General features: G+C 31.7%; 8 protein-coding genes across 8 annotated transcripts in view; 2 read left to right on the top strand and 6 right to left on the bottom strand.

Annotated features, from left to right (window-relative positions):
- LOC134684884 (thyroglobulin-like) overlaps positions 1-1,926 on the top strand; it is a 5,076-nt gene extending 3,150 nt beyond the window's left edge. The window contains exons 5-7 of the mRNA XM_063544195.1: positions 1-197; positions 461-682; positions 1,814-1,926. The exon at positions 1-197 is cut by the window's left edge and continues 25 nt beyond it. Coding sequence (XP_063400265.1) covers positions 1-197; positions 461-682; positions 1,814-1,926 — 532 coding nt within the window. The remainder of the gene's footprint in view (positions 198-460; positions 683-1,813) is intronic.
- A 19,948-nt stretch (positions 1,927-21,874) lies between these two features.
- LOC134684883 (uncharacterized) lies at positions 21,875-28,819 on the bottom strand. The gene is made up of 5 exons (XM_063544194.1): positions 28,558-28,819; positions 26,343-26,575; positions 25,746-25,962; positions 22,705-25,040; positions 21,875-21,907 (listed from the first exon to the last, which is right to left on the bottom strand). The coding sequence occupies exons 1-5, from the start codon at positions 28,772-28,774 to the stop codon at positions 21,875-21,877; spliced, it is 3,036 nt and encodes a 1,011-aa protein (XP_063400264.1). The 5' UTR covers positions 28,775-28,819.
- A 10,469-nt stretch (positions 28,820-39,288) lies between these two features.
- Positions 39,289-42,804, bottom strand: LOC134684156 (E3 ubiquitin ligase TRAF3IP2-like). The gene is made up of 3 exons (XM_063543435.1): positions 42,555-42,804; positions 41,541-41,728; positions 39,289-39,919 (listed from the first exon to the last, which is right to left on the bottom strand). The coding sequence occupies exons 2-3, from the start codon at positions 41,595-41,597 to the stop codon at positions 39,566-39,568; spliced, it is 411 nt and encodes a 136-aa protein (XP_063399505.1). The 5' UTR covers positions 41,598-41,728; positions 42,555-42,804; the 3' UTR covers positions 39,289-39,565.
- On the bottom strand, positions 42,547-45,591 carry LOC134684882 (uncharacterized). Its single transcript, XM_063544192.1, has 4 exons — positions 45,477-45,591; positions 44,072-44,398; positions 43,032-43,264; positions 42,547-42,813 (listed from the first exon to the last, which is right to left on the bottom strand). Exons 2-4 carry the CDS (start codon positions 44,349-44,351, stop codon positions 42,547-42,549), a joined length of 780 nt encoding a protein of 259 aa, XP_063400262.1. The 5' UTR covers positions 44,352-44,398; positions 45,477-45,591.
- Positions 45,592-59,155: 13,564 nt separating this feature from the next.
- On the bottom strand, positions 59,156-67,659 carry LOC134683280 (retinol dehydrogenase 7-like). Its single transcript, XM_063542473.1, has 6 exons — positions 67,249-67,659; positions 66,122-66,248; positions 65,159-65,244; positions 63,299-63,481; positions 62,274-62,411; positions 59,156-60,684 (listed from the first exon to the last, which is right to left on the bottom strand). The coding sequence occupies exons 1-6, from the start codon at positions 67,550-67,552 to the stop codon at positions 60,350-60,352; spliced, it is 1,173 nt and encodes a 390-aa protein (XP_063398543.1). The 5' UTR covers positions 67,553-67,659; the 3' UTR covers positions 59,156-60,349.
- A 63-nt stretch (positions 67,660-67,722) lies between these two features.
- Positions 67,723-130,457, top strand: LOC134683279 (ER membrane protein complex subunit 10-like). Its single transcript, XM_063542472.1, has 7 exons — positions 67,723-67,840; positions 73,458-73,515; positions 76,561-76,676; positions 78,189-78,284; positions 80,072-80,253; positions 85,951-86,047; positions 129,356-130,457. The coding sequence occupies exons 1-7, from the start codon at positions 67,772-67,774 to the stop codon at positions 129,437-129,439; spliced, it is 702 nt and encodes a 233-aa protein (XP_063398542.1). The 5' UTR covers positions 67,723-67,771; the 3' UTR covers positions 129,440-130,457.
- Positions 104,987-106,873, bottom strand: LOC134684154 (probable G-protein coupled receptor B0563.6). Its single transcript, XM_063543434.1, has one exon. The coding sequence runs from the start codon at positions 106,584-106,586 to the stop codon at positions 105,078-105,080; it is 1,509 nt and encodes a 502-aa protein (XP_063399504.1). The 5' UTR covers positions 106,587-106,873; the 3' UTR covers positions 104,987-105,077.
- Positions 115,558-117,249, bottom strand: LOC134684153 (probable G-protein coupled receptor B0563.6). Its single transcript, XM_063543433.1, has one exon. It carries the CDS (start codon positions 117,084-117,086, stop codon positions 115,569-115,571), a length of 1,518 nt encoding a protein of 505 aa, XP_063399503.1. The 5' UTR covers positions 117,087-117,249; the 3' UTR covers positions 115,558-115,568.
- Positions 130,458-144,179: the final 13,722 nt, after the last annotated feature.

The raw sequence follows: 144,179 nt of genomic DNA, 5'->3' as shown, positions 1-144,179 counted from the left end.
TGATGGTGTTGTGGACGAATCAACCAAAGTACTTGGCAGCGCTGACTGTTCCAGTAAGAAAAGACAAACATTGAAAAAGACAAAATGTCAACTTAAATATGCTTCAATGCAGTTCAGTTTTGCCATCTGGCAAGGCATGTGGTATCCAAAGTGTGATGCTCTTGGGAATTTCATGCCAGAACAGTGTGACAATACTGGTAAGACATTTTATAACGTATGAAATTCAGCATAACATACCAATGTCAGAAAAAAAAGCATGCTGATCTTATTTTCAATATACTCACACCATTTAGTTTCTAGAAATCTTCGAAGCAATAAGACAACCAAATAAAAAAATGCGTTTATTCTAACCATCAGTCTGTGACCATTTATGAAAACAGTACATTTAGATAACTATTATAAAAGAGGTACGAAAACGCTTAAAATGTGTTTAATTTATTCATTGTACTTTTTTTTAAAGGAAAATGTTTCTGTGTAAGTGCCGTTGATGGTGTTGTGGACGAATCAACCAAAGTACTTGGCAGCGCTGAATGTTCAAGTAAGAAAAGACAGACATTGAAAAAAACAAAATGTCAACAAATCAGAGACATAAGAATGATTTCATTTGTTGTATGGAAGGGGATGTGGACACCAAAATGTGACGCTCTTGGAAATTTTATGCCGGAACAGTGTGACAATACCCGTAAGTGGTTTTAAAACATTCAATATCGATATTAGCATTATAATCAATGTCAGAAATAGCAAACAATCTGTTTTCCTAATACCTAGCAGCATTTTTGCTTCTTGAAGACATTAAGCCGTAATTCTGGACACCCAAACACATCTAGTATGCACATAAATAGATTTATGAACGGATTTAAACTGACTCAATATTATTAAACAGATAATATCCCAAAAAACCTAGTCAAGCCAAAAAAAAAAATAATTAAACAAATCAAAACCAAAGTGTACGCACATCTTCTCTCTTCGAGTGGAGTTGCAACAAAAAGCGATAATCATTATGTGATATTTTCTCGGTGATGCGCAGATTATCAGTAGAAATAACGTCTCGATGAATTGAATTCAAACCTATTGATAGTTATCAAAGGTACCAGGAATATAATTTAATACGCCAGACGCGCGTTTCGTCTACATAAGACTCATCAGTGACGCTCAGATCAAAACAGTTAAAAAGCCAAACAAATACAAAGTTGAAGAGCATTGAGGACCCAAAAATTCAAAAAAGTTGTGCCAAATACGGCTAAGGTAATCTACTCCTGGGCGTAAGAAAGTGTTCAATTTGAAATAGAAATATGACTTCGTCGATCTCTGCCCTAATATATTTTAAAAGACACGCAATAAGGAAATGCAAATTCCTAATATATGTTTGCATGGAATGTCGACAATAAATGTGACCCACTGAACTCACAGCTTCAAAAGAATTCTTACACCAATCTTGGAGGGCTTCAAATGACATTCAGTATTGTGAGAAATTGTCCACTGCCTGATACTGTCTCCCTTCTCAGTAATATTCAAAATTGCCTGCTAATCATCCCAGTCTTCCCATTGGCATTGTGATTACTTCTTTTTCTGTATTTCATGAAATTTATCCTACTTGACGTTTAGAAAATACAAATATCGTATTCGTTGACCGAATTTGTAGCTTTGTAATCGTTTTGTTTTAGATAATTCGCTGGGAGTTTGTTATAAGTAAATTGTATACTTTGGGATTCAAAGTGCTCCTAGCTTAAATGTTTATCTTTATCTACGTGATTCAAAAAATTAACTCAGAAGCTGGTTCAATTCAACAAAACTGTTTTTATCTTCATTTCAGAGCACTGTTTCTGTGTGGATGCCATCGAAGGAACTGTAGACGAGTCCACTAAAGTACTTGGCAGTGCTGATTGTTCTCAGAGTGTTAACTCTTTCACACAGCAATTGTATTAATATATCAAAGCATCAATAGATATATTCTTTTTACATTGTTTAAACATTCATAAAAATGCCAATCTTTCCTTACTGGGAGTTGTTTGGCGATTATATAAATAACGTGTATTTCAATGTACTGTTAATAATCTTTGTTAAGTAAATGTCAAATATTTAAAAAAAAAAAAAAAAAAAAAAGCATTTAAAAGGGCAAATGAAGGGAATTTTAAAGAACTACGCACATATATTATACCTCGTTTTGATGATTTGTTGCTGGTGTATTCGAGAGTATCATCAGCTAAATAGTTCGTGCTTCCGTGCTGATATACCGATTTTATTATATGTTTTTCTCGAATTCCACGACGATGATTTGATAAATAATTAAGACTTGAATTAAATTTCCCTCTCCTACTCCCTTAGGCAGTAATCTAAATAACTTTGTAATGTTTCGTATGTTTTTTTTGTGTAATGTAGCTCCATACGTTTCTATATTTTTTACATCTCTGACTGTGAAATATTTGGGTTTGAGCGTTTCTGTTAAAGATCAGTAATAAAAAACGCGTCGGACGCAAAAAGTTTTAAAGTATTTTTATTTGATTAGCACTGGGTCGATAGCGATTCTGATGGACTATAGTCCCTATGGGATAGCATCAGCTCAGTAGTCAGTGCTGCGATATTGTCTTTTCTTATATTATATTTTCCTAACTTTTCCGTTGACATATAGTTGCAAAACAGATAAATTGCAAAACTGTTAAGGAACTAAGATTCAAACAATTCTGACAGGATTTGGCTTCTCTCAACGTTGAAATATATTTGTAAATTCCTGGCTTCCACATGTTAATGTATGAGTGCCCTTTGAAGGTAAAAACAGAAAGCATTCTTCCGACAGAATTCTACAGATTCGTATTTCTTGGAAGATGTATATATATATATATTTTTTGGTCAAAGCTTGTTTTTCTTTTTTTACATTTCTAATCATACCTGAATTATATAGAAAAACAATCATAACAGAAACCAGGCTAATAATTTTGTAAGCCAGGCGAGCGTTTCGTCGAAAATTATTATCACACATTTACCAATTATGTCTGTTAAAACTGTACTCTAAATTTTTTCAATATAACGGAACTTTAAACAACTGGCATACATGTTGGAGTTCTTTATAACTGTTACAACAAAAAGCACAAATACTGATTTCCTTTCAATTCAATTAAAGTAAAAAATGGACTTACAAGAAGGAAAGAGGAAATGTGTTCTCCAAGAATAATCGTATTTACTGAAAACTAGTTCGAAGCCAATTACAATCAATACTTCATTATCTGTTTAAAGAGTGTTTGGGTAGTTTTGGCACCTCCAAACAAGTTTAACCCGCCATATTCTATATATGCCTGTTCTAAGGCCGTAACCTTTTGCATCATGCCACATCGCCTTATGGAGCTACCATTTGATTTTTTGTGTGTGGGGTGGGGCTAGGATTACAAATTTTGTTCTGCATTTTTTTTTGTGGTAATCTCTTTTCTGCCTTTTTATTTTTCACCCCAATCTGTCCTGGTTTTATTATTTTTATCCTGACTTTTATTTCAAATAGATTGTCATCCGGCCCTTTTTTGCAAAGTGTCTCTTTCTGCTTTGTTTTATAACTCAAAACTCCTGTCCTGTCAGAATCGACTAAAAACTCCATCAAGGTATTTATATTACAAATTTGCTTTAAATAATGATGGAAAGATTAAAAAAATTAAGTCGCAATAGGTTTTCTTTCCAGTTCTGTAAACATTTTCGAAATTTTCCTTTGACCGATGCAGACTATTCGCACACCCCTTTATTTGAGAATCGACTAAGATGATCTCCGTCTTGTCATTAATGTTCCATCGGGGTATTTATATTAAAGACATGAGGGAAATGCTTCCAGTTTTTTAAAATATATCATCGAATTTATTTTATCCTGCAATTGGGTTTCTTACTATACAGATACAGTCCTACATATATCGATATGCTGTATCTGTATACTGTACAGTTATCGCTTGCATGCTCCGCTCACTGCCGGACTACGTTTGTGTATAGCTGTTGACGAGTGTTGTATGAACCTGTGTGACCTTAGAATGTGTATTGTAGTCGCATTCCAATGACGTTTTGATTGACCTTACGCCAACTAACGATAACTTTTATACGTTCTGTTTGTTTTTAAACATTTCTTTAGAGCACTAAGAATTAAACCAATTTCCTGATAACAGACAGACATGAATAGCAGTATTTTCTGCGACGACAATCATCGATTTCAAAAGTCAATTTCAGCCTGCATGTTGAGGGAATATCAAGTTCAGTTCAAAATATTGGAGCGTGCGACAACTCGTATACAGACAATATACTTTATAAATTATACTAACAAGCTTGATCATCACAAATTCCCACCATAAATCAGTTGTAAACGCTCTGAATGGGTAAACAGTTCAATACTGCCACCCATCGTATTTATCTTGACAAGAACAAATCTTATGATAATGAAGGAATGTACATTTATCTTCAAAAGCGTTTATCTAGACCGTATTTTAAAAAAACGGAATCATAGAAACATATTTTATTTGATAAAGTACTTTCCGTTTTGAAGTTTCCTTGGAGTTCGTTTTTTTTGCTATTTACATTTTTGCATGTTTATTGCATACGGAGATTTGTATTATACACTATCCATTTATATGTACTACACAACGAGTTTTAATGAACGTCCTGTTTTTAAATTAACATTGGAGTTCAGTATATTTGTAATACGTTTTTACCTATTTCACTTAGCAAGTGTATTGTTTATCTGAATACACGTAGTAGTGGATTAGTTAAATGTAAATGTTCAAAATATATTGTATAACAGCATTTCTAAAACAAAACGTAAGTATGACCATGTTTCCAACAACTGCTCATTTTTTTATCAATGAAAACGCAAATACATTGAATTTATTATTATGATATTAAAACTTTCTAGTAAATAAAACGCAATGTTCGCAAGACCATTTTTTCATAAAAGAGAAGGTAAGATTTCAAGCTAAGTGGCTTGGTAAATTGAACGTACAAAATTTTTGTTGTTGTGTAAACTACTAAATTTAGGCCTATAAAAAAATATCAACACAAGGTTGATCTTAATTTCACTAAATATATATAAGCGTCGCCGAAATAATTTTGTCAGCATGTGGATAAGCAATAAATACACATACGGCGTAAATATCCACCAAGGCGACGCTAATAGTTATACTCTATAATATGTTTACGCATTTGTGTATTTTCAAAAACGTCACGAGTTTTGACAAATTCAACAATGTCCTTTTTCGCAGCTTTATTATCCACGAATGACAAATATTTTACACTACAACCCTATTGATTCATGAAATTATATTTATTCCTCAATTATGAATTGATATAGTTCTGAAAATATAAGAACAACTTAAACATGGTTAAATGCAATTCATTTTACAATCAATTGACATTTATTCTGAATAATAAACTAAGCGAATCCAGGTTAAATTAAGAAAACCTTTACATTTAGATCTTAAAGGGGCCCTAGCTGTCAAATTCATGGTCACCGATTTGACTCAAACTTTCATACTTTATTTATAACAATGTAAAACATTTATCCAAACTATCAAACGTGTGAAATAAACAGTTTACAGAGCATAGGGTCAATAATATGTAGTTTTGTTTCGTGTGTATTTTAGTCTAGACTCCATCTAATTAAATATCGAGTTGACATCAGATGACCATATAAGCGATGTTAACATAAATATATTAATGATAAGATATAAATAGATTAAGCCAACACGTGCATTTGAATTTTTATAGGTCTTTTTAATTTAATTTTATATATTAATATATATATGTTTCTCGTCGTTTTTACATGTAGAAGAACATTTTGTAAGGGATCGAATCAGTCATCAAATGATTTACCTTTGTTTCACTTTGAAATTCAATGGTGACATTCCTTTCCGTTAAATAAACAGTACACGTACATATCATGTATTGTCCATCTCTAGTTAAGGGGTTAAATTGAAGTTCACATGAATACGGATTTAATGAGGTCGACTTATTCACTTGTCTGCTTAAACCAAATTATTATTTCATTATTTCACTTTTATTATTGATTAAAAAAGAAGAAAAATCCTAATTTAGATTTTTATGCATCTCGAACCTAGTACCCCTTTAAAGTCACAAGAAACCTCAAGTCAAAAAAAATAATGCATATTATGTTTTTTTTATAACTTAATGGATAGTTTTCATTATAAAACTTATGTACATATACTTTTTTCTTTAGACAACTATTTAATTTATTCATATTTAGAAGAAGTTTGCTTTATTTTAATTGCTTCCCCCGACATATTTTCCGTATGCAAAGTGACCTCAGTGTGACCCATCTCGTAAAAATCCGGTGATCACGCATGGATGTCCTTAAAATAAACTATTATCTGAATTTACATGTTAAACGCGTGCTCAATTTCCATGTTTTTTTGTTGGTTTTTCGTCGATTGTTGACAAACAGGTGACAATCGTTTCACTACGACTTTAAATCACGAACTTTAATTACCTGCCATATTTTCACAACAACACTGACCGATTGAAAAAAAAATGACGATTAAACGAAATGAACCCGAAAAAAAATTGATAAATTCGTGCACAGAAGACTTTTTGTTTTTTGATGTTTGTATGCATTGGTTCAAGAATTGGAAGAACAATATTTTTCACCGGTCACTCGTTTCTTATGACTTTAACATTGCAATACTAATGCAGGTTGGATTCAAACGATGTAAATGGTTACAAAAGAACCAATCCTATTTAACAACAGCATTGTTTGTATGAACTGGAAAACATGATTGCTTCGTAAATTAGTAAAATAAAGATGAGGGTAGATTGGAAAAAAATCCCCATTGAAATGAAGGGTTGCCTACACAAGGATTGGTATTAATAGGGCTTTGAAAACCCAATATGAAGATACCAAATTGGAATGTAAATATTAATTGTCGAAAAATTTCAGATATTCCCCATATTTTTAACAAAAGTAAATATGCACAACAAGGAATAACATTGATATAAATATAAAAAGCACAGCAGGTTGATACAGAACTTAAAAAAAGTAACATTATTGACCAACTTGATAGACTTTCAAAAAAACTTTTTATAGGAGATATTACGGAGACTATCTCAATAAATGAATTAAGAAAAATTACATTAAGAAATATAACACTAAAGCATAAGATAAATGAGAATCGATCTGTACAAAACGTGAACCATTCTGGATAATAACTTTTCTTCAAACGTATACATATATCAATAAATAATGAAAGTAAGTTCATTAATAGGAAATCATAAATCAATCTGTATAGTATTACAAATTTTGTGTCATTAGAGAAACATATAGATGTTAATCTTAAAATTGCTATCGAATGTACATACACATAATTGAGATCTTCAAGAAGAAAATGTGTTTGTGGCCATATAAGTTTTTTACAGAATGCCCAAAATAAATCGAGAAACAATATACAAATAATGCAATGCAGGTGAATGAAACGAAATGCCTGTTTGAACATGTGTTGATTGTTATCAGCTCTATTTCCAGATAAAATCGAAATATTGTTTTTGTCTATGCTAATATGTATGTCATTATTTAATTTGCTATTTGAATAATTGGGTGACTTACTGACAAAAGAATTATTTAAAATGTTATTAACGTCACCATTTGGATAACTACGGCAGATAAAGTAAGTTGACGAGGAAAGAGAAATGACCAATAGGAACGATATACATGTAATTAAAATCAAAATAAGAATTCCCAATCCCCTTTTCGCTGCATGCAGTGCATAGATCTCTAAAAAAAGTTTAACTTTGTGTGAGCGTTTGTAGAATGCAACATCAGAAGGCAAACAGCCGTTATTGTTGTAAAATAAAGGGCTAGCTCCTCTTACCAAAATGATTTTCACAGATGATATGCTGTCCTCTTGATTTTCCATCCCTGCAGCAGCATGCAGTAGTGTGTTTCCTTCCTTATCTGGTATATCAATCTTCCTTCGGAATATGCCAATTGAAAAATTTAAGAAAAGAATATTCATGTAGGTAACATAGATCAACGAAGATAAAGATGGGTGCCAGTTTTTCATATTTTCGGGTATTTCATTCATAATGTTTGCATGTACTGGAAAATTATCTAGATGTGGCGTCCAGTTTTTATCTTTATCTTGTTTATATTCAATGCTAGATTCAATTATAAATTCATTTGAGAAGAACCTCGAGTTTACTCCTTTCATACGAACAGCTTTGTTACTTTTTGCTACTGCTTTCGTATCTTTTGTTTTGTCTTCTGTTTGCTGTTGTCATACAGTTGATCTTTGTTCACTTCCGGTTGTCAGTTCAATTAAACAAGGATTGTATTTTAATAAAGAACCAGTTATCCGTTCATTACATGAAAAATAAACAGGTGTTTTTCCAACAAGGTCGACTAAACTAGCATTTGCACCTTTGCTCATAAGAAAATTCACAGCTTCATAATTAGATAAAATAGAAGCTAAATGTAGAGGACTCCAGCCAAGTTTGTCTCTTTTATCATTTAAAGTATATAATTTATATTTCATTGCAGCTTCAAAAATAATTTCCATCATTGCGATGTCATTGTTATAAGCAGCAAAATGAAAAACCGACCAACCGTTAGCGGAATTAATGTTTATATTTTGACAACTTAGATGATCTTTTAACTTTTTAATATTCGAATGATAAACAGCCTCATGTAGAGCGTTTTGCCGTGAATCTTTTTCAACTAAATACTCCAGAATGTCAAAGTTTTTGGACGTTATTGCGTGAAAAAGCAGCGTTTTTCTTTCAGAGTCAATGAAATTCACTCCAATTCCATTGTTAATAAAGAATTCCAATAACTGCGAATCTCTGCTATTAATCACTATTCTTTTTAAGGCATACTGGCTTTCCAGAGATTCAACATCTGCACCCTCCTCAAGCATTGTTCTAATAATTTCTTTGCAACCGCTCAACAAAGCTAGTGAGAAAATAGACTTATCTAATCGTATATATCTATTTTGTTGCTTTTGTGACATCCGTCTGAAAAAATAGTCCATGAGATGAATACACCCAGTTGCTACGGCCCAATGAAGTAATGTTGAGGCATTTGAAAAAATTTCCATGATTGCTACTACTGCTTCAATATTGTTTTCTCGTCTTAATACAGAATATAAACGCTTCCATTTCAAATAAGCTACAAAAGAGATCTCCGTTTCCATTAGCTTTTCTCTGGTTATCAGTTGTCCACAGTCGATTACATTACCCATGACTTTGATAAATGTCTCATCTTTAATAGGTTGGCTACAAAGTATATCTATAAACTCATCTTTCTTCAGATCGCGAATAAATCGATTTGCTAAATAACAGAATGTTTTCTTTTGTAATACAATTATATTTTCGTCGTCGTTTCGCTGTGGCGAAATGACTCTAACTCTTTCCCTTAAAAAAATTATATCACAACATTCTAAAAATACACTTGGGCTCACCTTGGAGAAATGAAAACTCACCGCCTCTAGGAAAGTATCGTGTAAAAAATAAATATTTTCGAAATACAATTTTACATAAACGCCTTCAACAGATAGCAAACTGTCAAGTAATGTCTGTTTTGAGATATTACGATTTAGACCACACGCTTCGGCTATCATGTCGATTATATGCTCCTCTTTTTCGTGTTCCTCGTTAGAGTCACCAGACGACACAGAAAACAAATTTAAACCCACTTTCCCAGAAAAAATCAAACATATAACAAATGAACAATAGACTTCTTTGTTTCGACCATGTAATTTTGTTATTTCATCATTCAAATAATTAAATGGCTTTTGAAAGAAATCAGATTTGCGCAGAAAAAGACCATCACTTGTTGTAAAAGCTTGACATAAAAGTGGAAACGCAAAGTTTCCTTTACAGCAGTCTTTGCATTCATCGTCGCTAATATCCTTTTGTCTGTCAGTGAAAATTAAATGATTTTTCAAAACTGACATTTTTTCCTCACGTAGAAGACAATTATCTGCATGGTCTAAATCAATGATAAACGCTTTGTTACTTAAAATAGTTTTCGCAGACTTAAATTTTGTATCAATAGCCACAACCTTCCGTAATGTACAAATAAGTTTCGTATTATCGTCAATAAATAACGTTCTCAGTTTCGAATCTAGTCTTTCCCACTGATTGACATACGATCCGTTTACTGAATATTTCCCAACTGCATCATCTATCACAAAGATTTGTTTTGTTCCTATACATCTGTATTCCAATTATTGTTCAACAGATTCCACTGGAACAACATCGTAACCGTTTGAAATGTATTTTAATGTTATATTTCGAGCTGTTGCTGATTTACCAGAGCCTGATTGTCCAATTATCATGACCATATTTTCAGATTCTAACATATTGTATACCAGTTTTCCTGCTCTAGTAAAGAAAAAGGGTTTGTCGTCTATCCTCCATTTGTTGATTAGCTCATGAATGTTATCTAAAACATTTGATTATAATTATTAATATAATTTAAATGTTATATTCATTTGATGTGTTTGATTTTGCCAATTTTGCCAAATTTCCGTTTTGAATTTTCCTCGGAGTTCAGTATTTTTGTGATTTTACTTTTTAGATATATGATTTGAATTGAAAAGAAATAAAAAAAAAACAAACTTTTCAGTCCTCTTAATTGTATCTAATTGAATTGTCAATGTCCACATTAGAATGATTCAAAGCCAGCATTGTCTAATTATATTTCACCTTTGCTGAACACAATGTAAGATGTAAATCCGAAGAATAATAATTCTTTTCAAAAATTTAATTTGATCTGGAATTGATATTGCTGAACGCTCCCGATTAGTATTGGAAGAAGTTGTGTGCCGTCTCTCTGCACATTTGAGCCCCTGTCATATTTTAATATATTATAGCTTTCAAGATGTTTAACATGTTTAAGCCTTGTAATTTTATTTTAGTCGTACCAACTTCGTTGATGTGTTGTAGGGGATACCGGATATATGTAATACTTGTGTCCCACAATTGTGACGCCAAGCGATGACTGTAGATTAAACACAATGCATTCTATTATAAATGCAGAAACAAGGAAATTAACATTTTGTTTAACCTAAAATTTAGTACAGATTAGAAGGTTGGTATACACGATCGATTAACTATCCATGTTAAACAGTTAAATTGAGAGAACACAAGGTATCCTGAAGGTATTTCTGGAGACTATTGTATATAATGAAAGAATAAAAAATAAATAGACAAAAAAAATAGTGACTTAGTTTTGAAACATTAGTTCATTCATAGTTCATTTCATATTGCTATTAAATATTGAATAAGTTTCCTATTGTCTTCGCATCTTTTATTATTTGTTAAATATTCTACGACTTGTCTTATTGACTTATCTATTTTAATCATTATCTTGATAATTTCTTATTTTCCATCCAATTAATGTGTTGCTCTTTTTTGGTGTTATTTAACGAACGTAATGTACCTCGATTAAATTGGTATGTACATGGTCCTTATTTTAGAATTCAATATTTAACAGTCGTGTATAATAATTAAACTATACAGTTCGGATGCACAAGATTTCTAAAATAATACCTGAAATGTTTTTTGGCAAGTGTCCATCCTTATAAAAGTGAAAGTCATTTTGGACATTCTCTAGTTGAAGTTCAGTTCTTTGAAGATTCCCTTCAACCAGTGTGAGGTCTCGTTTAACAGCTTCAATCTCTGTCATTAAGCAAGTAACAATTACACCATTCCGCGAACCATCCAAGTCGCAATTCAAAATTTCCATAATTTCATTCGGACAATGCCCATCTTTACAAAATGTTATTGCCTTAAATAAATAGCAAAATGCTATCTTATAGCACTAAGCAAAAACTGTTAATATTAAGACAGTATTTCAGCGCAAACGAGTTATCCGAACTTATAAGTTAAGTTCACAAATGATAATATATTAAAAAAATCTAGGTTTGATGTTTTATATAAAGGAGGAACCATAATTTCTGCATAAACATATGAATATATAATATAATTGCCAATTGAAACAGCTAACACAGATAGCAGCCAGTACCAAACCCTGACAGGCTCCTAACTTGAAACCAAAAAAGTCAGGTTAAAAGACCGCTGACAAAGTCCAAAATGTTATAAGCTCTTGAAATATAATTCCATTCGTAACAACTAAAAGAAGTATATACATACCTCGCTGATTGTTTTCCACTTATCCTGGAAGTCTAAGCTGTTCAATTTGTTTTCAGTTGAATGTGCTATCTCATTTCGATAGTACTTTATTCTTGAAAGGTAGGCACCTGGGGATGTGTCATTAGGAATAGGTAAATTATCCCATCCCGATGCAGGTTGATATATCCCTGGTAATGGTACATTCCGCAGTAAACACACCATCAAGGTAACGTCAAAATCTGCTGAAGAAGAAGCTGAAAACAAGACTCCCTGTGTAATATAAGTGGTTCTTTGTTTAATTGATTGGTGGTGTATAAAAAAACTCTAAATAACCATTGTTTTAACTTGTTGAGTAAATCTGAGGATTTAAAGTGAACCACTAAACTCCTGCCGTAACATTGGATATCCGATGCAAAAATTAAACTAGCAGTACTACAATTAGTCATATCCGTTATACAAATGTATAGTAACATTCCTTTTGACTTTTTCACACAAGAAGTATAATCGATCTAAACAATAAGCCTACGAACATATTTCAGACAGCAATTAACGACAACCATTGGATGAACTATCAAACTAGGTACCAGGGATTTTTTTATGCAGAGGCATTTTAATTTAAAAAAATGATAGTCGTATTTAATCGACCTTGTTTAATCTATTCAACTTATGTAATACTCGATAAATCAGAAATTTATAAAAATACGAATAAACTATTTATGTTTATTGTGATTCATGTTTAAATTTATTTGAATTAATCAGATCGAGGTCACAAATGGAGAAACATGAAATAGTGATAAGATTTTGGCTAAAACAAAATCAAACATTTATATGATTGAATGATTTGAATATACCAGGTGTACGAATATTTGTACTACCATTATGTCCGGTTGCTACTGTAGGACATCATGGTGGCCATATTGTGCCAGATATTCTCTGAAATATATCAAGCTGGGCTGAATTGATAACTCGTCTGTTAACAAGATTAACAATTGTCGTGGAGTTTTGGTTGATTGTGGTGGTCAGGCTTGTAGCTGGTATAAGCCCGTCAAAGTACATACGAAGTGCATCTGGTACAACCCTGACATTAAGCATGCAAAATTTCCAGTAATTCCTTTCCTCAACAGTTAGTTTGAGTGTAGACACAGCCATTTTTCTGAAATAAGTCTAATAGATTCTGAAGTCAGTTGCCAATTAAATGAGAGTTGAATTACGAAAATATCACTTTTCAAGTTAGTTAATCTTATCATTTATCTTCTGTCATTTTCATACTGTGAAAATTACCAATAAAATGTTTTATACAAGTCAGAGGTTTACCTAGCTTTAAAACCATGTTTAATCCACCATTGTCTACAGAAGAAAATGCCTGTACCAAGTCAGGAATATGACAGTTGTTAACCATTCGTTTGATGTGTTTAAGCTTTTTATTTTGCCATTTGATTAGGAACTGTTCTTTTTTAATTATCTTCAGAGTTCAATATTTTTGTGATCTTACTTTTTACATATGACACGCCGTTCTATGAGGACCACTGCATCTGGTTTTATTGAATTCAGTAGTATTAACTTCCAACTGCACACATCCGAACGTTTAACCCAAACAAGTCTTGCCGTAACCCGCTTTGTATCTTTCTGAACGCGAAGGTCTAAGTTGAGGTCCTTCAATTCTGTATACTTTAAATTTTGTGCAGTTTTTCTCTTTTCTATTTACCTTTTGTTCAATATCCTCTATTTACAATATCAAAGCACCCCGTCATTCACTATTCTTTATGCTTTTGGCATAATGTTGTATATCAATGTTTTAACATGAATGTTTTATTCTGAATTTTCCACTTTACTTTCTGTTCTATATTCATGTTATTTGATCTTATAATGTAAGATTAAATATTTATAACAACAAAGCAGGTTTCTAATCGAGACACATTTTATTAACAAAAGAAATGAATATACCTGTTTAGGTTTTTCATATGACGTACCGGCCACGATTTCAAAACATTATTATGTATTTTAAGATCTGCTCTACCCTACAATGTATTTATTTCAAAATTTTAAATGCTTCTATATAAATAAATCTATAATGCATATCCAATTTGGACATAGTTTGTTCATACAAAACATATATGTTTTATACAGACGTCATGTGTTATATAATCAATAGAGATTCTTGTAAAGGTATTTAAAAATGGGATCACTAATATAAATATCAGCCTAAAGTCTGTAAAAGTATTTCACCGAAATCGTTGACATGTGAATTATTTAGTTAAATTTAGTTTTGAAAGGAACAATTTTACACTACCTTTGATTTTCAAAGTAAAATGTAAAATGTTAAATTTGTGTGTAGTCTAATAATTTTGGGGCCCTTTATAGCTTGTTGTTCGGTGTGAGCCAAGGCTCCGTGTACGATTGACCTAAAATGGTTCATTTTATAAATTGTTATTTGGATGGAGAGTTGTCACATTGGCATTAATACCACATATTCCTTTATCTACTTATAAACAAGTTTGAAATATTATTAAGAGAACACCATCTTCTTAGGCAATACAGCACTGAACTGGCAGTGAGTTCAGTAAAATGACAAAAGTACGCAATAATATACGAATTGTACTTTCTGCAATGAAGTATAGCGCAAAAGTACAAAAAAGCTATTGCATACAAAATATTTATTTCAACAATAAGTGCATTTAGTGTTAACCGATTTACACAGACAGATACTTGTACTCCGTGGATTTTCAAAAATCTTGTCATTTTAAAAAAAAAGTATAAAAAATGTCTCTCATGTCGACATTCTTATCATAAAAGGATCACAATGTATAATCAATGTCTCATGTTTAACATTTATCTGTTCAAAGATGCTTCCTCTTGGCTGGCAAATGTAATAGTATTATACAATAATAATTTTGTTGTATCTATAAAGCCAAATAAGTTAACAATGAATCTTTTCAACTGTTAAAGTACATTTTGTAATCAATATCATTTAAAGAGTAAGCAAATTTTATCATAAAATGAGTCAAAGGATGCAAAAGGACAGCTTAAAATCAAATGAGATAATAACCTTGACAAAATTTGACAGTTAACAAAATATGCTATACCAAAAAACAAGACTGACCAACCGTTTGTGAAAGCAGGTGTTGCGGAAGTATTTATTTGCTTTTCCTTTAGTTGACATGGGTTGAATTTGTAGATGTAAGACAAATGTTTTTTTTTATTATAACGACGATGACTAACAACTTTGCAGTATGATATGAAGCACGTGTTAACCTCGAAAACAGACAAGGTTTGTATTATCTTATCTTATGTTATGTATTGATAATATTTTTAAATCAAATAATATTACAATATTTTAATATAAAAAAGAAGATGTGGTATGATTGCCAATGAGACAACTATCCACAAAAGACCAAAATGACACAAACATTAACAATTATAGGTCACCGTACGGCCTTCAACAATGAGCAAAGCCCATACCGCATATAGTCAGCTATAAAAGGCCCCGATAAGACAATGTAAAACAATTCAAGCGAGAAAACTAATGGCCTTATTTATGTAAAAAAATGGACGAAAAACAAATATGTAACACATAAAAAACGACAACCACTGAATTACAGGCTCCTGACTTGGGACAGGCACATACATAAATAATGTGTCGGGGTTAAACATGTTAGCGGGATCCCAACCCTCCCAATAGTATGTATTACAATTATTCTTTCAAGACACCCAACAATGAAGTAAGACGCGCAATATACTTCATTAGAATGATCATATTATACAACTTGATTTCAAATTTACAGATGAATGTACCTGGTCAGTATTTTGTGTATTACATATCGTAATGTTTACAGATAATATTCGTCCTAAAAAGTTTCCAGGATCTACTTTAACAAGAGACGCTCAATGCTAAATGATAGAAATTCAAGATTGTACAAGCACCCCAAGAAGTGCCAACCTATATGACAAAATAAAATAATAGACTATGTATCTCAGGTCACGATTGGAACGATTATTTATCAATTTATCAACTTAATATTTACGAAAAGTTTATAAATTATATAAACATGTCATGACAAAAGCACTGAATCGTAAACATATGTGATATGTCCTTCGCCATAAAAATTCATGACAAAATTATTTGGGATGTGGATGTGGATGTGAACATTAAAATATGACGCTCTTGGACATTTTATGCCGGAATAGTGTACCAATACCCGTAAGTGGTTTCTAAACATTTAAATAATCAACATAAGCATGGAAATAGCTAGAAATAGTATTTGGCTTTGTTAACGCATCAAAGACAAAACTCTGTATGCAAATTTGGAGATTTATAATCAGAAATGAGATATTTCAATCAAATAAATTTGCGTATAATTAATAGAAGAAAAAAACGCGCTTCATCTATCCGAAAAAAGAAAACAAATGCATCACCTAACCACACATCTCTCATAATAGATAACTTAGCTCAATACTTCAATTATATCAAAACATCTCACAAAAACAAACAAAATCAAGCTGTAATAACGCAAAACTATTCAACCAAAACCAAAGACTTTGGTGAACTTCAAATAGTTAAACAAAGAAGAATCAGTAAAAAAACACTAAGTATTGGCCAATATTCAAACAGAGACTCGTAGATAATCATAAAACACCACAGTTTTTTTTATCTACAAGTATATAAATCGTATATACCTAAAAACTGGTCAGAAGGTAACATCATAAGACTTGCGTAGATAGGTGATCTCACAAACTGCAATAACTGGAGAGGAATCACCTTATTACCAATCCCAAGCAAAATTTTCAGCAAAATCTTAATAGACAGAATTAAAACAGCAATTGATAACAAACCCAGAAAAGAACAGGCAGGCTTTAGAAAAGGAAGGAGTTGTTGTGACCACATATTTGTGCTACGAAACATCATTGAACAGTGCACAGAATGGCAGAGACAATTAATAATCAACTTTATAGACGACTTTGAAAAAGCCTTTGACAGCATACACAGAGAAAGCTTATGGAAGATTTCACGATGCTATGGAATACCAGCAAAAATAGTACAACTTATCAAAATGTTCTATACAGAATTCAGATGCACTGTGGGAACTTCATCAGACATCAGCTTTCTAGTAAAATCTGGAGTTAGACAAGGCTGTGTTATGTCTTCCCTTCTATTCATTATAGTTGTCGATTGGATAATGAATACCACCATCAGTAACAACAACAACACAGGCATTAGGTGGACTCTTTTTAACTACCTAGAAGATCTGGACTATGCAGATGATCTGGCCTTATTGTCGCATCTAGAAACACACACGCAAGACAAAACCACTAAGTTACAAAAGAATGCAAGTTTGATTGGATTAAACATCAACATCAAGAAATCAGAAGTCATGCCTCTTAACACCACAGAGCCTCCTTTAATAGATTTAAATGGGACACCCCTAGATTGCACTTCATCTTTCACCTACTTGGGCAGCATAGTAACATCTGAAGGAGGAGCAGACAAAGACATCAGAGCCAGAATAGGAAATGCAAGAACAGCATTTTTAAAACTTAGACACATCTGGAAGACAAGCAACATCAGTAAGAACACCAAAATTAGATTATAAAACAGTTGTGTACTAGCAGTGTTACTATATGGGGCGGAATGCTGGAGAATGACAGAAAAAGACATCAACAAGCTCTCCAGTTTTAACAACGGTTGCCTTAGAAAGATATTAAGGATATTCTGGCCGCGTAGGATCACCAACAAAGACCTCCATGAAACAACAGGATCCAATAACATGGAGACCTTATTGAAGCAGAAAAGATGGAGATGGATTGGCCATGTTCTAAGAAGACCAGCAGAGGACTTGACCAGAGTAGCCCTAAGATGGACACCTGAGGGGAAAAGGAAGAAAGGACGCCCCAAAACAACTGGGAGAAGAACAGTTGAAGCTGAAATGAAAGAACATGGAATCAGCTGGGGTGTAATAGAAAAGAAAGCACAGAACAGAGATGAGTGGAAAGAACTAGTCCTTGCCCTATGTGCCCACGGGCATAACAAGGACTAGGTAGGTAGATAGGTATATAAATCGAATCGAAACCAACAGTAACCAATGCAAATACGCTTATTTTGATGAACTATATGCATAATATACAATATACGCATGGAACCCGCTCAGCATTTCAAAGAATCCTTTCATTTTTGAAAGTTTATGATGTGTTATAGTAAATGTGTCGCGTGAATCCATCTATCCATTCGTTTGTAAGCACTTCGCACAATAAATCAAATTAAAACCAAATCTCAAATAACTTTGACCCAATGTAAGAATGTACGAAAGAAATCTCCGTTCAATTTATTTTTTATTTTTTGCTTTATCATTCTAGAGATGAAACTTTGACCCTTAGATTTAAAGCATTTTTTCCCCAAATCGGGCACTTACTCCAGTATTCCGGAATTGATGTCCTCACAACTTTACATTATTGTAGGGATCTATAAAAGGAAGCTTTGTTTATTTTTTTTTATTTTTCAAATTGTCTTTCCAGAGTTAATGGACCTTGTTGGTCAGATTTTAGTAAACGTTTCTCATTTTGTACCATTACATTTTTAATTGATTTGGCGGAAACTGTACATAATTATTGGAATTGATCAACAAAAAAACCTTTGATTTAAAGAAAGAGGTACCCTCAGGTTTGTTTTTCTACAGTATTCTTTCCGTATAGGCAGTGTGAATTCACATTACTATAAGACGTGTCACGGTAATTTTCTATCCCAAATTCATGTATTTGGTTTTGATGTTATATTTGTTATTCTCATCGGATTTTGTCTAATGCTTAGTCCGTTTCTGTGTGTGTTGCATTTTAATGTTAACGTGTGTTGTTGTTCTCCTCTTGTATTTAATGCGTTTCCCTCAGTTTTAGTTTGTTACCCCGATTTTGCTTTTTGTCCATAAATTAACGAGTTTGGAACAGCAGTATACTACTGTTGCCTTTATTTAAATGCCTTCAAAATATCCAATTTTATTATTGAAACAATTTCAATAAGCATAATAACGGCGTACCATAATCCATGATACAGCTGTTTATTATACAAGGTTCGACAAATTTACATAAAACAATGAACCACGATAGTAAGATCAACATCTGGTAACTCACGCAAGTTAAACTGGTACATCTCATTGGCTCATTGGCAATCATACCACATCTCCTTATGTTATACTAAACACAAACACAAACGTATACTAATGAACCATGGGGATAATGAGAATGTCAGACAAATCCTTTCAACTATCCATTCACGAACTTTTATAGATACTATTAATAGTAAATAAAAAAACTGACCTCTGAGAAATCTGATTGGAGATTTATTTGCTGCAACTAATATAAAGCATTCTTCAATAATGAAAAAGGCAAAAGCAGTGGATATGAGTTCTAGATTTTCGCTTTAAATTTATTTTAAAGATGCTAAGGTCATACTCATGTTTAACCTTGCCACACTTTATAGTCCCTTTATATGCCTTTCATTCGGTAGTTGTCGTTGGTTCGTATCTGCCATACCGGTGTTTGTTTTACTTTAGTATTTATTTATTAAGCAATGCTGTTTGTTTCTCGTATGAAATGTTTCTTTTTTGTCATGTCGCGACCATTTCTTGCTGACCAAACGGTATGTGATATGACGCTATGATGTCATATGGACTATGATTGTTAGTTTTCTCTACACACATCTCCTTATCTATTTCATAAATATCTCCAGTTTAAACATCCAATTATTACGATACCTTGTCCGCACACACGACAGGTCTTATTGGAATTCCAGAATAAGTATACTTCATTTGGTAAAAAGTATCTTAAACAATAAACTAATATCACAGAGATATGTCTCGCCTTTTTTTAACTTTGATAATGCAAAATGTTGAAATTAAATTAGCAATACTTTAACATGTTACATAAGTTAAACAAATACTCAAAGTCAATGCCTATACTGCATTACGGAATATGTATGACTTACCACAAGTGGTTCTCCATAAACAGACCTAATCACTAACTAATGCATATGAAATGAGCAAAATTTGCAAAGTCAAAAGACCATGACTGAGAGGGCATGGCCAAATAATCTACATGGAAATGAGATATGCCAATGCTAATACAAATGCATACCAAATATGATTAACCAACCACTTGTGATTCACCGCTATACCTAATCACACACTAATAAATTGTTGGCGCCGACGCCGCTGTCACTGGACACAGCATGACTCTTTTTTTACTCCGTCAAGACAAGACAATAATAATTTATCTACATTTGTTATATCGAAGAAACATATACAAATGTGTGTCTTTACATCAATTTTGTTTTGCAACATCCGGCATCTGTGTTAAATACTACTTTCGTCAGTGTCTTGAAACGATTTGAGTTAACTCCAATGGTGAAAGGGTTTGATAAAATGATGAATTTGACTTGCATTGGTATTCAAGCAATATTCCTTTTTTATTCCTTTTTTTTTCTGCGAAAAAAGATACTATTTTTTGGCCACAAAATAACATGCATGTATATGAAAATGAAAGGTTAAAGCTCTGACGCAACTATTTGTAACGCCTGTTTATTAATCTCAAACTCATGCGTACTTTGTGTTTTACGTGCTATTCGAAAAAAATGAATGCACATATATTTGTCCTTGTTAATGATACTGTTTAGAAGTATTACAGCTTCATATATGAACTACCGATCATCAGCGTAGAGTAGAATCAAGAGGTGTGTTCCAGAAATATCAAAAACACATTGTTTAAAGCGTAGCATGTTTTGACAAGAATGTCGAAAAAAACTTTTTTTGTCCTGTTTGACGCAATATTTACAGTAAAACAAAAACAACACTTTATTATTTATTGGCCCAATATTTACAGTAAAACGAATGCTCCACCTTATTATTTATTCAAGCACATGAAAAAGTATGCTGATTCAAACTTTAATTTACAAATCTATACTCTTTACATACATGGATTAATAAGATCAAGTTTGAAACGATGAAACACTTTTTGCAATTAATGAACATCGAAAACTCAATGTTTGATTTTAATATTTTCAATGATAATATTTCAAATAAAAATATGATCTTCACAAGATCCTATTCCCCTAAATTTATGGAAAACAAACTAATTATAAAAAATATATATGGATGTTAAACAAGTATTTGCAATAATAACTTACAATTTTAATACAATCAAAGTTCGGGTCAAAAAGGGCAAATTGGTTAAAAAGGGCCCATCATTGATCCAGTAGCTTCTTAATATTTAGTCAATGTGGTAATAATCATAAAACACGATTGTTTCAAAAATGAGTAGAATTAAGATGAGTATAGCTTGGAAAATATTTTTCCATGTAAATGAAGGGTTGCCATAACGGGGTTGTTTCCTTACGGGGCTCTCAAAAGCCACTTTGAAGATTACAAATTGCATTTGATAGAAGTGTCGACGGAAACCCTTGCATTTTCCCCACATCTTTAACAAAATCGCATATGTACAAAACGGAATGATATTAATATATATATATAATGCAATGAAAATGAAGATAAAGCTTAATGAAAGTGACATTATTGACCAACATGATAGACTGTTTAACATGAATCTTATATCAAACATTCTTGCCTGTATCTTACGGAACGGTTCATGGAAAATTACTATAATAAATATATTACTAGAACATAAAATAAACTGCAATGGAATCCGAGTGAATATCAACCATTCTGGATAATACCTTTGTTTCAATCTTATAATTACATCAATTAATAAAATTACCACATTCATTAAGGAGAAATTAAAAATCAAGTTTTCCAATATTTTGAATTTTCTACGATTAGAAAAACATATAGATGATAATTTCAAAAGTAAAGTCGAATGTACATACATATAATAAAGACCTTCAAAAGTAGAATATTTTTGTCGACATAGTAGTTTTTTACTCAACGCAAAAAATAAATTAATAAACAATACACATGCAATCGCCAGAGGGTGAACGAAATTGAAGGGATGTATGTACATGTGTTGATAGACGTCTCCTGTTCTATTTTCACATAAGATTGAAACATTGTTTTTGTCTAAGCAAATGTTAGTGTCACTTTGAAAAGTGTCATTTGATATATTGGTAAAGTTACTGGTAGAAATATTATTCAAATTGTTACTATTTGTGTAATTAGGACAGATATAGTAAGCGGCTAAGGAAAGAGAAATGACCGAAAGGAACGATATAATTAAAGTCAAAACAAGAATTCCAAGTCCCCTTTTCGCTGCATGTAGTGCACAGATATCAAGGAAAAGTTTAACTTTATATGAGTGCCTGTAAAACGCAACATCAGCTGGCAAACAGCCGTTATTGTTGTAGAAAAGGGGGTTAGCTCCTCTTTCCAAAAGCATTTTCACAGATGATATGCTGTCATCCTGATTTTCCATCGATGCGGCAGCATGCAGACGTGTATTTCCTTCCTTGTCTGGTATATCAATGTTCTTTCGGAATTTTACAATGGAAAAACACCAGAAAAGAAAATTCATATAGGTTACATGGATCAAAGATAATAATGAGGGGTGCCAATTCTTCATTTTTTCTGGAATTTCATTCACAATGTCCTGATGTATTGGATAATTGTTTACATGTGGCTTCCAATTTTTATCTTCATCTTGCTTAAATTCAATGTTGTTTTCCCCAATGAATTTAATCGAGAAGAAGAGTGTGTTTGCCATTTCAGTATGAACATCTTCGATATCTATTGCTATGTCTTTCGTTTTATTTATATCGTTCGTATTGTTTGTTGTGTGCTGGTGTCGTAATTCAGTTGAATGACGTTCAGTTCTAGTCGACATTTCAATTGAACAACGATTGTATTGCAATAAAGAACTGGTTATCTGTTCATTGCCTGAAATATGTAGAGGTGTTTTTCCGTCATTGTCGATTGAACTAGCATTAGCACCTTTGCTCATAAGAAAATCAACTGCTTTATAATTAGATAAGATAGAAGCTAAATGAAGAGGACTCCAGCCAATCTTGTCTCTTTTGTCCAAAACAGATAATTCATTTTTCATCGCGGTTTCAAATATAATTCCCATCATTGCGATGTCGTTTTTATATGCAGCAAAATGCATAACCGACCAACCGTTATTTGAAACCAAATTAATGCCGTGACTACTAAGAAGATTAGTTAGCTTTTCAGTATTTGAATAAAAAACAGCCTCATGTAAAGCGTGTTGCTGTGAATCTTCTTCAACTAAAAATGTCTGAATTTTCAGATTTTTAGACGTTATTGCATAAAAAAGCAGCGATTTTCTTTGATAGTCGATGAAGTGCATTCCAATTCCATAATACTTAAGACATTCTAATAATTTGGTATCTCTGCCATTAATAACTAGTTTCTTTAAAGCATACTGACTTTCAAGAGAATTAACATTTGCACCTTTTTCAAGCATTGATTGAATGATTTCTTTGCAACCGCCTAATAAAGCTAGTGAGAAAATAGACTTATCTGATCGAATGTATTTGTTTTGTTGCTTTCGTGACATTCGTTTAAAAAAAAAGTCTACGAAATAATTGCAGCCAGTGGCTATGAGCCAATGTAATAATGTTTTACCAGCCGGGAAAATTTCCATGATTGCTGCTACTGCTTCTACATTGTCTTCTTGTTTATATATAGGATCAAAATGCTTCCATTTTATATAAGCCACACAGGAGATTTCCGTTTCCACAAGCTTTTGTCGGGTTATCAGTTGTCCACCGTCGATAATAGCGCCCATCACTTTGATAAATTTCTCATTCCTAATTGGATGGCTGCATAATACATCCATGAACTCCCCTGCCTTCAGTTCTGCAATAAATCGATTTGCTAAAAGTCCGAATGACTCATCGTTTAATACAATTACATTTTCATCGTCGTTTACCTGTGATGAAATCACCCTAACTCTTTCCTTCAAAAATGCAATATCACAACATTCTAAAAATACATATGGATTCACCTTTGAGAAGTGAAAACTAATAGCTTCTAGGAAAGAGTCGTGTAGAAAACTTATCACTCCGCAATATGATTTTACATATACGCTTTCAACGGAGAGCAAACTATCAAGTAATGTCTGTCTGGAAATATTTCTATTTAGGCCACACGCTTCAGCTATCATACCAATTATACGCCCGCTTTTCTCTTGTTCTTCGTCGGAATCATCAGAAAGAGAAAACAATTTTACTTTCAACTTCCCAGAAAATATCATACATGTAACTAATGAACAATAGACTTCTTTGTTTCGCTGATGTAATTTTGTTATTTCATCATTCAAATAGTTAAACGGCTTTTGAAAGAAATCAGATTTGCGCAGAAAGAGGCCATTACTTGTTGTAAAAACATGGCATAATAGTGGAAAGGCAAAGTTACCTTTACAACAGTCTTTACATTCCTCATCGCTTATATCATTTTGTCTGTCAGTGCTAATCAAATGATTTTTCAAAATTGACATTTTCTCCTCCAACAGAAGACAGTTGTCTTCATGGTCTAAATCAACGATATAAGCTTTTTCACTCAAACACGTTTTTGATGCCTTGAATTTTGAATCAATAGCCACAACCTTCCGTAATGTACAAATAAGTTTCGCGTTATCGTCATCAAATAACGTTGTCAGTTTCGAATCTAGCCTTTCCCACTGATTGACATAAGATCCGTTTACTGAATATTTCCCAACTGCATCATCTATCACAAAGATTTGTTTCGTTCCTTTGCATCTATATCCCAATATTTGTTCAACAGATTCCACTGAAACAACATCGTAACCGTTTGAAATCCATTTTAATGCTATATGTCGAGCTGTTGCTGATTTACCAGAGCCTGATTGTCCAATTATCATGACAATATTTTCAGATTCTAACATATCGTATACCAGTTTTCCTGCTCTAGTAAAGAAAAAGGGTTTATCTTCTATCCTCCATTTGTTGATTAGCTCATTAATGTTGTCTAAAACATTTGATTATAATTATTAACCATAATTTAAATGCTATATTCATTTGATGTGTTTGATTTTGCCATTTGATTAGAGACTTTCCTTTTTGAAATTTCCTCGGAGTTCAGTATTTTTGTGATTATACTTTTTATGTATATGATTTGAATTGAAAACAAATAAAAAACAAACATTTCAGTCCTCTTTGTATCCAAATAAATTGTCAATGTGTTAGATATGTGACATTAGAATGATTTAAAGATGGCATTGCCTAATTATATTTAACCTTTGCTGAACACAATGTAAGATGTTCCTAAATCCGAAGAATAATACTTTTCAAAAAATTAATTTGATCTAGAATTGAAATAAGTGGCCGCTCCTGTTCTTATGTCTGCTTTATACAAATATTAGAAGTAGATGAGTGACGTCTCTCTGCACATTTGACACCCTGTCGTATTTTAATATATTATAACTTTTTCAAGATATTTAACAGTCTAACATTTCCTATTGGCTTCCCGTCTGTTGTCTTTTTTAATTATTATCTTGATAATTTCTTATTTTCCACCCAATCAATGTGTTGCTCTGTTTTTGCTGTCTAACGAACGCAATGTACCTCGATTACATTGTTATGTACATGGTCTTTATTTTAGAATTGATATTTTACAGTCGTGTTTAATAATTTAATTATACAGTTCGGATGCACAAGTTGTTTAAATTAATACCTGCAATGTTTTTTGGCAAGTGCCCATCCTTATAAAAGTGAAAGTCACTTTGGACATTCTCTAGTTGAAGTTCAGTCCTTTGGAGATCCCCTTTAACAGCTTCGATCTCTGTCATTAAGCAAGTAACATTTACACCATTCTGCGAACCATCCAAGTCGCAATGCAAAATTTCCATAATTGCATTCGGACAATGCCCACCATTACAGAATGTTATTGCCTGAAATAAATAGCAAAATGCGATTTTATAGCACTTAGCGAAAAATGTAAATATCATGAAAGTATTTCAGCGCAAACGAGTTATCCGATCTTATCTCATATGTTAAGTTCACAAATGATAATATATTAATTTTTTTTATGTTTAATATGTATATAAAAAAGGAACAATGATTTCTGCATAAACATAAGAATAAATAATATGATTGCCAAGGAAACCAGAAAACACAGATGGCAACGAGTACCAACCCCTGGATTACATGCTCCTAACTTACGAGAACAAAAATCGGGATAAAAGACATAAGTATCGCTGACAAAGTCCAAAATGTTATAAGCTTTTGAAATATCATTCAATTGGTAACAACTTAAAAAGTATATACAAACCTCGCTGATTGTTTTCCATTTGCCCTGAAAATCCAATGTGTTCAATTTGTTTTCAGTTGAATGTGCTATCGCATTTCGATAGTACTTTATTCTTGAAAGGTAAGCACCTGGCGATTTGTCACTAGGAATAGGTAAATTATCCCATCCGGAAGCAGGTTGATATATCCCTGGTAATGGTATATTCCTCAGTAAACACACCATCAAGGTAACGTCAAAATCTGCTGAAGAAGTAGCTAAAACAAGAATGTAATATAAGTAGACATCTTGCTTAATTATTTGGTGGTGTATTACGACACCCGATCACACACGCATATTACCATTGTTGTAATTGTTTGAGTAAACATGAGAATTAAAAGTGAACTACTGACCTCCTGCAGGAACACTGGAAATCTGCCGCAAAATTAAAATAGCTGTACGGCTAGTCATATTCGTTATACAGTAACATTAATATTCCTTTTATATTTTTTTTCAACACAAGAACTATTAAGTTATTGAATTGAAAACGAAATAAAGCATTGCGGCGGCAGCCCCGGATTTGTTGAAACTAACAACGCGAGTAGAACAGTTCATAACGCATGATTTCAAAGACAATATATCTGTGATTGAATAAATATACTACGTGTAGTAGTCTCTAATGATTATTTGTCACATTGGCAATATCTTCTTGTTTATTGTAAATATTTAAGATCTTGTTAAATGATAAGTCTTGTTTGATTAAAGTCTTAATATTAAAGAGTAAGTTTGTGGAAGTTTCTGACTTTACCAAAGCCAGCTCATTTTCTTACTGTTGTCTAGAAGTTTGATATTTTAAAAGCAAGTGAGTTATATGTTGTTAAAAAGATGAAAAAAAATGATAATAATATTCACAAGGATGTACGAATACCTTAATACCAGATGAGGTTTAAGTTCACAAGACACATCAAAATACATATATGATAACTCAGGAAGGAGACAGTTCAAACCTTATGTTGTGATTAATAAAAATCAATAGAACATGTTATGAAAAGTATGTCATAAATCATGTCAGTACCGAAGAAGCTTTTGAGCTGAAGATACCACGTGGAATTAATATTCCATCAGCAGTTGCATCGACCTAGTGTTACTAAATGAAGATAACAAATTTCGAGAAACACATATGAGTTTACAATAAATTTGTTTATTTATATTGAGTGATTTTCGTATATTTCTCGAAATTATTTAATAATTACAAAGAAGATAACTAATTAATGTAAGACGTTCAAATGAGACAACCCTGACTACTTCTAGATGTGAAGAGTTTTGCCAAGAGTAATTTGAACTAGTTACAGTAAATATGAAAGAAAAAAAAGATGTGGTATGATTACCAAAGAGACCAAACGACACCGGAAGGCCTTCAACAAGGAGCAATGCCTATACTGAATGAACCACTGAATTACAGGTTCCTGACTTGGGACAGGCACATAACACAGAATGTGGTAGGGTTAAATATACTGGATCTCAAGCAATATGTTAATAAAAGATGATAAGATGTGTTTGGAAATAATAAACCTACCACTAGATATCAGGCAGCAATTAACGACAACCATTGAATCATACATAAAAGTGTTTTTTTATATGTATTTTCGTTGTTATTATGATAACAACTAATGATAAACATTGTCTAGCGAGATGTTGCCTTATATATGATAGACCGGAAGTGGTCATTTTCGATGATGATAAAAAGAGGGACGAAAGATACCAGATGGACAGTCAAACTCATTGATTGAAAATAAACTGACAACGTCATGGCTAAAATTAAAAAAGACAAACAGACAAATAATAGTACAGTAGACACAACATACATAGCAAAAGACTAAGCAACACGATTTCCACCAATAAAATCAGCACGAGAAGGAATTACTTCTGTTCTTATTTTGCTTTTTCCGAAGGACTTTGTACTCCGATGACGAACGATAATCGATACTTGATCGGTTCTGGTTGAGATAACAAAACCTCTAAACAAATATTGCTGAATTGATGTCTCATTGATAATCATTCCACTTTGTCTTTTATCTTATTTCTAATTATAGTTGGGTTAAATTAAATCTCAAAAAGTTATAAATTGTTATCAAAGGTACCAGGATTAAAAAAATAGAAACACGTAACAGGTCTACCATAATGAGACTTATCATAAGATACAAAATATTACTTAGAAATTATTCTAATGACATTTTGTAAATATTTTTTGTTTATTTACCACTAGATCCAGTTGGTACTGCAAGACATCTTGGTGGCCATATTGTGCCAGGTATTCTCTGCAATATATCAAGCTGGGCTAAATTTATAACTCGTCTGTTAACAAGATTAACAATTGTCGTGGAGTTTTGGTTGATTGTGGTAGCCAGGTTTGCAGGTGGTATACGACCGTCAAAATACTTTCGAAGTGCATCTGGTACAACCCTGACATTAAGCATGCAAAACTTCCAGTAATTCTTTTCCTCTACAGTCAGCTTTAGTGAAGACATTGCCATTTTCTAAAATAAAGTTGATAGATTCTGAAACCAGTTTATAACATTTTTGATTCGAGCGTCACTGATGAGTCCTTTGTAGACGAAACGCGCGTCTGGCGTAAATATTAATTTTTTATTCCTCGTATCTATGATGAGTTTATTCTTAATTAAAAGAAAATTTAATAAAAAAATAGTAAAAAAAAAAAATGATATAGCAGACTGTTGTTACACTCACTCTCATAAATAATAATGATGTTCTTTTATCTAAACGTTTTTGACTTCCATTTACCTTTTTATTATCATTTCAATATTTCGGTACCTGAAGTAAGTTTCCACACCTGACATAAATATATTTGATCCGCTCTATACCTTATATGTTGAATGTCATCCAGCAAATACAGTCATTATAGTTTATCTTTTTTCATTTCCATACCCGTGAAATTTTCCAATGATGTCTTCAGAAGAATGTATGGCACAAAATTCTAAGAGAACCACATCATCTTGTTTTATGGCAATCAACGGTATAAATTTCTCACTGCTCCAACTCCAGCGTTTAACTCGCACAAGTCTTTCTGTTACCTTTCTGTACCTGAAGGTCTGAATTGGGGTCCTTCAATTCTGTGTTCTTTAAATTTGGTGCATTTTTGTCTCTATCTCTATCCTATATACTGTTTGTTCAATATTTTTTATTTTCAAAATTAATGCACGCCTTTATTAACTATTCTTTTTATCTTTTCTTGAATCTTTTTACCTTTTCTTGAATCTTTTTACCTTTTTATTTCTAAATTTTCAACTTTACTTTATATTCTGTAAACCCCATCCTGTCCCTCTGATTTGTTTGATCGTATAATGTAATAACAAATATTTATAATTACAAAACCATGCATCCAATCGTATACATTTTATTCACAAAAGAAATGTATATGGTTTAGAATATCGCAATTCAAAATATAATCAATAAATGTCAAGGTAGATAATATGACGTAAAGGCCATGATTTCAAAACATGATTATGTATTTTAAGACCTACTCTAGCCAGCAAAATATGTATTACAAATTTAAAGTGCTTCTATCTATAACGCAGATCACACTCAGTCATAGTTTGTTCATAATTGAAATATATATGTTATGCCTACGTAATGCGATATATAATCAATAAAAAGTCTTTTAAATGTTATTCAAAACGTTAATAATAAAGATATATCAGCCTAAAGTCTGCAAATTTCTTTTACGGACTGATAAGATTTAAAATAAGTTTTTGAAGACACAAAGTTGATGATTGTTCCCCTATGTTTGACATTATTATCGATTATGTCTGTTTGTATTGTTCGCATATTGTTTCAATATAATGAAATTTTATGCGACTTTCATACAAGTGAAAATGAATGAAAGGTTAAGTTATCCATATAACCGAGTTTTACACCTCATACTTAACATTTTATTTTCATGAGAAAGATGACTGTAGATTTACAAAATTGCAATTTCAAGAGTTAAAAAAAAAATTGTATTACATGAAATGCGGTGATGAAATATTTTTCTCTAACGCTTTTTGTGACAATATATTGTCAAACTGAATCAGTTTTTCAAGGATGTGTTTCTTTTATTTTCTGGGGTCCGCCTTTTCTTGTAGTCACACTACCAATCATCAACAACATGGGTGTCACACGGGGAGCGGGATTTGCTTACCTTTCCGGAAGAGACTAGTTTTGTTTTGTGTAATGTGTTTGTCTGTTAGTTCTTTTCTTTCTTAGCCATGGTGTTGTCAGTTTGTTTACAAATTATGAGTTTGAATTTCACTTTGATATCTTTCGCCTATCTTTTTATCGAATATCTTTACTGGTTGTATTATTGCAATTCGTATCTTACAAATTTCTTCTGAATGCATATATACGTATTACATCTGAAGGTTAATAAGATTTTCGTATCAATATTTAGAAGTTGCTATGTTTGCAAATGCACTTTTAAAAAGAATTTAAAATGAAGATTGTATAATATTCTTTTCATGAAATATTTTAATAAATTATCAAGTTTAGAACTGTTCATTTTTAGTTGGATCGATGATTCTTTAAGCACATTATATCATCACATTCCTTTATTTTTTCTATTTTTTTTTACAATTTAGTCCTTATTCAATCGTAGAATATTATTTTACATCGGTTGAATATAATGGGAAGTAAAAAGACAGGTTAATTCGGGTGATACAGTAGAGATAGATTTTAGATATGTCGGTAAGATCACTATAATAATTAGCATTCACTGAATTTGTATACACATTGCGCATAGTGCTATATTTACTATATATATGCGTAGGAATTATTTTGCTTTAAAATCTGTACTAAAATTCATGGATGTTTATGCTTGCTCGGGGCAGATTTGTTGGTGTTACATCGTACAAAAATCAACCAAAACTATCATGGGAAAGAATTTCGCTCATATAAACTGTTTATCACTTGCAATGGGATGGACATTTTTTGCTCCATGTTAAAGGCCTCGCTTTGACTTTGAGACAAAAAAGCAGCAATATAGCGCTGTTCATTTGCTAATTATGTGGGTTTTTTTTGCTGTGCCTGTACTGATGTCATGGATGGATATCCTATAATCTCTGTTTTTTAATTGTAATACCGATTTCAGTGTATGTATAGCACTGAAAATGAAGTCATGAATTTCGTTACCAAAGTATCTTAGTTGTCTGGTACGTATCTTTTACGTAAAGCTTTCATAAAACACAGATTTGTTTTAGAAGATTCGTTGTATCTGTATTATTTCTTATCAGTAGTAATAAGTTTTTGATAAATCAAACATATACTTGTTTTTTGGACAGTTATGAAAAGTATGGTCCTTCAATCTTCGATAATAAGTGCTCATAATCTGGCATTGTAAAATACTATGCTTTTGCAGACTACTTATGCAACGTAGTTGTGTGTATACTGATTGATTATTTGTTATGGGGAGAAAATGAATCATGCATTAGTAGTATTCGGATTTAAATAGCTTTTAGTCAGTGCGAGTTATCTGAAATCTGTACTTTGATTATTTGTGAAATCTTGTAAGTGATGTTTTGTTTCAAAATTACCTGATAAGTCAGTTGAAACTGATTTTCATTTTTTTCTTATGCTCTGTCTTGTTATTTAAACATATTTTTTTTTCACGCGGCATTATAAATATGTGCCTTTCCAAAATCAGAAACCTGTTTCTCAGTTGATTATAGTTAATTGTTGTTCCCATATTTGTTTTGTATTTAAAAAAAAGTATTCTTTTAACTATTTCACATTTTGTTATCTCAATATAAAAAAGAAGGTGTGGTATGATTGCTAATGAGACAACTATCCACAAAAGACTAAAATGACACAAAAAATAACAACTAAAGGTCACTGTACGGCATTCGACAATGAACAAAGCCCTTACCACATAGTCAGCTATAAAAGGCCCTGATAAGACAATGTAAAATAATTCATACGAGGAAACTAGCGGCCTTGATCTATGTACATCTTGAACGAAGGACACAGATGGTTAACTGACACAATTGTGCTTTTGTGATTGCGATGTGTTTGTAGATCTTACTTTACTGAACATTCTTGCTGCCTACAATCATCTCCATCTATAATAAACATGTTGTGTTAACTTTTTTGTAGGCCATAATTAGCTGAACATTATTGCTGTAACAATTATCTTTATCTATGATAATATTCAAGATAATAACCAAAAGCTGCAAATTTATCTAAAAAATACCAATTCAGGAGCAGTAACCCAACAACCGATAGCCTGCATTTAGACGTAATGAACAATTCTAAACTTGTCAGATTTGCTCTAAGTGCTTTGGTTTTAGAAATTTACGCCACACACTTAATTTTATCACATGTCATATGAAAACTAACAGCCTTATTTATGTAAAAAAATAACAAAAAACAAATTTGTAACACATACACAAACGACAACCACTGACTTACAGGTAAATCTTGATCTCAAGAACAGCACAAGAAAAAAAGTTTATCCTAAATACTTCCAGTCTTTCAAGAGAAACTAGTACCAACAAGACAAAATTATTGCTGTCTTCAATAATCTATCTTTGATAAAGCTTTATAAGGTAAATAGTTATCAAAGGTACCAGGATTATAATTTAGTACGCCAGACGTGTGTTTCGTCTACATAAGACTCTTCAGTGACGCTCATATAAAAAAAAAATATAAAGCCAAGCAAGTACAAAGTTGAAGAGCATTGAGGATCCAAAATTCCAAAAAGTTGTGCCAAATACGGCTTAGGTAATCTATGCATGGAATACGAAAATCCTTAGTTTTTCGAAAATTTCAAAGTTTGGTAAACAGGAAATATATTAAAATGACCACATTATTGATATTCATGTCAACACCGAAGTGTTGACCACTGGGCTGGTGATATCTGTGGGTTAAGTAATACCAAGTTGCCAATACTACTCAACGTATATAGAATATGCAAAACAATTGACGGAAGTATGACCGACACGATCAATCTGGACAATGTAAGGAAATAAGGAAAAACAATCAAGTGGAAGAAGGGAATGATGCTAACAACTGTGTACATACGACAGAGAACAATGACAAAATAATATACTTTAGTGCAGTTAAGTTTTGTAATCTAGCAATACTAGAATACTTCAACTAGAAACAAGGTCTTAAATAAAACTGGACATCAACATTAGAATTAGAAAACCTTCATTTCTTTTTACCGCCTAATTTTACGATGTTAGTTCAATTATTTTTTTGTTTGATGTAACTATATATATATTTCTTTTTAGTTGATTTTTTCATATTCAAAATATATTTAAAAACATATTGTGCAATACAATTTACATTACGAAATAAATTGCAAACACTTATTAGTATGACTGAATCTTTTCATTTTATGTAAACATGAAATCTTGGGAACTAAGCGTACTCCATGCATGCATGGACGAAGGCAAATAACGTTCACTTATTCCATGCTTGCACACCAACAGGTCTTCAATGTAACGAGAAAATCCCGCATCCGGAGGCGTCCTTCAGCTGGCCCCTAAACAAATATATACTAGTTCAGTGATAATGAACGCCATACTGTTTTCTAAACTCGAAGTTGTTTTCCAGTTTTATATAATATTCAAACTAAGATGAATAAACCAAACATGGGTTTAATATTTAATCGTCAGTTGATCTGATCATAAAGGATGGTTTTGCCTGATACTACATGTATAGACTGCGAGAACACAATATTGCAATAAGTTCTATTAGGCTTGAACTAGTTCTGAGCAATAACGAGTACACTTTTAACGGCTCTTTGTAATATATTTCGATATGTTGTTTATGGTAGTTCGCCATTATGGTCATTTCAATCAGTTCCATCTGGTATTTAAAGTTTGTTCTGATTTAGTACTGTTACATGCATATGAAGCGTTATCCTGGGTTTGCCTTAATTAGTAACGCGCAAACCGAATATTCAGATGCAGATTAGAAACAATCTGAGAGCTTTATGTCGAAAGGGAAATAAGAAAATAGTCAAATCTATCTGTTATCGGTTTTGGCTGAGCAATTTAGTTTATTCTCAATTTTCAATTTGTAATCAGAAACTTTAGAAAGTTTTTTTCTGATATAACATTTAACTAATTAAACCCTCGATGACTGAAAGTCTACCGGAAGAGAAATTGACCAAGTGATATAAAAGTAAAACAACACGTTATAAATTCCATGCGCTTTCCTAGATTCAACTTCACAAAAAACGCTCACAGTTAAGAAATATAAAGCCACGGGTGTACTTAAACCGAAGCAATTGAAGAGCTATATCACGAAAAATAAAAATAGCCAAATCTATCTGAAACGTCTTTTTGTGCAGGAGATATACATTTAGAACTTTATAAATCTGTATGATTATCTAGCTGTGTATTGTCTGAACATACTCATATGTATATCGCAAAAATAAATGAGTTGATTTTATAAAATTAACAGTGATAGATTCGCTTTTAAAAATATGTATGTAAAAAATCGACTAAGTCTTTCTTTACTGGTTTACTGATAAGTCTTCAAATATATAATCTAACTGGGATATCCTGTACAAATACTGAACCATAAAAATAATGTTGACAAAAGATAAGCAGATTCTTGATTTTTCTCTTTTGATTTGAGACCCAAATAATACCTATGCAAATATTAGGTAAAAGTCCAAGTTAGCCTTTTCACCAACATATTATATAACTAAAATATCTCGAAAAGGAGATCCACGACCTATCAATATTTTAACTATACTAATACTCTTCCAGCTTAAAGTATCAATTTTGAATTCTTGATTTATTTAATTTCACTGGTGGTAAGCGGATGGTCCGGAGATGGGAGACAACTCTAGGGATAAGTTTTTCTTTTCCGATCTTCGTGCACTAAAAGGTTCATTTGAACCAAACCGCCTGTCTCTTACATACTAGTCGGCAGTCCGGTGATATTAAAACCAAATTTGATGCATAAAAACATTTCATTTTTCGTAAAATAGTCATTAAAAAATTCAAGCATGATGGTCGTAACTAAAAATAAAAATATTAAGGATGCTCGTAAATTTGTGATGTTCGTAACTTTGTTTAAAATAAGACCGAATAAGGCAAGTCAAGAGTTTTAAACATGTCTTTTATTATATGCATACTAGTATTTTATATGATGTTTTTCTGAAGAATGTTTTTCCTTTTTTACATACAATGTAAACTAAAGCAATTTCAATGCGTGTAACACTTATCAATTCATTTTTTTTTTTCAAATATTAGTTTTGGGGGAATTTTAATTAAAGTTCGATTTAAAATTCCAAATTTTTCAAATGTCTTGGACCGAACTAGCCAAGAGTTCTAAACGTGTCTTTTGTTATATTAATATGTCATGTATCATATTATATATTTGTGAAGTTGTTTTCACCAAATAATAAAAAAACTAAATGAAGAGAGGGATACCTGTAAAGAAGAAAATTGGAATGAATCGAACGAAACTAAACAAAATGAAATGAACACTAACAGTCATATATTCTGAAAATTTAATGTATAAAACTAACAAAGAGGCAAATAGTTGAATTAATGTAAGCGGTTAAATTCATTAACAATATAAATTTCTCAAAAGTGGAGAATTCATTTTAAAACAAGGAACACAGCTCTGGTTATGATAATTCTTAGTTAGAAATAAAAAAAAACACGAAATGTATCAAATAATTGTTTTAATTACAAAATACATGACTTTAAGAAAAGGCATTTTGGACATCACATGAAATAACAGTATCCTGATTTTTCTTCTTCTTTGGAATTCGCATATATTGAAAACATAACCTTTTTGAGGATTACCTACTAGTTGATTTTTTTTTAAATCTTCAATTTGAAATGCATGATACATTAAGTCGAGAGAGCATTAATAAGGAGTAAAAAAAAGCCTAAAAATATTGATAGGTTATGAAGGTCGTTATCGAGACTAGAGCATACCAGCGAATTCGCAGGTTCTTACTTGAGGTAAAGAACATACGCTTTATTTTTAGCCTGGATGCTTAGACGTCATATTGTTGTTTGGTGATATCAAGCTGATAATCAGGTGCACAGTAATGTTCAATGACGAAGTCCATGAGTAGCTTGTAGCCGTTCATACAATGTAAACATATAACTTTGAATTTAATAGTTGCCGCAGTACATAATTTTAGTTTGACCTAAGTCTTTGTTACATTATCATGGCTACAAGCTTAAGCCTGGCTACAAACTAGTATTACATTCAGTGCATGTAGCAGTGTAAAATATATATCAACAATATTCCTACTTTCGAGGTAAACACAATGTTCACTACGACACCATGGATTCAGTTTTCATTCCGTACCAATACTTAGAACTAATATCAATGATATACAGCAATATATAATCGTTATGTAATCGATAAAAAATAACGACAACACGTAATAAAATCCTGGGTAAAGTTCATAATCGTAGCAGTTACGTAGCCGCTATCAATATCTATGTAACAACTAGTCTTATAGCTACATGTTCAATAGTCAAAATCTACGTAGCACTACGTAACAGCTACGATATTGAACTCAACTCTGACTCAGAAGAAGTGCATTTGTAGATTCTATTTCCTCATGAACGACCAAAAGACGAATATTTGAAGGCCAATAGTTTATAAGACAATTACAATTTAAAGTCAAGGAGTAAACAAAGACTCAAAGACTTAAATACTTATAAGAACTGTGATAGATGATTTGAAGATGATTGTTCAGAATTGTGCGTTTAATAATTTCATCTGCCGACTTGATTGCAGATAAAAAAAAAAAGAAGGCGTAAATAACAAAACACTAAAAACAAATATAAGGGAATACACGTGCATTTAATAAATTTCATGCCTTAACGTTCAGTAAAAAATATATCAATTCTCAACCCTACTTTTTGCTTAATGCGAGTTGATTAGTTTTCACTGTTGCTCCTAAATGATGGGCGTTTGAAATCCGTCAGAAATGTGTATGTTTAATAATTCTCTAGCTTAATTTCTGCATATCATTCAAGAGTAACAAATAATATTGTTTTTAGCAAATCAAATATTACATCTGAGTCTATTACCTTTACAATTAAAATGCATTAATAAAAGTTTGTCTAAATACTCGAGTTACGGTCATCTTTCAAAGTTACGACCATCTTGTGTCGGTTACGACCATCACCCAAAATACTATACTAGAAGTTACGACCATCACACATTTAAACAAATATATACTAGTTCAGTGATAAGAGCGCCATACTAATTTCCAAATTGTACACAAAAAACTAAAATTGAAATTATACAAGACTAACAAAGGCCAGAGGCTCATGACTTGGAACCTTTTTAAGTACACCTTCTTAGATGCACTCGACTCAAGCGAGGTTTGTTGGATTGTCAAGGTTTATAATATCTTTTCTTTATAGATGATAAACACTAAAATACCATGAACAAACAAGCGGGTAGTATATGTTTTCAATTTTCAAACAAAAAGTTCTAATAAAATCTGGGTTTGTTTTTGTAAAAGTGTTGATTTTATTTTCAACCAAATCCCATGAACAAACAAGCGGGTAGTATATGTTTTCAATTTTCAAACAAAAAGTTCTAATAAAGTCTGGGTTTGTTTGGTAAAAGTGTTGACTTTATTTTCAACCAAATCCCATTTTGAATTTGAATGCAATGACAATTTCAAAAGTATTGAACAACATTGCCCTTTGGAATATGTTCAAAATGGCATGTCACTTTTATTTTGTTATTGGACTGTATTGATATTGTAACACTTTAAAAATCCATAATTCACATGCCTACAATAGGGGCCATCAAACTTAAGACCGCTATCATTTGTGGGGTGTTTAAAACTTTGTATTAAACAGCGTATATAACCTTTGTATTCGCAAAACAATCACAAAAAGAGCTGCAAAGAAGATCAATATTTACACACTTAGACTGACTGTAACATTGCTAATACACAATATTTCAATAAAATATCAATGTCAAATAAGAATACACACAAGCTTAAGAACATCTTGCAAAACCGAGCAACTATGGTAAGTATTGAAGATATTGAAGATAAACGTCAACCAACTGTTTTTAACGTAGGATTCCAAATTTCGTTTTGCGTTATCATTCTTGTTAATAATATTGTATAGAAATATTAACACCATTGTATAACAAACCATGCACATTTGTGACATTTCTACGAGTTCATTTTTCTTTTTTGTCAAACATCAAATAAAGAGAGTTGCGAGTGATACCATAAGAACTTTTAAACTCTTTAGTCGAAAAAAAAACTGACAACGATATGGCAAAAAGAAAAAAAAAAAAGACTTAACACCTTAGGGATTGCCTGCACCAAATCCTGAAAATGACAGCTGTTTTCCTTCGCTATATTTAATATAATGGCTCTTAATTTGCCATGTATTAAGGAATTTTTGTTTTTGAGTTCAGCTTTGTTGCCATTTTACTTGTTATGCAGAACACTACACAGAAAAATAATAGCTGAACAACACAAACCCCTAAAAAGCCCCGGGGTTCTCAGGTGCTTCTGTAAGGTAACAAGACCTACTCCATATGTAGATCGTCTTGCTAATGTTTCTACAAACCCGGCGATAAGTCTTATTCGGTAGGTCACAATCGTAGATTGGATTGTAGCTACCACAATTTGAACATACCCGTTAACATTTGTAAAACGGATATTCCTTAACAATCTCGTGATGGCCTTATATTGATAACCTGTCATTAGCAAATAAAAGAAACGAAAAACTATGTTCACCAATTTTTTATACATAATTCCGATCGTTCAACGTTTTTCGGAATTGGTGAAAAGTTATAATACTGTGTACGCCATACTTACATTAAAATTTCCTCAGCTAATCATTGATCAGAAACCTTAAATTTTGAAAGCTGAATAATTTTGCAATATTGTATACTTAACATAATATTTAAAATGCAACACATGTAAATAATACAATTTGGATTCATTTGTATTTCTTTTGGTACCATTTTCGTGTCTTAATTTCGTGGATTCAAGTGAACAACACATTGAAATGATCAATATCAAAAGTGTTTTACCTTGTGTTTTTTCTGGGTTTTTTTGTTTGCCTTACATCAGCAATAGCCCTACAAATATATACTTTTTGAAATATTATTTGCCACCGATTTGAATCCTGTATTCACGGTGAGACGATAAAAGCAATACAAAAGACACTTAGAAATAAGAAAATCATACAGAAATCTGTGCAATTAAATAAATAACAATGACACTTTTTAACTACTGTATACTATATACTGTGTGGTCCGTTAACATGTGACGTAGACGTGCTATGATTTCGCTGTGATTGTAGTTTTATCCTTGTGTGTGGTTTTGTTAGACACCATAACAAGTCTCTGTACTGCCCTGGCCAAGTATAAACATACGTGTGTTCCAACCATTGTGGAATATTAACTTCAGTGCAACCCTTAAACAAAAGGGGAATAACTCTGGAGTTTTTATTTCCGTTCTGTTTAAGTTCAGCCAACATGAGGCTATAAATAAACTGAATGTGTAGTTCCTTGTCGTCTATTTGACTTTCACATTCATACATATCAATTTCTGTTTTGTACTGCTCCGACACACACATAATAATGAAATCAGCCTGTGAAAAAAAGGAATATTTACATTAATTGTGTTGTTGTTGCAAAAACTACAAAAAATAGCATAGACAAAATTATGAGTTCGGTAGCATTTGCAAATGCTTTTTTAGTCATTATTAACAAATGAGACGTCCAATTTTAATCATTGGATAAACAGGAAGAAGAGTAATGGAGGTTAAAAAGCATCACACGGGATGCTCACATAAGTGTTGAAATAGAATTTCAGGTTGGTCTTCAACCTCGTTCTGTATTTGGCCTTTTAAACCTGTCTGCCTGTCTGTCTGTCTGTCTGTCTGTCTGTCTGTTTGTTTGTCTGTCTGTCTGTCTGTCTGTCTGTCTGTCTGTCTGTCTGTCTGTCTGTCTGTCTGTCTGTCTGTCTGTTTGTCTGTCTGTCTGTCTGTCTTTCTGTCTGTCTGTCTGTCTGTCTGTCTGTCTGTCTCTGTCTCTCTCTGTCTCTCTCTGTCTCTCTCTCTCTCTCTATCTTACTTATGGTTGTCTTGGTTGTCTTTTGTCCATGCATCTTTGCATTTTTTTTTAATTTGGTGCTGATGGCAGATACTTGATAGTCTTAACAACCGCTCTCTCGTGGTACAAGCATCTAGTGTTAAAAATTATATGCCTGGTATATCTGATGAGGTTTTTTTATTCATATTTATAAACAAACTTGTTAAAATATATACAGAAATGTTCATGCTTTATAAATGGAACGAGAACTTGTAACTGTGAACTGAGAATTTGCCACAGTTAGTCATTACGAAATCTCAGTCATGAATTACGAAAATCACATCCGTGCATTACGAAATTCCCATGATGTTGACGTTTATTTTACAGCTTTTAACTGTTGTGTTAACTACATATCATACAAAAGGTTAAAACGATTGTTGGTTTTTGTAACGTCTAGAAGCGGAAATGTTTATAGCCTTTCGAATACTTTCCAATTTTTCCACTGTTTCATTTCGGTTGATCAATCATAAGAACGCAGACTACCCAAGAGTAGTGAACTGTCTAAGTTATTCTTCTCGGCTACTTTATATTTGCCTGATAAAATGAATTGAAATAGCATAGAGTAAGTACTCGGATGTAAACCCGTGAATGCGAATTGACAAGTTCACCGTTGAATTCATGTTTTTTTTCTGCACCGTAAGTTTCTTACTCTTAGTTAAATCGAATAATTAAAACAATTATATCAAAGTGTTATCAACTGACAGAATATGCAATGTTCCTGTTATAGATTCGTTGACAGCTGCATTTGGACACATGACTAGAAAACTGCTCATGTAATAAGTTGATTAAAAAAGAATCAATACATGAAGTTTTTTAACATTTGCCCTGTAAAATGCCATGTCTATTAATAATGACCTCGGAAAGTTAAAATGGCCCTGCACATTGATTCGGGGGTCATAACAACCAACCATGGGCATGATCAATACTTCAGGGATGATTTTGGTAATATTGAATTTGCTGTATCCCAAGTCAACTTCCATTAATATTACATAATCTGTAATGGACCAATCCAGATTTCTTTTGGATTTTTTTCTGTGATCGCTAGGTCCTTTATTTGTGTTTATTAATAACATAATACGTGAAGAAAAAATCCATATCAACCTATTTATTGATACATACCTCATTGTACTGATGAGCACACCAGCCTTGTCTGTTTAACATATGCTCCTGTGGCATTCGTTTGTCAAACACATCCAAACAGCAGCTGAAACTATTTTTGTCCAGACATCGACATAGATTTAACACCTTTTGTAAGTGTTTTTTACTGTCATCAGCATAGGTTACAAATACCCTTATATGTTTGAAAGCTACAACAGAAACAACATGTAATTCGTGATGGATTATTTCTTATAAAAGTAGTAGCATCAACTGTAAATGCAAAGGTTGTTACGGGTTTTTATTATTTTTGTGAGTATAGCAATGAAAAGAACACCCATTCTGATATCATATACTTATATATGTACGCAACTTTTGTCATAACCAAATTTATTAATTTCACATTTTGTCCAGGAAGCGTTTTATGTTGTACGACATTCGCAGAAAGGCAATATCAGCGGGTAGATAACCAATGTTGTTAGAAAAAAAGTTACAGCACCGCTTTCCAAAAGCATGTTTGCAAATTCTATGCTGTCCTCTTGCCTTTCAATCGCGACAACAGCATGAAGTAGTGCATCACGTTCTCTATCTGGAATATCAATTGTCTTATTACTATGGAAAAACTTAAAAAAAGAATATTCATGCAGGTAATATAAAACAAAGAAATTTAAGAGTGTAACCATTTCTTTCCCGAAAGGATCGTCCTGAATTATGTGCTTTGCATCTTTTAATGTCTTGTCCTGCTCCAATTTTTATCTATGTTATATGTATCTTATTTACGATGAAGTGTTTCTCGTGTTTTAGATGCTATAACAAAATACAAAAAATACCTTTGGTTTAAATTCAAGAAAAGCATTTTGATTTCAAAATGCTCATCAAAGACGCTGGAATCAAAAAGGATAATGCGAACTCGAGTAGAAAGTTGACATTTTTGTTATTTCAACGACCGACATACAAAGGGGCAAATGCGAACTATTATCCAACACGTGTTCCTTTCAAAAGTCATCTCGTATTAACTTGTATATTAATTTTACCAACCTAAATTTCTTTTTGGTGGGGTGTTACGCTTATAATGAGCAAAGTTATTTCGAACATCTTCAAGTTGTAATTTAGTTCGTTTGAGGTCTTTTTTTATTTGATTGTTTTCGACTTCAACCAAAGTCAGGTCACGTTTGATTTCATCGATTTCAGTAGACAAGGCTGTAACAACATCACCATTATGTGATCCATCCAGGTCGCAATGCCAAATATCTAAAATGTCGTTAGGATGAGACCCACCATTAAAGAATTTGATTGCCTGAAAATGGAAAGCAATTTTTCAAGAATAAGAAAAATTCAAAATAATTTACATCTTTTTACATAATATGGACATCAAAAGGAGAAACATTCCAGTTAATTGTGTTAACAAAGCGTTTTATAGAAAAATAGACTGACTGTTACATTTATTCAAATTAAAATATTCTTTCACATGCGCAATAATTTTCGATCACACAGCCATATGTATAAAAAACAAACCTCACTCAATGCTTTCCATTTATCCTGAAAGTCAAATGTATTCAATGTGTGTTCAGTTGAATGCGCTATCTCATTGCGATAGTATTTTGTTCTTGCTAAATACGCCCCTGGACAAATGTCATTAGGGTTAGGGAGAGTATCCCATCCTGTCACTGGTTGGGATATTCCTGGTAATGTTATGTTCCTTAGTAAGCACACCATCAATGTCACATCAAAATGTGCGGAGAATGTATCTAAAAAGGAAACGATATGTATTATTGCACATCTGTGTTACTAATATTTAAATAAATGTGGAAGTGATATAAGGTACATGACATTAATTCATAACCCGCTATGGCCAAATCAGCTGTATTTTTTATGCACGCAAACTATGATTCTCGAAATGTAAAGATTTAGAGTCAAGTTTTAAATAAATTCAGTCGTTACTATTATTTTTATATCAATGTTCATTTTTAATCGTAAAACATTTTAAATATATTCAAATATTTGTCCATTCTTTAGAGAACGGTGGAGAATTATTTCGATATACACTGTTCAATACCAAAATGAAAGTATAGGCAAGACATCACTTGATCATATTGTATCTACAAATCAGACATAATGGTTTACTTTTATTTATTGTTATTTGGATGGAGAGTTGTCTCAATGGCACTCACACCACATCTTCCTATATCTATATAAGGCGAGAGGCAAATTTTCAAGTTTTAATGCAAAAATAAGTGTAGATGAGACAAGGGTAGTATATATACGATATTTAAAACACACAGTAATTGTACTGGTACTAGCTCTGAATGTCTGATTATAAGTGTTTCCGATAAAGTTTGTTTAAATTTTTTTTTTTTAGATTTGGATATGTTTGTTAAAGGGGCAAGTAAAAATACACTGAACGAGCCCAATTAATTTTAGTCAAGGTTTTTGGTGCCACCTTAATTAACAGATAAAATTTACTGTTAAGGCTTCTAATTTTTCTTTTTTTTTACAATAACTCATCAACAATACTAGACTTGGTAAAAAACAACACAACACTTGAATATACATACCTGTAGATCCAATTGGTACTGGAGTGACTTTGGATGGCCATATTGTTCCAGGTATTCTCTGAAGTATATTGAGTTGTGCAGCGTTGATAACTTTCCATGTTACAAGGTTTAGAATCGTTGATGAATAGTTGTTGATTGTGGTAGCTAAATATGTAGGTGGTATTAGCCCGTCAAAGTAACTGCGCAGTGCACCTGGTACAACCCTGACATTGAGCATGCAAAACTTCCAGTAGTTTTTCTCTTCTGCCGTAAGTCTCAGTGTAGACACTGCCATTTCCATCTACAGTGTCTTAACAACATGAACAGTAATAAAGTGTGCTGAATAATCTGTTATCAAATGAAAAAAGGTGATATGGTAATATATGGATCAACCAGTCAGGTATTTGATATTGTCCAATGATACGTACATTGGTGCATATATCATTTTGTGTGTTTAGTATCATTGTTACTGCTTTCCAATCCTGTGATGTGTTTGAGGTTTTGATTTGTCTATTATTTAACAGACGTACTATTTTATTTTTCTCTTGGAGTTCGATGTTTTTTTATTTTTTACGTACATGCTTACCGTGGTGCAAAATATTACCTACCTATAAAATCGTATGTGTATCGTAATAAACGTTTCATTGTAGTCTTCATGCATGATGAGAATGTACAGGTATCTCATTCGGTGAAGACCCTTGTTATTCTTAAGGATTACAGGTCTGAGATAGTTTTTCGAATGATAATTGTTAAAAAAAAGTAATGAAAAGGTTGACGCATCCAGTTATATGCTCTTTAGAAATATATTGATTCCACCAATGCAGCAAGTGAGTTACGATACTTCTTCACACTATTAATATTCAAAGCGCGAGGCTTGTCCAGCTTATTGAATAACTAAAATATAACAGTTGAACGTGGATAATTATCATACAACACGAGTTATATTGATGGAATCTGTTTCTTTAATTACTGTTAACTTTCCTTTTTAACGGTTTGCAGAAAGTTGTGTTCTTTAAGCCATCAAGCATTGCCACCTTTTCCGTTCGTCACAATAGGGAGTTTAGAAAAAATCAAGAAAATTTTAAGTCATGAATAAAATTCGACAAATCATTTGCTGAGACTAATAAGGATATTTTTTCCCAAACCGGACAAGAAATGTGAAAATAGCACAAAAATTGGAGAAAATTCATTACTAAATCGTTTTCACCACGACTTCTGATTCGAATAAAAAAAGAAGTCAAATTAAACTGGAAATTGACTTTCCTTTCTGAATTGATCCCAGTAAGCGAAATATAACACCTACCTACATAATATAATTATGTGATTAAGTATTTGACATACTATCTTATATACATTCTAACCATTATAACTTAGATTATTACCATGTGATCTAAATAAATTATCATTTATTTAATATCACTCTTACCTCACTTGAAATTCGATTAATCAATCTGAATAAATGATAAAAAGATGTCCTTTGAACAATACTAGTACACTTTGAAAAATTGTCATGCTTGTATGAACATTAAACTTTTGTAAACAAATTTCCTGTTCAAGTTCAATGCTTTCTATTTATAACATAGAATCATTCGAGACGTCTCATATTTTATGCATTACAGAAATATTGTATATGTGTTTTATATACACACATATATATATATATGTTTTAAATTATATTGTCTGTACCAAGGACTTTTTATTTATCAAAATATATATATATATATAGGTTAAATTACTTAGATTTATTGCACTAGTGCAATATTAGAATTTATTGCACGCTAACTTTTGGTTACGTTCTATGGGAAATATTACATTGCTTTACAATAATACTTATTATTACAGTCTGTTTATATTTCTTTGCCTTGCTCAACTATTAAATAAATTTATTGAAGATACTAATTTAAATTGCTTAACTTTTCGAGGGATGTAACAGTACCAAGCCACGTTCAACTAGTTAAACTTGGTCAAAACTATTTATTACATTTTAACGACCGTTTGTTTGCGGTGTTTAAATACACAGACTCTAGTGTAGCGTCTCTACTCAATTTGAAATCTTTCTAAATTTAGATCGTTTCAGTGCTGTCTATTTGGTACTTTAATGGACGTAATCGTTCTAGATCTTGTACCATCATAACTGCCAATTACCGGTAAAATTTTAGAAATTTGCCTAGTTCATATCGCACATTATTATTTGTATTTAAAGTGTATATTTAAACCTTCTTTTGTAATTATCCATATAACCTATGTCATGTTTGACAAATTTTTAGAATGGTGCAAACGTCTTAACTGTTGTTCGGTTTAACTTTTTTATTGTATAAATTTCAAGATTGTTATAGTTTAATATAAGAAGACGTAAAGATGATTCATTTAACATCAGAATCTCACTGAAGAAGGATATCTGTTATCCAAAATAATTGAAAATAATTACATTTATAGTTTACTTTTTTGTATTTGGAGTTGTTGTGTACTCTTTTTTTATGCGTTGATATAGTTATATATTTTACCTTTAGGTCAGTTGTAATAAAATCAATAGTAAATTGTAAGTGCATGTGACACTAGAATAATATTATTCTAAAGTATGGGCTGAAAAGTGTTACCCGTGACTGAAAGTTCGTATTGTTGTTTAAGCATCGTTATTTTTAGAAGTAACATAATATACTACACACATTTCTTGATTTTATAGTATACTCTCACTAGTGGTTTCATAACCATTTATAAAGTCACTTATTTATTCCATCGAATATTATTTTGATGAATTGATTTAAAAAAAAAAATTGTCTTTGTTTTAGAAACTTAAAATCAATAGATCTTTATAAATTAATCAGAACCGTCATTTTTTGGGATATTTTGGATCGATAATTTAATAACGTTATAATATTATGGTATTCATGAACTTACTGTTACATTTCTTTGTTACGTTTGAGACAAATTGAAAGATTTTTTCAATACACCAGGTCATGTTTTTTATTTTCTCAAAAATAGTACATTGTCGTATTTATTTTAATTTGAAGTGATAGGTTAAAAAAACTTTATTATGTTATTTTTTTGTTCTTTTCAGGGTGAAATGTAGCGATTTTTAACTTTATATATATTATGAAAATAAACTCATCATAGATACCAGGATTGAAATTTCATATGTACTCCAGACACGCGTTTCGTCTACAAAAGACTCATTAGTGACGCTCAAATATTATTTTTTTAAAAGTTGATGCAAATCAGAGAATGTAAAACACGTTTGATTGCAGTTGTGAATCTTTTCAGTGTTGACTTTAAAATCTCTATGTCGGCTCCTTGTCAGTTATGTTGTAGTATTAAGTTAATTTTCACCATTTTCACATGAACTGTTCCATATCAACAATCGTTTGTATTGACATCAAGATTATCGTGTCTATTTGTGATATTTCAATAATGGATGATGATAACGAATGGCATGTTTTGTAAAATGAAAGTTAACAAGGTAACAGACCACAAGAAGACGTCATCCTATCCGGACACACAATTCTGACTTCCAACCGACCAGCATCTTTCATGGTGCGTTTTTGTTTCCGGAGAAACGGCTATCACACATGTTCAGTCTTAAGTTTAACCTAGGTAATGATTGCGCCCATAACCTCCAACATGCAAAGCTAGAAGGCTGTGCGGTAACTGATTTTAATTTTTTTTTTTATTGCAGTTAAAACCTACGATACATTCTGAAAAATGTGTAGACTCTAAATACCCGAATTTCTGGTGGCTATTACACTTTTAAAATTTGACCTACGAACCTCTGTATGGGAAATTGGCATTATTTGTTTTTCAACATGTGAGCTTCGGGATCTTACATTCAAATATTGAGAGTAAATCACTTCAAATTTGTTTTAAGAATTGAATGTGTAAAGGTTTTTCTCGACGACTTCTACTGTTAGTCGCAGGCTCAACAAAAATCGCGAAAAAAATATATTTTTATCCTTCTAGATACTATCTTTTGATTGTAAGAAGCTTCCGTCCTAGTGTGGTAAAATTAAAGTACAGTTTATGAATCTAATAAATGTTTTAAAAACTCAAACAGTAGACGGTATGTAATGTTTACTGGAGGAATTTACTTCTGGATATTATCCTTTGATCATAAACTAGCTTCTGTCCAAGTTTGGTAGAAATTTAGGATGATTTAAGAAAGTTATTAAAATTTCAAAATCTTTAACCACATAGTGAATATTTGCGGACACGGCCGCTGACTAACGACAACGACCAGATGTAGGATTACTATGTCTCGCTTTTGCAACTCGACAAAAAGCAGAATAACAAAAAATAAAGACAAAAAGTCCATCATAGTCAAATGGATCAGATCCAAAGGCTGAAACACATTTTCTTATTTTTTATGTAGATTAGACCATTGATTTTCCCTATTTGTATATTTTTGCACTGGTAATATTTGGGACCCTTTATCATGTTTATAGCTTACTGTTCAGTATGTTTATATCTTAATTTGTGGAGACATGAATGCTTCTCTTGTTAGGAATAACGGAGCAAGAGATATAACTTTCAAAAAATTTAAAGATGAGAACCAAATACAATTAGTAGAAAATTTTCCAAAAAAAAACACTTTCTACCATCATAATGGTCTATACAACTCGCAGATAGATTATTTTCTGCACAAGAGCAACTTTGGAACACTAGATTATAAAATGGAAATTTTAGATATGGAACCACTTAATGTCTCCGATCATACAATCGTATATGCAGTTATGCAAACAGAAGTTATAAGAACAAAGAGAAAAACAGCAAAAGTGCTTAAAAGGCCAAACTGGAAAAGGTGCGACAAGGACAGTTATCAGGCCTCCATTCTGAAAAGCCTTGATGAAATTAACATTCACAATCTTAGTTCAGCAGCCGAAGAAATAGAAAAATTAACAAATATATTGCATATGGCAGGAAAAGATTCCATACCAAATTACAGGAAACAAGTAACTTCAAGAGCGATCGGAAATGGTATTTGGAATGAAGAGATTAGTCAGGCTTCAAAACACTCCAAAATAGTATTTTATGAAAGGAAATTTGATAGTCAAAACACGGGAAAAAAGCAGGAAATGGTAAAAGCTAAACGGCTATTAAGAAGTGCGCAACGAAGGGCTAATGCATCTAAGAAAAAAACACCTTCATAGAGCAAATTATGATGGCTTCTCAAAGCGACAACACGCTATTCCATCAGCTGATACAAAATCAAAGGGATGTCAAAAAAATGAACACAGCTGTTATGATATTTAACGCAAAAAAACAGGCAGAACCTGAAGATATACCTACAGGTTGGAAAAACTACTTTGAAGACCTGTACAGAAGCCACAAAATTGACGACGATTCAAAATATAACAACGAGAGGCTTATTCTTGCCACTATGCAAAATGATCTAATTGAACAAATAGAAATCAATAGGAACGAAGAGATAAAACAAGCAAACGAAGGAAGTAATTTATCCATTCAAAAGCTTAAAACTGGAAAGAGTCCAGGTGCAGATGGAATATCAGCCGAACACCTCAAGAATATGCCAACTGAACTACTGCAATATATCATTAACATTATTAACCTTATATTCGCAGAAAAGGATGTATACATTCAAATGTGAAAGAAGGCGTGGTTACTCCTGTACAGAAGAGTGGAAAAGATAAGATATATCCTGAAAAATACAGAGGCATAACAGTGACTTACTGCTTCTCTACATTGATTTAAAGTATACTTAAAGACAGAATAGAACCTAAGCGTCTACAACAACAAAGTAAACTGCAGCGTGGATTTACTGAAAAATCATCTTCGGTTAATGCAGCCTTCATTGTAACCAAATGTACTGACTTCTACAAAGAGATACTTGCACAGGTTTTTCTCCTGACATTAGATGCCAAGAAAGCATTTGACAAATTAGACCATGAGATACTCTTCAATAAACTGTACCATGATTGCATAACTGGCAACATATGGATTTTGCTTAGAAATATGTACAAAAATGTTGCAGTTAAAGTAAAATGGGATAATACTCTGTCAGATCAATTTATTCAGAGACAAGCGGTAAGGCAAGGAGCAAAGCTTTCCACGATACTTTACAAAAGGTACAACAACAATATCTTAGATGCTTTAAATCGAGCTGATATAGGGGCAAAAATAGGCAACATAAGCGTCGTGCACCAACAAGCGCAGACAACATAGCGCTGCTAGCTAGTCATGAACATGAGATTCAAGCAATTTTAGATATTGTGCATGATAGCACAAAGAAAGACCTTGTGACAATAAATCCAAATAAGTCTGATTTAGTGCCATTAACAACAAAATGTGAAAAAAAATTCTGTTCAACTTGGAAATGATATTATAGATCAAAAATCAGAAACAAAACATCTAGGACTAGTCAGAGACTCCAAAAATAAGCTGAATATCGAGGATAGGTTGAAAACCGCAAGGAAAACCGTCTATGCAATGTTAGGCCCAGGCCTCCACACACGAAAAGGAATGTCACCTATAGTAGCACTTAAAGTATGGCAAACATATGCAATCCCAAGATTTCTATATGGAATAGAGATAATGAACTATACAAAAACTGACATTCTGAAGCTTAAAAGACTACAACAACAGGTCTGTATACAAATTCAGGGACTGCCGAACAGAACAGCAAACGCCGCCACATATGTTATGCTTGGGGTAGAGCCAGTACAAGCCACTGTCGATCGTATTGTCCTTACTTTTTTCGGAGGCATTATTCAGGATCGTACTAGCATCATCATAGAAAGGCAATTATGCATGTCACCATCAAATAGTAACAACTTTATAAACAAATTAAAAGAAATTTTGGATAAATATAGTTTACCAAAGGCACAAGAAATAATGAACAATAAACCAACAAAAGAGATCTGGAAAAGGACTGTAAAAAAGGCAATAAACATACATTGGGAAAAACAGTGGTTTGTAGTGAAAGAAAATAAAACCACTAATCAATATCTGGAAATAAATCCACTTCCTATCGGAAAGCCTCATCAGATCTGGCAGCTAGTACCCAATACAACTATCGAAGTGAAAAAGGCTGAAATTAAAGCAAGGTTAATTACAAGAACCTACACTTAACAATCTGACAGAGAAAAATTCACAAGAGGTCGAGAAAGTGACAACTGCCTGCTATGTGAAACAACCCGTGAAGATAAAAATCACTTTCTGATAACGTGTACTGCCTTAAAGACAGAGCGAGATAGGCATTTGTCAGTTCTTAAATCCTACTTGAAGAACAACACACCAGTTGGAACATTTTACAAAGTAGAGTCACAAGGATTGCTTGTTCTATTCATTCTTAATCCATCAGCTACAAAGTTGAAAGAGCTATTCAATCTGAAGAAATCAAACTGTTAAGATATTGAAGCAATAACAAGAACATTATGTTACAGCCTTCATATAAAACGTACTATATTGAACCAGACCAAGGCTTGATTGGATTATAAATTTTTTACATAAGAGCAGTATACCTTATATCAAAATGACAATTCAAAGGGAAGGATATTCTGAAAGAGTAACAAGTATCAAAAGACATTGTATATATAAAGATTGTGTCGTATTATAGTAATCAGGACATCAGAACTTGAGGAATATATTGTACAGCGTGATGGCTTTTATATGGGTAATGGTGCTACTAACAGGTCCCTGTAAATATTCATATACATGTAAATATAATAATATTATTATCCTTCGGGAGTGCTCCTTAGATAGGAGGAACATACCAGTTACAGTAACAGTAACAGTATGAGCCAAGGCTCTCTGTTGAAGACTGTACTTTGAGCTATAGCGGTTAACTTTTACAAATTGTAACTTGGATAGAGAATTGTATCATTGGCACACATACCGCATCTTTTGTATATCTATTGATAAGAGATCTTTACTAGATAGAAGTGATGAAAAAGTCAAGACATGAATAAATTAAAATCGTTCAGATTACAACTCTTTCTAAATTCTAGCAGTCTGGAAGTTGGCAAATTTATAAAGGAATTTGTGCATGTAGATCTCTTCAAAAGATGAGTAAATCCTGTTTAAATGATTGTGTCAATCACAACTAATGTATTAGTAAACTTTTTTTTAAAAATTATTTCTGCGTTCACATACTTTTTGCTAATGAATTACAAATAGTACTATAGTCAGAAGTTTAGTAACTTTTAAGAACATATGCTTTAAAATACTTGTCGTTAAACAGTCTGACATCTAGCGATCAAAACAGTAAACACAAACAACATTGTAATGCTTTGTTTATCTTTATTCCACAACACTATGATTGAAAATAAAATTGTTTTCTTTTACAGTAGAAAAGTAGGTCAGATTCCATTTTAAATCGTTTTTATGAGCATGGTATTAAGATTTAAAAATAACAAAAACGACAATAATAAAAAAAGAACAATGAGTTAAGAGATGCAGCTTTTTTTAAGTCAGTTAATTACTGTTTTAATCTATAAATTACAATAAAGTAGGTTCAAGCAGTTCAGATACTAAACAACTTAAACATGATGCAATATAGAATAGGAATTGTTTAATTTCAGCTTCAACTTTATTTCCCAATATATTATTTAACCTTATACCATTTCATTGTTTAAACAGATATCCCCTGGACATTGTCTGAGAAAAAATACAATACTGTAAATTCAGAAATTATTGCAATGTTGTTATTATTGCAAACAAGAGGCTCTCAAGAGCCTGAATCGCTCACCTGAATTTTTTTGGTTTAATCTCTCATCAATGATTATTTTGGCTTTTCAATTTAATTAAATGTTCTTTGAATCGTCCTATTTTCTCCTATGTTCTATTTTAGCCATAGGAGCTATGTTTCTTGACATAAAGGAAATGAAATATAAAATTTATACTAGATACTCTGAAACTCATTTAGCCTAAGTTTGGCTGAAATTGATACAGCAGTTTCAAGGGAGAAGATTTTTTTAAGTAAGTCAACATGATGAACAAATTGTGAAAAAAGTCTTTAAAGGGCAATAACTCCTTAAGAGGTCAATTGACAATTTTGGTCAAATTGACTTATTTTAATCTTACTTTGCTTAACATTTTTGCTATTAACAGTTTATCTGTATCTATAATAATATTCAAGATAATGACCAAAAACAGCAAAATTTCCTTAAAATTACCAATTAAGTGGCAGCAACCAATGGGTTGTTTGATTCATCTGAAAATTTCAGGGCTGATAGATATTGACCTAATGAACATTTTTATCCCATCTCAGATTTGCTCTAAATGCTTTCATTTTTGAGATATAAGCCAAAAACTGCATTTGACCCCTATGTTCTATTTTAAGTAACAGCGGCCATGTTTTTTGATGGATCAAAAATCGAAGCACACACTTTGTGCAGGATAATCTAAGGAACAATCATGCTAAGTTTCATCCAAATCCATTAAGTAGTTTCAGAGAAGATTTTTTAAATTTAGCAAATATGATGAACAAATTGTGAAAAATTGTCATTTAAGGACAATAACCCCTTAAGGGGTCAGTTGACAATTTTGGTTATATTAACTTATTTGTAGATCTTACTTTGCTGACCATTTTTGCTGTTTACAGTTTATCTTTATCTACAATAATATTCAAGATAATGACCAAAAAATGCAAAATTTCCTTAAAATTACCAATTAAGTGACAGCAACCCAACAATGGTTTGTTTGATTCTTCTGAAAATTTCAGGGCAGATAGATCTTGAGCTGATTAACATTTTTACCCCTTGTCAGATTTGCTCTAAATGCTTTGGTTTTTGAGATATAAGCCAAAAACTGCATTTGACCCCTATGTTCTATTTTAAGTAACGGCGGCCATGTTTTTTGACGGATCAAAAATCGAAGCACACACTTCGTGCAGGATACTCTAAGGAACAATCATGCTAAGTTTCATCCAAATCCATTCAGTAGTTTCAGAGGAGAAGATGTTTGAAAAATTGTTAACGACGACAGACGACGACGACGGACGCCAAGTGATAAGAAAAGCTCACATGGCCTTTTAGGCCAGGTGAGCTAAAAATGAGACAGGGTTATAATTGCAATAATTTCAACTTGCATTTAGTTTTTTTTTATATCAAATAAACAGGATGTTTCACAATGTCACAAATATTTAAATTGTATTTACGTCGAAAAGGACAAAACCGCAATAATAAATGCATGCAAAAATTTCTGAATTTACATTATACCTTCCTAATTATATGGATAGCACTTTAATTACAGGATAAATTGTAAAATTGTCATTTCAATGTTAATTGTTAAAGATATTCTATAATCTATAAACACAATCTGTATTTTAGATATAATATATAATGTTATGTTAGTATAAAGCACAGTAGCACTGCATAAAGCATTTAACATACATGCATATCACAGCTGCAAGTGCTAAACAAATCATAATTATTTTTAAGACTTTCTTTTTGAAAAAAATGAGTGACATTTAGAAGTATCATAGTACATACATATAACTTTTCTCCTAAGGCATTGTCAATTGGAAATTCGAGGGATTAACATGTTTCATATAACTTTTTACTAACTCTGAGTGCATTAATTAAATAGATAAATAAATTTGTGTTTTCTTTTCAGAACCATAACCTTATGGAAAGATTTTAACTTTCAGAAAGTACAAAAATTAACACCATTACAATACATATTCATTACTAGATAAATTACATAATAGGTGCAAGTGTGTTCTCCATTCTTCATTAATCTAAGGAATAAATTACCACTAGAAAGGTTTCACCCGCAAAGTGGAAAGGGATTAATATAAGTTGCAAAACTTGTTTCCCAATCCACTCTAAATAAATATGTTTAAACTATTGGAGGTAAAAACTACCTTAATACACTAGCGGAACTTAAACAACTACAATTGTTACATTACTGTTTGTCTGCCATTAATAAGACAATAACTAGGGTGGCAGATTTGAAGAACAATCAATGGAACCTTCATTATGGAATGCACTCCAGACATTTAAAGTAAAAAGAAAGTTAGAAAATCTAAATATTCTCTTTTTAATTGTATAAAAAAAATAACCAAGTTAGTAGGATGACATACTGAAATGGTAAGGTTTTGATTTCGGCTGCAAAAAAATGACCTTTAAGAAACCTTGAAGATGAGTTCAAAGTCATATGCCTGATGAACAACAAACAAACAGTTGAACCAAATAAAATCAATTTTTAAAATGCACTTAACATGATCATTGGAACAAGGAAATGAGGTCAAGGACAATCTATATATAATACTATTTTTGTTAGTCAAAATATTAGATGTTGGAGCACTTTTTTCTACATCAATTGCTTGATAACTGCAAAGCCCTGCGATTTAAATACACCAAATTCACATTCATATCCATTTAATATTATGCAGTGTCTATTCTATTTCATTACTGATTATAGAAAATACATCCCCTTCTTCCACCGAAAAAAAAATAGAGAAAAAAATACATTTTCTGTGCACATGCACCTCATGTTTCTAACAAAAATTTCGTCATTTACACTTGTGACTAAAAGGTATTTACTCTGTGGATTCACTTCTATTCATATTTGATTATGTGGGAAAAAAGATAAACCACATTTAAATGTTCAAACAAGTACAAATTTTCTATAGCCTTTAATATTTCTTAGGCAAACCCACAAAAAATATTGTTTTCTTCAATCCAAGAAAATCTGATAAACACAAAATAACATAGATATCCACAGTATCATCATTTGAGAACATTCAAATCACAACGACCTTACTAGACATGCTAGAGTGACCAAAATTGTATAGGGTCAAGTTTACATTTGTCAGTTTAGTTTAACAACAATTTTATAATGTTTTACAATTTTTGCACTGAAAATTAGCAAACAAATAAGCTTTTATAGTAAATTCATTGATATTCTCAACAATGGAACCTTAATATAATTCTGAAAGTACATTTATGGACTTATACCAGTACAATTTCATTTCACAAATCATTTAATGTAAAGTCTATCTGCTGTCTCCTCTCACTGAGTAGACAGCTATACAGCCATTGACTAAGGTGACTTTGAGAGTTAGAAATTGATCTATGCATAACAAATAACAAATATAAACATAAATATATATACACCCTCACTATCTGAATTAGTACATAGATAAAAAAAAGGGTCTGGTTGGGGTTTCCTGAAATACAAAATAATTGTTAAAAGGGGCAGAATAAGAATCCAAAACCTTAAATAATCAAAGAGTAACTAATTGAGGAATTCAAATATCGAAAAATATTCACAACTGACCAAGCAATATATTAATTCACGAATGCGCATAGTGCATGAGTTAATTATCAGTAATATGTGGTCATGAGTTGAATATTTTTTGATATTTAAGATCTTTTATTAGTTATTTTTTTTATAACATTGGTGAATGATTATTGTATGAAATTAAAGTAGAAATGTAAGGAACTAATTTTTTTCTAGGCATTCACAATTTGTTTTGATCTGACGTTATTGACAATGCCTATTTGTGTATGATGTGAGAGGAGTGAAGTAACTATGTTTATTTCACATGTGAAATTATCAGTTTTTATTTCACTGGGAAATCAAAGTAATTCTTTGCAACCAATGTAATAATAGAGAATATTGGAGTGTTAAGAAAACAGAATTATGAAAGAAAAAGATAAAGATCAGAGAAAAATTATACAAAAGAATAAAGCAATGAACGCCCAATCAGACCCTCAAAAACAAATAAAAAACACAATATAATCAACATTAGTTCAACTATTAACGAATATGACACAAAAAAGATAAGTTTGCATTGAATAACATAAAATTGCATTGTAAGTTGGTCTTTAAAAAAGTTTGTCAAATGATATGCCTTATTTTTATTGTAAAATCATGGTGTCAAAAGTAACTAAAGATTCTTAACGTCTAATGAAGCACCTTTCTCAACTTTTAAACAACAAAATAAGTATACTTTAGTCATAAATATAAAAGCATAATCACTTTCCCACATATAAATTAGTACTGAAAAGCTCTTGCAAAAACATCAACAATATTTCATACATTTAACAAAATCTGAAAGATAAAAAAAATCTCATTCAAATTCTAGTGGAGAGCAAGATTTAAAACAAATGTAATCTCATGCAACAAATTATCACATTTTGGCCTTTTTAAAGCAGCACTTTTTACACATACATACACATTAACAAGCCAGGTAACAAAATAATAGTTTTTGAATACTTTTATAGTGTAAGATAAGAGCCGTCCAAAAATATTTGTCCATAGTACAACATGCCCTGCTCACATTGTCACATGTCCATGTTTGGTGAACCAGAAGATATAGGTCAGAATTGTAATTCAACAATTTTTAATCGGTCAACATCACAAGATTTACTTGTTTCCTATGTTTAAAGTTGATGTGACTAAAACATTAGTCTAACAAAATTTAAACTGCAACAGGCAATCAAACAAACTTATGAACATTATTTTAAATTTAGTTTCTTGTGTACAATTTGGAATTTAGTATGGCGTTCATTATCACTGAACTAGTATATATTTGTTTTGAGGCCAGCTGAAGGACGCCTCCGATTGCGAGAATTTCTCGTTACATTGAAAAACCTGTTGGTGACCTTCTGCTGTTGTTTTTTTTCTATGGTGGGGTTGTTATCTCTTTGATACATTCCCCATTTCCATTCTCAATTTTATTTAGCATAGACCAGGGCTAATTATCTTTTGCTAATATATTAGACAGGGCATAAAAAAGATGCCACAGCATAGACAAGAAAATAAACCAACAGAACAAATTGATAAAAGACATCTCGAGAACACCAAACAATTTCTAGGTCACCTTACAGCAAAACCTTCTTAAAAACCTAAGTTAATTTTCTTTCAAAATTCTTTGTTCATAAAATGTATCTATCACATACACATTGGATATAAATTACTTATCCTTTAAATTATAATACATCTGAAAATTTACACAATTATAACTAAATAGTTGAATGAAAATGAAAACCAATATTAGGATGCTGAAAATTTATCTGTCTAAAAATAATGAAAGACTGAAGTTTTAATCTATTTTTCTGAACAAATTATCAAACTTGGAATAATATAAGCACTTAAATTTTCATTCACATACAGATCACAATAGCATATAGTTTGCTGAAAATCTATGGAAAACAGTAAAAATAAACATTCAATCTGAATGGTTATCATCTTTTTCAAACTATATTTTTGAAGGTTTATTTTTTTTCACTCTTTTTAACATGTTTAGTATATATTGGTTTAATGTAAAAAAAGAAGTTATATGTATAATGTTACTTGTTTTAAAATACTATCTTCTTAAATACAAGTTATGAATACCTCCCAATTCCCCCTGCATGAAAATGTGAATATCACTGGTAAATTAATATTATACAAATATATTTTTGGGTGAAATTGCAATGCTGAATAAGTCAAAAATTGTACATTATCCTTCATAAATGTGTATTGGATAGTTATTTGATTTTAAAAATTCACGTATACATGTATGTACTGATAAAATATTAGAGTCTAGCTCACCTAAAATATCCCTTGCAATGTGAAATTCAATTGTTTGGAAAAGTTGAACACTTCTGGCAAAATTGCACAATGATAATTAAAATCTTATCCCTTGCATTGTCAACATCTTTTAAAGACGATATAAGCTAATAAGTGGTATATTTCAGTCAATATTATGATTAAAATGATACTCAAATATGTGTCACAATATTTTATTTCAAGACAACTGTGAACACCCAGCGGTATCCACTCGTTTTTACCCTACCACACAATAACCACTTCACGTGTTGGTTCACTTGATAGAATTACAGTGATACTCAAATAGTCAAATTAGATATCCAATTAAATGAAGTATATAAAGCCAAATAAATGTGGAAAAATATGAAAATAATACAAACGGGAACCATAGAAAACTGCTATTTAGGAGGAGAAAAAATAGGAGAAAAAAATGTTACTGACGATATATCATACAACCAAGTTTCAATGTTAAATTTCTGCTAATCTTTAAGGAAAAAAACAAATAACAAGTCATAATAAAATGTTTTAACTTTCAGCTTGTTGAATTATCATTTTTTAACTTTCATCTAGAATTATTGAATATACTTTTTAAGTTATACAAATGTATATGAAAATAATTATGATGATTAAGCAGTGCTGTCAGATTCTGAATAAAAAGATTAACAAAAATATTATGATTATGTCTTGAGCTTCCTAAATCATTCAATTTATGCACCTCATAAAAAGCATTCATTATCTCTATGAATTTCAAAATCAAATACATGATATAGTACAGTATTTGATACATGTATTAACAAGTTTTTAAGAATTTTGAATATTATTTTTTTCTATCTAATGAACACATGTTATGCAGATCGACTGCTGAATATCAAATAAATAACATTCCACCCTATATAAGTTCATGATTATTTGTTAAAATTTAGATTAGGTACTTTACATTGATGATCAATAAACATTTAATTTCAAATTAATTAATAATGGACGAATGATCAACAGCAGTTTTTTAATATTTTAAAACATCATGATATTTTTGTTCTCAATACCTGTTTTTTTTGGAATTTTTACTATGATTTATGATATGGTTTAGATTGGATTTTGATTGGTATTTTAATGTACTCCTGTCAGATTTCAGTCAACCAATCAGACACAATCAAATTCTAAATTCATGCTTTACAAAGATATTTTGTTTTTTTCAAAAGCTTTTTTTACAATACATTGACAGTTATGGGATTAAATGGTGTTGTCTGCAGCTAAATAGTTAATTAAAACAATCAACTGAAAAATATTCAGTTTTAGAAATAAAATTTCACTTTATTTTCCAAAATTCTTCAACAACAATTTTTCACTAAAATATAACAGTTTTACACTTTATGACACACATACATTGTACTTACACTATAGGTTAGGTGGATTTTAAAATTCCCTGTCCATGGTGGGCATGCACAGATTCAGACAATGTTTACTTAGTTGGGTATCCCTCCACTTAAAAAGTTATGTATAAAGGTAAAATATAGCCATTTTTTGTCAAAGTATGGTCCTTGGTGGATATAGATTTTTTTTAGATGGTCCCCTTTTCCCCCTTATGAAATAAACATATCATATCTTTTTCTTTCATCATCACAGGAATCAAACCTTGACAAATTTAGAAAATAACTTAATCTTTTGAATCTTTAACAAAATTTGAATTTAAATTTTAGGGGACCAGAAAGGCTAAAAAAAGGGCCCAAAATGGACTATTAGAAATAACAAAATCTATTCCAGCTTTAGTATCAGAATTATAACAATAATATTAAAATTTAACATAATTTAATCCAGACCAGCAGGTCTAACATCTTTTGGCATTATACTAATAAGTGAAATTAATTTATCTGCCACCCACACTGGCAGTAATGGATAAAGCATCATGATGAAATCGGCTCCTGTTCCACAGGGGTAACGATTTCTTGGCCGCTTGGACAACAGTCCACTTCTCATGGCTCTTATTACACAGGTCAGATCATCTGGATAACGATTAGAACCTTCAATGATGCTATCGTATATACTGTCAAAATATTTCTGTCCATACGTAATTTTTGTTTCTTCGTCCATTGTATCCCATAATTCTGCTTTTCTACTATTTATCACATGCTCTTTCATATTTTCTGGAAAATTACATAATTTAAAAAATATTAATAGAGTAAATAATATGACAGCAATCTTTTATGATTGAATGTATATGAAAAAAAACCAACATTTATAATATAACTTGCTAGTATGAAATTGCCTAAAATAGTGATAAATAATTAAACATTGGTCTTTAAGGTGGTATGGGTGTCTTCCTCCATCTTGGATTGTAAAAAACAGAGAACCAAAGGTCCAGATTTTCTATCAAGTTAGCAAAATTTGATGCGGGAATGAAGATTTTAAATGTGAATGTTCATTTAAAAGAACCAATTTAGGGCTGTTCCAGAAAATACTATGTCCCCCCCCAGGGAAGGCAATTTTTTTAAATATTATGTGGGTGGTTGTATTTGAAATACCAAAATGCAAAGGGAGTGCTGTTCTAATTAAATTTTATTTCTGTGGGTGGTGGGGGTTAAAAAAAAGTGCCGTCCCTGGGGGGGACATAGTATTTTCTGGAACAGCCCTTATAAGAATATAACTTATAATTATTAAATATCTTTGCAAATGTTCATTATTTTGTTTTTTTTTTGTTTTTTTTTTAAATTGGCATTTCAAGGGGAATGAACTCTAAACAGTGCATTTTCTAAAGGATTCTGCATGGAATTTTCCTATTTTGTATTTTAGCCGGAAAAAACGTACGGTGACCCTATCTTTTCTTTTGATATTCTCAAAGCATTGTCTGAAAGCTATCTTTTCCTTTAGTATTGAACAATTCTATCATTTTGTTTAGTTTCTAATAACAAAATGGTGTTTTTCCCTGTATAATCCATACAAAATGTGTCATTTTGTCACATCCTGTAGCTTGAGAAAACGCACGGTGACCTATCATTTTTATTATATTTTTCAACATATATCAATAGATACTACGTTTTGGCAAAGTATGAACAAATTCTATCATTTTTATTTTAGACTCCCATACCACCTTAAAAAAAAGGTTTTTGGGCAAAAACGTTATAAACTGATCTCAAGTTTTTCTCCCTTTAATTGATAAATTAAACTGTATACCGGTAGCTTAGAAATTAATAAGCACGTTTTTAAACATAATTATATCATTTTTTGTTCAAATAATCACATAGTTTTTGAAAGTAATTGATCAATAAATTTTTAAGAAATTGTAGTTATATTTCTTTATCACTATTGTGAATTCATTTACTTTCATTAGCAATTGATTGGTATCAATTTTCATAGATAAAAGGAAAATTGTATTTTAGTCAAATTTATTTAACATATCCATGAATTTCTCTAAAAAATTTATATTTTGTGATTAACACTATGTTTCAGGTAAGGGTGAAGGTTGGTACCTTTAAAATGTCTAAAATCGATGCTTTTATTTGCAGATTTCTAAAGTCAGGAACCTAATTGCTAGCAGTTGCAGTTTACTTTAACAAATTTGATGGAGATTTGTCTCATTGGCATCCATAGCACATCTTTTTATATCTATATTTATAATGATGAATTTACAGTACTAAATTCAGAGCTTCATTTTTACGCTCACAATTTCATATACTTTCAAGCAATTTGTGGAGTTCTGTTTGTCTACAGTAACCTTTGTTTTATCTATAAATACCTGTATAAAATCCTGTTGGTTCTATTATTGATACATGTACTCCCCACTTTTTCATTTCTTGTCTAAGTGTATCTGAGAAAGCCAGTAATGCATGTTTGGACATACTGTAAGCACCATTGCCTTCCATTGTTAAACGTCCTGTAAAATTAAAACATTTGTATGAATGATTAACTGTAACTTGTCATTATTAAACCAGGGTTTGAATTTAGCAGGGCCCCACTCATCAATGGCCCCTAAAATTTGGTGTGGGCTACTTAAATTTATGCTTTTCTTGTATAGGACTATATATATATATATGTGGTCTACAATTGCCAAAGTCTTAAGTCTAATCCCTGTAAACAATACACCAAAAATCAAATAAATATCTCTATGCAGAAAAAAAGTTTGAAAAAATTCTTTGCCTGACTGACAGCTGAACAGATGGAGTGAAAACCGAAAGTCCTCTCAACTTCGTGGATAGGGGACTAAAGGGCACTATTTGGCAAACCTTTGTCAGGCCCAGCAAACTTTATACAGGGTAAGACACAATTATATGCAACTGAATCTATTGCTTTTTGATTTAAAGAAATGCTTTCAAATTGTGGAAAGAAATGTTTTCAAAGGTTGAGAAAATATTTTGTATGTTTGTATGGTTGCTATTTGATTTTTGAGGTGATACTTTTTACTTATTTTTCTCAGATTCTGTTTATACATATTTTTTTGCATTTTCTTTCTTTACACATTGTGTTGGTTGTTTTTTAATTGTCTATAATTGTACCACATTTTTATTTGACCTGGGATCACCCCAGGTGTGTGTGAGTTCAGACTTAAGTTTCTTTGGTCTGCTTTGTAGAATGCTGTTAAAAACGAGATCAAAATAAAACCTAAGCTGTTTCAAATTCAAGATACATTTTTTCAATTTAGCCTCTGATCATTTATGAAAAATTTGGATCATCATCCCCAAATATTTCTGCTGTTTTTTTTCCATCTGTATATTGTGAAAATGATAGAAGAAACACACAGTGCATATCACCGAAATAAATTACCCATTAAGCTGGAAACATTAACAATTCGTCCTTTTGATTTGCGTATAAGTGGCAGCAAGGCTTTTGTAAGTCTGATAGCACCAAACAAATTTATTTCTAAAACTTTACGGAATATTGTCTCAGATGTTGTTTCTAATTCAGAATAGTACCATACACCAGCGTTGTTGACCAGTCCCCATAAACCTGTAAAATAAAACAAATTAAACAATTTTGTGTAATTTGATAACCAAAAATATATGTATATTGGTGAATACAGATTTTTTATGTTATTTAAATTTGCTGTTACCAAATTTTAGAAATTATTATAAATTAAGGAATGTATTGATCTCCCTCATGCAAAGCTTTGATTTCTTTCAAGGATTTGGCTATACTTTTTGGACCTTTTGGATTATAGCTTTTCATCTTTTATATTTAGCTTTGGATTTGAAATATTTTGGCCACGAGCATCACTGAAGAGACTTGTATTGTCGAAATGCTCATCTGGTGCAGGAAAATTGAAACCGTTAATGTTATTATAGACTATAGAACATGTAGAAGGACACAAAATTTTGTCAGATTTTTAAAAACTTTCAAACTTGACTTGAAGTATTAAATACAAGATATAATTTATAATAAAGAATGTAAAGTAGATCCCTCAATCATTTCTAATCTATAATTCAAATGTAACGCACAAAAACATTAAAACAAAGACTACTGAAATCCTGAAAAAATTCTGATGATAATCCATGGAGAAGAAAACGGATGTAGATGTGCCTCTAGAAGATAGAAAACAGGCAAACAACTATTTGCAATAAGAAGATATCATGGATATGCTGGGGTACTAAATGATTTGTAGTTTTTGAGATAAACACACAGTAGAATGTTATTATGGTGCAAAAAAAAATTTGTAAGGGTTTTGCGGAACCCAGTGTCTCGCCTACTTTTGCTGTTAATCACACACTCATCAAAAATGATGAAAAAAATCAATATAATTATTCCTCTCGATACTATCTTTTGATTGTCAGAAGCTTCTGTCCAAGTTTGGTAAAAATCCAGGCTAGTTTAAGAATCTTAAAAATGTTTCAAATACTCTAACTGCAGACTGTATGTAATGTTAACTGGAAGAAAAAGTCCATTTATAAGTAAAATACGGGAAAAATGGAATTTTATTTTTGCAAAATTTACTTCTGGATACTATCTCCTGATCATAAACAAGCTTCTGGCCAAGTTTTGTACATTTCCAGGATAGTTTAAGAAAGTTATTAAAATTTTAAAAACTTTAACCACAGAGTGAATGTAATGTTTCCTAGCAGAAAAAACTAAGTCCATTTATAAGTAAAATACGGAAAAAATGGAATTTTATTTTTACAAAATTTACTTCTAGATACTATCTTATGAACATAAACAAGCTTCTGTCCAAGTTTCGTACAATTCAAGGATAGTTTAAGAAAGTTATTAAAATTTCGAAAACTTTAACCACAAAGTGAATATTTGTGGATGTGGCCGACGCAGACGGAATGTAGAATCGCTATGTCTCGCTTTTTCGACTAAAGTCGAAGGCTCGACAATAACTGAAAGAGAGGTAAAGTACAATTCTGTTTTTACGAAGCAGGGGTAAAACAAAAGTAATACATGTATTAGCATATCATTTTTATGCAAACTTATGCAATCTGTAAGAGCATCTTTGGATTTTTGAAAATTGTAGAATGAATGTATGATTAAATCTATGCCAAATGTGCTTTTCTCATTGTTTAAGGTCCTACAGCATGAACAGTGATCTCTAATTATCAATTTCTATGACATTTGGTCTTTTGGTGAAGAGTTTTCATTTGCGATGATACAACATGTACAAGTTCTTAATTTACTATATTATACGTATACCTTCTCCTCCTGTATGCTGCTTGACATATTCTACTGTTGTTTCAATGTCCTTCTGTGATGTTACATCCAGTTGTAACAAATGAACCCTATGAAATACAAAATAAAATTTAAATCAGATATATATGTCATGTATGTCAATATTTTGTAAATTAAGATTTTATATGAAAAATGTTAAAATCATTTGAAGCATTTAGGTTTATCAACACAATGGCATAGAAGGTCTTTGTCAGGTAGGCAAAACAATTTGAACATTTTCACTTTTAAATGCTTTTCAATTTCAGTATAGTTTTGGCTTATAAAGAGTATCCATCTGTGTTGATCTCTTTAATGTGAAAGTCCCTTGGTTATGAGTTTGATGATGTCATGCAAGGTTGGTAAAAAAGCGATCAATACTATATATATATAGCTAGTGTTGACCAAGCCAGTGGTAAATACTGGTAAATACCAGCAAATACTGGTAAATTGAAATTTTGAGTATACAATATATGTAGAATGCATAGGGACCTTTATCTTTCTTTTTTAAACAGTGCTACATGTATTGGTGCTATTCAAAATTCTAGGAAGAACACTGCAAAATACATATGAAAATAGTTAAACAGTAATTAATTCCAATGAATTTCACCTCAATAACAATTTTTTATTCTAAATCTGTAGTATTTTTTCTCATCATTCTCATTGACACTACTCCACATATCTTTTTATTCTGTTGATATTTTGGTAAACAATTGTCCTTGTGGCATTTTACCTTGTTATATATCGTTCTTTATAATGCATTCAACTGACACAATGTACATGTATGTGATAACTGATTAGGACTGAAAGATTACATTTTGGTATATTTCATCAAATATAAGGAATTAAAAGTTATTGTTTTTATACATGTGTTCATGATCATGATGATCTAGGAACAGCTGTAATATTAAATAATGATTTCAGTGGTATTTTGAAACTTGGTACAAGTACCTTCCTGAACAAGCTAACTGTAAGGACACAGCACCAGGACTATTTAAACTGAGACATGTGGCAAACACTCTCATGCCAATGCTGTCTAATTTCTTTACTAAACTGTTACCAAAGCCACTGTCACATCCTGGAATACAAAAAAAAACCAATCTCTATTTATATATCATGTACATGTATATAATATATAACTTTTTTTTCAGGAGATTTAAATTCAAATGTAATCATCTCCAGGAGATGATTCTTCAATGCTTCGTCAAATTTTTAATTGAGAATACATTGTGTATCAATTTGAAGCATAGAACACGTAGAATAAACAATTGTGTGAAAAAATATAATGATTGGCTTGCATGTGTGTTTATATTGTATGTATTGTGTTTAATCCATAGTGCTGATCATATAAATTGGTATTCAAACAAAAATAATTTTGATTGTGAGTGAATGGATCGTTTATAACAATTTCATCAGTCTCTTACATGTATTCTTTATTAACAGTGATAAATGAATTCACCAATTTAAATGTTTAAATGTCATGAATGTAATTATCTGTACATGTATATATATAATATAAGCGGAGACATTACAGCATCCCAGCTACTTCCAGAGATATTACAACATTAATGGTCTGTCTTGGTTTTTGAACCATATTTAGACTTCTATTGTCTATAGTCATGATAGTGTTTGCTGTCTATGTTTTTTCTTCTGTTTCATGTGCAAAATGATATGCTTTGACAATGATTTTTTTTTAGCATGGTTTATTTTATATAATAAGATATAATATATGCCACCACATCTTCCTATATCTACTAAATGATTTTTTTATATTTTGTTATGTCGTAAATCTTGTAATACTGGGATACGGATAATTCTGACAACAAGAGTAGGCATGCTATACACCATTGAGAAGATAAATCAATTTAGATTTATGAAATAACAAGTTTTAGTCAGTTTGACAGCTGAGAAATTGGCATATAACAGAATTTCGCAACTGGATAACTTTTTTCATAAATCGTGAGTTAATTCAGTACCTTGTGTTATATAAAGGTATGTAGGATTTTTTTTTTCTGAGAAGAGTACTGTGATGATAATCTATAATTACATTATTTTTGAACAAAATACATTGTATCTACCTGTAACGAGTACAGCTTTATTTCCTACTGGAAGATGACTGGCAGGCAAGATAGAGTAGATAACAAGACAACACATTGCAAATGCAAACACACCGCTAGGTCCCTTAATGAAGAACTGACATAAGGGTTCTCCTAAAAACAGCACAGCTAAACTTAATACAGATCTAAATCCAAATCGAAATTCATTTGTCAAAAATTTTGACAGAACTGCCATGGCAAACAGAACAGTTACACTGGAATACAAGATAGAATAGAAAATAATGTCATCATCTAAATATTCGTCATAATCAATATTAGTATTCATGATTGAGTCAGTGGGAGAGAACTTAAAATTAAAAATTAAAGTCTGGAATTACGATAAAATTAGCATTATTTGGTTAGGCATATTGTTCATCCAGCATCCATTTTCAAACAATTTCCGAAACGTGCAAACAAACTAATTTTGATTGGTCTTATTATTTATAACGGGGGTAGCTGTTGGTTAATCTAAAATTTGACCTTACATGACCCTAATTCATTAAAGATGTCTGCGCCCATGGAAAATATCCTGCTGGCTCTTATTCTATTTCTGAGCTCGTTTATTGGTGTCATAGTGCGTAATTCTAAGTATTAAAAGTATCAGGTGTAGATACAATATGATACTCACATGCCACGCATTTAGTACCGTCACTAAAGACACTATTGATTTTTTGTCGCACAATATCTGTTTTTAACATTTAAAAATCATCCCACATTAATCAGTCAACATGGTCAAGGGTCTAACTTTAATAAGTTATTAGAGAAAATAACATACATGTTGTTATTGTGAGCTGAAATATCAAAAAACTGTAATAACATATGTGTGTTACATGTTTCAAAGGGGGAAATATACAACCTTTATTTTGTTAAATTTTTCTCAAGTTTCATTGTTTTATAATTTTCTTTATGTATATTAATCTTTGCAAATATATAACAGCTCATAGTTTACCAATCATGCATAATACACCTATGTTATTACAGAAAATACATTCCTGCAATAACGAATGGGTGTTATTGCAGCTTCTCTATATCTCTTTAAAGACTTTGCTCTAACTTGCATAAAAATTTATTTCAATTCATTGTAAGAAATGATGATCAGAGCTTGTAATGAGGCACTGTGCAAGATTCCAAGTGTCTCATTTACTCTGATATAGTAAATTACATGCTTGTAATAACATAAGCCTTGTTATTACAGCTTAGTTTGCCCTTAAAAGCCTTGTCTTTTTGATTTACCATGGTTAATCATAATTGTATTAATGGAATTAGAAAATTAGTTATCAGGGTAATTTATTAAGCTACTGCGCAAAAGTTTTTAAGAATTCCCAAGTATCCATTAAAGATAAAACATTTTTGATATATTTCACTGATAACCAACATATGTTATTACAGATTCAGGAAAAAAGAGAAGACAACTCATGAAAGTGTCTGTAATAACAACATGCATGTTATTTTCCCCTGATAACTTATTTAAGTTAGACCCTTGACTGTTAATACACCTAATCGCTATTTATTCCATTCCGGAAAAGTTCTAAAATTACACAACTTTTTCATCCAGTTGAAGCTATCTGGGACCCTGTTTAAACAATTCACCATGCATGATACTTTTTAATAAGATCTGTTTAAACTACCGTAAATACTTCAAACAAAATATTTTTTTACTTCAATTTTAATTTCGAAAAAAGTGGACCATACTTTTTCAAAGTTTCTTGATGATCACTTTCTAAAGTTTTTCCTCCCTCAGCTCACTGCTGATGACCTCAATTTTCGGCCCGCGTGACCTAAACCGGAAGTTGTATAAATGACTGTTTTTCCAGGAATGGACTAAATAGCGATAAGGTGTATTTAAGGTTTATGTGGACATTTCGTCTTAACAGCTAATATAGTAATTTATATATAGTTTCTTAGCCTCCTATTGGAGAGTGTATTACAAAGCAAAGACAAAAATAAAATAAGAATGTTACACCCGACCATTAACATGTACCTCAGCCATTTGTCAGTGTGGACAAACTTTTATGAGGGTAGTATTATAAACCCTCTTTCTTGTCAGGCCTCAAACGGTCATATCCTTAGCGTAAAAATGGTTATAATTTTACTGTGATTCTTCAAGATATCCCTTTTGTTATTCGTCAGAGATTTTAAATAGTTATGGTTACCGTCAAAATTAGGAAAAAAATAACGTGATTCCTCAAAATCAGTCAATTTTTTTTATCATTTTAATGAAAGTGTACATTTTATCTTCATCATGTTCATGTTCCAAAAATTACTGTTTAATTCATTTGGCAAGAATTTTTACCGTTATTCTTTATGAAGGTACCCCCATTACCACCCTCTTCGATACCTGTCAAGTGACCCGTTTTCTGCGGGTGTGCACCGAGATTTTCACAATTCTGGGGAATCACCTGGAACACCCGCTGAGTCATTGAAATAACCCGGGAATTCTGAAAATGACCCGATTTCACCCGTATTTCTTAGCCTTGAGATTGATTTCATAAGTAATATTTCTTTGAAATATCGGCAAATTCGTAATTCTTCCATGAACAGGAAGATCATCTAGCTATTTAAACTGTCAAATTAAGTGACCCATTAAGTGCATGGCTTCACTTGACAGCTTTGGTGTCAAACACACTGTTAATTAACACCAATTACCTTAGCTTTAGGTTGTAAATAAATTGCATTATTGGTGTGTAATCAAACATATTTCAACAAGACAGTTACTTCCCCTTATTTTTAACCATTCAAAATTATTCCTTATATTTACGTTTTTTGGGTGAAAAAGATTAAATCATGAAAATATAAAATTTAAATACATATTGAAAAATAACTTTTCATTATTTTTAGACCTTTATACAATTTAAAAAAAAAAATTTGTAAAATATATTTTACATTTATACTTCCTTTAACTGTATTACTATATATTAATAACTCTTATATCATTTGCATAATTATAAATATTTGAATTGGATTGGTCAAGTAGAATTTTTCTCTTGGTTTACACTTCGATAAACCATGTCTCTGAAACGACTTTTGTAATCTATTCATGTGCGATACACATTATTGCAGGGATACTCGGATTTTCAGCAAGTTGAGATTATAAACAATTGCATAACATTTTTCTGTTCTAATGCATATATAACCAAAAAAAAATGCAATAAAATAAATGCACTAAAGCTTCGAAAATGTATAAAAATAAGATTTAAATAGAATTCCGGGAAATTTCACGAATGATTTGGCGAATTTACGTCATGGCAAAACACGACGTCATACGATTGAAAACTTTCAGACGGTAGATTATTTCGTTACTTGTACGCTTCAAATTCGGAAAATATCTAATTAAAATGAAGTTTTTGAGGTAGGTGCTAGTTCATTTTAGATTCTGTTACATTCATCAAACATTTAAGTTTTTTAGAAAGTCAAGATGGCGGCGTACTCCTTAGTTATGACATGTCATTGTGCTTCTGATGGTACATATAGTAGCCATCATAGTAATAATGTAAATTAATAATCGCGTATGTTTGGCTGAAGAATTATAAGGATTAAACACAATTTTTCTAGAGGTTATTGATGTGTAAACCTGGTCTCTAACTCACAAACTTGACATAAACATGAAAAAAGTCCTTCGGACATTTATTCAGTTTGTGAGTTAACCGCCCCGGTTTACACATCAATAACCTCTAGAAAAAATGTGTTTAATCCTTTATTATAGTCTAATCTTCATAAAGTAATTGTTGATATTTTTTAAGGCTGCATAGCCAGTGTCTCAAACATTTAAATATCACCTCTGTAAAGTAAATTCTAAGTATACAAATCCTTGTTTAAATTATAACAATAAGTAAAGAATGTAAGACTGTGATACACATATTTATAAAATTCTTTGAAGTGCAATGAAATAATATTTAATAGGATTTGAAATAAATTAACCAAGTGAACATGCATTGATGTTTTGGTATCTTTGATACACAATATAAGAAAATGTACCATAAATACTGAAATTTAGCTCGAAAAATTTCGTACGCGTTATGACCTGAGATTTGATGCTTCAATGCAGGTCATACCCTGCATTTTCATCGTCACAGGTTGACAGGTATGCTCTTCTATTTGGAAATATTAAAGGAATTTCCTTGTCTCATGCCAGTGATGGGTTTTCATGCTATAAAGAATGCATTGTGGCTAGTGACATCTCAATTTACATTGAAAAATCATACATAGTACGAATTCATATGACATTTTTCAAAAACATACATAACATCTGACCATATACATGTATTTTTAATACATGTATATATAGGAAAATAAAAAGCTTTGCTGTATATTACCTACTGCCTAGTCCAATTAATTATGATGTCTTGCAAGGTCATTTAATTTTTTTCTGTGAAGTCCAAAAATTAAAATACAACATGTACAATGTATGTAGCCTTGCAAGATGTCATAATTATTTGAATAGTACGAAAAATCCAACAAAAAAAATATATAAAAACAGTTAACACCCATTTACATGTATGTAAAAAAGATATATGTACCGTATAGTACATGTAAGTCTTGCATTGTATTGCTATACAAATCTATGAATATCCTTAAACTAGTTTATACAGTTATGAGCCAAGGTAGCTTTGATTGGATTAAACATACGATATCAGAAAGGTATTTTATTTAGCACTTCTTTATTAGTGCATCTAAAAAGTGGTGCATTGCATTTGCTCTTGTCTACTTTCACAACACATTCTTACACAATCAGACTCAGTGGTCCCGTATTGAACTTAAGGGGGCTCGCGGGTCTAAATGATTTTTTTTATTTAATATAAGATTTCTATATATTTTTCTATAAATGAACTTTATCTTATCCTTAATAGAAAAATGAAATAAAAAAATGGGGTCATCTTTCATTTACGCTCACAATCTGCCGTTGAAAGAAGCATACATTTTTGTTAATGTCCTTTTTTTCTGTTGAACTAATAGGAGAAATAGCGGTAATATCGAAATAAAAAAAGAACTAAATTACAGAAATCGCTTAAATTTTACAATTATTTAGTTTATGTACAGCTGGGGTCAACACGAATTGATTTATTGGAATAATTTTTGTACCAAATGATAAAGTAACAACTACTGAAGGTAATTGACAGAATTTGTAATGTAAAATAAAAGTTTATTTTTTTCTGAAAATCTTATACCCGCGAACCTCCTTATTAACTGGAGTAATTATTTGAAATGAGCCAGTTGCACAATTTTAATATGAACATCATCAAGATTCTGATAAGCTGAGTCTAAAAGTGATAATTTTATTAATGAAAGGAATTATATAAAGGCAGCAGTAGTATACTACTGTTCGTAGTTCATAAATAGATTGAGAAGTAAATAAATCAGGATTACAAACTTAAACTGAGGGATACACATCAAATATGAGAGGAGAACAATAACACAACAGAAAGACTAAAATGAAACACACACAGAAATGAACTATAATCATGATAATATAACAATGGCCATGTTCCTGACTTTGTACAGAGCATTCTAAGAATTGGTGGGTTGAACCTGGTTTTGTGGCTAGCGAAACCTCCCACTTTTATAGCACTGTAAAATATAACATTAAAATTTAATGACTACATTACATAACAGGACAACAATACAAACAAGAAAGGGAGATAACTCAGAAAAATGTTGTTCTTCAAAATTAACAACCTATACATATCTTCATCTTACCAATAAGTATTAAACAATGGTATATTCAATTTAATCCCTATTCCGTCTTCTGCGAAACGTGTGGCCTTAAAATATAGCCAATCATGCTTAGAGTGCCTTCTTAGAAAAAAATTACACTGCCCATTTCAAAAGCTGTAGAAAGCACTTAGCTCTCCTTGATTATATTTGCTTTGAGGCCTTCCTGCCTCAATATGGGTTAAAAAAGTCAAAATTTAAAAATACTCACAGCAGACTGAATGATTATCTGAACAAAGATACTTATTTGGTCCAAATTTATAGGATAACATGAAACATTGAAACATAGAAAATATATTGAGTAATCTTATCAATCATTTCATAACATGAACAATCTAATTATTTTCTATATAATCATTGATAATAGTGGATAAAATATAGAAAGATCTTTTTCTAAATCCATCTATTAAATATAAATTGTTTGCAAATATGTACATGATGTATTAAATATGACATTTTTTTAAATGTTTTATTTCTTTTAGACTGATGAAGAGTTTGAAGGATTGAGAACATTTACATTAGAGCACAGTTTTGACACAGGTGAAGTTCACTATAAACTATAATTAATATAATTAGAAAATCATTAAAGGTAGATAACTCAGATACAATGTCTGTCTTCAAAATTTGTTCTTCTTTTTCTAAGAATTATAACAACATGGACAGTATGCTAATCTCATTCATATGAATGTGTTTTTTTCTGAAAATTCTGCTTTTTACAATCCTTTTAAACGTGTTGAATACTAGGGAACAACTTAAGAATTTTTTTGCAGATTCTTGCTATATGTGCTTAGTAGACATGGTAGAGTTTTTTTTTAACTTCTTGAGATTAATATTGCACTTGAAATAGTACATCACTGTCATTGACTGTCAATACCATGACTTACATGTAAACAACATATTATAATTTGATAAATATGTTTTACTGTTACAAATTTTGTAACTTGGACGGAGAGTTGACTCCTTGGCACTCAAACCACATCTTCTTGTATCTATTGAGACATATTTTGACAGAAAAAAACAGCACAAAAAAAATGAGAATTTCAGGGATTGTAAAAAGAAATAACAGGGCATCTAAAAAGATAAATTTTGGAGCAGCATGAGGGGAGATAATCAAAATTTGGAAAGAAAATTCAAATGTGATGTAACAGTATTTATTTTAAAGCAAGTAAAAAATACTTACACCATCAAATTATTAACTGACTTGTTTAAAACTTACTTCAGCCTTCATGTAAAACCTTAAAATAATAAAAACATTATCAGACCAAAATAAAGATTTTCACTGCGTTTTCCTGACTTTTTTTTCTTAATTTGACCCGTAGATATTTGTCACTTTCTTATCATATTGTCTCTAGTTATGAAAAATCAATAAACATATAAATCACACCTTATTAGACTGTTTTAAAAAATAATGTTAATAATGTCTTCACATTCTCATAAAAATAGTCTGGGTGTCATGTTATAAGGAAGATTTATCATTCCTTTCACATAATGTTCATCATATAATGCATACATTATATATCAGTATATATATGTTGGCACTGGCTACGGTTACATGGAAATGTAACAATAATAAAAATATTATTGTTACATTGGAGACTAATTGCCGGAATGCAAAGTTGGGTAAGGAACTGATTAATTACGAATGTAACAATAATTATTGAGGCTACGGTTACATTGCGTTATTGTTACATGAAAAACAGCAATATACGCTGGATATATCAAATTTAAATCTTCTACAGTTTTGTTGCTTAATTCTTTCATATGTACCAAATAATACTTGTAATAATGACAAATAATAAATATTATTATTCAACAAATTGTGTTTGAATAGTTTTATGTATTAATGGTTTTGATATTCTTAAAGATACTGTCCCAAGTCAGGAGCCTCTGGCCTTTGTTAGTCTTGTATGATTTTTAATTTTAGTTTCTTGTGTATAATTCGGAGTTTAGCGTAGCGTCCATTATCACTGAACTAGTACATATTTGTTAAGGGGCTTGCTGAAGGACGCCTCCGGGTGCTGGAGTTTCTCGCTACATTGAAGACCCATTGTGGCCTTCGGCTGTTGCCTGCTCTATAGTCGGGTTGTTGTCGCTTTTAAGTTGACACATTACCCATTTCCATTCTCAATTTTACTTCAGATAAGTAGTCTCAAAGGCGAAAATTATGGGTCAATGGTTTGTTGTTGGGAACCGAGTCAGGGTAAGAAAAGTGTCCTTTTCTCGGTATTTAACTGCACACCTACTCTCATAACTGTCATTTTACTTTGAACAAAGGATGAAGAGATTCCTATTACCAATTTAGTTTTGGGTGAAAATTTTAAAACTTTGGATTGGTTTGAAACGAATTTGATTTAATAATAAGACACAAATTTCATACACATGATACAACTATACAAACGCAGTTCTGAAAAAATAATAAATCGAAAGCAAAGTTTGCTAACTGTGAACTTCTGTATACATGTATCCATGGAGGACGTAATTTCGTTTCAAAATCAGATAGAGCCTAAACCAAAGGTACCTTTTTTCCTTTTTTTTAAATCTATATACCTATATACAAATATTCTTTGGTCTAGGTTTAATAAAAAAAACTGTATCGGACTTTAAAATGCTCCAAAAACCACATACTGGATATGTAGAATCTGTCATTGTAAATAAAAATAAATAAAGAAATTATATCATACTAATTGTATGTATTGTAAATATAAAATAGATATGATCAACTTTTATAATTTAGTGCATATTAATAGTCCCATCGTACATTGCCGTTTTTTCATGTAACAATAACGCAATGTAACCGTAGCCTCAATACTTATTGTTACATTCGTAATTAATCGGTTCCTTACCCAACTTTGCATTCCGGCAATTAGTCTCCAATATAACAATAATATTTTTATTATTGTTACATTTCCATGTAACCGTAGCCAGTGCCATATATGTTTGCCAGTCACATTAGTTACTTAAAATCTTTTATTGTCCTGATGTGAAAAAGTTTTATTTAATCATGAATTCATGAAGACTAAAAAAACATCTGACACTTCATTTTCTGTGTCTTAAAAAAGAAAATGCCTATTTACCTACCAACTGTCTACCTCTGGGTAGGGTTTTGGCAAACCAAAACAAAAGTGTCATGAACAACGTTAACTGTCATATTGAGATTCACATCAGAAACTCTTTTCAAGTATTTAGTACATATATTGTTTATTTGTACATGTACCACCATTTTTTCATATAATTTAAATGTACTGTTATTGTCATGCCTTTGACTTTTTTTTCGAAAAGCCAGACATAGTGATCCTACATTCCGTTGGCGGCTGCAGTGCGGTCCACAATTATTCACTCTGTGCTTAAAGTTTTGCAATTTTGATAACTTTCTAAAACTATCCTGGACTTGGACAGACGCTTGTTTATGATCAAAAGCTAGTTTCTATAAGAAAATTTTGTAAAAATATATTTCCTGTTTTCTGTACCTACTTATTGGCAGTTATACCACATATTCTAAATTTTATTACCAAGATGGGTTTCTTTTATATCTTTATAAAAGATGTAAATACTAATAAAACTTAACCAAAATATTTTCATTCGCAGGTTGCACTCCAGTATTTACAAAGAGGGGAACAATAGCTGTAAGATCTGTTAAAAGTAATAGAGCACATTTCTCACCAAATGCACCACTGACCATAGAGGAAAGAAACAAATTGCAGGTAATTAGGATTAAATGAGACCAAATGTTTACTATTGTTGTAAGACTAATGTTGGGTGGTAAATCCTTCCCCAGTATTTAACAGTATTTACCACACCAACTTTTTAAAATACCTCTTTCACAGTCAAGGGACTTACTTAAATGAGTGATTTCAAAATCACTGATTCAAGTAACATTTTGTCCACAAATATTGGCAGTAAGAGTTGTCTTTCTTTGATAATCACCCATTAAGTTATACAAATTACTAGACTAAGTGATTTAATCTTGTTGTAGCTTTTAATATACCATACTAATGATCCAGGGACTAATTATGGTGGTAAAACTACCATAACAAACATCTTAGTTGATAGTATCGGTCTTGTCAGGTGATGACCTTGTACTGAATCATATATAAACATGTATGAAATATTTCTCACTGGTCGTTAAGCAACTAACAATCAATCAATTATCTTTAATGCCTTTATATATAGCTATACCTTTCTAGTTAATGGATAAAAAAAAGAAGATGTGGTATAATTGCCAATGAAACAACTATCAACAATAGACCAAAATGACACAGACATTTTAAAACAACTATAGGTCAGCGTACGGCCTTCAACAATGAGCAAAGCCCATACTGCATAGTCAGCTATAAAAGGCCCCGATAAGAAAAATGTAAAATAATTCAAATGAGAAAACTAACGGTCTTATTTATGTAAAAAAATTAAAAGACTACTGTATAACTAAGGTATTGGAACTATCAAATGCAAACCATTAGTTTAAAAGAGAAATAAATTAAAAAAAAGATTTTAACTTTTGGATTTGAAAATATTAGAAATAACCTGCATTTTGCAAATGAAAGTGTAATTTCACAACAAAGAAAATCCCATTTGTCTGTTATTTTTAAAAAACTGGTCATTTCAAGGAGCAATTTGTGCACAATTACTTCCGATTTTTAGTTTCTTTGTTGAATTAATGAAAAGGAACTTTCAATAGACCACTTTCAATTTCATCCATCACCGGAAAAAACTCGTCAATTAGGTGTGCCTTTGTGACGTCATCTACCAGATAGAGGAGGTCGCCTGTATCCCTGTACTAACAACGTTCATCAAGCGTCTTAGTGATCATCATTGTGCAGGTTAAACTAGAAATAATTTTTGTTGTGTAAGTGCTTAATAACTATTCCTTAATGACAGCAATGCTGGTGTCATTTATGAGAATTTAGTTTGTCGAACAGATCGTGCAATATAGTATTCTAATTTTCCAACCACTTGCTCAACATTGGAATGGAAGTGATGATGCCCCTAAATGCATGAATGATGTTCACTAAAACCAGAGTTTTTGACGGAAATGCATTGAACTCGAAAGTTGTCTATTCTAGTGCAGTAAACAAGTAGATTAAAAAAAATTAAGGGGAGACTATTCATACCTATAATATAAGAAAATATGAATATAACAAATTTACTTATACAAGTACATGAAGTAGTTCCCTTGACTGTTTTTGTAATTCATTGCTTTATTTGTTTATTTTTAGGTTTTAGCCGATAATAATGAAATCTACAGACTTAGGATTTCTGTGAGAAACACTGGTAATTCTGATGAAGATTATGTTACCTCTTATACACCAGCAGTAAGTTAATAAATACACATTCATAGGTAAAAAAATCTCTTGATTTCTTGCTTCAAGTCTGCTAATAAAATTTTATTTTCATGATAGAACAAACTTCTGCGAGGTCAGAATACCTAAGAAAAAAATTAACCCCTTGTGAAAATCCCCCATTTTACAGTAATTGACTTGTAGTTGGACTCAGTGGACAAGTTTTCTGTGTAGTTCATCTACAGGTGGGTTCGACTTGGATCTTAAAAGACCAGAATTGTCAGTTTTCCTTCTGAAGGTCATTGTTCTCTCAAGGCACTTCGTCTTTTTCCACAATTAAAATCGGGCTGCCTAAATATAGCTTAGAGTGCTGACAGTTAAAAGACATTAAAAAGTCATAAATCTATCATCAGTACAACACCTCTTTTGTTATATACAGCACAAATAGTATTCTGTTGTTCAGTTAACATGAAAATATTATTATTTTGAGCCTATCCAGACGGAAATTGATAATTTTAGAATTAGATTTTTAGATAAATATAAGAGGTAGAGTATTATAATTGACAAATTGCACAATATCATATCTTAACAAAATTAATTTAGGTATTATTTTGTAACTTCCTTATCATTGTGAATTTATCATATGTTCGTCTTATCATCGCTTTTATCATTAATATCTTAATGTTCTTCTTTAGAATTGCTTTATGCTTTGAAAACAAATCTGTTAAAATGTCATAGTTGTACTTTTCTGTTGATTTTTCTAAAAGATGAGGTGGGACAAAAGGCAATATTTGGTCCCTGAAATTACAAATATTGTAAATTCTTTAAAAACGATCATAATTCTGTTGCTTTAAGGAATTATTTATGATGTAATCTTGACATTCCAGTGCAGAAAAGTCAACTGTTTTGTCATGAACCATGACTGTGTCAAAATTGAAATATTTGACTTATTATGACCATTTTATACTTAGCTTTTGGCAAAATTCAATTTGAGGTACAGCCTAACTAAAAAAAAAATTTCAATATCACCATTTACATCATGAACATGTTAGGTTTATGTTAGACATTTTATAGAGGATATTTAGGGTGCATGATGTGTGTAAGTTATTTTCCCATTTGTCAGGCAGTCACTGACTTGATAAACTTAAAAGATTTGGTTTTGAAGTTTGGTTGTACCTGTAGAAAACATATTTCTAATGAGATAGCACAATAAATTAGGCTGTTAGTTTTATCCTTTGATTTGTTTTACATTCTCATTTAATTTTGGGGCATTTTATAGCTGACATGAGGTATGAGCTTTGCTCAATGTTGAAAGCCACATAATACGCTATAATTGTTATCTTTTATGTATGGAGAGTTGTCACATTGGCCGTCATACCACATCTTCTTTTCATATGTATTCATTGTTTGATAATACTTTGAATTATACACACTAGGCTTGACATATTTGGTCAATGTCTTATTATAAGTTATAATATAGAATACTGTACTATATAGTATGTACATTCATTTATTTTCTTGTGTACCAATTTTCGTAGATTGAAGAAAACTTGCACATTTGTGGATATTTAAATTCATGGTTTGGGACAAAATCTGCATATAGTTCTTTAGAAAAGTTGTATTTCATTGCACTTTTAAATCGGTGGTTCTCCTGTTCCCATGAAATCCACAAAAATTGGTATCCAACGAATATTAATGAATCCCTAGTACAAAATTTGTTTTGTATCATATAATGAATGTTGTTTGAATATGAACACTGGAGTCTGATTTAAGTTACTATATTTAATTGTACATTGACATTGATTATGATTTTATTTTAGTGTGGAGTATATGAATCATCTCTCTCAGACCATATATGGCTACATTTTGACCAATCAGGTGAACTTTTAGGAGTATCCATGGTTACAGAGCCATCTGAATGTCGTAATATAGAGGTGGATAGTTCAGATCTTATGCATTGGAATACAACAGTAGATATTACTCAAACAGTTCAAGGACCACAGTAAGTGATGTACAATACCAGAGGGTCTGAAAGGGGAGTCCTTTAATTCTGTATGATTTCTAAAGCCAGTTTCCTCAATTCTTAAATTTTGCCCATTTTTTTTTAGGCCACTTTTTTTTGTCTCGACCTTGACGGAGTCAAAAAGCGAGACATAGGTATGCTGTTTCCAGCGTCGGCGACGGCGACAGCGTAAACAATGTATTAGTTTGTGATTAGCTCAGTTTTATGGGGAACCGCTAGTGGTATGTCAATGATAATTGGTATGCAGATGTATTACCATTGCCACATCTTATTGCCATGGAGATTATTTGGCTCCGCCCCCTCAGTCATGGTCTATTGACTTTGAATGGTTTGCTTACTTTACATGTATTAGTTTGTGATTAGGTCAGTTTATTGAGATCCACTTTTGGTACATCAATGATAATTGGTATGCAGATGTATTACCATTGCCACATCTCATTGCAATGGAGATTTTTTGGCTCTGCCCCCTCAGTCATGGTCTATTGACTTTGAATGGTTTGCTTACTTTACATGTATTACTTTGTGATTAGGTCAGTTTATGGAGATCCACTTGTGGTACATCAATGATAATTGGTATGCAGATGTATTAGCATTGTCACATCTCATTGCCATGGAGATTATTTGGCTCCGCCCCCTCAGTCATGGTCTATTGACTTTGATTGGTTTGCTTACATTACATGTATAAGTTTGTGATTAGGTCAATATTTGGGGATCCACTTGTGGTAGGTCATTGATATTTGGTTTGCAATTGTATTAGCATTAATTGGCACAATTCATTGCCAAAATTACAAAAAGGCGAGACATATCTCTGGGATAACAGTTTATTTATTTGTTGGTTTATGGATCCCCGACCCTGTTTTTCATGATTTTGAAATAAAAATAAAAACCATTTTAAAGATTTTTTTTAATTATGCGGACCCTTTTCTGTTTGAAGAAGTACAAATAAAAATAAAAGCATGATAAAAAAAGATCGGTCTTTCCTCTTCCAGTCGAAATACCCTCAGAGTCGATTCAAATATCCTGTGCAGTTCCCTGTTCAGTCAACGTTTCACCGTGATCTAAGGTGTGAAAAGGAACCAGTTGAAAGGCAGTTCCCTGTTCAGACAATGTTTCATCATGATCTAATGTGGTGAAAAGGAACCAGTTGAAAGGCGGTTCCCTGTTCAGTCAACGTTTCATCATCATCTAACGCGGTGAAAAGGTACCAGTTGAAAATGGAGGACCAGATACAATTTTACAATACTTACTTAGATTTACACATTAATTGTTGGAGAATTTCGGTGTAAATCTAGCGGTGGAACAACATGAACATTGCAGTCATGAATGATAAAAATGAAAATTATTTTTGAGATCGTTTGGGAATTTTGGTTTAAAAGGTCGGACCACCACTAATTTGAACCCCCACCAGTGAGGTTGATGATCGATCAACTTTGGTTCAAGTGTTGATCAGAAAGTCTGAAAACCGTCGAAAGGGGCTGTTTTAGTTTCATTATACATATGAATTACTAGTCCAAATAATTATGACATCTGGCAAGGCTTCCAGGCATCCCAGGTTTGTTTTTAAATAGCCTTGCCAGACGCCACTAAAGGAAATGATCTTTTAACTTGCTGCCAGGGATGGGTGTGTGATTAATTGGCCTTATTGTATAAATACCTAGATACTATTCCACGGTACCCATTAAGATTTAATTGAACAGAGATGGGATATGGTGAACAAGATCCCAACACAGAATCAGAACTTGTATTACTGCCATAAATTGCCTGACAATTAAAATCACTTCGGCAGTTATAAAAAGGAACAATCACAGGACACTTCGAGATTTAAGCTAATACTTAGCAGTGTAAAAAAGTATAAAAAGCCTAAAAAGGACATGTTTACATGTACATGTACCACATATGAAGGCATATGACATGCAGAGAGCATATGGTATTTCCTCAATAAGATTGTATTGTGTTATGAGGAATTTTGTCACTCCCTGATCTAAATTTGATTAATAAATACACATAACAAAGAGAAATGCAATTGGAAAAGACACTTCCCTTTCATCAGGGACATATATATATATATATATATCTGCTTTCATCTAATTACATTGACTTTGGACTCCTTGTAACACATTTAATTTAAAACAGTAAGAATTAATACAAAATTATGAAACGATCTGCATACATGGTTAGTATAATACTATTATATAGAGTAATGTCATTGTTTGTTTCTATCCATTTTTGGTAAATAAAAAAACCAGTATTTATTCCAATTTAAAAAAAAAAAAATTCTACCTCCATGACCTCCATGACCTCCTACTCTATATTTTTCATTATTTTTAATTATTTTTTTTTCCACCTCCTACTCTTCCTTTTTTAAGAAGAATCCCGTAAACCAACTAATAAAACAAAAGTGGCCTTATAAATATATTTTGTTGCCTTCATTTTTCTCTATTCTGTATTTTTTGGGCCTACTTTTCTATATATTCATATTTGTTCTTTATTCTGTAGTTTTGGCCTATTATTTTAAATTGCGTAAACCCCATCAACAACTTCTCTGCTCCAATTTTATAGATTCTCAAACTTATCTCCCTTTGAGATGATTTTCTTGAAAGGTGACTTATTTAGTATCTTGATTGAGAATTTTTTTTTTTTGAATTTCAATTCAAAAGAGGGAAATATGGTTGAAAAAGTTGTAAAGCCTTTTCATTCACTTTTTCTTTTTTATTTATTTGTTGTTAGGTCTTCACTTTATTTTCCACATCCAAATTTAAAGTAATACATTGTAGTGTCAAACTATCATTGAGTATAAACATGATAAAAGTGTACATGGCCATTGCATAGATATCATCTATTTCTGTCAATACTGGTGAACTGCAATGAACCTGGAAAAATAATCGATAAAAATGGAAATCTTGCCATTTGAAAGATTGTTGACATTTAATTTGTTACCCTAATGACTTGGTCACTTCTGTTTGACTTCTAGATTGAGTATTGTGACAACCATTAGTGGACATATTCCCAATACATTTCAAATGAATAATTCAAAACATTTTAAGGTTATCAATCATTATCTTCATTGATAAAACTGAAAACAAAACAATCATCTTATTTATGGAATAGCAGGTCCGAGATCTGATAAAGTTTTTATTAATTATGGAGGTCATCAACTGTTCCCACCACTATAATGGTAGCCTGTAGGATGTTTGCTACTCTGTTTCAAAATAACAAGCTTTTTAAATGACTGGTCTTAAATTATAGTATATGAATAACAAAATAAGGGAACAAAAAAGCAGAAAAAAATGAAAGTTCTGTTTGCCTGTTTTCAAGGTGTAAGCCAATGAAAATATAACAGGAAATATTTCTCTCTAGATTTTTCAATAATAAATATTGTGGGATTTTTATACGACCGCAAATTTTGAAAAAATTTTCGTCGTATATTGCTATCACGTTGGCGTCGTCGTCGTCGTCCGAATACTTTTAGTTTTTCGCACTCTAACTTTAGTAAAAGTAAATAGAAATCTATGAAATTTTAAGACAAGGTTTATGACCATAAAAGGAAGGTTGGTATTGATTTTGGGAGTTTTGGTCCCAACATTTTAGGAATTAGGGGCCAAAAAGGGCCCAAATAAGCATTTTCTTGGTTTTCGCACTATAACTTTAGTTTAAGTGAATAGAAATCTATGAAATTTTGACACAAGGTTGATGACCACAAAAGAAAGGTTGGGATTGATTTTGGGAGTTTTGGTTTTAACAGTTTAGGAATTAGGGGCCAAAAAAGGGCCCAAATAAGCATTATTCTGGGTTTTCACACAATAACTTTAGTTTAAGTAAATAGAAATCAATGAAACTTAAACATAATGTTTATGACCACAAAAGGAAGATTGGTATTGATTTTGGGAGTTTAGGTCCCAACAGTTTAGGAATTAGGGGCCAAAAAGGGACCCAAATAAGCATTTTTCTTGGTTTTCGCACCATAACGTTAGTATAAGTAAATAGAAATCTATGAAATTCAAACACAAGGTTAATGACCATAAAAGGAAAGTTGGTATTGATTTTGGGAGTTTTGGTCCCAACAGTTTAGGAAAAAGGGGCCCAAAGGGTCCAAAATTAAACTTTGTTTGATATCATCAAAATTGAATAATTGGGGTTCTTTGATATGCCGAATCTAACTGTGTATGTAGATTCTTAACTTTTGGTCCCATTTTCAAATTGGTCTACATTAAGGTCCAAAGGGTCCAAAATTAAACTTAGTTTGATTTTAACAAAAATTGAATCCTTGGGGTTCTTTGATATGCTGAATCTAAAAATGAACTTAGATTTTTTATTATTGGCCCAGTTTTCAAGTTGGCCCAAATCGGGGTCCAAAATTAAACTTTTTTGATTTCATCAAAAATTGAATAAATGGGGTTCTTTGATATGCCAAATCTAACTGTGTATGTAGATTCTTCATTTGTGGTCCCGTTTTCAAATTGGCCTACATTAAGGTCCAAAGAGTCCAAAATTAAACTTAGTTTGATTTTAACAAAAATTAAATTCTTGGGCCTCTTTGATATGCTGAATCTAAACATGTACTTAGATTTTTGATTATGGGCCCAGTTTTCAAGTTGGTCCAAATCAGGATCTAAAATTATTATATTAAGTATTGTGGAATAGCAAGTCTTTTCAATTGCACAGTATTGTGCAATGGCAAGAAATATCTAATTTCACAATGTTGTGAAATAGCAAATTTTTTTTTAGTTAGAGTTATCTTTCTTTGTCCAAAATAGTAAGCAAGAAATTTCTTATTGCAAGAATTTTTTTTAATTGGAGTTATCTTTCTTTGTCCAGAATCAACTTAAATCTTTGTTATATACAATATACAATGTATATTCACTTTTTACTACCAACTGATAAATTTAAATAATCTTTACCATTCAGTGATAACAAGCAGTTTTTTTACATTTTATTTACATTTTATTTTATGATGTATTTAAATGAGTAGTTATTGTTGCAAACTCCATTAGAATATTTTAATTGAGATTAGTTTTGGAATAAGGGAAAGGGGGATGTGATAAAAAAAATTGGGTTCAATTTTTCTCATTTGAAATTTCATAAATAAAAAGAAAATTTCTTCAAACATTATTTTGAGAGGATTAATATTGAACAGCATAGTGAATTGCTCTAAGAGAAAACAAAAATTTTGAGTTCATTCGAACACATTCATTCTGTGTCAGAAACCTATGCTGTGTCAACTATTTAATCACAATCCAAATTTAGAGCTGAATCCAGCTTGAATGTTGTGTCCATACTTGCCCCAACCGTTCAGGGTTCAACCTCTGCGGTCGTATAAAGCTACGCCCTGCGAAGCATCTGGTTCAATGTTATTGGCATCTTTTTTCTTTCAAAAACAATGAAAAATAACAAGGATAAAGATTTCCAGATATGGTTTTCTAATTATTTAAATTATGTGTAAGAAAATAATGGAAAAAAGTAAGGCTAAGGTTAATGGCACTACTTGTATAAAACCAGAGAATTCCTGAATATCTGACAAAAAAAATTAAAATAAGAGGAACAAACAGTTTTAAATATATAAAATGTCAAACAAAATCATATTACTTAGAAAACTATAAGTATCAGGCAAGCATAGATTACAAGATCAAAGAACTTTAATCCAATCAAGGTAGATTCATTATTATTTATTTTCAACAGACCTGATACTCAAACTTACATTGAGAAGTTGAAGAAAGAAGAAAGTGAGAAAAAGAAAGGACAACAGTCAGATAACAGATCCTTCTTTGCAAAATATGTAAGTAGATTAAAAGTGCTTTGAATCTGTACTAGCTGCTACTATTCAGTGGATTCATATGCCATTGTTTGCCACATGTGTAGATCTGTTTACCCTTTCAGAGCACCTGACACAACCTCCAGTTTCTTTATTGTCAAGAAATTATCACTGGTACTTGTCCAGATTTCAAACTGAGTGAATATTTAGTTCATTTATGCCTCTGTTGTGAGGAACAGAGGCTTTTTAAGTTATTCTGACAGTCCAACTGTCTTTCAATCTGTCCATCCCATTTTCATTTTCAAGCTTTAGTTGAGGCATTCATATCTTCTGACACCTTCTTCCTTTGTTTGTTTTAAATTCTTATTCAATTACATTAAAATAAGCTAATAGTAAAGAAGTAACATTTTTTTTTATAAAATTTATGTCCCTTTTTATGCCCCACCTACAAAAGTAGAGGGAAGCATTATGTTTTCTGGTCTGTGCGTCTCTTTGTTCTTTGTCTGTCATTCTCTCCCGCTTTAGGTTCAAGATTTTGGTCAAGGTAGTTTTTGATGAAGTTGAAGTCCAATTAACTTAGTACACATGTTCCCTATGATATGATCTTTCTAATTTTAATGCCAAATTAGAGTTGTTACCCCAATTTCACAGTTCACTGAACATAAAATATGATAGTGTGAGTGGAGCATCCACATTCTTGTGATAATATGCATTGAGATGAAAAACACAGATTGTTTAGACAGGACCGTACAGCTACTAAATGGGAAATGTAAGCTTTTCTTTCGGCTTGCATTATAGTGTTTTTTATATTAAGGAAGGTACAAATATCAAAGATATAACAATTTTAGCACAATAATCAAGTTTGAAGATAATTGATTGTGTTTTTTTGAAGAGCAGAAAGCATGATAAGATTGTGCCATTCATCTGGTTGGTTGGACCTCTGAAATTGGATTGAAAATTATCTGAAATAATAAAGAATTTACAATTAGTTTTAACTCTTTGATCTTGCAATGTAATCCCGCTTTTTCTTGCTAATTGAAGAATAAATGTTGTATGCTATAATTGCATTAATTTTATTTTGCAAAATAACAGAAATACAGTAGATGATATTTATAAGATAAATAATATCTTAATGCAGTAGTGATTTAAGACTCATTATAAGTGATTAGCGCTGTCTTAAGAGGATAAAAGATATAATCTTTCCCATTTCCTTTAAATGGAGAACTCATGACAATTACAGGATTGTACAGATTAGAAACCTTCATTATATTGTCATTGAAAATGTATTTGTAATAAGCTTAGTCAGCATCTATTAGGACATTTTTGTAAATATGAAATAAAAGAAGAGTTGAGGTGAATGTCATTCTAAGCCTAGTCATATTATATTATCATCTGTTAAAGCATTTTTGAGTTATGAAATAAAAAGTATATCAGAGGAAACTTCATGTTGTTATTGACAACATTTTTGACTTAGTTAGAATCTACTAAAGTAAATATGAAATAAGAGGAGATGTTAGTGAAACATCAATAAAAAAGTATTTCTCGTTTCTCGTTTTATATAATAGATTAGATATAAGTGATGGCAGTAAGCTGTTATTTATTAAGGATCTATTTCTTGATTATCTTATAAGAATTGAAAATTCTGAACAAATGCTGAAATGTATTATAATTATATATATACCATTTTGACATGCGATGGCTATATTAACTAACTAATAAGGAAATTGTTAAAAGATGATATAAAAAAGGTCATTACCTTGAAACATGTATTAGTTATACTAAAAATATTAATGGGCTTTCTGAAAATAAATCAATAAACCAGTTGTTTCTCTTAAAATAAAAGTTCAAATGGATCCCTAAGGCATTGCTTTATATGTTGTAGATTTAAATTTAGTTTAATAAAATCAATAAAGATTTAGTGTCCCTCTGGAGACAATAGTATACATACAGATTCAACCTTTGCAAATAATTTTTCCTCTAACACCATTGAACACCATTTAAGCTTGTGATACATTTTCAGATTTATTTATTTTTAATTAAGTTTGAATCCTGAGAAATATATTCATTCTGGTGGAAAAAGGTTCATTATAGAATTCTAACTACATGTACCTGACCATATGAGAGCAAGACATTTTAAACAAATTTAAACTGATAATACAAACAGTCTGAAACAAAAAAATAACCATGTGTACAAAACTATAAACTGAGCATCATGAAACTGACCAAAAGAAATGTGGTCGATTTCAGGTGCTCAAGAAAGTAAGCAGATTTAGCGTTCCTGTTGTTTTCAAACCCGCTGCTAAGTCTAATTTTACTGCAGATGTTAAATTATTGTTAGTTGACGCATCCAATTAGCTATAGGTAAGAACAATAAGGACTCTTTGACCTACCATTATATATATAATGATTAAAAGAAAAACAAAATACATAAAGGATGGAGATAAACTGTAATTTATTAAGGATATATTTCTTTATTATCTTATAATATAAGTGCCTATAATGAATTTTTATTATATCCTCCTGGCATGCAATGGCTATATTAACAAACTATAAGGAAATTGATAAAATATGATATGAAAGAGTAAAACTAAAAAAGTATTACAACACATTTTTTATATGATTTATGAAAAAAACACCAATATATCAGGGTTTTTTTTAAATACCCAGCTTCAAATGGTTCCATGAGGTGTTATATATTAAGAAACCAATAATGATTCAATAGTATGAATACATAATAAATTTTTTCAAATAATTTTATCATCGAACACTACCTAATGATAATCCTATCTAAATATATCTACAGACTTATGGTTATTAAATTGGTTCTTACCAGTTGATGTACATTTATTTATTATAGAATTCCAACTATCAAACCATATATGAGTTAGGTAGTTTAAACTAATTTTCTTAAGAATTTAAATATAATAATGAGATGGGATATGATTGCTTTTAAAAATACTATTCACAAAAGTTCAATTGAAGTAGTAACGTAAGGAATTACGGGCCACTGTTCAACATAGCATATCATATACTAAAATAGGCCCCTATCAAAGGTGATATCTTATTACAATTGCTATGTTTTTTTGAAATTACTTTGTTTTTGAAACATAATCATGATAAACACATTTATTCAAGCAGAGGAAAGGCACCATCTTCCATTCACATGTTAAATGCATTTCAACCATTGTTTTCTTTTGCAACACTCCTAACAATAGACCTATTAACTAAATAGGCAAACACGATGTTAATTCAACGATTTTGAATATTTAGTTACAAAATCTCTTAGGGGTGATGTTCATGTTGAAATCTTAGAAGATAATTACAACTAAAGAATATTTTTTCAATATTAAAATGTCAAAAACGCCCAGTTTCTAAACATTTTCAAGGAAGTCTTTGTTTAAAGATATGTATCCTTGGCACAGAACCACCCAGTTTCTGATAAAATATGAACAATTTCACATTGATAAGATTGATCCAGTGCATAGTTATACCAATTATGTAACACAAACATGTCATTAATTAGGGATTTGAATATATTGCTCTATTAGCAATGCATTATTAAGATTCAGGTTACTCAATATGTTAAAAGTTATTATTCCCTAAGACCAAATGAAAAAAGATATGAGTTTCCTTTTTCCCTACCCTCAATATTTTTAAAGGGAAAGAATATTCTTCCCTAAAGTTTTTTTGTAATGTTTCAGTAAACACTGTTTATAAAGTCAGAATGTCCCACCCATAGACTCAATATAAGAAAAAAATCCCTACCTTCATATTCTAATTTTTTCAAAGATGTAAACACACCTATAATTGTGTTTGGCCTAATAAAGAAAAAAACTACAGAATCTATAGGCACATGCTCTATCAGCATGATTAGTTTGTCTGTCATTATTTTATTGTATTCTTCAAGTCTGATATATATCAACAGCACTTACTGAATTTTGGGTCCTCAGTACTCATCATCTACATACCATGTTTGGCCTTTTTAATTTTTTTTATTAATTTGTTGCTGATGAGTCTTTTTTTTAAAAAACAAAACACATGTCTGACGTACAAAGTTTTTTAAAGCCTGGTATCGACAATGAATTTATTTAACCTCTCAAATAAGAAGGAAGACCATTTTCATTTGAATAGCATTAACATGGTTAACATGTTGAAGAATTGGATTATATCAGAAGAATCAGACATGGAAAATTATACTTTTGTTGGGGATATTTGAATTTTTCATTCTATATGAAAACAAAAACTCCCCCATTGTCAGTTAATTTGAGTGTTACACAATGGTCGATAGGCATGGAATTTTGAAATCTTGTTTTTTTTGTAAAGGCTTCTAATAACTAATAGGGCATTTTTCGAGACAATGGCGTCATCAAGAGAAGTGAAAAAGGGCATGGCGTAATTTATAAAGACAAAAAAAAGGCATGGTGTCATTTAAAAATTGGCATGGCATCTATCCACGCTAAACATGCTTTGGGGAAACACTACTGCATACAAACATCAGTCAAATTTGAATGCAGATTGAAAAATAAAGGCAACAGTAGTATACCGCTGTTCAAAACTCATAAATCCATGGACAAAAAACAAAATCGGGGTAACAAACTAAAACCGAGGGAAACACATTAAATATAAGAGGAGAACAACGACACAACACCGAAACGCAACACACACAGAAATGGACCAAGCAACAGACAAAACACCACGAGAATAAGAAATATAACATCAAAATCAAATACATGAATTTGGGATAGACAAGTACCGTGCCACGTAATATCTCAAAAATAAGAGAAAACACAAACGACTCAACGTGAAAAAATCGTCCAAAAACTAAAATTTCAAATCCCTCAATATATATACAACTTTCATTATTTGAAAGTATTGTTGTTTCTCATTTATTCTGGTATGCCAGCTGACATGCTTTGGGTTACAAAATAATAAGTTTTATTCAATGATTGTGCTTAGATGTGCTACCCATGTAATCTCCTATACTCTCTTGTATTATCTGATGATGAAGTCTGATGATAGAAATCCAAATGCATTAGAAATTAGGCACACTAAATACAATGCAATAAACATGATAAATAATATAAGAAAAAAAAACCCAACTGGTTTATAGAAGCAGTATTAATGCATAAAGAAATTAGAAAGGTTTAATATAATCATGATTTCAAATCTTACAGCTCACTATAATAGCCAATATTATTATCTTTGCAATGAGGTAGACTGTTGCCTAATCCTGAGTATTCAATTTATTTTTGGTGAAGACTTGTCATTGCTGATGTAGATGATATAAAACTAATTTTCTACTTTGAATCTATCTTGTCTGTGACTAAATAACCGGCACAGTGACTTAATATTGTAATTATAATTGATGACAGAGAAGCTGGAGAAGATGTCCCAAATGTATTAATAGGACATTGGTCTGGCTAGGAAAAGAGAAAAGTAATCATAAGTTTAAATGATTTATAAAAAAAGTAATCTAATCTGATATTATTAAGTCAGGTATAATCATGATAATTATTGAAAACATGAACATAAATTAGTTTGACGTTCATTTTCACTGAACTAGAACACAATTTTATTAAGGGGCTAGCTAAGGACCAACAACTGGTGTGGAATTAAATCGCTGCATTGAAGACCAATTGGTGGCCTTTGGCTATTGTCTGCTCTTTGGATGGGTTGTTGTCCCTTTGACATATTCCCCATTTCAATTCTCATTTTTATGATAAATGATTTCTTATTGAAGCCTTTAAAGGGACTTTACAATTAGCATCAGATGTGATATTACTGTCCCTGATGCAACTTTATATATATTGCCATTGAATACAAATTTTGTTACTATTAACCTGCAGCTCTTAAAGATATATAGATTAATTCATATTTTTTCTTAAATTATTTTACTATGAATTTGCTAGGCTGTTGGTTTTATTCACCTTTATAACGCATTCCTTTTAATCTTCTACCTGGAATAACACTTTCCTTTGGAGCAGACACATGTATGAACCAGCTGCTCACATGCACTCTAAAAGTATGGTCAACCCATTGAGTGTAAATTGAATTAGTTTATTTTGAGTTATGATATTAATTAATAAACAATAAAGAAACCACTGTTAATACAATACTTACAAGTGTGACTATGCCACTTTTATTAAACAAATGTATTACACGAGAGTTAATTTGCTGATAAAATTCTATTACTAGTATCTGCCTTTGACTTATCACGAACAGTTTTAAAATAACAAGTATCCCTTAGAGCAATGTTTAGGAACTGTACTAAATTTAACTCATTGAATCTAAAATAAAGCATGGCACCTGAATCCTATAATTATCAAGTCTTTATTGAAAATAAATAAAATAAATATTGCTGTCATCAAATAATAAAATGGAAAATTTAATCAGCTAGAAATTATCACTAATGTTATATAACATTTGCTGTTATATAATGCATTACACGTAGTACCACATAAAAAGTCTTTGATTTCCAATATGATTCGTGATCCAATGTATTGATTATATTATAATTCCTGGTGCACAGCTAGTTTTGAGATTTTTTTGTGCACTTTACATTTCAAAAATATACCATCCTTGTCTATATCTTTGCAGGCATCTGATTTTTATTTGATCAAAAATGTCAGAGGACTAATACTCATGCTTTTTCTTGTATATTATTTCATCATTAGAATTTGCAGTCAATTTGGCTTGATATAAAATTCAACAGCATGTTTTAACTTTGGAATTTGGCTTATCATCTCAACCCCATTTCAATTATTACCTTCATTTGAAAGCAAAACAGAAAAAAACTTATCATTGATGATACTATTTTCAGGATATTAATTTACTACAATCTGAAAATATGCCAGTTTGTCCAAATGTAATAGATGCTTTTCTGATGTTGAGTAACAATTCAAAAAGTATGAATATTATTTAATACAATTTGTACTAGTAGATTTTTACAGAGCATAATTAATATGACTAGACACACCTAAGATCACCCCTAGTTTTTGGTGGGTTTCATGTTGTTTATTCTTTAGTTTTCTATGTTGTGTCATGTGTACTATTGTTTTTCTGATTGTCTTTTTCATTTTTAGCCATGACGTCATTTTTTTTTTCGATTTTTGAGTTTGACTGTCCCTCTGGTATCTTTCGTCCCTCTTTGAGAGAAACCAATAATTTACCTTTTTAAAGACTTTTGTAATAACAGATAATCTTAAATATATCCATGCAATGAGAATACTAAGTTTTTCGTGTTGCATCCTCAGTTTTGTTCTAGAAAACCGACTGAGCTGAAAACAAAAGCCAAAATATTAAGAGAAAAAACTTTATTGCTCAGACATGTCAGATGCACATGTCGGTTTTAAATGTCCCTTCGGTGACGACCTGTATAGGCCAAATGTTTGAAAATCCAAAACTTATTGAACAAATATAAACAATGACAAAGAGGTTCTAAACCAAAAAGGACCCATACTATAGCTAGACCTGAACAAAGATTCAGAGCTTTGCATTAGTGAGATAAATATTATAAACTTAGCCATTACAACAATAACATGTTTTATCATATCATCTGTTACTACAAACTGTTTGTTTTCAAAGTCGAAACAAGAGTAAATTAATTCCATTTTACTGTATTGATATAGTACACATATGTCTAAATCATATTTATTTCTTAAATACGTATGATTGATTATTCATCTTTATTCTATTCTTTATTTGTTTAACTATGAAAGTAACTATATAAATGATCATATTTTGACGTAACACACTGGTGTTGGTGATGAATTTGTTTGACATTTTATGAAAACTGAAAATGAAAGGGAACAAGTGACACATGAGTGATGTTGTTTGTTGTGGCTTTTAATCAGAAACAGAACATCATTTATTAAATTTGAAATGAAATACGGTTAACTGCAAGTAGTTTCTGACAAATTTTGACGTCAATTTTCTTAGCGTATGATGTATTTTGTTAGTAATGTGTATTTTACTACTAAAAGTAAACAATTGAACACATAAGCCAGACAGTTGGTGTTATGAATATCATACTGAAAACAACTGATTTTTATATATTTTGTTCTTTTGTTGTACTGTTACACTACTGTCCGAGGTTAGGGTGATTATGGGGGGGGGGGGGGTCGTCCACTAACATGTTTTTGCCTGTTCAAAGTCAGGAGCCTGCAAATCAGTGGTTGTTGTTTGCTACTGTGTTCCATATTTGTTTTTCGATCATTACTTGGTACATTAATTTGGCTGTTTGTTTTCTCGTTTGAGTTGTTTATATTTGTTTCTCCGGGTCCTTTTATAGCTTACTATTTGACATGGCGTTAGCCAATTGTTGAACGCCGTAGGGTTACCGAAAGTTTTCAATTTCTCTCTCATTTGGACCCTTGTGTAAAGTTGTCTCAATTGCAATCAAACCTTCTTTTTTTCTACTCGATGAATGCTTTTAACGGTCTTGAAGTGTGAAAACGGTTAGAAGTATGTTTTCATAGACAGATCAGATTCATATCAAGTTCTATAACCATAAGGAAATGTCCCTCTGGTATCTTTCATCCCTCCTTTAGTGCTTCGGTACTGACACGATTTAACAAACTTTACTAAAATTGTCCGTTTTTAAATTTTGAAACTATTATGAAACCTTAGGTTTCAACTCTCTCAGGCAAAGTTGGCTTGAGATGAATTTGGCTATTTATCATGTTTATTTTAGGAATTTTTGAAATATAGCTCTTAAACGATTTTCGGTACTTAGATATCTTCAGAATTCAAAGCTTTTGCTTTGAGCGTTCCTGATGAAGGAAAATCAAGAAAAGCGCTTCGGACACAAGAAATAATTAAACGTTGTGTTTTAATTTTTTTACAAAAAGAGGCCATCCGAGATGAAAGTCGTGGAAATTTTCACTGTCACAAGAACATGAGGGTATATTGGATAGGAAAGAAATTTAGCCTTGCAACAGACCACACAATTACCCCACAAAGAGTTGTATTTTAATGACATGAATGAGGTGAAATAACGAAAGGGTCGTTGACTTTGTTTTTTAAGGTAAACATCATTCAAGGTGGTGTTCTATGGGGAAAAAAACACAGAACGTGTTTGCTATAGTTTTAGAAGAGGGACGAAAGAAACCAGAGGGACATTTAAACTCATAGATCAAAAACATACTGACAAGTATCTGTTGTATCCTTTATCTCTAGTTTGATGGGATATATCTGTTCAACATATTCACCAAATATTGTATTATTAAGTGAGAGAACATCATCTATACAGCGGAAAGTAAAGTTAAAGGAAACTGGTAACTTCTTTAACTTTATAAAAAGTTCAGGCTCATAAGAATAAAGTAACAATAATTCGCAATACATAATAATATACTTTCCCGCATTGATAAAGTTATACAAAAGAAGTAGCAATTTAAACTATAAAAACCGCAGATTGAAAAAAGAATAGAGAATTCCATTAAAAATAAACACGAGTGCACAAAACATGACATAGAAAATTAAGTATTAATTGACGAACAACCACTCAGGGGCTTTGGTAGAATAAGCTATTCCTGCTCCATAAGTGACACCTGCCATGTTTCCAATTTGCAAGTTAACATAATGTGATTAGATGCATTTAGTGACGTCATAAAAAATACAGTGATGTAGGGATTGTGGCTTGGACAAGTTGAAACAATCGGCATTTCGGAACAATATCAACACCAGATGTTTTTATCAAGAATACTATTAATATCAATAGTATTTTAGTGACAAGATTGTCTTCTTAGACACTTACAATATTCTTCCTATTTTCATAGCATATTTTCATAGTCACAATCAGATTCATATCAGGTTCTATTAACATAAGAAAATGTTTCGCAATATTTGAACAGAGAGGACTTTGCAGACAGTAAATTACTGTACTCAATTCAAAGTGATTGTTGATTTTTATAACTGTCAAAACATCTCCTCCTTTATGTGTTCAATCCATATTTAACGTCTTGTTAATGTGTGTGACATACCAGGAGCATTGCATCTTTGATGAGTCCTTCCATCCATTGTGTTGATGGCACTGCTCATAGACTTTGTTTTTGTCCCCTAGAGTACCAGTAGCCCTGTAGTTTTGCTTATAAGAGCGCCCCTAATTCGTCTTGTGTAAAACAATCATACGCTTAGTCTACTAAATTATTTGATTTGATTTGATTTTATTTGAACACTCAGACACAGATACATGTGTAACATGAGGTCATACATAATAGCATTATATAAATAGTTATCAAAGGTACCAGGATTATAATTTAATACGCCAGACGCGCGTTTCGTCTACATAAGACTCATCAGTGACGCTCAGATCAAAACAGTTAAAATGCCAAACAAATACAAAGTTGAAGAGCATTGAGGACCCAAAAATTCCTAAAAGTTGTGCCAAATACGGCTAAGGTAATCTACTCCTGGGCGTAAGCATGACGAAGTAATAATATGGTATCAATGACATAGTATAAAGATATAACAATAACATACAACTTGTTTTTTTTTATAAACCTTAAATATTTGATCAGTTTGTTTTATTTACATGTTTTAGGTACTATCCCGAAAATTGATAAATGTATAAATTGCCTCGTTTAAACACACCACCTAACAACAACCACCTGAAGTGACAAAACAAAAATCAGAGTTCTGTGATTATAAAAGGTACCACCCAACTATTTTGTATCAAGAGAATTCGAAATCAAAATTTTAACATGCTAAAGTCAAAACTATATTCAAATGCATATGTATTACTAAAGCATGTCTGAAAAATGAAACCCTGGCCAGGACAATTGCCCATTAAAGTGACACGTTTTTCATTAATATGCTGACTGTTTTATATTACTGCAATATGTTCAAACGGAATTGGTTGTAATAAACAACGCTAAAAAATGAATTGTTTTCTCAAACCAGAAAGAAAAAGTGACAGTAAAATGTCAAAATTCAATTTCCTTAGTATGATGTATAACACTCTGTTTGCAATGTTAAAAACGTAGTAATTACAGATCAAATCATGCCAAGATGATTGGACTTTCATAAACAGTGGTCGCTATGTTTATTTTAATAACATACTTTAGTAGTATTAACTAATGATTGACTTAATTTGATTTAAAACCAAAGATTGACAAGACATTGTTTAGATTGACAAAATTATAAAGACATGATGAGTTCTAATATTAATAAACACTAGATTAATTGTCTTTGCCAAGTTAATCCTGTTTTTTTTACGATACCCCCTTTGCCCTGCTACGTGTCCTAGATGTTTTATTCTTTCGGGTTTTTAGAAATATGAAAAAGTTTCTCTGTTCCGACTCAAAAGTTCATTTTAGTTATGAGTTCCATTTGAAACGCTTGTGTTCACAATTGCAAATACATCTTGGGCTTTAAAAAAAATCGAAACGAAAAAAAATCTGATGTTTATAAGTATACCTCCATCGCAGGTTTTATTTCAGATCGATTTCATCTGATATCGTTTGTATTTTCCTCTAGCACCTCTGTATTAACCCAGTGTATGTTGAAATTTCATTCAATACCAAGTAAAGGAAATGTTACACATACTTTAGCACTGATGTGATTTATAAAATATTTTTTGTAAAATTGTCCGTTTTTAAATCTTGAAATTATAAAGATACCAAGGTGGAAACTCCCTCAGGCAAAGTTGTTTCATATTATAACTCTTTATCTGTTTTGGTTCTTATATATCATTGTCTTCTAAATTTTCTCCTGATGTAGTTTAATTTAGATCTCATAACAATCCTGCCATTCTTTGGTATTAAAACCCGTAACTTGACTAATTGTTTTGTTTCTATAATCAAGAAAAACAGGAACGCATTGTTTTCTTTAAAATATAAAGAAATGATCTTATCTCATATAATGACAATAACATATCAAAGTCAGAATTCAATTTCCTTTCATGTGGTTTATTTCAGTGTGAATGCATTGTTTAAGTGTCGTTTTTACAGACTAAATCACGTCAACTTGATTGCACTTCACAAATTTGATCACTATGGTTTATTTCAATCAGTTTGTTTGTTGTAATGAACATATATGATTGACTGATTAAGATACAGATAATCCAATGAACAGAGAAAGTTAAAACAAAACATTGGTATTTCTAATGGTTGAGCGTAAGTTACCTTATGCCTTATTGTCATCAAAGTAATGCTAATGTGATGTATTGTTATTAAGATGAATAAAGTTTAAGGGTAGGATCCACACTCTTTACATTTCCCTGCATGTTAAAAGATACTGTTGACTATGATAACGGATGATGCTTTTGCATGACATCTGTCTTAATAAAATAAAAGAAAAAGGATGACCCATCCTTTTACATAACCACTGATATATCAAATCGATAATAGATAATAGTAAAGTGCGGTTTCTGTAAATGTCATTATTTGATTGAATTATTATGTCATTTTAATGGCTCTGAAAATGAATTATAGAAATCTATTTTGAAATGTTTTGACGTTTCAGCCTCCAGATGGCTTGAACCCTATAGGAGAGATGTTTTTCGCAGTCGAATATTGCTTCGTATATTTAGAATGGTACCAGCGTGGTGTGCAGTCTTATATTTTTAGAAAGCTAATAGAAAGCAATTTACTATTAATGTAAAATGAAAACAATTTTTATTCTCCAGGATTGGTTTTAAAACGTAAAATGTAATTCTGACTCACAGAACTGTTATTTCATATGTATGTATGTGTATGCATATATAGTTTATCTTATATGTCATGAAAATCATTCTAAAGAGGAGTATCCATTTGATTCGACAGGATATCAACAAGTGTAGGCATATCACTTCTCCAAGTTTAGTGTTTATTTGTTTTCTCATTATTAGATATGACATATCTACAACTGGACGTCCTAGAAATATACAAATTGTATACGTCTGGACGATAAGCGAGAATTTAAGTTTTGCTATTCATTTTGCTATATACAAATGAATTTACACTACACAATGGAAAATGTATCATCTATCCTTTATTCTGTTATGATCATTCAAAACATCGTTTGAGTTTTTAAAAATCGGTATCGAGTCCCTTTCCTTCATACCATGATTACTTTTTTTTACTGGTACCTGTCATAGTTCTTATTGCCCTTGAAATAGGTGCATTCCCGTGCAAGTTGTAAGCATAGTGACAAGTTCTCAATTATAGCCGTGAATATTTTTAAAAAGCGGTTTAAATAGAAGGAAAAAAAAACAGCTATTTAAGCATCTTGGTTGTAAAACGCAACATAGTTATGTCTATATTAAAATGTTTGACAAAACAATATGTCTTATAAAAAGTCGAAGAGTTCGAACACATAAATCTTAATAGTTACATGTGCACATACTTAACATAAATATTATACTCACGTGCAGTTCATGGGTACGCATTAAATACATCTTACACGTTCATTGTATGTTCTTTGTATATTTATTACAAAAAGGCAATTGTTATATGCTGTTGATTGATTATATTGTAAAGAAATAATGCATGCGTGTTTTGTCAGCGTTATTAGAGCATATGAGTTTATTCGCAAACTACATAAAAGGCAAACAATCTTAAAATATAATTTCAAATACAACCAGACTGAAACGTGGCTGTCATTGAGTCATAATTTTCAAGATATCTAAGTTTTTGGTTATGAAGATTTTTCTTTTGTGTTTGAAAAAAATAAGTGGAATTAGCTGCTATTTCTTAAAATGGTTTCAAAGGAAAATGGATGCGTTTTGTATATGGGCTTTAACTTTGACAAGAGATATGATGAAACAACACGACAAGCATGACAAGAAACGTTTTGTCTTTTTAACTGTTGAAACGATTCCAGACTTAAAATTAAAAAACCTTGGAGAATGTCTGAATACGAGACGTTCAATAAGGCTATAATTACACATTTATCTTTTAATCAAGCATCCCAATTTGACTGACTTGTTATAGCGATTTGTCATTAATCTGACCAATCAGTCCTGTTTAACATGTTTAATACGTCATTACCTTAAAAAGGTAATATGTGTCAGTGTAAGACTGATTTTACATGAATATAATTGATGCTGTCTTTTTCTGCAAATTTACTGTTTATTAAATGTAAGAATTATATGGAAATCAAAGGTTTATTTAGCAAGAAAACATGGAGGTCTCTAATCAAACGACAAAATCAAAAGATAAAACACATCAAATGAAATTCTTATGTAGAAAATGGTGAATTAAATCTGGTTTTATAGCTAGCTAAAACTGTCACTCACTTGAATGACAGTGCATAAAACCGAAATAATAGGTAAATGTCTAAAACAAACAAGTATGTCAACAAAGAAAAACGAAGTTTATTATAGACGTAAAAGCTCTACTAGCGTTCTGGATAATAATCCTTGTATCTTTGATAACTATTCGTGTAACATTTTAATACTACAACAGATAGCTATCGCTGCATCGTTCTGTGTTGATGATTTTTACAAATATTTAAATAATATTTCTTAAAGGTCAAAAATTAAGCCTTCCAGGTTTTCTTTTTGTTTTATGACGCTTTGCTGTATCTATTTATATCTTTCTAAAACGGTAATAGCAGGAAAATGATACTGTTGTTTTTTGCCAAGCAATGGGATGTACAAAGTTGTTTTCGTTAATATCAACGTCATTTACATGATTTGCTGAGATAATTGGCTATTGAATCGCTATTTATTTACAATTAATGCTTCATTCTGCATCATATTGATGCAATTGATTCGTTTCAAGTAGGGTTAAACCTATATATTGTTAATCGTGGAGCTGAATGTTGAAAACATTGCCTGTGTCATCGAATCTTGTTAGTGTTTATCTATAACATGTTTTCTAAGATTATCAAATACCGTAAAAAAGGAATGTTGAATTAATGTCGCAGATCCCCTCGACAGACTCGAATGATTGTTTTGATGAGTCTAAAACTTAAAGTAATATTAAAATTCAAAAGATATGCAACTCATACCCTTATTATGTTATTCTCGTGGAACTTTGGTGTTTCACCATGTGCAAGTGGTCACGACAGCATAAGTATGTTAATGTTATTATTTTTTGTCTTTGAATTTAATATGAAAAAGAAATGAGCAACTGCTTTTCCAAAAAGGATATTTTGCTTCCAAATATATTTTTCAAATGGGTGTATGTGTTGGAACTATCTTTTTGGATAAAGGTCATATTAACATGTATGAAATATTAATGACCAACATGAAATATGTAAATTTTGACGGTCTTTATTAAATTATTTACAATGTGTCGTTACTTAATACTTACCACAAAAGGCTGTTGTCTGCTCTATGGTCGGGTTGTTGTCGCTTTGACACATTCCCCATTTCTTTTCTCAATTTTATTGGTATATGGTAGAGGCATTTTTTTCAACTGGTGAGCATATTTGATTTCATGAAGATGTATTTTTCTAGTTTTGTTTTGTTTGACGGTTTTTATAGTATTGCTATTATTCTCTAATGAAATAGGATATTTATTTTTTATTTTTTGTGTCCGTAAGTTTAATAAAAAAAAATTTGTTTAAATCAAGTTTGTCCAGAAAAATGACCCAAACACTTTCTATACATAAAATATTAATATATATAGCGGTTTCTTAAACTATGGTGACACTTTAATCGGTTTCATTCATTGTTTTCTCATGAAGGAATAGTATGGCATCGTTTCAAGTGTTGTTTTTATGATAATGAACAAAGAATGTGTTTTTATGTCGTACATATATCATGTATAATGCAATTTACACATTTTCACGCGCTAAATAATTATTGGGTCTTAGGAAGATGAATTTAGTAACATCTCATCCTTTCTTTTTTCAATTATTTTTCATAATTACTTGTCAGTATTATTTCATCTTGTAACATATGCAAAGCCCACTATTTATGATTTATGTCTGCAAGGTCAAATGAAATGACAGTTTAATATATGAAAAAATGTGAATTCTTGTATGTGTATTTCAAAAGGCTCATTTAAGGAGTAATATGTTGAGCATGTTGAGAGGGCATGTTGGTTGAATACGTAAAAAGCTTCTGAATCAACATCTAAACAATCTTAAGACAACCTTATCTCCGTGATTTGGAATCTTAGTTTTTGAAAACTAGAGGCTCTCAAGAGCCTGTATCGCTCACCTGATTCTACTTGGGTTTTTGAAATCATATAAAAAAATATAAAATTTGGCTAAAAGTGACAACACAACCTCATTTATAAGAAAAGGAACATGTTTAATTTCATTCAAAAGTCCCCCACTGGCGGCCATCTTGGATGACGGATCGGCTACAAAGTAACAACACTTGGTCAGCACCTCATAAGGAACATTCATGCCATGTTTGGTTTTATTCCATTCAGTGGTTCTCTAAAAGAAGTCATTTGTATGCATTTCCCATAGGGTCCTATGTTAAACTAAGTTCCCTGCTGGCGGCCATCTTGGATGATGGATCAGCTACAAAGTAACAACACTTGGTCAGCACCTCATAAGGAACATTCATGCAATGTTTGGTTTTATTCCATTCAGTGGTTCTCTAAAAGAAGTCATTTGTATGCATTTCCTTATAGGGTCCGTTGTTAAACTAAGTCCCCCGCTGGCGGCAATCTTGGATAATGGATCGGCTACAAAGTAACAACACTTGGTCAGCACCACATTAGGAACATTCATGCCATGTTTGATTTCATTCCATTCAGTGGTTCTCTAAAAGAAGTCATTTGTATGCATTTCCCATAGGGTCCTATGTTAAACTAAGTCCCACGCTGGCGGCCATCTTGGATGATGGATCAGCTACAAAGTAACAACACTTGGTCAGCACCACATAAGGAACATTCATGCCATGTTTGGTTTCATTCCATTCAGTGGTTCACTAGAAGAAGTGATTTGTATGCATTTCCAATAGGGTCCTATGTTAAACTAAGTCCCCCGCTGGCTGCCTTCTTGGATAATGGATCAGCTACAAAGTAACAACACTTGGTCAGCACTCCATAAGGAACATTCATGCTATGTTTGGTTTCATTCCATTTAGTGGTTCTCTAGAAGAAGTCATTTGTATGCATTTCCCATAGGGTCCTATGTTAAACTAAGTCCCCCGCTGGCGGCCATCTTGGATGATGGATCGGCTAAAAAGTAACAACACTTGGTCAGCATCCCATAAGGAACATTCATGCTATGTTTGGTTTTATTCCATTCAGTGGTTCTCTAAAAGAAGTCATTTGTATGCATTTCCCATAGGGTCCTATGTTAAACTAAGTCCCCGGCTGGCGGCTATCTTGGATGATGGATCAGCAACAAAGTAACAACACTTGGTCAGCACCTCATAAGGAACATTCATGCCATGTTTGGTTTCATTCCATTCAGTGGTTCTCTAAAAGAAGTCATTTGTATGCATTTCCCATAGGGTCCTATGTTAAACTAAGTCCCCCGCTGGCGGCCATCTTGGATGATGGATCGGCTACAAAGTAACAACACTTGGTCAGCACCCCATAAGGAACATTCATGCTATGTTTGGTTTTATTCCATTCAGTGGTTCTCTAAAAGAAGTCATTTGTATGCATTTCCCATAGGGTCCTGTGTTAAACTAAGTCCCCTGCTGGCGGCCATCTTTGATGATGGATCGGCTACAAAGTAACAACACTTGGTCAGCACCACATAAGGAACATTCATGCCATGTTTGGTTTCATTCCATTCAGTGGTTCACTAAAAGAAGTCATTTGTATGCATTTCCAATAGGGTGCTATGTTAAACTAAGTCCCCGCTGGTGGCCATCTTGGATAATGGATCGGCTACAAAGTAACAACACTTGGTCAGCACTCCATAAGGAATGAATATTCATGCTATGTTTGGTTTCATTCCATTTAGTGGTTCTCTAGAAGAAGTCATTTGTATGCATTTCCCATAGGGTCCTATGTTAAACTAAGTCCCCCGCTGGCGGCCATCTTGGATGATGGATCGGCTACAAAGTAACAACACTTGGTCAGCACCCCATTAGGATAATTCATGCTATGTTTGGTTTTATTCCATTCAGTGGTTCTCTAAAAGAAGTCATTTGTATGCATTTCCCATAGGGTCCTATGTTAAACTAAGTCCCCGGCTGGCGGCCATCTTGGATGATGGATCGGCAACAAAGTAACAACACTTGGTCAGCACCTCATAAGGAACATTCATGCCATGTTTGGTTTCATTCCATTCAATGGTTCTCTAAAAGAAGTCATTTGTATGCATTTCCCATAGTGTCCTATGTTAAACTAAGTCCCCCGCTGGCGGCCATCTTGGATGATGGATCGGCTACAAAGTAACAACACTTGGTCAGCACCTCATAAGGAACATTCATGCCATGTTTGGTTCCATTCCATTCAGTGGTTCTCTAGAAGAAGTTCAAAATGTAAATTGTTAACGACGACGACGACGGACGACGACGGACGACGACGGACGACGGACGCCAAGTGGTGAGAAAAGCTCACTTGGCCCTTCGGGCCAGGTGAGCTAAAAAAAGAGTTCATAGATCTAAACAAAATAACAATATTTTATAATGTTAACCAAGTCTAATAAACAAATTTAAAACAAAAAAGAATTTTAAGACAATATTGACCTTTTAATCTTGCCAATACCGTAGCACTGGCTAGTAGTGATGTTCGCTCTGTGTTTGAACATAAAAAAAATCACACAATCTAATGTTCCTGTTCGTTAAAGCATGGTATTTCGATATACAACATTTACAATGTATCAGTATTTTAGATATCTTTATTTTCAGAGTTTTTTTCTAGTATATAATCTTACAAAATTAAACTGATGGATTGTCTTTATCGTGTTCAACAGAATAAGGAAAACTGTATGCGTCTTTGGTCAGTTCATTTCTTCATTTTTTTTCTTCAAATTATAAAAAAATAAAAGAATGGAAAAAAAAATGAATAAAAAAACCCACCCAACTTTGCTCATCAGTTAGTTTATAAATATAATGATTTTCCATAAAATAAAATAAGCCTTGAGAAGTCTTATGTTTTTATATTATTTTTCGCTAAACTAGAATTTAAGAATTTTTCTTTTCCAAAATGATATTTATTAATACAAACCATTATTTAAAAATATATCTACTATAAACCCGGTTTTATCACTCGCCCAGACTGGTTTCTAGAGTATCTTGCTTAACCAACCGTGGATATTTCGTTTTAGAACTCTCTGTGTCTATTGGAGGAACTCCCTTTTGAATATTAGTCTTTTTATCAGAATTTCCTTTGACATAACTGTCATAAGTTGTACTGGTAAGTAATGGGTATATTTCATTGACTTCATTACGGCCATTTTGATTGACACTTTCGTCATCCTTTGAATGATTGATTGGGTATCTGGATGCTTCATATTCTTGACGTAAGTTAATAATGTTTTGCGGTAATGGTTCTTCTGTATAAGAAAAACTTGACTTCCGAGATATTGATATAGTAGACCTTTGATGAAAATCGGAAGACATCGTATTTCTTTTGAAAAATGCATGTTTCATGCATTGTTTTGTAGAGTGAAACATCTCTTTAAACACGTTTAAAAACTTAGCACTCATTGCCATATATATTATAAAGTTAATGGCCGAGTTAAGTACTTCTAAGAAAAATGTGATATAAGATAGAAATTGTTGAAAGTTTTTCGATCTGCCTAATCGAGAATAACCTTTCCATGTTGTCTGTAGAAAGCTATTTATAGCTCCTGGTAATATGCAAATGAGGAATGTAAATGAAACGATAAGGAGCATAGTGGTAACTTTTCTTTGCTCTTGTTCCTGGTTGTGAGTTGGCTTCTTTTCAGATCGCAAAGATTCTCTTTTCCTAGCCGTTTTCTTAACTGCCAACATAATTGAAATATTTAAAAGTAGAATCAGTATAACTGGTAAAAATCTGAAAATCGAATTCAAAATAATTCCGTAGAATCTGCAAAACTTTGCACTGATATCTGGATTTCTAGCAACAACTGTATATGACGTATTGTCTTTGTTTGTATAGACAACATTATATTTGAAAATAAATGGAATGAATGCTACAATAGTAAATATGTAAATAATTGAAATAGCAATACAAGTTGATTTTTTGCTGCATATAAGTTTTGCTCTCATTGGGAAATGAACAGCCACAAATCTTTCGATGCTGATTAATGTAGTGATTAAAGAGGTTATCCGAGCAGTCACCAAACTTGTATACATTCCTAAGTAAGGGAAAAGAGTGCTTCGAAAGTTGTTTCCATCCAATGGATCTACGTTTATGTAAATAATGATTGATGCAAATAGCACTGCATTTAGCAACAGTAGCAAATCCGAGATAGCCAACGCTAATAAGCAGTAAATGCTAGCCGTTTTCTTTTTCCAATGGCACAATAATGATACACTTATCACATTACCAATTATTCCACACACTGACACAGGTAGAAGTAAATATAACCCAAAAACATTTCGTATGACATCAAGATTTTCGTCAGATATTATCGAATCATATTTAGCTAGCAGTGAAACAGTAACATTATCGTCTGAACTAACTTTGCACATCTCATATTTATTTATTTCTAATGGTTGAAGCATAGGAACTGTCAGATTAATTTCATGTGGTCGTAATGTTTGAACTATAGTCCAATTATCCATTGTCCTTTTATACAAATATTAGGAGTATATATTCCTCAAATTAATTTCATATGGTCGTATTATTTAGAATATAGTCAAAATCTCCATTGGCCTTTTTATACAAATATTAGGAGTATATTTTCCTCTTATTAATGTCATATGGTCGCAATGTTTGAAATATAGTCATATAGTCTATTGTCCTTTTTAAACAAATACTAGGAGTATATATATTCCTCATATCATGTTTTACAATTCCATCTGTCCAAGTTGATCGTCAACATATTTATGTAACAGAGATCGCACTCTCTAGTGAGAAGTTAACGTGATTTTATTGTTATGCTAATGACATCCACTGACCAGTTGCCAAGACATGAGTTTACAATTATATATACATCAGTTATATCAATGTTTAATGGATCTAGATTATTCTCATCTTTGTAAACACGATTCCCATATACTATCCCATTATAATCTCTGTAATGATGTCTTGTTACTCCGGATCCATTTCCTTGGAGAAATTACTTTTAATCGTACTATACCACTTACCATGTTTATATTCATGTTTCCCTTTTGAAGTGAATCTCTTTGGGATTATATCAGTTAATTATAGAATAGTTCCTGATTTTAGACTTTCGAATATAAAGTGTAAACTAGAATATTTAAATAACAGTTGGCATTTTTCAGAAAAGTGATGATTTCGGATGAGTAACATACTTTTTATTTGAAAAGGGGAAAAGTGGACAGTATAAAATCTGTAGTGATATGAGACTTAAAAAGCATATTTTCTCAATTTGTCAAATATACAAGGAAAACTTTTTAAAGTACATGGACATCATACATAAGTGAGCAACTATTTAACTTAAAGGGTGCGGGTATGTCGGATATATTTTTTTTTTAGGAATTGTCGTTACATAATGACTTTTTGAATTTTGATAATTTTTAGAAATTTGTTAAATATTACTTGGAAACACATGTTAGTTAAATTCTTTTTCATTGAAATGCTTTAGAAGCATTGACGAAAACTACTATAATTACAAATGCATTAATGATTTAAAGAGATATCTTCCTGAATCCAATCCTTATCTCTTGAAATGAAAAAGTACCACTCGAATTGAAAGTTACGTTATCAGTCTCAATGCAAAGGTGGTTCCCGGCAGATATCTCTTTTAATGGTAAACTGGAGAAAACAACCCAACAGCCGGTATAGCAGAAAAATACCGACAACCAATAATGCAAAAAAATGTCCGCTTTAATCTTTCCTTAACTAAAAACCAGGCCTAAATCACGTTACTTGATTTGAAAAAAAGAGAAAGTTTATAAAAGAGTTAAACCTGATTTACACATTATCATACGTATTGTGGCAATTTCGTTACATGTTCATACGATTGTCGTCAGTGGTTGTCTTTTGTGTTCATATTAAAGTTTTATATCCCTTGGAAAAGTTAATTGTTGATGTCAGATATTAGTACTCTCTGTTCATTGTTTTTTTTTAATTTTCTAAGGCGTTAATATTTGCCGATAGAGGTTTATAGTAATACACACGTCCTTGCTAGTCGTATCAATTGGTAGATATTAGAATAAGTATAATTATATGGTCATAATGTACATCGTTCACCGATTTCTCATTAAATGCTTTCCAACTTAAGTGTCTAACGTATCCGCACTTGGAGTAGTCGATGTATCGCGTTCTATAAGAAGTTGGAGGAAAACATGATAGACATAGTTTCGAGAAAATCTTAAATAAACTCATCATAGATACCAGGACTAAATTTAGTATATACGCCAGACGCGCGTTTCGTCTACTAAAGACTCATCAGTGACGCTCGAATCCAAAAAAGTTTAAAATGCCAAATAAAGTACGAAGTTGAAGAGCATAGAGAACCCAAATTCTTAAACGTTTTGCCAAAATACAGCTAAGTTAATCTATGCCTGAGGTAGAAAAGCCTTAGTATTTAAAAAAATTCAAAAATTAAACGCGTACTTTATTTTTAATGATATATTCTGTCAATAAAACGAGATGGAAGATACAAGGAGGCATTCAAACCTCATTAGTCGAGATTAACTGAAAATGCCATGTTTGAAAAGACGTGAAAAAAGACAAGAAAGTGCACGAAACATTATAAGATAACTGAGAGTAAGGGAGTAACATGAAACCTACCAAAAATGGCGGTGATCTCATATGTCCCGGAAAAGCAATGAATGGTGTTATTCCATATAAGTATTATTTTAGTAGGTTTCTCGATATCAATTGGATTTTCACTAAAAAAAGGAGATTCACCTGGAGAAAAGTTAGATTCACCGCGCTACACGTCACTTGATTTGCCATGTTACGTTATTGTAAACAGTTGTTGTCCATTCGTTTGATGTGTTTTATCCTTAAATTTTGCCATTTGATTAGGGTCTTTCCGTTTTGAATTTTTCCTCGGAGTTCAGTATTTTGTGATTTTACTTTTTGATGTACAATTGGTTTTAATTAAATGCATTGTTTTATTTTGGAATATGGAATAAAACAATTAATGCCTTTTTTTTGATAAATGATATGCACTTTGGGCGTCAGCCTCAGTGAATTTCAGTATTTTAAAAGCCAATAAAATCTCACATTTTCGAAATCAAAGACAGTGATTGTATATTATTACTTTGATGATTTTAGGTGTAACAAAAGTTTTGTTTTTATATTGTATACAAAATGAGAAAGGTGTGATATAAATATACTTGTGTTCTAACAAGTAATTGTTTCAAGAAAAACAGGGATATTTGAGCAATTTCTTATCACATGTTCAGTCAACTGAAGACAATTGATTTGATCTCCCTACGAACATTCAAAAGTGACAAATTATTTACCAATAATGTAGACTAGCAATTATCTTTATTATCACTTAAGAAATTCCTGTTATTAAAGAAACTTCGCAACCACCATGAAGGTTGGGTAGTTAGTATTCTTAATCATTGATAAAATGTTATTGGATGATGATAGCAGAGCTCCTTATAATTGGACGTTCTTATAAATTGATTTACTACTAAAACTAACTGCCTCTAGATCGATACAATTAACGTCAGTGCCTTGGTACTGATATATTTTATCTTGTATTTTCAATCCACGTGGTTAACTTTTATACGAAATTTTTAATTTTTTTTTAGAGCCAGGTAATTATCGTAAATGGTTAATACAGTGGTCCTTTTTAAACCTTAATGCGGGTCGGTCATTTTATTGTTTTTCAACTTAGTTTTTATCTTGTAAATCGTTTTATTAGAATTGCACATTGGTAAGCTATTGTGCTTCTATCAGATATCTATGTCGCCATATTTCTTTGCAATTTTCAATGCTTTATACTTTTGTCTCCGAGCGTTTCCGTAGGATGATAATTCAATAATTCGTAACAAAAGAATTTCCGGTATGTTCTGATCTGCATTTTAGCTTAATCAAAGACAAAGGACTGTTCATATCTTCCAGCAATCTAAATTCGTTATTGGAAGTTCCTTATTTATTTACATACTACAGATCACAACATACCCTTTGGCAAATCTTTCTCACCATTAGAATGAATCGTGTCAGATTGTATGTAACCATAGCCAAAAAATGATCATTATTGCTGTATCGCTTATTTTCTAATCAAAATATGAAGAATAGAAACTAACGAAGGAATGATTTTGTAGATGCTTCAAGCTCTGTAATCTTAAATTGTAAACATGATGTTCAACTCTCAGCTGTGTATTGAAATGACCTTGATTGATATAACTGAATACAATGGTCACGCGACTCTCTGCGTGTTGGCTTGGTGGGTGGAATATTATTTGATTTTGTTGACAGTATGATACAATACAACTTGGTAAAGACGATACGCTCTTCGCAAAATATAAAATGAGGGCAAAAGAAATCTGCGAATTAAAGAAATTCATACCACTCAATGGTTTTATACAACATTTTTGACGTTAACAAGCGTGTCATAAAGGGTGTACAGTTTTTTTATATTTTCCAGTGTCACCTTCTATCATTAGTAAATATATTTTAAACTAAAACGCTTATTTAGATCTAAATACTCTTGAGTAGTGTTGTCAACGGTTAACCGTTTAACCGGTTAACCGTTTGAACGACCGAATACCAAAAATACTAACCGGTTAACCGGACTTTTTGGTTTGATTTGATATCAATTTGTATTGAAATCATTAAATAGTTATGTATTCTTTAAAAAGTGTCGCCGTGGTAATTAATTTGACAGATCAATTGTCGAGTGTATTGATTGCTATTGTTAATCCAAAAATATAAAATTAATTAGAACTTTTCTCTCAGCTCGGGGCAAGATCTTAAGGAAACATAATTAGTATACATGTGTTTTTAACAGCAACTTTGAATCAGTAATACGAATAAATTTTGCGATTTACTTCATTATTTCATTTTTTGATCTAATATTGTGAAGACCTACATCAGAATGGGAAATCTCCGTCGTGCAAGGCTTTGTCATACTTTAAACGAAATGCTAACTCAAAAGTTGTGAAATGCAAACCAATGTGAATGTAATCAATGTATACTTGATAGTACGAGTAGCAGGCTTAATCATTTCAAATTGAATTACTCCATATTATTTTCGGAGACAAGAGAAAATGAAAGAATCATCGGTTTCAGACTTATTTGAAAATTCTACGAAATCAAGAAGTTTTTTTTTTATATTTCCTTCTGAAGTTAGTACAAACGAAATAGCTGATACGGTGTATTTGAATATTAAAAGTCAAACTTCGCCAGGAATCTTCACAGACAAGCCTTATAATACCACAGGACAAACTTCAATTCATCGTATCATAAACACGTAAATGTATGACTTGGATGGAAGGTTGTCACACTGACACTCATACCACATCTTCTTATATCTATATTAAGGTACTATAGATAAGGCCTTCAAACATCAACTTAAACTACCTGTTAACCGGTTAATCGGTCGAACGATTATCCGAGTAACCGGTTAGGCAAAAGTGCACGATTTGACAACACTAATTCTGAGCAATAAAAACCACTTGACGTTAAAGCTTTCTTAGTATTAAAATGAAGTTTGTCATAGCATGGAAGTAATATTACTTCCATGATCATATATATACGATAATGAGACCGCAGCAAACACAAAAACAGACAATATGTGTACATATCAGCTGCGGTAAATTTCAAGACATCCTAACTACGATCCAGACACACTTTATTGTATATGAAGCTGGTTCCGTTCCTTTTTGTTAAAGCTGTGGTGTTAAATAGGTTTCAGAACAGTTCTTGTTTGTCTGGAAGAAACTCTTACGCATCTTTAGCAAAAAAATGTCAAAAAACAAATCATATAACCATTTTGTAAGATTTAACATTTTTTATGTTTAGACAATTCAGTTGATCGAAACGATAGCTTTGAACAAACTGCCATTATCTTAAGCGTTGTGATGATTAAGATAAGAATGCAGTGACAAGTCAGAGAGGTTATATATTTGTTTACTTCTAAAAACAGATTTCATTTAATCGATCACCTTGTAGCCGTATTTGGCACACCTTTTGGGAATTTTGGATCTTCAATGCTCTTCAAACGCAAGTCTGGCGTACTACATTATAAACTGGTACCTTTGATAACTATTGTATGTTGGTGATTGATGAGATTAACATGGATATGTACGTTTCAATTGTCGTCTCAATTCTCCATCCTTATTTTCCAATTGCAATAGTGACATCATCAACGAATTTGTACTCCCTATGAGTGACCCAACGGATGCTTTGTGTGTAGAATATACTTTCACTTTTGCATTTGATGTTTTTTTTTATTAGTTTTGTGTTGCTCAGATTTTTGCTTTTAATGTTTATTTTTTTGTCAAAAGTTTTGGTCTCAGTGGCTTTTGAATCAACCGCCTTATGCGTTCCAGGAGAAAAATATATAAATGATTTAACAACCAATCACAGATAGCCAGCTATTGTCATCTCTATGTCGTTTTCCCTTCAAGAATGGCTAAGCCCATGTAACTTTATGTAGTAATTGTAACCTTAAACAAAATAGAACAAAAGCTTCTCTATGATCAGCATCTTCTGTTGATAAAAACCCTGGTAGGAAATACAGGCCATTACTTAATGTATTAACATACATAAATATTATTATTTCAACGAAACTATGTAATGTATAAGCACGAAGAGTGTCTCTATGCATTTAAAATATACTGTCTTAAAGATAGTTTGCATTCGTAATGAATGATAATCGATTTCTTAAGTTTTCCCCGTTATTTATTGCTTAAATTACTTAACAGTAATTGCTATCACCGCAAAAGTGATGCTCTGTGCAACATAACACGATTTAGCTTTATTTGTATGCCAAATGTTAAATGTTTATAAGAGCAATAAATTCTATTTTTTTTATCTGTTAAGATTAACTAGGAATCAATTAAACCTAATAACAGTAAGAACAGTAAACAAACTTTGCACATTATACAATTAATCGCACATTATTGGAAGCATGTCTGACATAATTGCATTTACAAAAATGTACAAATGATGTACTAAAAAAATGTTTCTATCTCAAAGTTGTCTTGATGCATAAGTATGAAATAGTTACAAATATGAGTCGCCAATGATTTTAAAAACTTATTTATTAGCTTTTCTCGTTTGAAAAATACGTTTGACTATTACAATAAAGAAGTTGGTTTCTGTGTTGTTAGAATTATGTGGTCGCATTTTTCTTGCAATTTACTTTTATGTTTTTTTTAAATGTAGTGTTTTATACTTTTTTCTATGGAAGCAGATTTGCACCATTTTTTTCCAATTTTCATTTTATTATTATAAAAAATCACATACGCAAAAATTAGATTGAACACACTGGTACACTAAATTGTATTTCTGAAAATCCGATCTGATAACAATCTTTAATAAAAATGTTATATAATTCTTATAAAGTTTATTATCTATCTTTTGTATCTTTTGCAATGTTGATTCTATATTCATGGATGTGAACTTTGCTGATGACCTCTTATATTTATGAACTCTGTTGTGTAATTGTATTACTTAGACCCCGTTTACACTGACAAAAAATATCGATCTTTACTAAGATCGGTCTTTTTAAGATCGATCTTTGGTCCAGTGTAAACGGGTAAGATCGATCTTCAATCGGACTTAAAAAGTCTACCTCTAGAGGTGGTTTCAACAAGATCGATCTTATTTGAATCGACCTTTTTTTGGTGTAAACGCTTTGATCGATCGCGATCGATTTTTTTAGGGTGAATGTAATATTTAGATATGTGTTCTTCGGTCATTGGAAATTACTATTCTATTTCATCTGTGATTTGTGTTAATAAAATTAAAAATGTTTGCAAGATATAGCGAATTTGTCTTTATATAGAAAAAAAAATAATGGTACGATTGTCAATGAGACAACTATCCACTGAAGTTCAAATTTCAGCAATTATAAGTAAATATAGAATAAATACGGCCTTCAATATTGAAAAGAATCCATACTTTGTAGTTGGCTATAATTCTCTACGACGTGAAAATTATCTTACAAAAATCCTTTGAGTACAGCTCAACATATAAGAACAAACTATGAAAATGGCTTAACCTTTTAGATCGATACAAAGCAGTAAACATATTACAAAACCATATGCTTGTTTTATCCAAAAGTAAGATTTTATTTAACTGTATCAAATTTACAGATGCACTAATATATATTTTATAAAAGCCACCTGATATCGATACAATATTTGTATTCAACACATGTCTATATCATAATTGTAGTGAAATACGGAAAGGCAACAGTAGTTTACCGCTTTTAAATTTCACGCAAAGACCCTATATAACAAGAAATTAAAAGACGAAAATATTAGTATTACTTTAATGAACGTATACGTGTGAAACAGTAAAATACGATGTTTGTGGTTTCATTAAATGAACTGGGCAAGTGTTTCTCAATCTGAAACTACAATGCACAGCTTGAACATAAAAGCTTTAATTAATCTTTAAATTACCAACACTTTAAGTTGGAGGACAAAATAGTTCTTTCAAAATATACTTCTGACAGATACGTTCGGAAGAAACAAATCAAACTTAAGCACAAATAACACATAGCATGAAGAGGCAGCAGTAAAAACTGTAAGTTGAGGAAAATCTAAAATAAGACAAAAGCATAAATATAATAATGACAAACAGGCACCTCTCCTCGAAGTTGATGATATGAAGTCCGTGAGGGGAAAGCAGTTATTAGTTAAAGCAAACGTTACACAGTCTGTTGGTCCTTTTAAGAATGAACAAATACCCTTTGACTACAGTTTTTTCAATTTTGTAACAACGATATTCGAAGATTGATTGAAGCAAACCGCGTCCTCTATCTTTTACTCCGATATAATAGATAAATACGAATGTATAGGAGAAAGTATAATTTTGATTTATATTTGTTATTTGATTAACTGTTTTGTTTGCTAAACGTTCCATGAGACATTTTTCTTGCATGTTCTGGACGAGAACAGGTTCTCATTTTTTTACCATGTATAGGGCCTGTATTAGAGGGTCGACTGCGAGGATGGGCAGGAAAAGCGCTTGAAAAATATGAGTATAATGTATATGAAATTAAGACTCTTTCGCTGAATTAGATTCAAGGTCTCCATTTTGGCTGAAAACCAACAGTAAAATATGCAGTCATTACATTCTTTTTGTTGTATTGTAAAAATGTCGGAAAATAAGTTTCGACTTGATGCATGTTTAATGCATGTAGTAGACATTATTTGAAATAGGAATGCTGCTGTTCTGTTATTTCTAATGTTTTATTTTCATTTTGTCTCATGTACCTCAATATTAAAACCCTTTTGTTCACACTTTTGTATTCGGTAAAGCAAATAGAAATACAAAAACTGTAGTTCGAATTTGTTGCAATCAAAGCCCTCAATTCATCTTACCCATGCCAATAATGCTCTATTCCAAAAGTGTTTAAACCAAAAATGTAAAAGGTTTTAAAAACAATACCAACCTTTAATGTTACGATATATTTTATTCTCTTGGTATACATTATTTTATGGATCTACATTTGTTTCAAGTGTGTCTTGTTTGACTAATGGAGGTAGTTTGATATTGTCGGAGTCACTTTCTGATTGGTCTAATATAAAGTATTTCCGCGACGGAGAACTGTCAGCAGCTTTTGATGACGTTTTGCTCTTTTCAGACAATTCATACAGAGTTCCATTAGGTGGTTGATTGATTTTAGTTGAATTCCTTCCTTTGGAACATTGTCCATTTCCTGAGTGTTGCAGAAGGCTTTTATACGAGTCATTTCTACAATTTGTCATTTTGTTTGCTAGTCTTTGATTGGCCGGATCCTCGCTATATGTGAAACTTGATTGTGAGTCACATTTTTTGTGTATTGCAAACGATGATTTACCACGACTGAAACTATTAACACTGACTTGACGAATAAAATCTTTTGCAGAAAAGAAGATTTCTTTGTATTTCGCGTAAAATCGCGCACTTAGCGCCATATAGATTACAAAATTAAGGGCAGAATTGGTCGCTTCTAATAGGAATGTTATATATGACAACAATTGTTGAAAATTTCTTGACTTACCAAGTCGAGAATACCCTTTCCATGCTAGTTGTAATAAGCTATTTATAGCTCCGGGTAATATACAGATAATAAATGTAAATGTCACAACTAGTAGCATAATGGTAATTTTTCTCTGCTCTTGTGATTGTCCTTCGTTTTGTAAACTAATAGACTCCCTGATCCGTCGTGTTTTCCAAACAATGTTCATTATTTTAAAATTCAACAAAAGTATGAGGATGATTGGTGTAAACCGGAATATTATGTTCATTGCAAGTCCGTACAATGCACAAAAGTTATCGCTGAGGCTTCGATTTCTGACAACGAGGGTATACGAAATATTGTTTTTCACTCTGTAGACGATATTATATTTAAATGGAAACGGTAGAAACAAAACAATTGTAATTAGATATATAACAATGATGGCAACTAATGTCGTTTTCTTGTTGCATATAAATTTGGCTTTCATTGGAAAATGAACAGCAACGAATCTTTCAACACTCAACAGCGTAGTCATCAATGAAGTAATTCTTGCTGTTACTAATGTGAAATAAATTCCATAAGTTGGGAAAAGACTGTTTTTGAAATTTGTACCCTCGATCGGACTGTTGTAAATGTATATATTTAACACAGAAAAAAAGAAAGCATTCACGAGAAGAAGTAAGTCCGATATAGCCAAGGCCATCAGGCAATAATTTGTTGCTTTTTTACCTTTTTGTTGACATAGCACAATGAGACTTATAGCATTTCCGAATATGCCCAAAGCTGAAACTGGAAATAGAAGTATTATCCCAAAGACGAGTTTCATAGTTTGTAGAGTGTCTTTTGAAATAATTACATCATGAAAAGATATTTCGGTTCTAAATCCAGCTGTTAAATTCGTCGTATTCTGTGTTGAGATTGAGGAATTAAACATGCTTCTCTCATCTAAATGTCCGTAACTATCTGATGAATGAAGAATATATAAACTTGAATTTTCCATTTTATTTTCCATACTTTCTCTTTCATATTTGTCAATCTATTAATGCATATCCATTAGGAAGTCACGTTTATAAACTGGTTCATAGCAATGACAAATATTGACTAATGACAGTTGTCCAGTAATTTTCAATTATTCCTCATTTAACGAAACTTTTGAAAAGACTAAATGAAACGTGCAGAATAAATTCCTGTTCCTCCATAACATCACATTGCATTCAAAATATCTTTGAAATAAAACTTTTAAAATTCTAAGAAATGTTTGCTCAAAGGATTATTAATAAAGGTAATTTTATTCCACCTGTTTTCGAAAACGTTTATACAGGTATGCAAGATTAGAACAACTCGAGGTAAACATGCAGTGATGTTAAGTTCGCTGCTGGTGATTATAATGCAACATCAAAGTTCTGAACATTGAATCTTATAGTATTCTTCCATCTGCACATTTGATAATGTATTTTAATGATAAAATCAATAAATCACGCCATTAACTATTATCGGAAGTCAATTGAATGGTAACTGTTTTGATTGTTATTATAGGCAACCTTTTTGCAAGCCGCATTTACCACATAAAGGGTAATTCGATAATAAGTATAATGATAAATAGAAAATATTGTTCATTGTTTTAACTGAAAATTGATTATTGATTATCATATTTTATCTATATTATTATCATACAAACACCTTCGTCATAAGTTCTCGGGAATCTACAGAAGAGGAAGGATGCTAATGGATTTAAGACCGCCCATTTTGAATTACATTTAATGATAAACTTAAGCTACGTGCAATATTAAACGCTTACTACGTTTAAATGGGGCTCTGTTATCAGAAGTGGGAATGGAATTAAATGTCTTATTGAACTGTTACATGATTTTTATCATCGTACAACTTTCTCTAAACAAATGCCTCTGTAATAATTTGTTTTTACTCGTCTTTGGTCGTTGCATCTCGTAAGTGTTATATCATTGAAGATGTTAAAACAGTTGTATTTTTGTCAAATCGAATACTCAATTTGCAGCTGAAGTTTACAAATAATATGCCTTCGGTGCGACACAATAAAGTTCACTGTTCTCAGAAGATATAAAAACTTGGCCCTGAAATTTAAGCTGTCTAGATATGATTATAGTAAATGTAAATACAATTACATACATACACTCTGGTCAATGAAATATCAATGTCAGTTCTTCTATTGTCTCTAGGTTTAAATCAAACAAAATTATTAAACACGCATTCAAAACAAACAAACAATTCTAACAACAATCCTCCTAGAATTTCAATACAATTCAATTCAATATTTTATTTAAAATATCATCTCTTAATAATAATAAACCATGTGAACATTATATTTAGCATAAAAATACATCTGAATATGAATGAGAAAGCCAGTCAATATGGGTCTGACAGCAGACAGGACAATTATAAAATGAAAAATAAATAAACCAATAAACTTCAGATTTCATTTAAACTGAATAGTACTTTAATTATTAAAATTTTTATTATCTCTCCTATATGTACGCGAAATCGGCGCCTTTAATATTTTACCCTATATTCTCATTGCATTCGATGCTAAAAGACTACAAGAAATGTCTAAAGATATAAATTTCTTATCTCAGAATTTGTGATATAGCAATGACAGGTATGAGGTTTGTACAGGTCGTTTAATGCACTTATATAAGTATTTCGTATATGATTAAACATCCTTTTCATTTTTCTGTTTAAAATTACATTTTTTACTCGGAAACTGAGTTAACTGGCGTACTGAATTATAATCCTGGTACCTTTGATAACTATTAAGAGATGATAAAAAAAATGAAACTTTGTTTTCTTTTTATTTTATTCGTCTTTCAAATTTTTATTTAATCTGTTATAACATAACTACATATAAATTATTATATTTAACATGTTTATTTTATACTGGTAAATTTTCCTTATCTCTGACCTTGTGATACCCCAATGTCAGATAGAGATTTGAGGAGATCTTAATACTGTATCTCTTTATTTTATCCGAAATTTAAATGATCTTATTAATTAGGAATAAAGTAAAGTAAAGTATTATGAATGACATGATTTTATTTATACTATTTACTAGCAACTCTATCCATGCTACTTCTTTATCTCAGAACTTGTGATACTCCGAAGACATATATAAGGTGTTCATCTGATGAACTGAACGAAGTATTTCGTATGTTTACATTTCGAGGATATCTTGATGTTGAGGCATGTTTATTTAACTAATTGATCAGTTGAAGAGTTTTCATTACATCCGACTTTCAAATTTTCACATTTTATAAATCATAACTTATGTAAAATAGATACAATTTTTTTTTTATTATCTTTGTAATCTAAACTGAGTAATCTTGAACTATTAATTTCTTATCTGAGATTTTGTGATACCCCGATGACAAATATATGGTTTTTGCAGTTCATCTGATGCACTAGACTAGTTGAAGTTATTTGCATTTCATATAGCCTTGTGGTTTTGTTGTTTTATTCAAGTCAGTTCTTCCAGCAGTTTATCAATTGTAGTTTTACGAAGATGCTACCAAATTTATGGTACAGGTTAAAACTCGTATATGATATTTTTCCTTGTTTTCATTCCAATGTTTTATTTTGTCTGATCAGTATGGACATCTTATATTTGCCGTAAATCAGACAAGTCTATTTTCACATCCGGGTATCACTACAGCAGAACAAAAATATGATCTTTGTTACAATGTAATTATTTTGTTTTTGTTTTCACTGACTCTCCCTTTTGGAATTAACATTGGAGTTCGGTATTGTTGAATAATGTACACCCTTTATTCGTACATGTATCTATAACACATTGACGGGAACAAATGAATGGACCTGCTTTAAAGACAAGCTGCTATTGAGGTTATCGAGTTTTTAGCAAAGTATATTATAGCTGAACAAGTACTTAAACTTGAGCTGACGTTAATTAAACCATAAATGCTGTATTATGGTGTTTTCCTTCTAACATTTCCTGCTGTTATTATACGGAATTAAACATTTTCTGTGAAAAGATAAAACAAATACAAGTTGCACTTACAGTATATGACATGAATCCTTAAAGTAATCATGTTTTTATTGAAATGTTGGGTATTTTACAATCCTTGCAATCTGATATGTTTACTCCGAGAACTTGTGATCTCAATATTGTAGGTGGATTATTTCGCTATTAAACAAAACATGCTAGAGGTCACATATATAGTGACAAATCAAAATAAAAATGAAAAAAAAAAAAAATACAGTTCAAGAAGCCATGAAACCAACGCTTGAGCTAAATGAAAAAACTTGAATGGTTTTAAAATAAACTTGATTTCTCTCTTCTCAAGTTTTCAATTCAATATCATTAAACAAATTAAGAAAAGTTTCATTGTTATATAAATCTGTAAAAATTGAAGATCATTGAACTCCAAAAATTTATAAAGACATCAAATATACCCCCCAAAAAATAGATTCACAAGATGGTTTAAAAATATTAAACTAAGTAACAAGACAAAGTTTAATTGATATATAAATGATTATAATGTAAAAAAGACAGACTATAATAAAAAATGATCTTCAAGAAGGGAATATATATTCAAAGCATAGTATCTCCAAATAAAGTATGTGTATATTAAGAATTGACAGAACTTTATTAAGTTAAGACATGTTATCCTGTCTAAATCTTTGGTTTATATGAACTAATATACTGATCTCATATTGTTTTCTCTTGTCTAGACAATAAATTATTCTCTATATATTACCGTAGAGAAATAAAATTTTAGTTTCTTGTGTACAATTTGGAAATTAGTATGGCGTTCATTATCACTGAACAAGTATATATTTGGATAGGGCCAGCTGAAGGACGCCTCCGGTGCGGGAATTTCTCGTTACATTGAAGACCTGTTAGTGACCTTCTGCTGTTGTTTATTCTATGGTCGGGTTGTTGTCTCTTTGATACATTTCCCATTTCCATTCTCAATTTTACTTATACAGATGGAAAATGAGACATGTTGAAATTTATAAAAGAAATAGGTATATGAACTCGCGTATGTTCTAAATGAAGTCCATTTATTCTTAAAAGTAACAGTTTTGAACTGTTACATAAAACTACTCAAATGTTTTGATATTATAGCGTCATTTTTTGTTTTCAAATAGAACAAGAAATTCATCTCGGGAACATTATAATGTGGCTTCTTTGATGTAGGTAAAGGAAAGCTTCGACAAATAATTATAAGAACAATGAAATAAGTGTATTATTTAAAGTAATACGTACCGGAGACACAGCTCTAGTTTTTACTTTAATTTGTTAATTTGTATTTATTTTCATAGCACCAATAGGTAACTGGGGAATAGAAATGTGGTCACTTATGTCTACTTAAGACCGTTAGAATAACTCTTGCGAAAATTGGGCGTCCAATTAGGTATCATGGATGTACAAGTACGCAGAATATGTGCCTCGTGTAGAGAGAGGCGTACGCTCTCTGCATATAAAGAACAATATCAACAACTCTTAGAGGGATCCGCATGTGTCTTGTTGCAAGACAAAATTCTATCCAATATGCACTCATTTTAATTATGTCCAATTTTCCCTCATTTTCCAATGTCAGTCCACATTTCCCATTTTCATTTTTCATCCTTATCATGCATGATATATTTGCCAGTGGACGTTCATTAACCAACAAGCACTCGTCATTTTTATATTGCGACATTCTTGGCTTTCAAGCGATCACGTGTTCAATTAACCTTAAGGTTTCTTAAGAGCATTGATGATTTCTGAAAAATGGAACAAAACTGTTAACTCTTCCTTTTTGAAGAGGGTTCCGGCCTTTAATATTGTTAATGAATCACCGTTGGTGTTGATTTCTTGACAACAATAATGCTTCATGCGAAATTAGAAAAAAACTGATTTGGTAATACATTACTAGTAATAAGCTTAGTTATTATAGAATCCAATTTATCAAATATATGAAAGATTGTCATAGGTAACCGGTGTTCTACAACAGCTGTTAGTAGTCGGGATTAATTTGATAAATGCTGTCTATTAGTTTCGGATTTTGACATCATGCTCCTTTTTTGCTCTTTATTTTTGTGATTTACGAAACATTTCATAGTTAACATCGAAAACAAAGATACATACTTTGTAATCATGTTATAATGTCGGTGTAATATTCATTGTTCATGCACTTTTCGACATGTAGTGAAATTATCTTATATTTATTGCGTCTTTGTGGTTTTCAATACAATTTGATCAATTTGAAGAATTTTACTATTTTATTATGGAACGCCAAAACTGTCTTGTTATGACCATTTTCATTATATGATGTGCATTTACCTTTATATGATGTGCACTTGTCGTCATTATATGATGTGCACTTGTCATTATATGATGTTCATTCACCTTTACATGATGTGCACTTGTCATTATATGATGAGCAAACACCTTTAAATGACGTGCAAATATGATTATTTTATGTGCAAGTATCTATATATGATGTCCAAACATCTCTATATGATGTGCAAATATACTTATATGATGTGCATATATACTTATATGATGTGCATACATACTTATATGATGTGCAAATGTTCTTATATGATGTGTAAACATACTTATATGATGTGCAAACATTCTTATACGATGTGTTAATATCCTTATATGATGTGCACCTATACTTATATTATGTGCAAATGTACTTATATGATGTACAAATGTACTTATATGATGTACAAATGTATTAATGTGATGTGCATTTTCCCTTATATTATGTGCAAACATCTTTACATGATGTGATTGTGTCATTATATTATGTGCTTGTAATCTTATATCATGTGGTTCGGTTAACTTCATTATGTTATGTCGAAACGTGCTTTTATCGTCGTTATGGTCTATGAACATGATTGCGATTAGAATGATTACTGTCTACGTCATAACTGATTCCGATCTGCTTCTGCAGAATTAATATAAACCCGGATCAAATCTGTAGCTATCGTTTGGAAAATGGTTGAGATGTAAAAAGGAAAAACCTTGACATGATGAAATAATCACACCAGATATAATGAGAAAATTGTCCAATTGTGAATTGCAAAGATTATTTTTAATCAATGGGTCTACAATAATGTGTGTGTTTTTCTATGTTGTGATGTTATGCTATTGTTTCAGAAAAAGGGAGAAGGTTCGGATCCATTTAAACGTTTAATCCCGCTGCAAATTTTTGCACCTGTCCTAAGTCAACAATCTGATGTACAGTAGTTGTCGTTTGTTTATGTTATATTTACGTGTTTATCGTTTCTCGTTTTTGTTAATATAGATAAGACCGTTGGTTTTCCCGTTTGAACGGTTTTACACTAGTAATTTTGGGGCCCTTTATAGTTTGTTGTTCGGTGTGAACCAAGGCTCCGTGTTGAAGGCCGTACATTGACCTATAATGGTTTACTTTTTTTTTAAATTGTTATTTGGATGGAGAGTTGTCTCATTGGCACTCACACCACATCTTCCTATATCTATATACGAGGTCTGCAATAATGGGCATACAGTAGAATTTATTAAATTAAAGAAATGATTCTTTTATGCCATCATTATGCTCATTGTACTAGGCATATTTGACAATATCTTTATATCTAGCGTTATCCGTTTTTTTTAAAAGAAGTAAATACATGAATTTCTAGTTTGTTCATTGTTTTGTAAATATAAAAAAGAAGATGTGGTATGATTGCCAATGAGACAACTATCCACTATCCACAAAAGACCAAAATGACACAAACATTAGCAATTATAGGTCACCGTACGGCCTTTAACAATGAGCAAAGCCCATACCGCATATAGTCAGCTAGCCTATAAAGGCAGTTTGCTTTGCTGATAATTTTAGCTGTGGAAGTTTGTCTTTATATATCACTTTTCTGAAGAAAGACACAAAAATTGACAAAAACCGGACATTGATAGGGTAATTACTAATATAATTGACGGGTCATTTGCAACCCCCATAAAGAGGGGATAGGAAGAAATTAAGGGAGCCTTTAATTTTATTTTTTTTTTAAATAAAATGGTGGTATTCAATTGTTTATACTTATAGATTTGACGCAGTATAATGTTTTTGCGATGTGTTCGTTGTCCGTAAATACTTTACTTTTCTACATTGACTAGAGGTATAGGGGGAGGGTTGAGATCTCATAAACATGTTTAACCCCGCCGCATTTTTGCGCCTGTCCCAAATCAGGAGCCTCTGGTCTTTGTTAGTCTTGTATTATTTTAATTTTAGTTTCTTGTGTACAATTTTGATATTGATATGGCGTTTATTTTCACTGAACTAGTATAAATTATATTTGTTTAGGGGCCAGCTGAAGGACGCCTCTGGGTGCGGGATTTTCTCGTTACATTGAAGACCTGTTGGTGACCTTCTGCTGTTGTTTTTTCTATGGTCGGGTTGTTATCTCTTTGATACATTCCCCATTTCCATTCTCAATTTTATTTGTTGCCAGACAAAAACTTTTTAGAAATAAGGGGCCTAAACGGCACTTTAAACAAGCAATTCTTAGGGTTCTTTGATATGTTGAATCTAGCAATATATTTAAATTTCGGATATTAGACAATATTATAGGTAATTGCCCAATTTCAACTTTTGAAAATCTAAGACCACATTTATTATGTGTCACAAATCTATGATGAGTCAGATATTGAATAATAAATAAATTGAAATTCAATCATCGTACCCCCCCCCCCCCCCCCCCCGAGTAAAAATTAATAGTTTTGACTCGAAAGACGTCAATTTTACGCCTAGCTCTGCTTCCCCCTTCTGTGAAAATCTAAATCCATATTTTTTCAACAAATAATTTCTTCTAGCATAGTATGGTTTCATCTGAAACTAGTAATATTGAATGAAAGTGTGATAAATATCAATGAGACCATAACCGGCATATCAAATTTAATTCCAATATGCAAACAACTACCACACTTGAAGTTCAAGATCCACTATTGACGTGCTATTTTAAACTTATATAATGCAAAAAGAATTTATTGCTTTTTTGTTTTGTTATAACGAACAAATGTATTGAGAAGGGTGTGTGTAATTGTTTTCTTGTGGGGTTTTAGGGGGGGGGGGGTTAATGTCTTTTGAATGATTGTGTTTTTTTCCTTTTCCACGGTGATGACTTGGAAAAAAAATAGAGGTATTCCCATCTTTCCTACCCCGTCCCTAACACCAATGATGAAAATGACAATAATTATAATTTACTTATTTTTGAATCTGTTCTTATAATATATAAAAAAGAAGATGTGGTATAATTGCCAATAAGACAACTCTCCACAAGAGACCAAAATGACACAGAAATTAACAACTATACGTAACCGTAAGGCCTTGAACAATTAGCAAAGCCCATACCGCATAGTCAGTATAAAAGGCCCCATGATGACAAAGTAAATCAATTCAAACGAGAAAAGTATTTTGTAAGAAAAGGTTTCTCTATAAATAAGTATCAAGATAAATAGCTATGCTTACGCGGATCTGAAAACGCTCCATTCTATTTTCTTTTTAAAGACCATTGGGATTCTCAGTTTTGTCGGATTTATATACACCTTCAAAAATGTAAAGGCTGAATTCCATTGGCTGTTGTAATATTTACTAGATCAGACAGTACCAAAGGATTGAAGTACTGAACATCGGATGACTGCAAGTTCTCGTGGATGGTCTCCCGCACCTATCTAAAAGAAAATCTCTTCTCAATACCTGAAAGTGAGGTTAACTTACAGAGGTTTTTTCCGAGACAAGTTCGTGCTTGGATGATGAATAAATGACAGGGAATTCAACCTCACCGTGATCACATTTATATTGTAGTGATACAAATCAGTATACTCTGGTTTGTTGTTATATATTAAATCAATATTTGTATAGAACAGTTACATGTATACATAATTTTGATCCAAATGCTATAGCATTCTATTCAACTATTCTAATAATAGTGCAGTGCAAGTGCATGGTGAAAACTGTTCTATTCGGATTTTCTAATAGTTTGAATGTATGTAGGCATTCATTTTTCCCGAATAAACGTTCTTGAGATATTCTTCCGCATGCGTTAACTTAGTTGTTCTATACGTGTGCATATATATATAACTTACAAATGTATAAATATATTTCTAACAACGCAACATTTTCATATTATTAATCTAATATGTTATAAAAACAATGTTTTTATGAGTATTACTTGAAGCGACAAGGAATGTTATTTTGCATTCGATTATGTCTGCGTTTTTATACGATAGTCAAAATCGAAAGTCAAATCTCTGTTTCGACAATACATCGGAATGCCCTCACGGTCATCATGATGTAAACATGAAGTGTGGGCAGGAGGACGTGTACTTCCTTGTTCCAGGACAAATATATTTTTCGACTTTAATGAAAAAACTCTTTTTTAGAATAATATGGTTATTTTTTTTAATTTCTTTATTGATTTATTTTTTCTCTCATTTTCAATGGAAACAATTATATTGATTCCCTTCTGAAAAAGATAAAATATCTTTCAAGAAACTTGGAATAAAACATTTACAAAAAAAAACATGCCCGCCCTTCCCCCGCAATCACCCAAAAAAATCAATGGTCAGTATGTAAGCCCTGTTTACGGAGTTGTATATCTGAACGGCTTTCCTTTTATATAACGGATAACTGTCTAGTGGCGGTGATTTCATGGTAGAATGTTAGCATTTAGTGTTGCAGGTCGTAGGTTCGAATTCCGGCCGGATCAAAACCAAAGAATTTAAAATTTGTAGTTCTTGCTTCCCTGCTAAATTACGGAGTACAATCAAAGACTTGTTCGGCTCGGAATCAGAATAATCTGTCTGGGTAACGTTAAATGGATTTTTGCGAAGTAGCATGTAAAAAGTCCGACTCAGGATGTTGGTTTATTACAAAACCGGGTTAATATTCATGTCACATTAATATGTTACAGTACGAATATGCGCCTGTCCCAAGTCAGTAGCCTGTAATTCAGTAGTGATCGTCTGTTGATGTGTTACATACCGGTATTTGTTTTTGTACATAAATTATGCCGTTAGTTTTCTTGTTTGAATTTTTTTACATTTGTCATTTTGTGGCCTTTTATAGCTGATTATGCGGTATGGGCCTTGCTCATTGTTGAAGGCCGTACGGTGACCTATAGTTGTTAATTTTTGTGTCATTTAGTGTCTTGTGGAGAGTTGCTTTATTGGAAATCATACCACAAAGTCTTTTATATAATCCTGTAAGTGTGCAATAAATGCATGAAAACATAATAAAAAGATGCAAGCAAATATCATGCACCGAGTTGTAGGTCATCCTATATCTCCTTTAATTCCTTTGGGGAAAGGGGGGATTGGATGCTCGATGGCCGAGTGGTCCAAGTATCTAGCCTGTCAACACTAACATGTAGGTTGTGAGTTCGAATCCCACACGTGGCAGGTAAGCTCGACTCCAATCTCAATTGAATAGAATTATAACTTTTCGTATCGAAAGTAGGTGGTTCTTTCCGGGGACTTCGGCTTCCCCCATCAATATAAACTCACTGTTACGAATAAGCATGATTCTGATGAATGAGGCGTTAAAAAGCACTCAATCAACAATTAAATCAACCAATCATCCATCCTGGTATAATCATATATGCAAGAGAGGATAATTTTGTAGCTATCGTTATAAAATGTTTTTAAAATTTACTTTGAATTCATATGTGCCTTTTGCAATGAATATAAATAGGAAGATATGATATGAGTGCCAACGAGACAACTCTACATCTAAGTCATAATGTGTAAAAAGCAAACAATTATAGGTTAAATTACGGCCTTCAACACGGAGCTTTTACTCAAACCAAACAGCAAGCTATAAATATGAGCCACATAATTTGCTTTATCATATTTTTGCTGCTGCCGGGAAATTCTTCAACTAGTTCCTGTATTAATTGATCTTAATCTTCCGCCGAAATGTTTGAAACCTTAATTTTTGTTAAAATGCACTGTCTCACTTTATTTTAAAGATGCTCAAAAACTCTTAAAAGATTAAAGATCTATTTCTAAAACGTAATAAGTTAACTGTCTGCTCATTATTGTAGATCCCGTATATTCATTATTGTAGACACATCGATTAAAATTCATAATTTGACAATTTTCCATTAATATTTGGTGTGATTTGTTCATCTTAAATCGAGGTTATTCTCTTTTTAAATAACTTAAGATTTGATCCGGGTTTATATTAATTCTGCAGAAGTTGATCGGAATCAGTTATGACGTAGACAGTAATCATTCTAATCGTAATCATGTTCATTGACCATAACGACGATGAAAGCACATCATATAATGACGTTTCGACATAATATAATGAAGTTAACCGAACCACATGATATAAGATTACAAGCACATAATATAATGACAAAACCACATCATATAAAGATGTTTGCACATAATATAATGACACAACCACATCATATAGAGATGTTTGCACATAATACAAGGGAAAATGCACATCATCTAAGGTTATTTGCACATCATATAAGGACATTTGCACATCGTATAAGTACATTTGCACATCATATAAGTATGTTTGCACATCATATAAGTATGTATGTACATCATATAATTGTAGTTGCACATCATATAAAGATGTTTGGACATCATATAAAGGTGTTTGGACATCATATAAAGATATTTGGACACCATATAAAGATGTTTGGACACCATATACAGATACTTGCACATAATATAAGCATATTTGCACGTCATATAAAGGTGTTTGCATATCATATCATGACCACTGCACATCATATAAAGGTAAATGCACACCATATAATGACAATTGCACATCATATAAAGGTAAATGCACATCATATAATAAAAAATGGTCATAACAAGACAGTTTTGGCGTTCCATATTTTATCATTCACGAATGTTTTCTTGTTGTAAGTCGACGGGTACAAAGTTTTTTTTTAATTTGTTTTAAGTAATTTTGATGTTAAATGTACAAGTCCTATCGAATTCGGTAACACGACTTCACAAACAAAATAAAAAATAAAAAGAAAGTATGAAAACAACCACCGATTTTTTAGAGGAAGAAACTTAATCTAAGATTTGATTTTGTAAACTATTCTGGTTTATGAATTTCTAATTTGTATTTGTAAGCGAAGAAAAAGCAAGCGTTATTTTAATTAATAAAAAAGGGGGGGAGACTTTTAATGAATCATTTTTATGACTGTATAATCTCCCGGTTTTGTGTGTTAACAGTTATATAATATCCCCTGCTACATGTTCAATTTCAGAATTAACATCTTTTTATTTTTTATTTACAGTGGATGTATATAGTACCCTTTGTGTTGGTGATGATGTTAGCAGGAGGGAATTCAGATGCACAAGGCGGAGGCGGAGGACGCTAACATGCTGCTAATATTATTTTTTTTCACCGTCATAATTTTTCATAGTGAACAAATTATTTTTCTAATATTCTAGTGACAAAACCTTGATTTTAAATGCAAAACATTTTCTTTAAAAAGTGTGATACAATGAGATTGTTTATATAGTCTTTGTATACCCAAGTCATTTATCCAAATACAACATCAAAAATCAATTATATGCAAACTCGAAATTTTATTTGGCTTCTTTATTCTAAACTTGGAGAAGAATAAAATGTGAAAACTGTCACACATTTTGCACAACGTTTCAGATTGGTCCATTCTTCGATTTCGCGAAACCTGAAACTCTGCAATATAATTACGATAAAAGTACTTTAAATTATTCTATTGTTCATATTTCTGTTACCCGTATTTTCATTTGAATTGGCCGGAGAGAGTGCATGGTTAGGATGTAATAGCCCGGTATGCGTGTATGGCCTTGTAAAGTAACTTTTTGAAAGAACGTTCCGGGTGTTCCCTTTTCCTTTAAAAATGATCTATAAATTAAAATGTTGATGTTGGCTTAGAAAGTTATGTAATGTCTACACTACGGTGATTATACTGATATAAAGTAGGTACGAAGAAACCTAACAAAAGTAAACGTGTTCAATCGTTTCATTAATTTATACCTCTATCTAACAATGAAATGTAAAGAGGTTGAAGAGATTTATTATGCATGTGTATGCTTGAGACGACTTTGTATGAATATTTAAGGTGGTAGTCCTAGGTTAAGGGAAATAACTCTTAAAATCATCAGTACGTTTGAGTCAGCCATTTTTGTAAATATCTTCTAAGCTTCTAGGATACATAGATTATTTTCAATCTGTTTCAGGTAAATGCTTAAAATACATTAATAAAACTTGACTATTACAAACGCATCACTGAATTAAAGAGTTATCTCCCTGGACCAAGGTCTACCCCCTTAATGTCAATCTTTGAAAGAAATTCCATTGTTTTTTGTCGTTTTTTACGAACTATTGTAATAAAAGAATACATAAATGTATCTGTTTTATCATAACTACCAATGCCATAGATTATTTTACTTTCGATGATTCAATAAAATTGAGATAGGAAATGGGGAATGTGTCAAAGCGACAACAACCCGAGCAAAGAGCAGTCAACAGCCAAAGGCCACTAATGGGTCTTCAATGTAGCGAGAAACTCCTGCACCCGGAGGCGTCCTTCAGCTGGCCCCTTAAAATATGTATACTAGTTCAGTGATAATGGACGTCATACTTAAACTCCGATGTCACCTGTATTTTTTCTGGCTAGTGACTTTTGTCTCAGAATTCGAGACATAAATGGGGATGGTGACAGCATTAAGTATAAGTAAACAGATTTATACTCTAGAAGGTAGAAAGAAGACCTTGGTATTTCATTTTCATAATATATATATAGTTGTCTTATGTTATGAATTGTCCGGCTGTCGTAAGTCGAATGTTCTTGACCTCATTTTCATGGTTTATCGACTGTTTATAAAAGTATTAAATATTTTTTATCAATTGAACTACTAACTTATTCAGAAAAATAGCTACATGTAGGATAACGGTATTTGGTATATGGCATTTATGTCCGACAGACAAGGTTCACTCGACTTTGATCCCATTGGTATGGATCAGTGACCAATGTTAGGCTTTCGCATATGGTTTCATATTTCAAATGATATTATCAAAAGACAAACTATATTGAGTTTGTAGTTATGGTTGACTGAAAGAGTTCATCTAACCTTAACCATGTCCATTGCTCAACGTTAAGTTTTCGTAACGGCAGCATTATCGAACTGACCATAATGCGCCGAAAAATAGTGACGAAACGACAAAAGTTGACTCAGAGTTGAGTACATCAAAATAAATTAATTCGTGTCGAAATAAAAAAGTGCATAACTATCGTTGTATTTATATTCCTAGTTCAGGAAATTGTATACCTTGGATTCTAACTTATATTGCTTGATTGATGATGATCAGAGATTTCCCAGGTGCACCTTTGAGGAATGCAGAAAAAGAATGTTTGAATTAATTTACGAATCTCTAGCACTTTCAAACTTTCATATACATTTATTTTGAAAAATAAACACACGAACTTGTGGCGAGAATGAAGCTGATAGAAATGAAGTATACAAGAATACAGATATAAGAAGATGTGGTATGAGTGAAAATGAGACATTTCTCCGTCCAAGTTTATATATACTAATTGTAATATGAGTGGCTGAAAATGATATGAATAGATTTGTGATAAAATGCTGTATATGTTAATAAACTCATCATAGATACCAGGAAACATGTCATATTTTTGTAATTTCCAACGCACCCCACCCCCTCCTTGCTCCGACAAAATACTGGATAGATAAACAAGTTAAAAACAAAAACACTGCATAGAAGACTAAAGATGATGCAAAATGAACCCCACCAAAAACTGCGGTAAATTATATGGGCTTCGCGGAAAATAAGCAGATCCTGTTCCACTAGAGACTTCTCCTCGTAATGCTCAAAGATATATAAATTTGAATTTGAATTATGAACGCGCAATTTTTAATGCTACTTTTTCATTGTACTTTTGTTTATGATACACATTATTCACAAATGCACCATTTTTGCTTAATTTCGGCAAACAAACACCAGAAAAAAAAGAAATTTGTTAACTTATTCCATGAGTAGCCGTTTGTGGAAGAACTCACAATTCTTTAACGATAAAAATGAAATTTTTACAAGATGAAATATTAAATTGTCCATGAAAAATTAAATTAAATTGACTTCTGGATTTCCTCCAAAAAGATCTCTGGTCCTTTGATGTAGCAAGAATGCAGTGTTATGGGGGTTTAAAAATTCATAAAATGAATCATTTTACTTGAGCATTACTGGTTTCTGTATAACCCTTTTCAATATAATATTTGACATTCATATCGGCATATGAATATTTATTTTATGGGAAAAAAGAGTTATTGTTAAGAATGTTTACGTTGTTGTCATAAAAAATCATAAGAAACAGGCACAATTTCCTATAAATGCTTAATGACTGACAGTATGGAAATGAAAGGATAGTGTGTATCAATTCATTATGTAAAACCCATAAACGCACATGAATAACAAACAACAAATAGCAGAGAAAAAAAATCGATTTTTTTATCTTCTTCATTTCAAAGGCATTGCACCTGGAGAAAAAAGTATCATCTCACAGCAAGTTAAAGGCGTACCTAGAACTATTCTGACTTCAAAGAATGTATGGTTTTGTTGTTTCTATTTACAAGAAAACAAATCGAGCTTCAAAATGTTTTCAAAAGATCTGCTGAATTAATCTTGGCTCTGGCCTTTGATAGTCTTGTATTATTTTTTTGAATTCTAGTTCATTTATATGTTTTGGAGTTTAGTGTGGCGTCCATTTTTCACTGGACTAGTACACATTTTTATTTAGGGTCCATCTTAAGCCCGCATCCAGGTTCGGGATTTTCTCTCTTTTTTAAAGACCCTTTGTTGACCTTTGGCTGTTGTCTGTTCTTTTGGTCGGGTTGTTGTCTCTTTTGACACATTTCCCATTTCCATTATCAAATTCATCTTATAAATATTAATGTATAAAGGGACTTTATTTAGATCTGTAAATTGAAATCTGCTGATTTAATGTTTTTCATTTTAATGAGTAGAAGTTATAACACATTTAAGACATTTAAAATGCTATCACAAAAATTTCTTTCTTCTGTTCAATAATGAAAAAGGGCTACATCGGGACACACGACATTATACAAAACGGCGAACTTAAAGGAATTTTATGGTATAGACTAAATCTGTGTTTTCAGAATACAGATATGGCTCAAATAATACTAAATAGGTGAATGCATTAACAGAGAAGGCAAGCACATTCTTCCGAAACATGGTCATCATAAAGCACAGACTTCTTGTTATCGTTATCTTCACATCTGTTTTGTTATGTCGTTGGTTTGCTGTCTCATTGCTGTCTTATTCAATAAGCAGACATCAACTTGTCGTCATAAAACTGAATTAATATCACAGACATTTCATTTGTTCATATTTCGTGCAACAACGTGTAGAAATTAAGAAATTAGCCGTGATCTTAAATTCAAATGAATAGAGAAACAATTCGCAAGAACGTACATTTGTAACTCAGTGTTGATAGCTTCTATACACATACAAGATCAAGAAAACAGAAGAAGTTCATCCTATGCTATAAATGCTGACTCTTTAATACAAAGAGGAGGAGCATGATAGAATCACAACCATTTGTACTTTTATTCAGTTTTGCAAGTTCATCTAATTTATCTATATCTACATCATTAATTGAAATGCAATCAATTCTATAAAAGTTTGTTGTCATTCACAAAGCGAAATATATTTAAAAGTAACGTCACATTTTTTTGTCTAGTGCAAATATTAAAAAATATTTTCAATAAATTAATTTAAGCTAAACAAACGGGCGTTTATTGTACATCAATAATGTTCTTTTGTGTATCATTTATATCTAATGGTAATATTCTTAGACTTAATACGTGTTTTTGCTGAATCAATATATTTAATAGTTTTCTTTGAATTTGAAAAAAAAATATGCTGCTGTTCCTTTCCAACAGCTTGAGAAACATATCGATAGACTTCACGAAAACAGGTTATCGGAACTATTGCTTATTCACCCCTCATTTATATTCAATATCTCTCTAGATCAACCCTTTACATTTAGTAATTGACGCTTAAGCCGTGTCCTAACTTTCATGAATCAATCTACAAGATCTTTGACTGTTCTTTAGAAATCAGAATAGTATTGATTTAGACGAACAACTATGGTGGCCGGATGCGGCCATTTCGTTTTTTCGCGTTTTCGCGTTTTCTCCTTTCACTTTCACGCGAAATCGCGAAATCGAGAAATCGGGAAATCGGGAAATCGAGAAATCGAGAAAGAGAAAACGCGAAATCGAGAAATCAAGAAAGCAAAAACGCGAAAACGCAAAATGAAATAGATTTCTCGATTTCGCGTTTTCGCGTTTTCGCTTTTTCGCTTTCTCGATTTCCCGATTTCGCGTTTTCGCTTTCTCAATTTCCCGATTTCCCGATTTCTCGATTTCGTCTCGGAAGTTAACTACGAACGCATTCGAAAGCGAAAACGCGAAATCGGGAAATCGAGAAAGCGAAAACGCGAAATCGAGAAAGCGAAAACGCGAAAACGCGAAATCGAGAAAGCGAAAACGCGAAATCGAGTAATCTATTTCATTTCGCGTTTTCGCTTTCGCGTTTTCGCGTTTTTGCTTTCTTGATTTCGCGTTTTCGCTTTCTCGATTTCGCGTTTTCGCTTTCTCGATTTCCCGATTTCGCGTTTTCGCTTTTGCGATTTCGCGTGAAGTGAAAGGAGAAAACGCGAAAACGCGAAAAGGCGAAATGGCCGCATCCGGCCACCATACCCTTCCGACAGAAAGACACTAAGACACATACCACTATAAAAGTACGCAAGTTTCTCTCGATCGATTTCGATCCCAAACGGAAGTTCATACAGTACGTCTACCTATAATCAATCAAATCATGGCAAAATATGATTCCACCTTTTTGAGTGGCAAATCAAATCCTGGTAGTTCAACCTTTATCTTTTTATTAAATACCATCTCCTTCGAGAAACAATGAAATGTTTTCTAGGCTGAGGGCGTCACACAAACTTGGTTAATAATATAAGAATTCACAAGTTAATGAAACAGTCTGCTCGAAAGCTAGTCTCCCGTCTCGCACACATTAATCGGACCTATAAACTTTACTCTTGCTTTGAAAAGACTTATACAATATTTGCTTTAAATATATTTGATATGACATGGTTTCAGATAAGGTTGAAGGTTGGTTCCTATTCAAATGTTTAAATCCTCTGCATTTATTTGCACCTGTCCTAAGTCAGGAATCTGATGTTCAGTAGTTGTCGTTTATTGATGTAGTTCATACGTGTTTCTCGTTTCTCGTTTTTATACAGATTAGACCGCTGGTTTTTGCGTTTGAACTGTTATACACTAGTCATTTTGGGGGACCTTTAAGCTTGCTGTTCGATGTGAGCCAAATGTGTGTGTCATTTTGGTCTCCTGTGGAGAGTTGTCATTGGCAATCATATCACATCTTCTTTTTTTCGACAAAAACATTCAGAAATTTACTCTCCTCTATTTATATAAGCAACATCGTGTATCTCTTATTTTTATTGTTTATTTTCCAGATTTTTTAGATTTATACTAGTCAAAATTGAACTAGTTTTGTAAAAGAGTGACCAACTCAAGAAATACTTAATGAAGATGCACATGTGAGTTTATATGCGCAATTTATAACGTGTACAAAATAGTTGTATATTATCTAAACGTAGGTGTTTAGACAAATCCTCACCGACCTAATCAATTTTCGTTTTAACTACACCATTATATTTGCTCACCTAAAAGTAGAACTTCTTACTCAACAGTCACCTGAAGCAGTTAAAAATCGTTCCAGTTTATGCCAACTATCAACAATTGACAAAACAAGACAAAGTGGTCGGACAATACCATCATTTATTTAGCAGATGCCATCTCTCATAAATCTACTTACCATGCAATCAGTAAAGTAATTGACTTCAGATTAAGGAAACGACGTAAACCAATCATTATATCCTTCAATAAGTTTTGTTAAATTTGTAAGTACTATATTGTGGATATGACGTTAGTCTAGAATCAATAAGACAAAAGCCATTGTAATGCCAGAGAAACCGACATTGTGTCAGTCAAACATTGTTTCCTTATATAAATGTTAATCACTGGAGATAATAAATGTCAATTAAAGGATCAAGAGAACATTGATTACTGGTAGATCCTTAATGGTTCTTGATAAATGAATAATTATGATTTTGTATGAGTTTCTTTTTTTTGGTCTAGGGTTTTAAATGTTTTCTGGTGAAAAAAAATAGCAGAAAACTTCCAAGCAAGGACCGAAGGTAATCAAACCTTAAACGAAGGATTTCAGAGCCGACAACCCTGCATCGGAAGATGAGAACAGACATTCTCAATTTTATTATGACTTTGGATTGAGCAGACTGATTATTTTTATCTTCTCCAAAAAGGTTTTATCATGTTAACTTTCCAAGTACCATAATCGGCATATTCTGTATTTGCATTTACGAAATCAGGAGCCTGTAATTCAGTAGTTGTCGTTTGTTGAGTACTATATTTGTTTTTCGTTTATTATGTTGTACATAAATCAGACTGTTAGATTTCTCGCTTGACCTGTTTTACATAAGTAGTTTCGAGGTCTTTTAAAGCTGGCTATGCTGTATAAGTTTTTCTCCATGTTGAAGGCTGCGAGGTTATCCATGGTTTCTGCTTTCGTCTACAATAGTATGTCTCTGGATGACCGCTGTCCGGATGATGTTCATACTAAATCTCCTTATTTATATTGAGATAGAAAACATATTAAAATGAATAATAAGTGTTTGTGGGTTTTATCCCTGTATGTCTGGAATGCTTTAAAAGTTAACTCGATGAAAGAACAAAAAATAATAATTGAAGAAAAGACATGATTTAACCACAAACATGCAAATGTTTTATACTCGTCAAACCGTTGCTCTCTAGCCTAAAATGAAATAAATGGCTGTTCATCTGTTTTTAAAGACCATTGTAAAGTATTACTTAAAAGTGAAATAAACTTATATACATGTTTACCTTTGGTTTATAATTTCTTTCGTACTATGTCTTATTATGGCAATACTTGTATTTTTGTGAGCGCTTCATCTGACTTTCAATACCCTTGGCTATTTCGTGGCGGTATGAACATATTGACATAGGAAGTTGCCCGACAGACTTAGCCCTAGTAACAACTGACTTACAACAGAAAAAACCCCACCTAGAAATCATTGGAAAATAAATTTTGATGGATGGATGTTTAACGTCCACTGAGAAATTTGATACTCAGAAGTAAAACGAAATGAAAAAGCCATGGCGAAAAAAGACCGACAACATCAGAGTTGGTTAGAGATTACTGTAGACGAACTACTAAGGCCATATATGTTAGTAAACACGAAATATTTTCAAGTCATTAGTAATTCAACAAATTAGTTTAACAGGAGTAGTAAGACTGTAATCACCAGTAAAGAAGGCACTGTTGGTCTCTCTGGAGCAGAAATGTTCAAAACCAGATTTCAGTTTGATCTAATTAAATTTAATTAGTGAAGTGTACATTGATAACCCGAGGGGTTGAATGCATATAGACAATACACACACATATATATTGTCTCTCATATTTCTTTCTTTTCCATGTGCATGCAATATCTGTTCAGTGCTCTATTGTGTTGTGTTGTGTTGTGTTGTATTGTGTTGTATTGTATTGTGTTGTGTTGTGTTGTGTTGTATTGTGTTGTGTCGTGTTGTACATGTATTTTATTTTATTTTATTATTATTTCGTTTAATAACAAAATTCATTGTAACTCAATACAAGGTTTAATTGAAACTAATCTAAATTCTTCAAAATCTGAACAGCAATACAAGTTTCAATAAGCTACCGATTGAAAATGGTAGATGGCAAAACATACCACGAGAACAGAGAAAGTGTCCTTTGCGCAGAGTTGTTATCGGTGACGAATACCACTATGTAATGGAATGCGACAGTCTACTGAAAGTTAGAGCACTACTTATTGACAAGAAATACATATCGAACTGTAATGTTTTAAAATTCAAAACTATTATGGACCAAAAACAGAAATGTGAACTCCTAAAATTTGTGCCAATTTATTAGAATTATAAATGACAAACCGGATTCTCTCTGATATTAACCTATCGGCTATACTATACTGATCATACTGTTGTAATATAACATTTAATGCTCCATCAACAAATGTACAACGCAATGTAATATCAATTAATATGTTTTTCTGTATACCTTTGTTCAACTTAGGTGATACCAGAATAAAATGATAAATAATTAACTACCAGATGCATACTTGTACATCATTTGTAATATTAATTTAAACGAGACTGATTAATCATATTTATCATTTGATTAATGATTTTCTTGAATACTATTGTCATGCAATATCGTAATTAAACTACATATCATTGTATGTTGATAACATTCTTATTTCTGACGCAAACTGAAGAAACCTATTCGTCTGGCAATATCATTATATGAACCTTGGAACTGTAATCATAAATTTAACACCAACACTTCATCATGTACATGCCTTGCTAACTCTATGGCATGCCGTTTTGATATATATTCGAACTTCAAGATATCTCATATAATATACGTGACATCTTTAATATAATATATGAGATATAACATATAATATATAAGATATCTGATACTATTTAGTTTCTATAAGAAATGTCAAATAATATATGATATATATCTTATAGATATAATATATCTGAAATATATCCGAAGTATTATATAAGATATCTTAAATAACTAATAACTCATAAACCTTATAAGATACATATACGATATCTAATACATATATTTATATACGATATCTTATATATTTCATAAGATATCTCATATAGTTTATAAGATAACTTATATACTTTATCTAATATCTCACATAGTTTATTAGAGATACATATATACTTTATCTAATATCTCACATAGTTTATTAGAGATACATATACAATATAATCAATTATCTATAAACATTTTGTAACGTGTAACCAGGCGTTTATATCTCAAACGTCCGTTCCAGTAAATACTTGGATCCAAGTTGTCCACAAACAATACCTTAGATTCTAACTTATATTACAGATTAGACCGCTGGTTTTCGCGTTTGAACTGTTATACACTAGTCATTTTGGGGGACCTTTAAGCTTGCTGTTCGATGTGAGCCAAATTTCTGTGTCATTTTGGTCTCCTGCGAAGAGTTGTCATTGGCAATCATATCACATCTTCTTTTTTCGACAAAAACATTCAGAAATTTACTCTCCTCTATTTATATAAGCAACATCGTGTATTTCTTATTTTTATTGTTTATTGTCCAGATTTTTTAGATTTATACTAGTCAAAATTTAACTAGTTTTTTAAAAGAGTGACAAACTCAAAAAATACTTAATGAAGATGCACATGTGAATGTATATGCGCAATTTATAACGTGTACAAAATAGTTGTATAATATCTAAATGCAGGTGTTTAGACAAATCCTCACCGACCTAATCAGTTTTCGTTTTAACTACACCATAATATTGGCTCACCAAAAAGTAGAACTTCTTACTCTACAGTCACCTGACGCAGTTAAAAAACGTTCCAGTTTAAGCCAACTTCGAACAATTGACAAAACAAGACAAAGGGGTCGGACAATACCATCATTTATTTAGCAGACGCCATCTCTCATAAATTTACTTACCATGCAATCAGTAAAGTAGTTGCATTCAGATTTAGGAAACGACGTAAACCCATTATTATATCCTTCAGTAAGTTTCTGTTAAGTTTGTAAGTACTATATTGTGGATATGACGTTTGTCTAGAATCAATAAGACGAAAAGCCATTGTAATGCCAGAAAAAAACAGACATTGTGTCAGTCAAACTGTGTTTCCTTATATAAATGTTAATCGCTCCATACCGCTGTCGATAATAAATGTCAATTGAATGATCAAGAGAAAATTGATTGCTGGTAGGTTTTAAATTGTTTGTGATAAACATAATATTAAATGAAAAACTATGATTTTGTATGTGTTGTCTAGCTGGTAGTGTTGTAAATGTTTTCTGATGATAAAAACTTACACAAGGACTTCTGGAAAGATCGCAGAGCCGACAACCCTGCTGCCTTATGAGAACAAACATGACTTTGAAATTAGCAGACTGTTTGTTTTATCTTCTCCAAAAAAGTTGTATCATGTTAACTATGCAAGAACTGTTTGTAAGCGCCACATTCTGTATTTGCCTTTCCGAAGTCAGGAGCCTGTAATTCAGTAGTTGTCGTTTGTTGCCGTTTACCATATTTGTTTTTCGCTTATTATCTGATCATAAATCAGGCTGTTATTTTTTCGCTTGCATTGTTTTACATTTATCATTTCAGGGCCTTTTAACGTGGATTATGCGGTATGAGTATTTCTCATTGTTAAAGGCTTTGGGGTTATCCATAGTTGCTGCTATCATCTACCGTATAAGGTCTCTGGGAGACCGCTGGCTCATTAAACATCATACTAAATTTTTTTTGATTTTGAGATAGCAAATATATAACATGAATAATAATTGTGTGTGGGTTTTATCCCTGTCTGGGTGGTATGTTTTAAAAGTTAACTTGATTACAAAAACAACAACAAAACAAACAATGGAAGAACAGATATGACATAGCCATGAGCATGCTGCTGTGGTGTACTTGTGATTTCTCACCGAGAATGAAAAATATGGCTCTTCATCTGTTTTAAAGACCTTTGTAAATTATGACATAAATGTGAAATACACTTATATACATGTAAACCTTTGGTTTGTCATTTTGTATAGTCTTATTATGGCAACAACTGTATGTTTGTTAGCGCTTCATGTCACTTTGTCGGACACATTATTCTAAAAACGAGACGACAAGTAACTGCCGTTACTCCTTAATCCCTTGTGCGTAGCAAGCAGCAAAAAAAATAAATATGAGGTTTTGGATTAACAAGTAAAACATACGATCACCACTCGAGGCTAGTGATACAACACGATACCAAAGATGATGCATCCCATAAATGAAGATTACCACCGGTCGTGGCCAGACAAGAGGGGCGAAAGATACCAAACCCGGGACATTGATACTCAGAAGTAAAACAAAATAACAATGCCATGGCGAAAAAAGACCAACAACATCAGAGTTAGCTAGAGTTTAGTGAAGACGAACTACTAAGACCGCTCGGCCATATATTTTGGTAAAAAACGGAACGTTTATTAGTAAATTACTTGATATGATACAACAACTAGAATTAACAGGAGTAATAAGACGGTAATCACTAATGAAGCAGGAACTATTGGTCTCTCAAGAGAAAAAAAGTTCAAGACCAGATTTTAGTTTGATCTTTTAAATTAAAAATTAGTGAAGTAGATAGATATAGGAAGATGTGATATGAGTGCCAATGAGACAACTCTCCATACTAATAACAATTAATAAAAGTAAACCATTATAGGTCAAGGTACGGTCTTCAACACGTAGTCTTGGCTCACACCGAACGGCAAACTATAAAGGGCCCCAAATATTAGTAATGTAAAGCCATTCAAACGGGAAAACCAACGGTCTAGTCTATATAAAAACGAGAAACGAGAAACACATATGAACTACACAAAAAAAGACAACTACCGTACACCAGATAAGTGAAGTGTATACGTGAAAAGGGAACGGGATTGTAGTAACGACATAAGGAACATACTCGATATCATCTGTATAACAGATATACCATACGGTCAACCAACTAGGGATGGCGTCCGTAAAATATATATACGAAGTAATGACTTCAACTTCATCATTCGGAACTCTTTGTTAAAAAATGAAAAGGTCAAAATTGACTTTGTTTATAAATACACAACACAGATGTTTGAAATGGAATCAGTCACATTAAGACAATGAATTTTCTTTTAGTAAACAACACAAACTAGAGGAAAACATGTGTTCTCTGTGACAACGGCACGACACAGGATTGAAATACAAAAATAAATGAAATAATGAACAACTCAAGCGATTTAAAGCAAATATTTTGCAATTTCAATAGCATTTCAAAAGTATTTTGTTATGCATGTGAAATCATGATTATAATCATTAGATGACATTCATCTTTAACCTTAATACCAGGTTAAATTGAAACTGATCAATGTAAAGTAAATCAATTAATGAAAGTTCTTCAGAATCTGAACAACAATATAAGTTTTCAATTAACTACCAGGTGCATGCTTATACGTCATTTGTATTATTAATTTAAATGAGACGGATTAATCATATTTATCATTTGACTAATGATTTTCTTGAATTCTATTGTCATGCAATATCGTAATTAAACTGCTTATCATTGTATGTTGATAACATTCTTATTACTGACGCAAACTGAAGAAACATATTTGTCTGGTAAAATCCGTGTTTTGAACTTTGGAACTGTAATCATAAATAGAACACCAACACTGCTTCATTATACAGGTCTTGCTAACTCTAGATTTATGGCCAGCCATTTTACTATGTATTCGAACTACAAGATATCGCATATAACACATAAGATATCTTAAATAATTTTAAGATATCTAGATATCCTATATATTTTGAAAATTAGGTAAGATATATCATTATATTTTAAAATGACCTTATATTCTTAGTAAGATATCTACCTAAGTTTAACAGATATCTTTAGAAGTATATACATTATTTAATACATATTTCTATATAAGATATCTTATATACTTTATTAGATATTTCATATAGTTTATAAAAGAGGACGAAAGATACCAAAGGGACAGTCAAACTCATAAATCTAAAATAAACTGACAACGCCATGGCTAAAAATGAAAAAAGACAAACAGACAAACAATAGTACACATGACATAACATAGCAAAACTAAAGAATAAACAACACGAACCCCACAAAAACAAGGGGTGATCTCAGGTGTTCCGGAAGGTAAACAGATCCTGCTCCACATGTGGCACCCATCGTGTTGCTTATGTGATAAAAAAATCCGGTAAATAGTCTTATTCGGTAGGTCACATTCATGAAAGGGAAGGAGATTGTAGTTACGACGTAAGGAACATATCCGATATCATTTGTGAAACGGTTATTCCATAACGGTATAATGTATTTCATATAATTTATAAAAAAAAATCGTATAAAGGAAATTACATAAGATATCGTATAACCTATAAAATATATCTAACAAACTTTATACGATATCTTAAAAAACTATATATAATATCTTATAAACTATATAAGATATCTAATAAACTATATGACATATCATATAAAGTTTTCTAGATATCTAGTAGTTAGAATGAATAATAAAACGGCTTTTCGTATGACTAAGTTTAAATGGTAATTACACTGGTCGATTAGTTGACTATATTTATGCATTTGTCAATGTTTTATTATATTGAGAGTCTTTATGGATTTTAAGTACACAGTGGTGCTTCTGATTTTGTTTTATTTTATAATTCAGTGCAACATAGTAAATAATTCAACATTTAACTGGGCTTAGTTCATTTTATAATTTGTTCTATAATTGTTATCTAACTTAATATGGCTACATTTTGGAAATTGTTCGAATGTTCAATTAGATTTGTATATGTTCATCTGGAGGATTTGAAAAAAATGCATACTAAACATTTCAAACGGAAGTCCACGAAACACTAAGGTTGCATGGGTATGTAAAACATGGTTGCTTTATTTCACAACAAGAATGCTTTGTTTCATGTAGTACACTAAAGTTTTTCTCAATAGATGTATTAAAGTAAACAATGTTATTAAAGCATAATCTCCTCAAATCACTCATCTTAATCACTTCATGTGTCAATTAATTTACGTTAAAGTTCGAATTCCTTCATGGATTTTATTTTTTGTTAAATTTTACGAGAAAGAAAGATGTTATTGTGGCTGTATAGTTTTTGATTACGTTTTTTATGTCTTGATTTTATCGCCCAACACTATTCAAAATGCGGATTGATATGGTTCATATGTCGACGAAGCTTTGTTAGAACAGAGAAGGAACAGGCGATAATTTAGGGCTAACATATCATAACCACTCCCAAGTACAAACTCACATGCAGATTTTTAGATTCTAAATATGTTATTTCTATCTATTTGGCAGATAT

This window comes from Mytilus trossulus, chromosome 9 (assembly GCF_036588685.1).
Source record: "Mytilus trossulus isolate FHL-02 chromosome 9, PNRI_Mtr1.1.1.hap1, whole genome shotgun sequence".
Lineage (NCBI taxonomy): Eukaryota > Metazoa > Mollusca > Bivalvia > Mytilida > Mytilidae > Mytilus > Mytilus trossulus.
The sequence above is the reverse complement of the archived record's forward strand: the minus strand, read 5'-3'. Positions and strand labels throughout refer to the sequence as shown.

Bases quoted from the DNA above. Each gene is read 5' to 3' on its own strand.
- LOC134684156 (XM_063543435.1), bottom strand. From the start codon at position 41,597: ATGCCACAGGAGCATATGTTAAACAGACAAGGCTGGTGTGCTCATCAG. The intron at 39,920-41,540 runs GTATGTATCAAT...TTTTTTTCACAG, and splicing joins GTGCTCATCAGTACAATGAG to GCTGATTTCATTATTATGTG.
- LOC134684153 (XM_063543433.1), bottom strand. From the start codon at position 117,086: ATGGAAAATAAAATGGAAAATTCAAGTTTATATATTCTTCATTCATCA.
- LOC134683280 (XM_063542473.1), bottom strand. From the start codon at position 67,552: ATGAATACTAATATTGATTATGACGAATATTTAGATGATGACATTATT. The intron at 66,249-67,248 runs GTAGATACAATG...TTTGTATTCCAG, and splicing joins TAAAGCTGTACTCGTTACAG to GATGTGACAGTGGCTTTGGT. The intron at 63,482-65,158 runs GTATACGTATAA...TTTATTTTACAG, and splicing joins GCAGCATACAGGAGGAGAAG to GTTTATGGGGACTGGTCAAC.
- LOC134684154 (XM_063543434.1), bottom strand. From the start codon at position 106,586: ATGGATAATTGGACTATAGTTCAAACATTACGACCACATGAAATTAAT.
- LOC134683279 (XM_063542472.1), top strand. From the start codon at position 67,772: ATGTCTGCGCCCATGGAAAATATCCTGCTGGCTCTTATTCTATTTCTG. The intron at 73,516-76,560 runs GTGAAGTTCACT...TTTCATTCGCAG, and splicing joins AGAGCACAGTTTTGACACAG to GTTGCACTCCAGTATTTACA. The intron at 76,677-78,188 runs GTAATTAGGATT...GTTTATTTTTAG, and splicing joins AGGAAAGAAACAAATTGCAG to GTTTTAGCCGATAATAATGA.
- LOC134684883 (XM_063544194.1), bottom strand. From the start codon at position 28,774: ATGCTTAATGTCAGGGTTGTACCAGATGCACTTCGAAAGTATTTTGAC. The intron at 26,576-28,557 runs GTAAATAAACAA...TTCTTGTTTTAG, and splicing joins AGTACCAACTGGATCTAGTG to CTACTTCTTCAGCAGATTTT. The intron at 25,963-26,342 runs GTTTGTATATAC...TATTTATTTCAG, and splicing joins AATGGAAAACAATCAGCGAG to GCAATAACATTCTGTAATGG.
- LOC134684882 (XM_063544192.1), bottom strand. From the start codon at position 44,351: ATGGAAATGGCAGTGTCTACACTGAGACTTACGGCAGAAGAGAAAAAC. The intron at 43,265-44,071 runs GTATGTATATTC...TTTCCTTTTTAG, and splicing joins AGTACCAATTGGATCTACAG to ATACATTCTCCGCACATTTT. The intron at 42,814-43,031 runs GTTTGTTTTTTA...TTCCATTTTCAG, and splicing joins AATGGAAAGCATTGAGTGAG to GCAATCAAATTCTTTAATGG.